Genomic DNA, 144,179 nt, shown 5'->3' with positions numbered 1-144,179 from the left:
CGAAAAATGTTTATCGGATGTCTGAATGTATGTTTCGAAAATATTAGTTTCTCATAATCTTTGTATTAGATGATTAAACTCATCAACAATTAAAGTTGTGTATTTGGCAACATGTAAGTCAAACTGGTGTTCCTTATCAATTACTGTTATAAGTATGCCTTGATTTCTCGGTGAAGACAAAGGAGGAGAAGTGATTTGAAGCCTCGCGCAACACAGCCCGGACGAACGAAGAAAACCCGGTCTGGCACAGCAGCCCTGGCGGGCACGTGTAGGGACCGGGCGGGCAGATCAGCCTGGGCGGGCTCAAGGTGGCTCAGGCGGGCCTGCGGTTTCCTGTACATTCTGCCTCGATGGCAGAAACTTGGCCAAATCCCTGCACCGGGCAAAGCGTGGATTATGGACTAAGGTGCACAATGCTCATTGTGCATCCAAAAAGAACATGCAATTAATATAAAAGAACACGAATTTTTTTCAACAACTTTTCTACTTTAAGAAATAACACACAGCTTATAATTAAAGAACGTGTAAATCTATATTTATAAAAGGACAAATGTTATAATGAAAAGAACATATAGTAAATGAACATCTACACTTAAGGTAAAAGAACATACACCTTTTAAATTTAAATTTGAAAAAGGAATCTTTACTTGCAAAATTTAAGGAAACAAATAACAATAATTTTTAAAAATTATAGACTCGAAAAATGATAAAACGACGTAGTTTAAAAAAGGGTGCACCATGCTCTACATGCACTAGGGTGCATGTACTTATTTGCGTGCACTGGGCGAGCTGTCTGGCCCAGGCGGGCGGCTCGCTCTGTTTTGCGGGAATTTTGTGATTTTAATCCGGATTTTTCCGGATTTAATGTTTTAGGTTTTGGGAGATTGTGTAAACTTTAGGAGGCCATATATAAGGCATCCTAAAGTCATTTGGTAATGTAAGATTCAAATTAGCCACAAAATAACTCTTTCTCTCTCTCCTCTCTCTCTTCTTCTTCTCTATTGTAATTCCTCCATTAGAGAGGCTAAAGAAAACTCCAAGGTTCTTGCTTGTGGATGTAGGTCAAGATTGACCGAACCACGTTAAATCTTTGTCTCTTTTTATTGCTTACCTTTCTCATTTAAAGATTACAATTTTGCATTTATTGTTGAACTTGAACTTAACGTACTAGCAAACCCTAGGTTCTAAAAATTGCATTTATTACTAACAATTACAAAAAGGAAACCGTTAGAAGAGAGATGAGGGAGACCTTTTTCCTAGACCGTTTGATTTTCATCACAAATTAAACCCATCAAAGTTCCCTCCTAATATCAATTCGATCAAGGGGATAAATGTTCTGACAATTGAACATTAGTTGTTGGTTATTTTGTTGGGCTGATTTGACCAGCTATTTATATTTATTGGTTGACTAATAGTTTAAAGATTTAATTATCAAAACATAAATAGTTTATAGAATTGCGGGAATTTGGCAATTGACTCTTATTCTTTTACTTTGTTGATTTGACGGTTATTTATATAAGTTGGGTAGGAATTAAAACTGACAGAAAAATAGTGATTAACTTTCTGAAAGCCGTGCCAGGAATGAACACTGCTTTAAAGTTAAATTAGCCCCCGTTACGTGTACACAGACTCTAGGCAACCAAGCTCTAGGTATACACGACTATTATTTTCTACGGTGCAGTACAGAGTCATAACTTGAGAATACTTTAAACAATACCCAAAAGATAGAACGTGTTTAAAAAATTTATGAGCGAAGAATTTTTTTTCTATGTCTCTACAAAGACTAAACATGCTCCAATTTATAGAGAAAGGCCAAGAACAAAAACATAAAGGCAATCAATTATGCGAATAGTAAAGCAAAACGAAAATATTAATAAAGGCAATAATCAATAAAGAATAACAGTTACGAAATCAGCGAGGATATGAAAGCTGATTTTTGGCAAAAATTAAGTATGTTACCTAAAATATCCCACAACCAAGAACGTGCCACATGCTCCAGCCGAGCCGGCACGTCCGCCCGTGTGGTGACTAGATTATTTCTACTCAACCTGCAACAAAAGTATAAAGAAGCTAGCAAACTTTATATAAGAAAGGAAAAAATCCTTTAAACTAACAATACGGGATAACTAACTTTTAGTTATTTTGAAACAACTTTTGTAATGAGAAAAACAACCCCATATACTAACTCCAACAGGTTGTTCATAATAGTGTTCGATAATATCATATGCTAGTTTGGCTGTTTAGTACAAACCAAATGCAAGAGGCAACAAAAAGTGTTATTATAACCAGGTTTTGGCTTTTCAGCTACTCAAGAAAACATTTATTAGACATTTTTTTGGCTATTTGACTACGTGAAAATGCCTAAAACTATTACATTAATCCCACCAAAACAATTTGTAAAACACCCTCTTAAGTAGTGTTTATAAATATTCCATAGTACTTACTACTTAGACCTGCGAATGACAAAATTGAACAAAAAAAAGAAGAATGAGGCGAAATAAATACACAACTTCCTTTTGCTTTCCTTTTCCGCAGGGAAGGCAACATGGACAGCCCCAACGACATAAATGCTACATAAGGAGAGAAGTACTGGGTAACACTGCTACAAGAGAAAAGAGGTAGCCTAATAAAGAAGCTTGGAAGGTGGGCAAACAGAAAAGTTAGGGCTGAGTAACCAAAGGGGTAACCAACGCCCCAACGAAGGCTGTTTCTTTTCTGATGAGATTCCTTCTTATATGCATTTAATACACAACCTCTCCTTCTTTCTTCAGCTCAGTGAGAGACTGTTAAAAAGAGGAAATTGTGGGACGTTTGATTCCCCCTCTTGCTCTTGCCTACCCCCACTTCTCAATTAATGATTTGTGAGCTCCTTGTCTCCTACTTTTGTTGTCAGTCCTTCTGCTAGCTTCTTATTTGTGAATACTGCTTCTGCTTCTGTTTTTAAACCCGTGCAATGCATGAGAGTTTCTATAATTATGTTAGCAAAATTATTGTTATATGTGTACAAGCATATTGTGAGAAACTAGATGAAAGTTATAAGCATGTAGTGATACATTTTTCTACAAGTATTTACCGATCCACTATGATCAACGAGTTCACGATAAACCCTTATGAGATATGAAGAAGAACAACAATAGAGTTCGATTGATGATAAACTATATTCATTATGATGTGTTTGAAAGATGTGTTTCACTATAAACAAGGAGAGAAATATATAAATAATTCTCCTAAAACACCACGAAAATGACAAAGTCTCTTTTTTACAGGTTCAAGCGAAAGGGCCAATGATTAGGAGGTGGTGCATTCCAACCACTAGCCTCCTACCGTCTCACATGGAGTTGATCCATGCTAAGTTTTTGTGCCTATTGAACGAAGATACTCCATCTGTTGTGTAGGTCTAATAGGACCATCATATCATTCCGCCAAAAATTCTGTAAAATGGTGCAACGAGGCTTCTAGAGGCCCATGGAATATCCATTTCATTCTCAATTTCATTCGCTCCAATAGTTCCGCAGGGCCAAGTATCACCACCATCCACAAAACCCGCAAGTCCAACTCGGGAGGAGATTTCTTGGTGAAGCAAGGCCTTAGCATATATGATGATTTTGTTGCTTGGATTTAATTGTTCTTTCCCTATTTTGTAGCTATTTGGCCTTTGTTAATACATGGGTGGAAGCTGTGTTTTGTTGTAATTGAACTTCCTTATGCAATTAAATCTCTAGCTTGTCAAAAAAAAAATCTAGTTTGTAAACCGATTAAGAATATAGTCAAGGATAGTTAGTTAGTTGTAATGCCTAAGAAAGTGTCTAGGAAGGACTATGTTTGGTTTACTAGCCTAAGTATATGAGTTATTGTTGTAAAATGCAATGTTGTTGCATTAGATTGTATGTAGGCCTAGAATGGCTTGGTAATTGGCCTATAGGTCCAGTGAGTTGGTTTTTGGCTATAATTGATACTTCACGAATATAATTACTTCCATAGAAAAAGAACCTTTCTCACCAATAGCAATGCTGAAATCTATGATACTCCTTGCAATTGTTTCCTATCAAGACTATATAACATGGCAGATATAACTCAAAACCAAATGTTAGAGAGAGAAACTCAGCCTCGAACCCAGAACCCTAGAAAAAAGCCCCAAAATTTTCCCGTCTTTAATCTTCTTCTCTCATGCCTTGCCTCTGCAAATTCTCCAATCATTCTCTTCTCTGTCCTGAGTGGGTGGAAGTGTAAACGTCTTCCCCGTTTAAGTCTCCTTTTATGTGGCGTTATTAGTTATCTTCTGGGTTTTCCCCCAATTCGATTTCATAGCTACAAGGCTAATGTTTCATCATTACGCGTGTTTTTGTGGTTTAAAGTGAAATTTCAGAGTATTAATTCATTTTATCATCCTGTTAGAGCCCCGCAACAGTCATTTGATTGGATTAGGGGTTTCTCTTTCCTCCAATTTAAGTTCAAATTAATTTGGGGCTTTAGGGTTTCTCTGGGTCAGGCATTTAATGCGATGGTCTGGTCGCTTTCAATTGGTGTGTTAAAGTGCAGCAGAGGGTTTAATCTTTCCTGGTTGGATCCTTTTCTGGTGCCAGTTGTAGTTCATCATATAGGCCTAGGGTTGCTGCAATTTTTCGAGGAGAAGTTTGATGATTCAAGAGCATTTATGGTGATGGAATTAATCAGTTGGCCTGCTCATTTGCAATTTCGGAAGTATCTCTCTCCTCAGGTAGTTAATTTGGCCTATAAAAGGCAAAGGTTGGTAAGATCTTCATTCTCATCCCTCACTTTCAGTTTGTTATCATTCATAGCTCTCCTTTTCTGTTTTTCATCTGTTTCTGCTAAGTTGTTAGTCATTAATATGGCCAACTCTCAGTCCTTCAAAGATGATGTTGTTAATAATGTTAACCCTAATCCTTTAAATTCTTCTTCTGTTAATCCCACGGGTTCTCATGTTCCTTCCCATGCTTCTCCCCCCCACCCTATTCAAGACCCCCCTCCCCCTCCCACATTTCCTGAGGCTATTGTGTTAGATGACCTTCCCCAGGTTAAGCTCGATATTGAGGCTCTTTCTAAATCATGTCTGTTTGCTAAAATGCTTTCTGCCCCGTTGGATGTTAGAACAATTCGAGCTCGTACCAAGGCTGATTGGAAGTTTCTTCATGGAGAGGTTGAATACCTTGAAATGGGAAACAACTGGATCCTTCTTAAGTTTGCTAACCCTGCTGACGCCTCCCTTGTATGGAGTGAGAAACCCTGGCATGTCCAAGGGGATCTCCTTATTCTTCAGCCTTGGAAACCATTTTTTGACCCCTATTTGAAGGAGATTAAGTGGGTTGATTTGTGGGTTCGTATTCCACGATTACCCACTGAACTCCTAAATTTTGAGTCTATTGCTAATCTTCTTGCTGCTAATGATATTGGTGCACTGATCAAGCTTGATCAGAGCTCCCTGTTAAGGAACAAAATCAGATTTGCTCGAGCTTGTGTTAGGGTGAACATTCAAGGTCCCGTCCTTGAGTTTGCTGAAGTGTGTCGTGTGGGTGATCTAGTGCATGGGTACATAATCTGGTATGAAGATTTCTCTTCTGGGTGCTCTTTCTGTGGTGAAAGTTCTCATGAAATTGATGCTTGTCCCCTTTTAAATCCCCCTAAAAAAGAAATTATTGTTTAGCTTCTTAAAAACCCTAAACAGAAAGACTTGTACTATTCTATGGCTAAAGCTTCTGGGCAAGAAATTCATGAATCCACGGCTGAGCAAGCTAAAGTGGTTCATGCTCAATCTAAACACTTTAAAAAGCATCTTCCTGCCCCCAAATCTGCTAATCAGTTTTTTAATAAGTCAAATGCATCTGCTGGTCTCTTGCTTACTCCTAAGCCTGCTGGTATTGTATTCCATGACAATGTTGCTGTTACTGTGCCTGCTTCTTATGGTAAGTTCCCCCCTCCTCCCTTGCATGGGAAAGGAAAAGGTAAGATGGTGTATGTTCATCCAGCTGTTTCAGATGATTCCTCTGATGATGAGGCCACTATTACAGCACCCCTTGTCCCTCTCTATCATCCCAAGTCTGCTGGGTTAGGGATTGAGCATGCTGGGGATAATTTAGCCCCCAAAAGCTCTTTGGCTCCCTCTGATGACTTAAGTGGGGTTCAAATTATCAGCCCTAATTCTTTCGTTGTCCACTGTTTGCAAGATATTCAATCTGGTGAGAACATTGATACTACTCTTTTGGTTGATAATGGAGGCTCAGGCAGCCCTGGTGAGTTTAATTCACTGCCTGAGCACTCCTTCCATTCGCTTCATTCTGACAGCTCCATTGTGAGAAATATAGAGCTTTTGGGGGTTGACCCTGCATTCCCAATTGCTCTCTCTTCCCAGTCAGGCTCTGTGAGGAGGAGAGAAGAAGACATGGTGAGTGATGATGCCTCTTCTGCCCTGAAGAGGAAGAGAAACTAAGCTGATCAGTTTCTAGTTTTTGCCAACATGATCGTGATCTGATCTCCTATCATATCTCAATTGCTGCGTGGAATGTTCAAGGAATTGTAAGAAAGAATGCTATGCTTGAAGTTAAGGATTTTTGTCGAAGTTGTAATATAAACATTATGATGTTATGTGAAGTTAAATCCCAATCCCCCCCTTCTAGTTCTGTTGCTCATCAAGCTGGGTTTGAGTTTCATGATTTCATTCCTACTGTTGGTTTTTCTGGGGGTATTTGGCTTTTTTGGAAATCATGCAACTCCAACCCTTTTAATTTGTCTGTAATATTCAAAGCTAGTAGATTTCTTGCTTGTTCAATCTCTCTTCTCAATTCTAGTGTTTCTTTTATTATCATCTTTATATATGCCCCTGCTAGGCCTGAATCTAAATTGGAATTTTGGAATGAATTATCTATGTATGCTAATTCTCTAGATCTTCCATTCATTATTATTGGTGATTTTAATGAGATTGGATCTGATTTAGACAAAGTGGGGGTGCTGATTTTAATAGGAACAGACTGCAGTTTATGGAATTTTTATCTCGCCAAGTTGAATGTGCTGAAATTCCCTTTACTGGTTCTAGCTTTACTTGGAGAAAAAAGAAAGGGGGTGACAACAATATTTTAGAACGTTTGGATAAAGGTGTTGCTAGTATTTCTTGGATTTCCAAATTCCCCCAAGCGAAAATTATTCATCATCCTTTCACAACCTCGGACCATTGTATTATCTCTTTGGATTATCTGCCTGCACAGTCAATCAAAGCCCCTCCGTTTCGTTTTGAAAAAATGTGGTGTTCCCGTAAAGATTATGATAATCTCATTAAGAAAACATGGTGCACTAAATTATATGGCTCTTTTATGTTCTGTCTTATGCAAAAATGTCGCCTTTTGAAAGCTAAGACTAAAATTTGGAACCAAACCCAATTTGGTAATGTTTTTCGACAACTTCGGAAAGTTGGCCAAAAACTCTTAACAATTCAAGCTTCTCTCCTCCTTAATCAATCTGATTCTCATCTTCAGAACCAACAAGAGTTGTTTCTCTTAAAAAGAGATAAACTTCTTTCTTTCTCCCATGAATATTGGAAGCAAAAAAAGTAAAACTTTGTATCTTACCTAAGGGGATCTTAATACTAGCTATTACCATGCTCATGCTTCCATTCGGCGGAGTCGTAACCAAATCAAAGAATTTGTTTCTGAAGATAATAGGAGGCTTTCTCTTCCCCTCCAGATCTCGGAAACTATAACAAACGAGTTCCATGCTCGATTTGTTTCGAATCCTTCATGCCGATTTGATAAAGAAGTAGACTTTAAGTCTATTTCTCCCATAATCTCTGATGAAGAGAATAACTTTTTGGTTAGCGAAGTGTCTGGTGAGGAAGTTAAAAGGGCTACCTTTGATTTAGCCCCGGATAAGTCGCCGGGCCCAGATGGTTACCCACCCTATTTTTTCCAGAAGTACTGGTCTCTAGTAGGGAACTCGGTCATAAGAGTCGTGAAAGCTTTTTTCCACTATGGGAGAATTTTAAGAGAAATCAACCATACCTTTCTAGCCCTTATTCCTAAAATTGACAATCCTTCATCAGCAAGCCACTTTCGCCCTATTAGCCTATGCTCTACGATCTATAAAATTATTTCTAAGATCCTCACAAGTCGACTAAAAATGGTTATGGGAAAGTTGATTCACCCTCTTCAAGGGGCTTTTGTCCCTGAGCGTCTTATTCAAGACAATATTCTATTAGCCCATGAGGTATTTCACTCTCTTCGCAAAAAAGGGGGCTCCTCGAGTTGGATAGCTATTAAACTTGATATGGAAAAGGCTTATGATAGACTTGAGTGGGCGTTCATTTTTGAGATGCTTGCTCAACTGGGCTTTGATGCTAGATGGATTGGTTGGATTCGGGAATGCATTTCAACTGCATCGTTCTCGGTGCTAGTTAATGGCATTCCTGGTCCTTCTTTCTCCTCTTCTCGAGGGATCCGTCAAGGTGATCCCCTTTCCCCATACATCTTCATTCTCTGCGCTAAATTGCTTGCCCGCAACTTGTCTATTGCTAGTTCTCAGCGGGGAAAACTGATTGGGGTCCCGGTTGGTCATTCCCGTGTCCGTATTCCATTTCTGACATTTGCGGATGATACTATGATCTTTGCTAAAGCTTCTGATGCGAGTTGTCTATTGATTCGAGAAATTTTAGATAAGTATTGCTCCCAGTCAGGGCAGCTGGTAAACTACCATAAATCTTCTTTCCAAGTTACTTCTAATATTTCTGAGGCACAGAAAGCAAATTTTGCTAATATTCTTGGTATGGTTGAGACTCAGGATCTTGGGGAATATCTTGGTTGCCCTATTATTTCATCAAGAGTCACTAAAGAAACTTTTGGCAAGGTTGTCTCGAAAGTCAATTCTCAACTTCCCAAGTGGAAAGTTAATTCTCTTTCCCAAGCCGGCCGTCAGGTGCTTATTCAATCTAACTTAGCGACTAAAGCAAATTACCAAATGCAGAGTTTTCTTTTGCCTAAATCTATTCTTTCCTCCCTTGATAAGACATATAGAAACTTCTTTTGGAACAAGGATCCCTCTAGTGCTGCTGCTAACTTAATCGGATGGGACAGGATTTGTAGACCTAAGTGTTTTGGCGGCTTGGGTCTTCGGAAAGCTGAAACAAATAATATTGCTATGCAATTCAAACTTCTTTGGAAGCTCCTCATTGATCCCAACAGCCTTTGGGTAAAGCTAGTTAAGCAGAAATATCTTAAGAATGATACTCTTATGGCACATAAAGTCTCGGGGGTGGCGTCCTGGCAATGGAAGAATCTCATGCGCCTCCGGGAAAAATTTTGCCAAGGTCTCAGATGGCAACTAGGTGATGGGGCCTCTATTAGATTCTGGCACGATAACTGGGCCTACCAAGGCCCGCTATCTGCTCAAGTGACTCCCCCTGAGGGGACCTTATCGCTTATGGTAAGTGACTTCATTTTGCCTTCCAAATGTTGGGATAAGCCGAAACTAGAGTCTTTTCTCCCCCTGCATCTGGTTGATTTAGTCCTCTCGTTATTCATCCCTCTTCATCCTCAAAGGGATTCCCTTCTTTGGGGATTAACAGCCAATGAGGTATTCTCTGTGAAGACTGGGGCCTGCTTGCTCAGGGTCTCGTTTCCTCGTCTTTACCCAAGGTGGATTTCTCTTGGATTTGGAAACTATCCATTACCCCTAAAATTAAGAATTTCCTTTGGAGAGTGTGTAGTGATGGCCTTCCCTCTAAAGCTCGTCTTGAGCACAGTCATGTGTTTCTCCCGCAAGAATGCCCTTTTTGCAATTTCCACTCTGAAACTATCAATCACTTGTGCTTTGTCTGCCCATTTGCAGTAGATACCTTCTTGGTCCTCCACCAGAACTATAATTGGTCTCCGTACCCTGATTTGACTGCGTTCCTTCATCAACCTTTCTCTAAGGTCATTAATCACCTCTTTTCCTCCGTCCCAGCTAAAGATTTCAAGCTTTTCACGATTGGCTGGTGGTTTATTTGGTTTTTCCGCAATCAGGTGGTTTTCCGAGATTCTGGCTCCTCGCCTATTTCAGCGGCGGCATCTATTACTAAGTTTGCTCTTAATTGGATGCAGGTGTCCGCCCCCCCGTCCTTTTCTGCCTGCGGTCCTAAGCGGTGCCGCCAGGGTGAGTCCATCTCCTGGTCTCCCCCCCCCCCCCCCCCCCCCGCGGGGTTCTTCAAAATTAATTTTGATGGTTCTAAGCTGAAGGATGGTCAAGCTTCTTGTGGATTTGTGGTTCGGGATGATTGTGGGGAGGTGGTGGTTGCGGGTGCTAAGGCCCTTGGGAGTTCCACTTCCATCCTCCAAGCGGAAGCGTGGGGTCTCAGAGAAGGGGTCAAGGCTGCTCTGGATTTGGGTGTGTCTAAGGTCTTTATAAAAGGTGATAATTTGGTGGTCATTAACTATGTCAATAAGTCTTGGCGCATCCCTTGGGAAATTGCTAATATCATCTCGGATGCAGTTCGTGATATTGAGTCCTTCTCCAATTTCAAGGTCTATCATGTCTTTCGGGAGGCAAACCGGGCGGCGGACTTTATGGCCAACAGGGGCCATCAGTGTTCTCCGTTGCTTCTTTTTTTTCCCCCTTTTGATGTTGATTTTTCCCTTCTCATCCGCAAGGATGTTTTAGGCTGGCCTCCGGATTAGGAGGTCTGCCTAAGTTTTCTTTTCCTTATCAAAAAATATATATATATAATATATATATATATATATATATATATAATAAATGGCAGATGGACGTCAAAAACACTTTCTTAAATGGGTTCTTGAAAGAAGATGTGTACATGACACAATCTCAAGATTTTGAACATACATAAAAATCCAAGTATGGTATGCAAGCTCAAGAAATCCGTCTATGGACAAGTAAAGCAAGCATCCCAAAGTTGGAACCTAATAATTGACGAGGAAGTCAAAGAGTTTCACTTTCTCAGAAATAAAGAGAAATCTTGTGGATACAAGAAGTTCAGTGGGAGTAACATAACCTTTCTAATCTTGTATGTAGATAACATACTTCTCATAAGAAATGATTAACCATGCTTGGATCAGTCAAGAAATGGCTTAAATTTTTTTTTTTAAAATACTTAGGAGAGGCAGAGTACATTTTGGTTATTAAGATCTATAAAGCTGATTGGGCTAAGCCAAAACACTTAAGTTGGTTAAGGAGGGATTGATTTGGAGGGTGAGAAATGGAAATAACATTAATATCTTGAGCAATCCATGGATAGGAGATAAGCAAGGGATTCATTGAGAGAGAGACGATTGAAGGGTTAAGGTACTGGGGGATCGCATTGATTTCGTGTCTATGGAGTGGAGTATAGACTGTGTTGAGCAAAATTGTGAGTTTGATCAAAAGTGCATCCTTGACATACCTCTTAGCTCACGAGGAGGACAAAAATGAACTCGTGTGAGCCTATTCAAAGAATGGTACTTTATACGGTAAAAACTGGTTATTTGATTGGAATGGGGGAAATTAAACATAGATGATTTCTATCGTGTCTGGGACGAGCTATGGAAGTTGGATGTCCCTCCTACGGTATGTAATTTTCTATAGAGTTTATGCACTAGTTCCCTTCATGTAATAACAGTGCTCAAAGAAAGACTCTTAATAGAGGAAGCTCCTTTCCCATAATGTCCAAGTATGGAAGAGATGGTCCCTCACACCATCTTCACTTGCTTGAGAATAAGGTCAAGCAAGATTCAGGAGGTTTTTGGTTGCAGCGGCATGCTTAGGGAGGATGATAATGTGGATTTTTGTGATGCAGTGGAATGAGTTGGATGCTAGAGTGGTTTAACGTGACTGTTTTTTATCGTGGAAGTTATGGGCTGAAAGGACCAACTTTGTGTTTGAACACAAACAATCTCCCATGAAGTGGTGGCCGAGCGCATGGCCGGACATGTAGAAGAGCATAGCTAATATTCCCTATGCATCTATGCCGGTTCAAGGATGATTAGACACGCAACCCAGATAAATGATGTGCCCCGATGGTTGGGACAGTGAAAGTGAACGCAAACGCCTCCCTCAATGACAAAGATTGGGTTAGCCTTGGTGCAGTTGCTCTTGATTACACAAGGAAGATTCTTTTTTCTCAGCGGTCTGGAGGGTGCACGCTTCGTAGCCATTGGATGTTGCTGAATGCAAGTCTATATGTATGGTTGTGAGTTGGGCTAAGAGACATGGCTTGAGGAGTGATAATCGAGTCGGATTCACAAGTTATTACTTCTAGATTGTCTAAAGCATACTTCTTTTACTCGAACTTGGATGATGCTATTTTAGGCGATGTTATTACTCTTTGTTCTGATTTTAATTCTTTTAGTTTCTCTCATGTTAAGAGGGATGGAAATTCTGCCGTCTACCACTTAATTAGCTAGAGTAGTGTCATTTGGTCACAAAACAATATTAGGAGAACCATTGTCATAGGGATGTTTCCCCTTATGAACTTATAGACGTTGTCCTTTGATTAATGCACTACTTTTTCCCTCAAAAAAAATACCAAACAAAATTTTCAACAAAATTCTTTAATAAAATAAAAATCCCTACTCTATATGTGACTCTAAAAAATAAGTTACAATAAAACGCTGCATATTATTCAGATTTCTTCATCTGCTCCTCTCCTCTCCATCATCTTCTCTTCTCCATCTACAAAGCAAAAGCATAACATTGTCGCTCCAAAAGTAATCCTTACTTTTTATTATCCTTTGATGTTCATGTGATTTATAATTTATCATACATTCATATACTTTTGATTAGATTGGAAGATAAAATTATATAAAAAAGATAAATCATTACATATGGATAGTCATATTTATATCTCTGTTATATAAGGTTATCAATATAAATAAGTTTAAATATATACAATAATCTTGGAACTGTTTTAGAATTAAGGACATTAAAACCCTGCAAGAACTCATACAAGAAAGTTCTTGATCATTGTTTAAAAAAATTAGTCATGCTTTTATTAGTCCTTTAAAGTTACGGATAGATTAAAAGATTAAAAAAATAAAAATAAGGAAAAAATGGAAACTAATAATCTCACCTTTTCCACTTCTTTCCAAAATAATCCCACCTTTTGAAAATGTGGAAACATTCCCACCTTTGACCCCCCCATCATGTCAAAACAAGCCTTTTTACCTCCAACCTGTTTAACAGGTTATATTTTTATTTTATTTTTTATCTTTTATCCTTTAATCTCTCTCTTCCCACTCTCTCTTCCTACCTTACATTCCTCTTTTATGGCATCCCCTCCATCACCGTCATGAGCACCACCACCACCCCGTGCCGCCTGAACCACCCCCTACCCCACCCCTGTCTATGAAAATGTTTGATTCAAATATTCAATTCCGTGTTCTTCATACTACTACATTGCAACAAAGATGAATACTTGGAGTAACCTTCACCCCAAATATCGCCTCCACACCACCATAACATACACACCAAAAAACCGCATCCACCCCGAAAACCTCCTACCTAGAATCCTCCACCTTGAAACCCCTACCCCTCGCGCGAAAACCCTCTCCCGCAACCCCACTCCCACCCACATCCCGCTTAAACGGTAATAACCACCCACCCTAACCACCTTCTCTCACTTCCATCTCACATCCACGAAATCCACGGCCACCTTCTGTTAATCCCATCACTGAACATCATTGCTCTAGCAAATCATGAACCCTGAAACGAACACAAGATGGTGGATGAAACGGTTTGTGGGGTTTAGAACGGTGATGTGTTTTGGTGGGTGGCAGTTTATCTGGGTGGGGCTATTTTGTGGGTTTCCGGTGAGTTTTAGAGAGATTGGGCTTTGACAGACAAGAGGTGGAGGTTGCTCCGCCTGGGAAGGGGGTTGCTCCGGCAAGGAGGGGGTGATGGTAGTTTGGTATGGGATCGGGGAAGGGGATGGGTCATTGGGGTTGTTTTTTTAAAAAAAAAATTAAATAAACAATTACAAATTGACATGGGCCAAGTAACCTTCATAAATAGGTTATCGACTTAATCAACCGGTTAAAAGCTTGTTTTGAGAAGATTGGGGTCAAATATGGGATTGTTTTCAGATTTTCAAAAGGTGGGATTGTTTTGGATAGAAGTTGCAAAGATGGGATTATTAGTTTCCATTTTTCCTAAAAGTAAATATATTATAAATTATGTATCAAATATGGTTAATTATTGTTAAACCTCAATAATATTATGAGTATTTTTTATTAAATAAAACTTTGTAAATATAATTTTTCAAACAAATTATTATTAGATATGATTAATCATGAAAATCAAATTCGATAATGACTTCTCAAGCATAGCGTGCGTATAAGGCTAATATATCTTTATGATATAGGCCAATGGGGTAGCTATGATGCCCCCTATGAAAAGTCTTTTTGATCCTCAGCTAAATATGTAATTTCATAAGTGCCTACGTGGGAATTCCAACCTCAACTGCTCCAAGCTCCCCCCAGCGACCTCTTCTCAGGAGCTAGATCTGAGACACTGTCAATCCCTTTGTTCGCTTTTATTATCACTACTTAGTTGTAATTATTTTACTTGTTGTAGCTATATCTTCATGTATTCTGCTAATTGGGTTTTTGAACCCCTCTTTGAACCAGATGTGATCATCTACTATGGTACTTGGGCACCCAAAGTGTCATCCCATAAGGATAATTTTTAAATGAGAATCATTAGTTGAAACATACAATGAGGTCAGAAACCCGAATCTCTTGCCGAACTTGTCTACCTTCATACACTAGTGGAAAAAACCCCACTTGATGCAGTCAAAATCGGCCTTTCGGATGCGGTTTTGGTCCGCATCAGGTGGGCCCGCAGCAGCAACAAAAAAAACTGATGCGGTTTTGGAAGACTGCATCAGATTTTGTGGTCATGAAATTAAAAAAAAAAAATGCTTTGCATTGCAGCTGCAGCAACAAAGCAGGCCATCCTAAAATTACAAATTTTGCGATCGACACAAGCATCAGATTTTAATAAAACCACGCATACAATACGAAAATTATACTAAATCTCAAATAAAACCAAAATGTATATAAATTATACAATATGAAAATTAAAAAAGCTAAATCTACGAAATAAAAACTAAATCTAACTAAAAAACGTACTTTACATAAACTGAAGGAAAATTACAAGAAATAAAACGAACTAGATCTAATTTTTACCTAAACAGAAAATGAACGAAAATTACAAAAATTAAATAAACAGAAACGAAAAAACATTGTGTGAACGAAAATTACAAAAAAAAAACTAAAGAAAAGAAAAATAATAGAAAACTCAGATCTAAGAAACGAAAAACGAAAAAAAAACCTTTCTAGATTTTTGTCTTCGATTCGACACTACTTTCATCCTCAATTATTCTTCGTCTTCATCTTCGACTCGTGCAGACACTTATTCGTCCTCGATTCGTCTTCGATTCGTGCAGACCCACACACGTGCAGAAAATGAACGTTCGAGGGTGAAGAGAAAGGAGGACATTCAAGGTTTATCACTAGTAGAATAATTGCTTATTGTTGCGACTATATTGCTGCGGTTTTACCTATACGCAGCAATAAACCACGTCAAAAGAAAATAATAAATTGAAAATAAAGTTATTGCTGCAGTTCCCAACCGAAACCGCAGCAATAGATGTTAACGGGATAATTTTTCAAATTTAATTGACTACTTTGACAAGCTATATTGCTGCGGTTTTTGAAAGAAACTGCAGCAATATATTAAAATATTAGTATTTTAATGTATTGTTGCGGTTTCTATAAAAAACCGCAGCAATATAAAACTCTAATATTATTTAGTAGTATTTAAGATCGCACCTCTCTCATTAAACCCTAAAAAAACTGGCGCCTCCCTCACATCTCTTACTCTCCTCTCACGCCTCTCTCTCTCTCTCCTCTCAGTCTCACGCATCTCTCTCTCCTCTCCTTTCACGCATCTCTCTCCTCTCTTCTCCTCTCAGCTTTAACCATCCAACCACATCAATTTCATGCCTCTCGTCGAGTCGTCATCGTTCCGTTCCGGCGAAACCACATTCGTTCGTCGTCCTAGTCTTCGTCGTTCCAGTTCGTCGTTCGTCGGCGGTCCAGTCCTTCGTCGTTCCAGTTCGTCGTTCGTGCGGCGGTCGGACGTTTAATCCTCGTTATAGTTCGTCGTTCGTGCGGCGGTCGACCGTCGTTCCAGTTCGTCATACTCGCCATCGTTTCACTTTGTTCTACTCGCGGTCGACAATTGGTCTTTTGGAATTTTTGAAATTCTTTTTTTGGAAGAGATGTTATTTTGTAAATGTTGTTACTTTTTTTATTGTTGTTATTATAATATTTTTGTAATTATTTGTGTACGAAATTACTTTCAGATCTAGTGTTCTATGATATTACTATATTATAGTTGTAGTATATATTTTTTCTTATAATTTTTTTGGAGTTACATTTCTATTCTTATGTTGGGTGTTTTTTATGATAATTGTTAGAATTTCTTTTCAGATCTGTTTTTTTTTTTTTGGTACTATAATTTTAACTTCTTTATAATCTGCCTTAAATATATTATAATAATTTATTTCAATTTGTCTTTTTGTATTTTTTTATGTTTGTGAACTTTGTATAATAAGTTTTTGTCATTAATTTCAATCGGTAATGTTTTAATTTCTTTTAGCTTTTTGTCTTTCAAATTTGATAGCAAAATGCAAAAAAAATTTTTATTTTACATATACCAGTACCTATTGCTGCGGTTTTGGCTAGGAACCGCGGCAATAAGTGTATTATAAATCTGATATAAAATAATTACATTGCTGCGGTTTTACCTAGAAACCGCAGCAATACGTTCAAATATTGTTGCGGTTTAAAACCGCAACAATATATTAATTACCTATTGCTGCCCCCTTAATTGCTGCGCGGCCAAAACCGCCGCAATAGGCCACTTAGTGACCGCAGCAATAAGCATTTATTCTACTAGTGTATTTGGGATTTTTCGTCGTTTCAGAGGAGGGAGGAGGGATTAGAGTTTGAGGAGAGAGAGAGAAGGATTAGGCGCCGTGGGAGGAGGGGGAGGTTAGGGTTGAGTGAGGAGAGGAAAGAGAAAGGGATTAGGGTTTGAGGAGGGGGCCGGATTTTTGAGAGGAGGGAGGTGAGGAGTTTTAGGGTTTTTTAGAGGAGAGGGGGAGATAAAAAAATGGGGCGGGTTTGTTAATTTAACATGGGCCACGCACGAATGGCCCGCGACGAACATATGAGCTTCAAAAAATTAAGAAAATCTTATGCGGTCCATCAAATCGCATCAGTTTTTTTAATCTGATGCGGTTTTTCATGGACCGCATCCGATTTTTTTTGACAAATTTCCCTCCTATTTTTTTGAAGCATTTTCGGGTGCAGTTTTACAAAAACTGTATCTGATACAAAGTGACATATAAGGTTTTTTCTACTAGTCGTAACAAATTTGAACCAGACACTATGTTCTTTTTGGAAACAATGACATCCCGAGAATATAGCACCAAAATTCTAAAAGCAGTACACTTTGATAATAAAATCATAATCGACCCCATTAACTATCGAGAGGGATTATTATGGGTTCTATGGAACAACATCATCAATGAACTAAGCTATTATGCCATGAGTCAAAGATGTGCACATTTGAATATCCTTTTCAAACCCACAGGACAAATTTTTTCTATAACCGGTCTTAATGGCCCCGCTCAAGAGCAACATAAACAAGAATTTTGGGATTATCTTCTCAACTTCCTCCTTTACCGTAGCTCGCCTTGGCTTGTTATTGGAAATTTCAACGAAATGCTTTCTTGCAGTGACAAAATTGGTGGTAGACCTCTTCCACCCTCTCAGTTTTCTAGACTACCTAATCTTCTATCAAATACACAAGCTATCGATATCCCGTGCATTTAGAGTTCTTTCTCTTGCAAAAAAAAAAATTGATTCATAACCACCTCATTTGTAAACAAATAGATAGAGCTATTGCAAGCTCTTCTTTTATCGATCTATTTTCGAAATGCCAAATTTCTTATGGAACTTTCACGAATTTCCACCACGCCCCAATTTTCTTTGATACAAATTTCACTTCCACTGCTAAAGCACTTATGTTCAGTTTCCAGTCGCACTGGACATTGGAACAAGAAACACTTCATATTGTTACAAAGCAATGGGCCCAATCCATAATGGGATCTCGGTTCTTCAGGGTACAATCCAAATTAGCTCAAACCAAGACTCTTCTTAAAACTTGGAGAACAAAAAAGTTCTATCACAACAACAACAAACTAACGAAAAATGGTGTCAAAATTAGCGACTTAGAAAGAAAACTATGGGGCCCAACCTTTCAATAATATCCTCTACAGTCACATAAACAAATTAATTCTGCAACGAGAAAAATCACCTCTATTTGTACAACGTAACTTGGGTGCCTCCTCCAGGAAAAACTATCTTACATAAATTGATAGAAATTCAAGAGACTTCCACCTAAAAATGAGGAAGCAAATCACCATCACAACCATCTTCCGACTTAAAATTGGGGAAGACCAATGGGTCGATTCTTGTTCCAAGATTGCATCTTTGCTTGTTGATTCTTTCAAAGATCGATTCACCTCTTCAGTCTCTCCTCTAAGAACTTTAGACTCAATCATTTCATCCTCCAAGGCAAATCTCCTTGCTTCACCCTTCATGGATGACAATATCAAATCTATTTTCTTCGATATGAACCCACATAACACCTCGGGATCCGATGGATTCAACCTTAAATTCTGCCAAGCCTACTAGCCTTTAGTAGGCCCAGACATTTGCATAGTCATCCACGGATTTTTTTCCCATGAAAATTTTACCTCCCTCTTTGAACCATACATTCAATGCCCTTATTCCAAAAAAGTCCGCTTCAAAAAGTATAAACCATTTCAGGCCCATAAGTCTTATCAATACAATATACAAAGGAATCTCAAAATAGATCATTAACAGGCGTTGCCCCGTTCCGAAAGCCAATATAAACCCACTCCAAAATGCCTTCACCCCTGACCAATCAATCCATGACAATATTGCTCAAGAAATCATAAAGTAAAGTGGGTTGGTATGCTTTAAAGCTTGATATGAGAAAAACTTATGACCGTATTGAATGAGACTTTTTGTGACAAACCCTTACAACTTTGGGGTTTTCCTCCCAATGGATTGGTTGGGTTAAACAGTGCGTCACCAATGTCTCTTATTCTATTAAAATTAATGGGAGAGCTACAAAATAGTTCAAACCTTCTCAAGGCCTTAGACAGGGTGATCCCCTTTCTCCATACCTATTCAAATATGTATGGATTTCCTACTTAAATAACTTACAATCGTAAGTGCCAAGCCAAAATCAGGCATAGGTTTCAAATTTTGCCTTCGAGGTTCCGTCATACCATGCTTAATGTTTGCAGATGATAGCCTCATCTTCTGTAAAGCCACTTCCGCAGCTTGTAAAAACCTAATTAAGATCTTTGGCGACTTTTGTCTTTTATTAGGTCAATTAATTAACTTCCACAAGTCCCGCTTGTCCTTTTTGACAAAATCCCGAACGTAAAAAAGGCATCTATTGCCAGCCACTCTAATATAACCAATAATGTGGTATGGGGAGATATTTAGTAGTCTTTTTCTCCTCTGACTCATCAAAATAAGACCATAATCACATCCTAGCCAAATCCATTCAAAAAATCCAACACTAGGAAGTCGGGTTCTTATCTAAAGCCGATCGACATGCTCTCATTCAATCCAATGAAGCCTTACTAACTTATACATGCTCTTCCTCTCTCTTATCAGATGATATTTGCAAAAACTTAGATACTTTACATTGGAAATATTTTAGACGTCAAAATAAAAATAAAGAGGTTTTCGCCAATGATTGCCTGGAAGAAAATTTTCACTCCAAAAGCTCAAGGAGGTTTAGGCCTTTGGAGAACTCTCCCCCTTAATAAAGACTTCTTCGAGAAATTGGGCTGGAACGTGTTAAACTCATAAACCAGTAGTATTTGGGTTTCTTTAATCAAAGAAGGATATGTCTTTGATAAATCCTTCTTTGACTAATCAAAATATAAAGATTCTATAATTTGGAAAAATATTTTAGCACAACGAGACCTTCTGGCGTAAATAAGATGGCAAGTAGGAAATGGAAAAGACATTCTCTTCTAGCTAGATAATCGGGTTGGCTAAGACAACTTGATAAAACTCCTAAATGTGCCCACCAATACTAGTAATTTGGATCTCAAAGTGGCTAATTTCATTACTTAAGATCATAGTTGGGATATCCAACACCTAACAACTCTACTACCCAACCATCTCGTCAACAAAATAAAGGGCATTATTTTGTTACCCATAAATGACCTCAAAGACACCCCCATTTGGGGCCACTCTACTAATGGACTCTTTACTATTAAATCAGCTACATGGTTAGCTCATAACCTCCTTAAAGAACCATTGTGGCCGTTTAGGTGGACTTGAAAACTTGATATCCCTCCCAAACTACAAATCTTCCTTTGGCAAATCTGCCACAACAGTACTGGGTTCGCTCTACCCTCTACTCTAGAAACATTATTCCCATTAACTCATGCCCTTTGTGTAATACTTCTCAGGAAACAATGGACCACCTATTCCATGATTGTTCCTCCTCAACAACCGTTTGGCTCCTGCCTCAAACTCGAGAATGGTGTTAACCACATGCTCCCTTCACCATATTGCATGATTTCCTCAACAAGAATCAACGCAACAAAAACTGCCTAAAATTATTTTTCTTTTTTGGAGCATTTCGAAAGGAGTGCAACTCCATCAATTTTAACAATGAAAAATAGTGTCTATATAGTACTCTTCATAGAGTGCGTTTTACTCACAATGAATGGTACCATCATCTTCAAATAAACTATGATTCGGGTTCTCCCTTGGATGGAGCTCAAACCCCCTCCCCCTACCCCGGTTCCTACACTCATTAAAGTTGCGTGGTAACTTCCTCCTCCGGCCTTTTAATAAATTAAACTTTGATGGCTCTTCCCACAACTCTCTCACTGCAGCTGACATCATCATCCGAGACCACTTAGGCCAAGTTTCCGAGGCTTCAGATTTTAAGCTTGGCTCGGCTACTGTTATCATGGTGTAAGCCATTGCTCTCCACTCCAGTATCAAATTGGCTACTCAACTTCAGATTACTAACCTCCTGACTGAAGGAGACAATCTTATTGTTATCAACGCTCTTAACGGTGTTTGGCCGTCTCCATGGAAAATCGCAAATATCATTCAAGACTGCAAGCTCCTCTTATCACACTTTGGTTCATGGTAAGCTACTCATATCTACCGTGAAGCTAATCAAGTGGTAGATTAGATAGCCAACGTAGTCACTTAATCTCTTCAAATTATGATGTAATCCCTTGTAATAACATTTTTTTATCTTCTATCCTTGTATCCGACACATTAGGTAATCCCCTTGTGCGGAGGGTAGCCTAATGTTTTATCTTACCATTATAAAAAATTATGAACTTATTATAAGTGAAAAGAAAAAAGAAGAAGTGGTAAATATACGAGAAATATACCAAAGAAGTTTTTGTTCCATTTTATCTTGTAGTCCATGTATTTCAAAATATAAGACATTCACGCTTTACGAAAATTTGCTTTGACCAGAAATATATCTTATAATATGATAAATAAAAATTATAAAAATTATACCGTTCGATTCGTCACGAAAAATACTATAGTAGCATTAATTTTTAAATTTTTTTATCCACCTAAATTAAGAGTAATTAACGATCAAAATTCGACCTCGTAAATCGCGTGTGCCTTATTTTTTGAAATGGAGGGAGTATAATATTACATTTATGACAAATTTTCCTATTTGTCTTTTTCATTAGTCTATATGTAGTTGTCAACTTTAAAATTCTATTATATTCAACTGTTTTAGATTTTTTTTTTTAGATAATTTAGTTCATTTCATTAAAAATCATAAAAGATTTACAGGCATTTTTTTTGAAGTACCAAGGCTACAACATCTTGAAAGAAACATACATAAAAACGCCAAACCAAAACGCTCTAGACACAACAAAGACCCCTCACTAATATCACCACTATAATGAGCAAGAAACAACACAACAACCACATCGAAGAATCGAGAAACACCCAACCTTACTAACTGAAAAACATCAAACTAAGACAACATCAAACTAAATAACAAAAGAACTCATGAACTCTTTAACACGATTTTGAATCTAATAACACCAAATTAACCATTGGGATAACCCATACTACACCACCTCTTTGATACTTGAACCCCATTTTTCTTCTTCATGTTAAGATTGAAACTAAGATGATTAAGCAATTGACAATAAATTTTCTTTGCTAGCCTCCGAAAAGAAGACTTCGGCATAACATTGCTCATAATTGAATTATGCGACAAAGCTGAAATCTCACTAACAACACCAATTGAGTCTAACATTATGCCATTTCATGTAGTACAAGAAGAACCCACATCTCCATCAACATAAACTGAATTTCCTTCTTTGATGCACATCTCATTTGCAAATGAAGAGCACTTGCAATGTAGTAAATTTTCTCTCTCTAGAATATCTCCTAATGTAACCATCGTAGCCATGGCCAGACATTCGAAGAGTCAGAAAAATATGGTGCGAAATGGAAAGGCAACAGGACCAAGTTCGGATTCAAAAGCGAATAAGACAAGATCTATGGATGAAATTTTGGGAATATCGGCGATGGAAATTGAACAAATAACATGAACTGAGGAGGAGGATATAAGGGATGTTCAACAAAGCCAGCAAACTCACAGGTTGTTTTCGGAGTGGCTATCGTCTATTCATTCGATTGCCAGGAGTGAATCACAGAGGGGAAGCTCAAGCAGCGGTGCAGAAAGGAGATTGAGGAATGTGGAACCTATCCCGATTCTACAGTTCCCAGAAATGGAGGTGAGTAAAAACCCTTTACAGGAGGTTAGTGTTGGTAATAAATGTTTGGAAAATCTGAAAATTAAAATTGATTATGATGATATCCAACCTGAACTGGATTACTGGAATTACGCTTTAATCTGTTATGTTGTCGTAGCTAGCCCTCCTTCTTATGTTATGGCGGGATTTATCCGACGAATATGGAGGAATATGGGGGTGGATAAGGTGGTTGTGATAGGAAGGGTGTTTTTATTGTTAGGTTTACAACTATAGAGAACAGAGATCGTATTTTGGCTGGTAACATGGCCTTCTTTGATAGTAAACCCTTGATTGTGAAGGTATGGGAACCTGATATGAACATCCAGAAGGATGATATGACTGTCATCCCAATTTGGATCCAATTGCAATTGGATTTCAAATACTGGGGGTAAACTGTTTGAAGAAACTAATCTCTCCTATTGGTAAGTTTCTTAAAACAGACCAAGCTACGAAAAAGAGAGATAAGCTGATGTATGCAAGGGTTATGGTTGAGGTGAAAATTGATCAAGATTTTCCAAATCAATTATCATTCACAAATGAGAAGGGGATTGATGTGGTGTTTGGGGTAAATTATGAGTGGAAGCCTGAGCTCTGTGCCCACTGTAAGAGGTTGGGCCATACTACGAATGAATGTAGGAAGGAAGTTGGAAAGCAATGGAGGCCAAAGTTACAAAGTAAAGCTGTCCAACCAGTTATACAACCAAATAATGTGAGGAACAATGATTCTTATATAAAGAAACAAGGGAGTAAAAGAAAGGAGAATGTGATGGTAGAAACCAGTCTTACAAATTCCTTTTCAATAATCAGTGAAATGGAGAATGAGGAGAATATTATTGTGGGCAATGTGGTATGTGGAAATGGTGCAAAAATGGATGAGAGGGGAGGGGACTCCCCTGTTGATCATGGATATATAAAGTGATGTGCTGGAATGTCCGGGGGATCTCTAGTGTTCAGAAACAAAATAAGGTGAAGAAGATTTTAAACACTAAAACCCTAGGGATGGTTAGTCTCATTGAGACTAGGTGAAAATAAAGAAGCTGGGTGCGGTTTATCAAAAGTTGTTTTTAGGCCGGTGTTTCTGTTGTAATTTTTCTCACCATCTCGGTGGAAGAATAATGTTAGCTTGGAATGAATTCTCGTTTCATGTTAACATCAAGATGATTACATATCAGCTAATCCATTATGATGTTAAGTCCATTAGTGGATAGCATGAATTTTCGTGTACTTTTGTCTATGCACATAATAATAGTTATCAAAGGGAGAGGCTATGGAGGGATCTGGAGGAAATTGGGGAAAGAGGTGATAAAGCTTGGGTGGTAATGGGTGATTTCAATTGTGTTCTTAACAGGGACGAGAGAATTGGATCTACTGTTAGAGAGGGGGAAATGATGCCTTTTAGAAGATGTACTGCTAATTGTGGACTGGATGATATGCAATATACGGGATGCTTCTACACCTGGAATAATAAACAGGCTGGGGAAAGAAGTGTCTACTGCAAACTAGATAGATTCTTGTGTAATGAGCTTTGGTGTGATAAATTCCCTGAATATGAGGCATGGTTCATGCTAGAGGGAGTTTTTGACCATTCACCTATGATAGTGAATGTCTTTGCTGAAAGGAGGAGAGGCAAGACTCCTTTCAGATACTTCAAGATGTGGAGTCTTGCTCCAGAGTTTCACAATAGAATAAAGGAGTGTTGGGACAATAATATTGCAGGTACTCACATGTTTAGTGTATGTGGTACAACGATTGAAGATGATTAAGAGGGCTCTGAATACCATAAATAAAGAGGGATTTGCTGAGATACATGTTGCTGACACCGTTGCCTACATACATATGATTGATTGTCAAAAACAAGTTCAACAAAGGCATAATGCAGAGTTGGTTGACAAAGCGTTACAGGCAGCTGAGGAATATTAACTGGTGCACAAGAAATACATGATGTTCTTGGCATAGAAGGCAAAGATAGCATGGGTTGAAAATGGTGATGAAAATACGGCTATGTTCCACAAAGCGATCAAGAAAAGAAGAATCCAGAATAGTGTGTATGGTATTCATAACATGGAGGGGGAATGGGTTGAAGGTCAACAGGTGGAGGAAGCATTTGTGTCGTACAACAAGGCTTTGATGGGAACATGTAGAGTGAATAGAGGGAAAATTTGCAATGAAATTATGGAAGGAGGTCTCGTTCTTACTTTGCAACAACAAGAAACTATGATGAGGCCTGTAAGTGATGAAGAAATCAAACGAGCTATATTTTCTATACCTGAAGATAAATCTCCTGGCCCAGATGGTTTGGGGTCACATTTCTACAAAGATGCTTGGACCATTGTTGGTCCAGACATCACAAAAGTTGTCAAAGAGTTTTTCTCTTCAGGTAAGCTCCTCAAAGAACTCAATACAACAAATTTGACTTTAATCCCCAAAATTAAATGTCCAAGTACCGTAACAGAGTTCAGATCCATTGCCTGTGTTAATGTATTGTATAAGTGCATTACAAAAATTATGGTAGCTAGATTAAATGAAGTGCTTCATATGCTCATAGCTGAGAACCAAGGGGCATTTATACAAAGGAGGTTTATCGGACATAACATAATGATATGTCAAGATATGGTTAAAAACTATGGAAGGAAAAATTCGAGCCCTGGTTGCATTATAAAAATGCACATGAAAAAAGCCTACGACTCCATTGATTGGCGTTTTTTGAAGGACATGCTTGTAGGACTGAAGTTTCCTAGAAGATATATTGAATGGGTCATGGAGTGTCTTTCTACTCCAAAATTCACATTACTGCTAAATGGGCAAAGCTGTGGATTCTTTGAAGGAAAAAAAGGTTTGCGTCAGGGAGACCCTATTTCTCCTCTACTATACGTTATATGCATGGAGTACCTATCAAGGACTCTTAAAGTAGTGGGGGAGAAAACCCGGTTCAAATACCACCCAAGGTGTCAGGGCGTGAAATTGAACCATCTTTGCTTCGTTGATGATATCATATTGTGTAGTAGAGGTGATTTTGTATCGGTTTACGCAATGCTCCAAGGGTTCCAGCATTTTTCTGAAGCCTCTGGACTTGAAGTAAATGTGAACAAGAAAATGAGATGTTTACTGTGGGCATGAACAATGAAGAAAAGCAAAGACTGTTGAATGCAACAGTGTTTAAAATAGGGAGACTCCCTTTCAAATACCTGGGGGTGCCCATAAACCATAAAAGACTTGAAGTGAAAGAATGTCAGAACCTGGTGGAGAAAATGGCAGCAAAGGTGAGAATGTGGAGTAGTAAGCACCTAGCATACCAAGGAAGACTTGTGTTAATTAACTCAGTCCTAATTAGTATCCATACTTACTGGGAAAATGTTTTTGTCCTACCAAAGAAAATCCTTATGGAAGTGAAAAGAATATGTAGAGCTTATATATGGACTGGGGAGTATTACAGTGGAAAGCCAGGGTATGTTGCCTGGCCTAAGGTATGTCTACCTAAGTACGCTGGTGGTTTGGGGATAAGGAACACTGAAAAATGGAACATTGCAGCGATGGGCAAATACATTTGGGCGATATCTTATAAAAAAGACAATTTATGGATAAAATGGATAAGTGAGATTTATGTGAAGAATAGGGACTGGTGGAGTTACATACCTCCTGGGGGAATTAGCTGGTATTGGAAAAAAATATGTGAAGTTAAAGAACAACTGAAAAGGGTCATTGATGAAAATGATTTAAATTAAATGCACCACTATTCAGTTTGGGACATATACACAAGGCTGATGGGTGTCCAAGAAAGAGTGCACTGGGACAAGTATGCTTGGAATAGGCTAGCAACCCCAAAGCACAGATTCTTCATGTGGCTGGTGCTGAAACACATACTACAAACCACCATAATGATATAAGTGACAACCTGAGATGTCTCATATGTGGGGCAGATGATGAAACCCAGGAACACTTGTTATTCAATGCTGCTACAGTGAGAAGATCCTGGTGAAAATCAAGAATCGACTGGAAGTAAACACATCCTAGAGGAGTGTTCCTAGTCTGGTAAACTGGATTGGAAGGTGCCAGAAGAGTAAGTTTCAGAAAAATATGACTGCTGCAGCAGTGGCCTCAATGATTTATCACATACGGGGAATAAGAAATGAAGTGTACTGGGACAACAAAGTAGAAAATGTAGATATTACTGTGAATAGAATTCAAAGAGCTGTTATTGACAGAGTTTATGGAATCTTACCAAACAAGGTTTCTAAAGTGGATAGAGAATTGTTCAGACAAAGAGTGCTTTATGTCTGTAATTAGGTGGTTTTTTGGGCTTGTTGTGTGGGGAGTCCAACCTAGTTGGTTTGCCCTTCAAGTCTAGTTTTTTTGGTTGTTTAGGTTGTAATGGTGTTTGTTTTGATATATATATATATATGACTCACTTTACTTAGCAAAAAAAAAAAGCACTTGCAATGCCACTCAAACCAACACTTTTCAGCAACCTCTCCAGAATTGCCGAAATCTACTCCTTGATATCACCATCACTCTCTAATGAAACACAGTTCAACATACTAGGTTCCTTAACCTGATGAATCTCGCTTTCTAAATTAGGATGACTAGAGCCAATCTGCATATTTTCAAAGATGATCAGAGCATCCACTTCCAATTTGAGCTCACTTTTATGAGAAAGAGGGGAAATGTTGTGTCGAAGAATAGAAAAAGAATCCAAACAAGCATTATGACAGTCACCATCAAAATCAACAACCTTCAATTCCTTTTGAGCAACATGAAAAAAAGCATGAACAAATTTTTTCCAAGGATTATCACTACCTAAGGCAGTGATAAAAACTGAATACCATAAACCTTTGATCTTCACACTTAACTTCAAAAACCACCCCCATCGATTACACCTAGATTGAATTTTCCACCAACGATAACCAAATCTTCTACAATGCTCAAATTCAACCAACTTTGAACAATCTTTAAGGGCACTGAAAATCCAATCAATCAACTTGACCGCAAAATTAATCCACCTCTTTCGACTGTTATACAACTCACCAACTTTTAGGAAACCATTACTCAATTCCAAATGAAAAGTTTTACCTTTGATTTGAATTATCATATTTGAACTTTGATTCATCAGCTCCATTGGAATTTCATGAATTATGACAGCATCAACCAAATAACCTGAAAAAGGGTAGAAACTGGGACATAAGAATTGAAGAAACTGATTGAAGTGAGTTTTGAAAACTAAAAGCAAAGAGAAAACTAGGGAAGTGAGAGAAAGAAGTGAAGGGAGCATCGATAAACAATGAAAGGAGATGAAGAGGGGGATGACCCTGCGGCGATGCACGCCAGAAAAGAGAAAGCTAGAGTTTAAAAAAAGTTGAGCGAAACGGAGGGAAGTTGCATAGTCAAACTCAAGACTTTTTTAAATGGCCGACGAGAGAAGCGACAGGACTGGTGGTTGATGGAAGCCAGAAGGTGAACGGTCAGGAGAACTGTTTTATATTTATTTGAATTTGTTTTTAAACTAATATGAAATCATCTTAGAAAATGTGATGGTATTCAAACTATCAAAAAAATGTGATGTTATTCAATCTTAGCTAATTAAACTAATAATATTTTTCTAAATTTCCTACTTAAAGATCACTCAAATATTTACATAAAACATGAATTGTTGAAGAGTCCCTCAAGTAGGTTAAATTACGTCTATAATAATGAATACCCTACTATATTCATCCAAAATGTAATCAACTTTTTTCACAAGCTACCAACATTAATAACGTAGATATATAAGAGTCATGCATATCCATTACCTATTCATCTATTGAGTCTAAGAACATGTAGAATCTACATATCATGTTGATAAATAAAGTTGTGATGAAATTAAATTGTGTTTGTTTGCATATATAGCTAGCTTTAGTTTGTTACATTACATAACCCTAAATCATATAGTATACGGTATTGATATGAATATATGATATGAAATGATATGAGAAAGTAGCTGAAGAGAGAGAAATTATAGCAAAGCTAATGGGATGGGGAATTAATATCATGGGGGGTCGTGTGACATTAATGCTCTGGTCCTATCTTTGGGTTTTGGTAGAGGAGGTTGTTTAATGCACTCTTCAGCACCCCCTCTTCTTCTCTCCTTAAATTTGATCGAGACATTCCCTTTTCTTCACACATTTTCTCCTCTCTCTCTCTTTCTCTCTCTTCTTTCTCTCTCTTGTTTATAGTTTTGGAAGGGTCATTGTGATGTTGGCCCGGTTCACTCAAGAGATTATAAAGAGACCATTTTTTTTTTATTATGTTGTTTTTGGAGACTCTTATTTTGTCTTTTGATTGAGCCGTGCCAATATCTTAGTGCCTCTTTCATATGATATGGTATATCATCAATCTTAGTGCCTTGTTTGGTTTCACACTTTCGTCCATGATGGAATCATCACACAAATGGTGAGGTTTGTACTCCTTTTTATCTCTAATTCTAAGAATATCAATTTTATCAAAATTTTGTGTAACCTATAGTAGTAATTTACTTTCTAGTTTGGTGCAATTTTAGTATGTAAAGTGCTTTTTGAATTTCCAATTCTTTTTTTTTTTTTTTTTTTTTGAGGGGATGAATTTCCAATTCTAACTAAAAAATGAAAATGATCTTAAGCGTCACCCTACTCACTAAATAATGATTTTTTTTTATGAAATACCTAAATATTGATACAAATAAAAAGTCATATACGTGGGAAATATTGTAAAAATTTTCTTTTTTACTTTTTATCTCTTTATTTGGATAAGATGTCAAAATTATCCAATAGACCGGGAATTACGTCATTTTAGATGATGGTTTATCTGCAGATTTTTATTTTATTAATGTCCCGAATTATGCTTGCAGAATATATCTTATGTAACTAAATTTCCATTGACCAATCAAGTAATTATGATCTCTTTAATTTTCTTTAATTTCAAAAGTTGGATTGTTGTAGCTTCCTTCATTTCATTATCTTTTTCGTTTTTGTGAGATCCCTTTCATTTCTTTTCCTATTTTGGTTTTTGAGTGAAAATGTTGGAATTTGTCTAATTTGATAAATTAATGGGAAGATATAGTAATGATTATTGTAAATATTTTTATTATTATTTCTTGTTTGACGAGGAAAGCACAGGAGATTCTAATTCATGGCTGTTTCTAGTGCATCATCATAACTACAAGCAGTATGAATGATGCACACGAAACCAATGAATAAATATCTCTAGTCTATATGTCAAGACTCAAGAGGGATAGAATACCAAAAAATAGAAAAAAAAAAAATAGAAAAAGGAACTATTTAAAAAAGTAAAAAAAAAACGTCAACAATTCAAAAAAATCTAATTTATTATAAATAATTAACAATTAATTAATTTTCTATATTTTCTAAAAATATAATTTTTTATGTATTTTCGCATACATTATATGCATATAAAACTAGTATTTGTAATGCCAACTACCTTCTTTTTTAAAAACAAAAAATAAATTTTTTTCACATATTCATTTAATTTTTGAACCCTCCTAGGATATCCTTTAATATTTTGTATATATTTGTTTATATTTGATCAAATTAAAGCCCTTCAATGAAGTAGTCTGGTGTGTGTGTTTCCCGTCAAAAAAAAAAAAATTAAAGCCCTTCAAGTCATTATAACATTGCATATATGATTAAATTCAATTCACAGATTTGATAAGATACAGTATAAAGCATAGAGTAAAATTCTGTATCCCACAAAAGAGTAGTAGTGTAGATATCTTGTGGATAAACCATCTTTGATGGTTGTGTAAGTGTAATGACCAATCTGGTTCTAATGTTTAGAACTAGTGTTAGTTTGTAATGGTGGTTTTTGGTGATTATAAACTTACTTACTTACCAAAAAAAAAAAAAAAAATTCAATTCACAGAATTCATAATGATTTAGCGATTTGGAATTAAATTTCATGATTGGATTACTAATCATACAGAAATTTTTAGTGCCATAAGGTATAGGTTTTGGTTTAGCAGAAAAAACCACTTCAGGGAACAATTATCATTTTTTGTGCATTTAACATGCTTTGTCAATAATTTTCAGGGTTTGCGATAGAGATGTAAACCAAGATGATGTTGTTTCTGAACTAACTTTGGCTTGACTATACTTATTGCCATTAGGAATTGAATATTCCTCCTATATTATATTTTTTTTCCTTTCATTTTCCAATTCCCATTCAGGGTTATATGGTAGACTTGGTTCCTTTCACCCTACAGAAGTAGGGCAAGTGAAAGTCCACTTTTAATCAAGTGATATGGGTATAATGGTTGCTCATTTTGTCATTTAATCAATTGATCGGTGGTTGGATCATCTACCTTTGGGAATGGAAAGAGATTCTTAACCAGCCCTTTACCCTCAAATGGAATATATGGCTGGGGCAAGGGGATTAGTCACTGCTATCAGTGGTGGATACCTCGGTTGTTCAAAAAAAAAAGTCCACTTTTATTATTCTTTTGTTAAGAACGAACCAAGTTTACACCTATTTCTTCCATATATAATTTATAATTTTATACATGGTATTAAACATACGTACCTACTTTATATGTTATTGCAATGTGATAATAAACATAGTTAATTAAATTATTTAATTATGACATTTGCGTGCATAGTGCTTACATGAGGCCTAATTGCTTCGATGTTGGAAATTTTACTTACATTTTTATAAGAAAACTAGCTCTTGTCCCGGACAATATTCCCGAATTATTTACCAACGTGCATCTGAATACTTCAAATATATAAATATTATCTTGTATTTAAATCATTTTTCCCCCATAAAGACAAACATGAGTATTGTAGTGTAGTTGGTTAGTGCATTAGTGTATTAATTGAGAGGTCATATGTTCGAGTCTTGAAACACACATTTTTATTGTTTTATGTCTCAGTTGATTGTGTGGAGGAGGGGAGAGTACATGTGAGAGCATGACATTTGTTTGTCTTAGATTTTAGATATATATAGATATATAGATTATGGTGATAGAATATGGAAGCCAAACTATACTTTACCGGAGGATTGAAGGCCTGCCATGCAAATTATCTTCTATAATATGTAAGATGTACATGTTGCATGAATTATATTCTTCCATTATCATATTACTCCTTGCATTTTTTTTTCCTGATAGAAATGGCAAATTCCAACACTAATGCGCAATATGTACGAGAGAGGCAAGAGCTATGAGTTTCATAGACTAGTATTTAAATGACTAATTTAAATGATCAGGTATATATATGTGGGTTATACCCGAAACATGGAATTAATATTCATTTATTAAATTGATTTATGTGTCTCTCAAAGAGGAAAAAGGGGAAAAGAAAAACAGAAAGGTAATCAAGTTCACTGGACATTGAGAGCTGCAGCACAACATGATAGTTTGTACTTTATCATTCCCTAATTTGCCAAAGCAGGCTCATGTTTGGTAACTGTTTCTTGTCCTTATATGGCATTTTTTCCGCCATAAATTGTGTTGTTTTTATTTTACTGGATTGCTTGCTTGCTCTCATAGATGTTAGTAGTATTTAGTAACTTAAGAGTAAATAGGGCTGAAAAAGTAAATTTATATGTTGGTGTTTGCCAAAGAAATTTACACCACTAAATCATATCAATATATGTTTATGATAAGATAAATTTGTTCTCTCTCTATTATACTTCCTCTATTTAGAAATAGTTGTACCGCTTGTGTAGTATTTTTATTATTCACATGTTAAACTTTGATTGTCTTTGGTGATTTATATCCTAGAAAAAATATGGTCATGTGGAATCTTGTTAGATGCGTCTCAATATGTATTTTTTAATATCAACATTTTATAATTTTTACTTATTGATAATCAAAGATATTAATAGTTGAAAATATACATTGGCAAGCGCGAGAACATGATATGGTACAATTATTTCTAAATGGAGGAAGTATAAGTCAAGGGAGGAGGTGTGGTATGGGTATCCCCTTTAAAATAACTAGAATAACCTCTAATAATTTAAATAATGTTTTCTTTTCATAAAAAAAAAATTGTGAATCAATGCAACATGAAATATAGAATAAGAGGAATGTGCAATCACCATTAATAACATGACAAAATAGATTGCGACAATCAATTCACGAATTTAGTTAGAATTTTCAATCAGAAAAAGTTAGTGATATATCCTAATAATATAATACTTCGTATTTATAAAGTTTAAACAATATCGTTTTATTAACATTTGCAATCATTAAAGAACTATAGTAAAGCCGCTGACAAAGAAATATTAAATCATCGACCAAATTTTTCAATGACAATATTGAACCATTAAAAATCGATTACCTGCAATTTAAAAAATAATAACATTTATAAAGAACCTCAATAATTGATATCACTATCAAAATAATTTTAGAGTTCACTCATACATATAACTACATAAAGTTGTTTAGCACACATCACATACATGTACAACTAATAGTAATATAACCTACTATAAGAGGATTTGTTAGAACAGAACAATTACATAAGCATTATTCTTATTTTCAATTTGTATACCTCGGTGCTTACAAGTGGAGAAGCTTTCTAGTGATATCACCTTGTATAATTGATGTAGTTTAAATGAAAATATCACTATTTTCTAATTCATGGCCTAGCATAATTAGACAACTACCTACTTCCTCTGTTTTCTGTACATGTTACACTTTTCAAATCACGAACTTCTCGACAATTTTTGAAAAAAAGAGAGAAAGAAAACAAAAGGGTCCCATGTGAACATGTAATAAGAGTGAGATAGAGAGAAATTATTTAAAATAAAAGTGTAACATGTAATTTGAAACTTTCTAAAATAGAAAGTGTAACATGTAAAAAAACGGAAGAAGTATTATGAACGTCTTGGTGATCTAATGGTTAAGATTGAGGTGCTGTGAACAATAGGTCATAGGTTCGAATCTTCTTACTCCATCTTTATACTTTGTACTACCTTCATAACTCATATGAATAAAAAAAGAAATAATTAGACAACTACCTTCATTCATCCTTGAACAAAAAGTTCGAAACTTTTCATGAGAACACAATACTGCCCTCGCATAAATGCATGAAACTATTGTTGTTTTAAGGCTTGGATGAATTCAATTTATTTAAATGCTATTTGCTGCGGTGGTATTGCTGCGGTTTTACCTGTACGCAGCAATATAACACGCAAAAAAAAATAAAAAAATAAAAAATGACAATATTGCTGCGGTTCCCACCAAAAACCGCAGCAATATTGTCCAACGGATTGATTTTGAACAAAATGTGGGGCCCAGGCCAGCTAATATTGTCGCGGTTTCCACGTAGGACCGCAGCAATATATTAAAAAAACATGCTTTTTAATATATTGTTGCGGTCCTACGTGGAAACCGCGGCAATATAAACGCTTAATATATATATATATAGGTCGTGCGCGCCCCTCCCTTTAGATGTTACAAAACTGAAAACCCTAAATCTAACAATCACGCCTCGCTCCTTCTCCCCCCTCCCTCTCACTCCTACTCCTTCCTCTCTCATTTTCGCAGTGCATTCTCTCTCCTTACTCCTGCTTTCTCCCTCCTTCACCCTTCACCCTCCTGCATTCTCTCTCCTCTTTCTTCGCCGAAAATACACGGTCTATGTCCAGTTTCTGCCGGAAATACACAGTCGTCGCTCGCGAAGCCGGCCACTATCGTTCACCGCTAGCGAAGCCGGCCACTGTCGTTCACCGCTAGCGAAGCTGGCCACTGTCGCTCACCGCTCGCGAAGCCGGCCACTGTCTTCGTTCCCTCTAATTTCTCTGCGTTTTTTGATTCGAAGTTTGGTTCGAAGTGGTTACAGTTGTGGTTCGAAGTGGTTCGAAGTTTGGTCCTCTTTCTGTGGTTACCGTTGTTGTTCGAAGTTGTGGTTCGAAGTTGTGGTTCGAAGTTGTGGTTCAAAGTTTGGTCCTCTTTCTGTGGTTACAGTTGTGGTTCGAAGTTGTGGTTCGAAGTGCTTTTGCTTCCTCTGTCGTCCTCTTTCGCTCTTTCGTTCCCTCTAATTTCTCTCTTTTTTTCGTTTTTCTGTCGTCCTCTTTCTCTCTTTCTATCTCGCCAGATCTGAATTTTTTTTTTTGTAACCTTTAATTTTATGTAAATTTTTCAGTTAAAACTGCCAGATCTGAAGTGGTTCGAAGTGTTAAATTATGATAATGTTATTATGTACAATTTTTCTTTTTTTTCGAGTTTGAGTTTGGTAAACGTTTGTTATTATCTGCATTATTTTGGTTGTAAGTGTTTTTTTAATTTTACTTTTTAATTTATTGTATTATTTATGTAACTAGTTCTTTTTATCTTTATATATTAATAAGATCTATATGTCATTTCATTTTCAATTCATATGCGAATATTGTGAATAATAGATTGGTTTGTTGCCTGGTTTTAATCTTACAAATGTGATTGCAAAATGCAAAAAAAAAAAAAAAAAAAAATTGGTTACCAGGACCTATTGCTGCGGTTTTGGGTCAAAACCGCAGCAATAGTTTGACATATTGCTGCGATTTTGGCCCAAAACCGCAACAATATTCTCTGTTAAATAGCTAATACATAATAATATTGCTGCGGTTTAGCTCAAAAACCGCAGCAATATTTGTAGATATTGCTGCTGTTAAAAACCGCAGCAATATAATTAATACCTATTGCTGCGCCCTTAATTGATGTGCGCCTTAGTATAACTAGAGGATCTTAGGGCCTGTTCTCCCCAGCTTATTTTCAGTTCAGCTCAATTCAGTTCAGCTCAGTTCAGTTCAATTCAGTTCAGTTCAATTCAGTTCAATTCAGCTCTTGACAATACTTTTACTCTCACATATCACTATTCATTTCAGTTCAATTCAATTTAGTTCAGTTCAGTTCAGTTCAATTCAATTAAATTCAGTTCAGTTCAATTCAATTCAGTTCAGTTAAATTCAGCTGTTTTATGCCGAAAAGAATAAGTCCTTAGATGTTTATAACCATAATATATTGATTTAACCTTAGGGTTTATAATTTTCCTTTGTAGTCAAGCTAGTCAACAAAGTGCATAGAACTATACAAGGATTGGAATAGTTTTCTTGATTAGAATTTTGGAATATTTAAGAAGCTACACATACAATAGATTGTATTTAGAAGCGGTATATAATAAGGTAAAAGTGAAATATATTAAGTAATAACAAAGCATTAATATTACTTATCAACGTGTGATTTTTATGATTTTCTAAACTAATACTCCCTCAAACACCTGATAGAGTGTTGGTTTACTTTAGGTGTCCCTAAACATGGTGCTAATTTTTTTTGTTAAAATCTACACATTTCCATAATTTTATTATGCTTCTTGAAATTAGCTTTAATTTATGCTTTGTTTATTCAACTCAAGAGTTGAATTAGTCATAAATATAATGCTCTTTCATCCATTATTCTTCATTCTCTCTCTTAAAATCATATCTCCCCCCACACCCACAAAGTTAATTGTTTACCATTTTATATCCACGTACCTACATTCTTGTATAAAATGAGAAACAAGCTTTATATTATGAGAAGGATTAAGTATTATTTTCGAAACTATATTTAATACTTATTGTTAACTTAATTGTACGGGGTTGTCCAAGTTCGAACCTGATGAACCGTCATGGTCAACTCATGCATATGAAGGTCGTTGACTATGTCATGTCGGCCTTACAGGGATACCTTGGCGGTGTTCTTAACCTGGGCCATTCTTAGATGGTCTTGTGTTTGATCCAATACTCACTCAACGCGCCTATGGGCATGGACATAAGTATTGAAGAGGATAGAATTGCATCCAACCAATAGGAAAAGTGTCCTATCTTAACAAGGACACTGTCGGCTCCTATAAATACCCCCTGATTTGAGTCATAAAGGTACGTTCACATATACTAATATTCCCTATAAGAGATATACCGACTATTATCCTTTATCGACTTAGGCATCGGAGGGGCATCTCTCGAATCCACCCTCGAGGTTAGTTTACGTGTTTTGTCTTGCAGGACATCAAACCGGCTTGCACACTTGAAGGATACCGGTTCGCTCCACCTATATATATATATATATATACATGTATATATATATACATGTATATATATATATATATATATATATATATATATATATATATATATATATATATATCAATTTCAAATTCCAGTCAAAACTCTACAATTTTTCTAAATAATGGTACATTTTGCTTACTTACATTATTTCATAAGGTTTTCTCACCCAAAAAAATACAAAAGACGTACACAAAACTTGCTTTCACAAAAGGTCCCACAACATTGATGGAAAATGCTTCCCTCAACAATATTTCTGTTTTCTTTTTCTATTTTACGTGTTTTTATTTTGAGGATTTCTCCCAGTTTGTTGTCAAGGTGTAAGTGGGTACTATGGTTTTTATCTTTTTCCAATGATATAGCCCCTTTGCTCCTTTCATCCGTCCAAATATATTTCTCTTTTCAATATGGTTTGTCTCAATTATATTTTTCAATTATTTTAGATAAATTTAGTTTGTCAATTTGGTACTCTTTCATAGGTCTACTTAACAAGATAGATAAACGGCCAAAAATCTCGCTATCTCCTGAATTTATGAGCCAAAAAAAAGAAAGTGTTTATTATAGGACGTAGGGAGTAGGGATGGCAGGTGGGTATAATTTGGCGGGTTTCGCACCGCATCCGTCCCAGTTGGGGCGGGTATGGATATGACTTTGGTAGGTAGTGGGTGGGTATGGATACGAAAAGTCAAATCCGCCATGGTGGTGGGTAGGTGGTGGATATGAGGTCACATCCGCCCCAAATCCACCCGCCCGCCCCAAATCCGCCCGCCCCGCCCCATATCCACCGCCCCGTATAATATTTACTAATTTACCTTTATGAAATAAAGAATTATGTTCATAAATCTAAAAATTGTAAAAAATAATTAAGAAATATGAATACTAAGAATGTGTACTTTTTTTCTTTGAAATGGGTGTTTCTAATATTAATTTATATAATAGGTTATATATAGAAAATAAATCAGGTGGGCGGGTGGAAAATCCACCTAGGTGATGGGCGGGTATAGGTGGGTAATGGATATCCACTTGGGTGGTGGAGCGGATGTGGGTATAACCTTATACCCGCGTGGGCGGAGGTGGATATGGAAACTTGTACCCGCCATGGTTGGCGGGTAAGTGGTGGGTATGAAAAATTTAGGTGGAGGTGGGTGTGGATTTAGGGGTATCCGCATCCGCCCCGCCCATTTGCCATCCCTAGTAGGGAGTAACACATACTCCTCTCCAAATTCTTTTAATGTTTTGTGGGATTATTTCTTTTACTACAAATCTTGCTCTCTCCTATATTCTTTTAGCAAATACCACCCATTCTCTAAATTCTTATCCATGGATTATTTCTAATTACCAAAAGTTTTTTTTTGCTTTCTATCCACCTTGTCACTTGTACCCATATATAAATTCTCGTTCTCTCAGAAATTCATTCTTTCCTATTAAAAAATAAAAAATAATACGCTTTTATGTTCTAACTCCTCCTTGTGCTGATATTTGGACCTATAATAAAAACAAGAATAATTGCGTTACAAAGAAGATTATGCTACGAATCAATAACAACTAATTTTGTAGCTTAGTTATATGATTATTCCGTAATCAATATTGATCCAGTATGGAATAAGCGGTAGGGTCTGAACCGATATGTCCTTCGTATGTAAGCCGGTTTGGTTTCCTGCAAGAGAGAACACGTAAACTAACCTCGGGGGTTGATCCGAGGAACGCCTCTCCGATGCTTAAGTCAGTAACGGGTAAACCGGTAGCTTTAAGTAGAGTATGATTGTGTTTGTGAACGTACCTCATGACTCAGATCAACGGGGTATTTATAGGAGCCGGTAAGAGTCCTTGTTCAAGTAGGACTCTGCTCCTATTGGTTAGATGTAGGTATATTCCTTTGGGATATACTTTTATCCTCTATTGAGGTTTTATCTTTCGGCCCGCAAGCGCATGTAGATAGAAACTGGATCAATCCCAGGCCCATGGATAGTGTCCCAGTGAGGGATACTGTTTGGGTATCTCAGTGAAACCGGTATGACGAAGTCAACAGTTCCGTAGTAAGCATGTTGACCATGATGATACTTATTGGTCTAGGTAGACCGGTATGAAACTTAGTCAGCCTCCATACAAATATATTATGAATCGAGAAAGTATTAGTAGTTGAAAATTTGTTAAATCTTTAATCGATCTACACTAGGTTTTCACTAAAGCAAAACCTAATCACATACTCCCTCCGTTTCATTTTAATCTACACACTTACACTTTTCACGCATGCCAATATAAAACTTTGAGGATATATATCTTTAGTTTTGTATTTGTAAAAATTATAAAAAGTACATATTAATAAAATACATACTAAGACGAATCTAACAAGATCCCACATGACTATGTTTTTATTCACGTATAAATCACAAACGATGGTCAAAGTGCAATTTGTGAATAGTGTAAAATGTCAAAGTGTGTAGATTAATATGAAACGGATGGAGTACAAGCTAAGTCCAATTCAATTCTAAAATGAATTGGTAATAAGAAAATTTGTCTACTTATAATCTTGGATAAAAATGTACTAGTAAATAATAATACTCCCTTTGTATTTTTTTTTATCTTTCTCACTTAAAATCTTGACACTATTCACAGTTAGAGAGAATCTTTTAGATTTTCTCAATATATAAAAAAATATAGTCATGTGGGGTCTTGTTTGATTCGTCTCAATGAGTACTTTATTAATATTTAATTATTATAATTTTTACTAATATGTAATGAGAGATATTTAATAGTAATAATGAGTTTTTAAATATAAGCATGATCTGATCTGATCTGATTAGATCTTAAATAAGCAAAAATAAGGTGAACTGAACATAGGCTCAACCATAAAAATGTGTGTTTCAAGACTCAAAGTCTCAAACATATGACCTCTCATTATTTGATATGCTAATACAACACTAACCAACTATACTACCATACTCATGTTGGTCTTTGTAGAGGAAAAAATGATTTTAAGATATATATTTCTATTTTTTAAAATTCCAATTACATGTCATTAAATAATTCGGAGCGTGTGGCCTGGGACAATAACTAGTTTGACACTAGAAAATGTCTTAATTTTTTATACCTCCTTGTTAATTACTCTATAGGCTAGCACTTTTGCACTTTTGCATTTTTGTTATATTTTATTTTATTTTTTATTTTTTTTAGTCGACTAGTTGAATGCCTGATGACGATACTATTTGCAAAGAAATGAGAAAGAAGTATATACATATAGCTGAGAGCCTGAGACGTGCATGTCATACAGTGAAAATATGCATCCTGTAGGCTGTAGCTAGTTCGGAGAGAGATTTTTCTTCTATTTGTTCGTTTGGTACCACGTACTTGCATTCATCACAAGCAGCATTAAATCAGATGGGACCATAGAAAATTCCAAATTTTGCTTATTGACAAAATATTTCAGGGCGATGAGTATAAACTTTGGATGAGTATAACTTTGGCAAAATGAAATACCAATGTGGGTTATTTCTCCCGCTTTTTGAATGTCAACTACAAGTGTGTACACGCTTTGTTTCTGCGGTGCGATAAAGGTTAGTTTTTTTTTTTTTTTTTTTTTTTTAATTTAGTTCACTGCATTAAAGCTCTTAAAAGTGTTGAAGGCATATTCCCCTCAAAAAAAAAAAAAAAGTATTGAAGGCATATATCGAAATGTCAAAACTACAACACCTTGAACTGAAAGACAAATACAAAAATGCCAAAATCAAAACGTTCTAAAACACAACAAGAACCCCTCAACAATATCACCACTAGAACGACCTAGAAAGAAACACAACTACCACATCAAAAAAATCGAAGAAATACCCAAGCTCACCGTACCAATTGAAAAAACTACAAACTAAGACAACTTCAAGCAAAACAACAATAGAGCGCATGAACTCCTTGAGATGATTTTGAAGCAATGACACCATATCAACCATTGGGATAACCCTCACTACACCTTCTATTTGAAACTTGAATCCCATTTTTCTTCTACATATTATGACTGAAACCAAGGTGATTAAGCAATTCACATTGATTTTTCTTTGTTGACCTTCGAAAATGAGAACTTGGCACAACATTGCTCATAGATGAATTAGGCGAGAAAACTGAACCCTCGCGAACGACCCCAACTGAATTTGCTTTTGAACCAATTCCTTTAGCACATGTAGAATTCTCATCACCATCAGTACAAACTGAACTTCCTTTGATACACATCTCATTTACAAATGAGAGGATGCTTGCATTGCGACTCAAACTAACACTTAGCTTCCTAATAACCTCTCTGAACTTGCCAACATTTTCTCCTTGACAACACCAACGTTTTTGAAAGGGTCATTGATCAACATACTAGGCTCCTTAGCAAGATGATCCTTGCTCTCTATATTAGGAAGATTGGAGGTCGTCTGCAAATTTTCTAAGTTGAGCAAAGCATCAACTTCTAACTTGAGCTCATAATCATAATATAGAGGTGAATTGCCTTGCCGAACAATATTAATAGACAAAGAATCCAAACAAGTATCATGACAATCATCATCAAAAGCAATAACCTTCGGTTTCTCTTGAGCAACATGTAAAAAAGCATGAACAAAACACCTCCAAGGGTTGCCACTACTCAAAGCAGGGACACAAATTGAATACCATAAACCTTTAATATGCACACTTAACTTCAAAAACCACCCCCATCGATTACAACTAGATTGAATTTTCCACCATATGCAACCAAATCGCCTAGAATGCTCAAATTCAATCAACTTTGAACAATCTTTAAGGACTCCGGACGCCCATTCAATCAACTTAACCGGAATATTAATCCACCGTTTTTTATTGTTATAAAACTCACCAATTTTTAAGAAACCATGACTCAACTCTAATTGAAAAGCTTTACCTTTTATTTGAATTCTCATGTTCAGACTTCAGTCGTAAACTCCCTCGAATCCCCGTGAAATTTGGTTTATCTTGAGCAGGAATAAACACAATTCCAGTTCCAGTGTACCTTTGCAACAAACTCGAGGTCGAATTCGAGTACCATGCAACAGAGGAAAACTATCACCAAGACGATGCCCGTAAGACAACAACAGCCCCGAATCTTAGAGAGAAACAATTTTAGAAAAACGGATTGAGAGAGGGTTATTGGAAATTAAATCAAAGAGAAAACTAGAAAAGTGAGATAAAGAGGTGAAAGGAGCATCGAAAACTATGGATGTGTGAAAAGGAGAAGATGAACCTACGGCGTCGCATGCTAGAAGAGAGAGCCGCAGACGGTGCCTCTGCTGCAGGGAAGCTAAGATGTGGGGAGCTGGGGGAAGGGTTTAAAGGGATATCTATCGTTTTCCCTCTCGCTCACGATTAATATTAAGTAAGGTTAGTTTGTTTTATAAAGACACCTATAACAGAGTAAACAAAAACAAAATGAGCTTCATTTGCTTTTTCATACGCTATAAAACAAACACAACATAGTATGCGTCCAGTCCAATTTAAACTTGTCTCGAACAATGGTAGGTGGGGATAGGTTGTATTTCCATTCAAGAAGACCCGATGTGAGAGTAAACCTGTTGATAGACAAAACCCAAACGATCTTCATAAATAGATTGCCACGTCTCATCTAGTAAACTCGAGTGTCTGTTAGAGGATAAATCCCAAGTTTCTTGAACGACAATATCTTCATGGGATTCTGCTAATTGAAGTAACAAAGAAGTCATGTCCATTGGTGATTTATGACCCTTCTGCGAGGGTATCTAGAGTTTAGTCGTACAAGGCTGAAACTCAAAATGCATGGAGGTCAAAAGTTGCCCCAAATTAAATTGGAGGGCCTCGCACAAGATACATTTTTCAAGTGGGATAACTTTGAAAGTCATCATGTGAATTTGGGGTGAACTATCATGAAGTAATTCACCCGAACCGAGGATCCGAAGATCCAGCCTTGCGATCTCAAAACCAGAAGATCGAACCACAACTGAGTTAAAGTGAGAACCTCCTCTCCTAAGAAACCAAGAACCTTCTCTGGCCCACCTAATCTTACTAAAGAGCACCCAAGCATACTAATAAGTGGGAGGGGTAATTGGATCTGGATAAATCTAAACTAAGGCTAAAGAACATAAATCAAACAAACTGAGAAACCAACCACCCAAATCATAAAATTACGACTACAACAACAGCACTGCACTACCTTCAAACTTCACGAATCCTTCACTTACCAAATGTATATACATGTATATATGTATATGTATATGTATATGTATATGTATATGTATATGTATATGTATATGTATATGTATATGTATATGTATATGTATATGTATATGTATATGTATATGTATATGTATATGTATATGTATATGTATGTGTATGTGTATGTGTATATGTATGTGTATGTGTATATGTATATGTATGTGTATATGTATATGTATATGTATATGTATATGTATATGTATATGTATATGTATATGTATATGTATATGTATATGTATTTGTATATGTATATGTATATGTATATGTATATGTATATGTATATGTATATGTATATGTATATGTATATGTATATGTATATGTATATGTATATGTATATGTATATGTATATGTATATGTATATATGTATATATGTATATGTGTATATGTATATGTATATGTGATAAGTGCGTTTCTAAAGCACTTTATGACCTCCTTTTGGTTTGGTTTGATCCTCTTTATTCTCTTTTCTCCCCTCTTTTCTCCTGATTTCTCTTTCTACTTCCTTCACTTGATCATTGATTGATCATAGTGAAATTTTGCTAGATTTTCGATTAATTGTGATCGAATTTCTAGTACATCTGCTTTCACCATGTTTTCTCATGTTTTCATTGCACATATGACCCTTTTCGAGGCCAAGAATTAGGAGATATGGATTATGGGATGATTTTAGAGACCGAGGGAGGTTAATGTGCGCCCGCACACCCAAGTGGTGTGCCCGCACACCCAAGTGGTGTGCCCGCACACCCAAGTGGTGTGCCCGCACACCCAAGTGTTGCGCCCGCACCATCAAGAGATTGAGATCGAACACAAAAAATAGTAGGGCATGGTGCGCCCGCACCCTCACAACGGTGCGCCCCCACCATTTGACGACGGATTTTGGTTTTGAGGCATGAGGGTTTGGTGCACCCGCACCTGCTTGTGGTGCGCCTGCACCTCCTTTTGGTGCGTCCACACCCTTCGTTTTCGCAAAAGAAAAATTTGAGCCAACTTAAAAATGATAGTTTTTGTTTTTGTTTAAACTTATGCTTTATTATTCTAGTTTTTAGAGAGTATTGCTAGGGTTCATACTAGAGAGATAAACATATTAATTTTGTAAAAGATTTTAGATTCCTAGATCATCGTTTGTGATTCCTTCAACTTCGTACTTTTATTCAATTTCATTTTAAAGTTTCAGTTTTTGCTCCATCTTTTCATGTTTGTTCTTGTTCTTCGTTATTATTAGTTCTCGATTATTATAGTCTTATAATTGTTATTTCTATTAGATTAATTATCGCTTAATCATGTTTAGTCCTAGATTAGTCATAGATTTCATGTTTAATTGCTTGGAATCCATGATTAGTGAGTAGTTTCTTATCTAGGGTTAGGGTGAAAGTATGGATTAAGGTTTAAATGTTTTGTTGATGGGATTAGGGTTTAAAACCTAGCACCACTTGTCAGTGACGGATCCAGGATTTCCAAATCGGGGGTACTGTGATTACTTAAATAAACCTTAGTCTCGATATTTAACGTCATAAATATTACAATCCAAAAGATTGTTCAATATTTATCATAAGTCTCAAAATATGAAAATAAATAAGATTACTCAAGTTGTCGAAGATTAGATTTGTTGCCCCTTAAATTTTTTGATCCATGTGACATTTTCTATACCCAATAAACAAATAAATTAGCTCTGTTTGGCAATATTAGATGAAAATAAACTGAAATTGATAAATTAATTGCTTAAGTTGGTAAATTATTTTGACTAATTTATTTATTCTCAAAATTTTAAAAAGATTTTTCAAAATTTCAATCACCTGATTTTGAAAAGGTAAAAATTTAAACTTATCATTTAAGTCATTTTAACCACCTGAAAATTTATTTTAGGTGCTCCTCAAACATTACTAATCATTTTAGCACCTAAAATATGTTCGCACCCTATCATTTAAGGTAACTAAAATTCTTCTCCAAACATTATCTAATAAATAGTCCATTTGAAATCAAATTAATAAACAATAATAAGTAGTCCATTTGAAATCAAATTAATAACCAAAAGAGTAATAAGAATTTGATGATCTAATTGGATTGTGAATTTAGCCTTTTACTTTTGTGGGTGATGATGAACTAACACATCATTAAACAAGATCAATTTATTGGCTTTACCTATATATACGTGGTTGCAAGTTGCAAGTACCTATATCTACGTGGCTTGCAATTACAGTAAAAAGCCCCAATTCTTCTCTCCCAGTTACAGCTTGCAATCACTCAAGGAGCTGAGCATATCTTCTTTCTCCCTGTCCAGCTTCATGTCTTTTTTTTTTTTTTTAAGTTTTAATTTTCACAAAAAATTTCACTTCGGGGGTACTGAAGTACCCGCAACGACCCCTCTGCATCTGGCAGTGCCACTTGCTACCATCCACCTCTTAAAAAAATTGATTTTGAATTGAGGCGATGGGCAGAACGTCTGGCGAGGACGTTCCACCCATGGCCCAAACGTCTTGCTGGCGATGGGTGGAGCATCTAGCCAGGACGTTCCACTCCTAAAAAATTCGACAATTTTGGGACGATGGGCTGAACGTCTAGTCAGGATGTTCGACCAATGTCCCAAACGTCTGGCCTTGACGTTTGGGCCATGGGTGGAGCGTTCTGGCTAGAAGTTCCATCCATTTTTTTAAAAAAAATCAGGTGGCTGGTAGCAACTTGTGGCGGTGGGGCTGGAGGGGGTGGTGGTGCGACTAGCGGTGGCAATCAGGGTGGTGGTTGCAAGAGATGCTGGTGTGGGAAAAGAAAAGAAAAAAAAGGAAGGGTAAAGTTGGAAATGTTTGATTGACACGGGGCCATTTTATCGCGAAAATGCGATTTTTTCATTGCACTTTCAAGGTGAAGAGATCCTTAGCCAGGAGTCTTGCATCAGTAAGGTTCACTGGTCACTTATGGGATTTGCAAAGATAGATTTATCTTTCTATTTTCAACTGAGAAAATTTTTGGGATGATACTTAACATTTGAGTTTCAATTTTCATATATTCTTACGTGAATCAAACAAGCACCTTATTTTTTAAATCAAACAGCAAGTAGCAATAAATAATATTTCAATTAAGAAAGGGGTAATATAATATTTAAAATGGGTTTCCTAGAGCATACAATAACCTTATTTTACCCCTGTTTTTACATATCGTTTTTCATTTGAATAAATAATGAAAAAAGAAAAAGGAAGTTGACGGGCTTCCCTTTGCTTAGGATTTGAAAACTCCATATAAAATGAAAGTTTTGTAGAAGTTGTTGAGAAGAGTAAATGAGATAGATATGGAGGAGCGTTGGGTGATAATATTCTACTACTAGTTTTAAACAAAAGTTGGAGGAGAAGTTAATTAGATGGATGACAAGGTAGTGGGGAATCTGGAGACCCTTTAAAATCTCAAGGAGCGAGGCCGACTGAAAGTCTGTAATTGCAGTCAGACAAAGATTCCCTCCTAATTTAATTCATCCCTCCACTGTTCTTCTCTATTTATTACCACTTCCATACACTTGTGTTCATCTCTTTTTACTATGCTTAATTTAAAGAAATTGCGGTAGGAGTACTGTCTGTAATCTTTTCTCACTGCCTATTCGTCTAAATTTTTGATGTTCGAACAGTCGATGTAGATGAATGTACATGATTATGACTCTCTTTCAACTCTTTACCGCTTTACGTATAATTAATTAATACAAACCATAACCAGAAAATAATGGCAAATTAAATGTGTAAGTACGTATAAATTATGTCTACTACTAATCTAAGCTTGGTCTAATAAAAAGAAAGATCATTCTAACATCAAAGTCGCGGATCTAGTTTCCATTATCAGCACTTTGGGAGTGGGGATCCCTACTCTTCTCCCACTCCCAAAGTATCTAGCTCGTTAACCTACACGATGATTTGCGGTAAAGTAAATTAAAATTGTCCTTTGGACTACCATTATTCAGGCAACGTGCTATTTATGCAAAACATACAAACAATAATGCACACAAGCCACGTAGTTAAGTAATAAGTACACGGCTATAAGTTACAAAATAAGTAAATGAAAATAATTTGCGACACTGTATTTGAATTACTCGAACTACCAAAGATTTTTAGATTCCATAATAATAAGAACAAGGATCACCAAGATATATATTGTTCCTAGCTCCAAACCTTAGTGTGCTTATACTCCCCAAGATTTATTGGATCATACTATATATTTCAGAATTAATTCCAATGAAAAGTAAGATTGTCATTATAGTGTATCCATGCCACAAATTATCTAGCCATTTTATCACTTTAAATGATTTTATAGCTTAATATTATGACACGAATATCAAGAAATCAAAGCGGGTTAGATACTAGACATCTCGATTTCACTTTTCAAGACTTGAGGCTTAGAGCATAAGTTTCCACTTGCGTCAACCATGACTAAATAGCTTTTTAGCAGAGGAGGATGTATCATGGGTTCACTGAGTTCCAATGGAACCCAATGAATTTGGGGAAAAAATTGTGCGTTTTTTATATATAAAGAAAGCAATTAACAAATATATAGAAATCACATGAAATATAAAATATGAAAAACCAAGCGCAGCAAGATGGTTTTGGTTGTTACTTTTGTCTACGTGTTATGCTCGTGGTCGCGGGATTGACTCCTGCTAAGTGCCAACAATCAAACTCATTTTCCTTCTTTTTTTTTTCTCATCTTAGTTTTATCTTTTTTTTCTTTCCATCTTGGTTTTATCTGAAGTCTTGACTCTTTGTAACACCCCCGCCGACACGAACCCTTCTTTATTCGATAAAACTCGAGTTTTGGGGGAAAATAAATCCACGAGGGTTCGACTCTACGGGTGGCGCTACCGTCGCACTTATCTCCTTGGAAATAAATGCAAGGCCAAATTAAAGTATACTAAACTCAAATTCATTAAACCTTACAACCAAAATAAATCGTTCGTTAACATTACTAATTAATTAAGTGTTTTAGAGTTCCAATGGAAGCTAATCATATGCTAAGTGGATGACAACTCTAAATGATTTCCCTTTTGTTCCCCCGATCGATCGCCCACCTGCACAAATACATTGGAAAGAGACAAGAGAGACAAGTTCCCAAAAATCAGAAAAACTGAGTAATTCCAACTCCATCCTGTAAAATACTTAAGTTGAAAATTATACTTTGTAAAATAGTAGATTAATAGTTTTTTTTGGAAGTCATAGCACATATACACATATATATACATTGAATAATCATATCATTAATTCAATTAATCCAGTTATTCAAGAAGAGGAAAGAGAACGCCAGTAAGCCGGGGTTAATCCCCTGTAACCACTTACTTCAACATTGTAGGGCGGGGCGAACCCTGGTAACCACTTACTTCAACATTGTAGGCCAGGGCGAACCCCTGTAACCACCTACTTGTAGGCGGGGCGAACCCCTGTAATCACCTACGGATATCATAATGACCATAATTATCAGAGTCCCTAGTGTGCACACCCCTTCTACTTGGATCACAACAAGACAGTAACAGAATAATCAGCATAGTAACCAGGAAACCTATAGGGGCCGCTGAACCACTCATATAGGGCAACCTGTTCATCATTTCCCTCCAATATTTTGCTTTACGTGATTAACATCTTTTAATCAAGTCATCACATAAATCAATCCATTGTGAACATATTCAATCCATCATAATCCAGTGTACACATTTACGTCATTTTGTTCAATCCAGTGTGAACTTATTCAATCCATCATAATCTCAATCCATCATAACGGTTTCAATAACTCATTTCATAAACACAACCGTCACTTGAGTTCATTATCACTTCAGATTCATAATCATTTCATTGTCACAAGTTCTTACCAATTTCAACTTTCATAAAGTCTCAATATAATAACAATAATAATATTCATGATAATCATAATGATATATAGTAATAATAATAACAATAATAATCATAATAATAATAATAGTAATAATAATAATGATCATAATAATATAATAAGAATAATCATAACATTATTAAATGACATTAACCGATTTTTAATAACGTTATAATAAACATCTTTGTCATATCGTACATCGTCCATAGTCATGATTCATAATTGAAATCCATAACCGTTGTCCATTTTGTAATTCGTATTCATAATTCGCATTAGGTCGATAATCCATAATTATAGTCCATACTTATAAATTTTATAAACACGTAATCAATTCGTTTTACACTAACGGGATCTATGTTTAGATGGACATCGGAGATTACCTCGTGACACGTGCCCAAAAGTTAAGTTCACTGAACGGATTAGCACTCTTGATATTCCTCGTCTACGAAATCGGAGTCTACGATAGATGTTAACGAGATCTAAGTTAGTTCCTAAATAACCTCTTTTTATATACGTATATAAAATTAACGATTTACATAATCCAAATAACTTTAAAGAAATTCTTAATGATCTTTAAGAGGGTTCATACATCGAAGTTTACGGTTTTCAAATTATTTTAGAAATCGTTTTGAGTACTCACAAAGTTACTTCAACTTAATCTTCAATAACTTAGACAATTATTTAAACATAGAAAACTAACTTTATTATACTCCTTATTTCAATTTAGAAAGTTAGAAAACATTAACAAGTTATAAAAGATTTAAGTCAATCTAAATATACTAACTTAATTCGGTAAGCTAGTTTCGGAAAATTATGGGTTTTGGTTTTAAAAATAAAAGTAAACAAAATAACAAATAAAATATAAACAAAAAGAAAAGGAAGGTTTTAAAAAAATTGTTTCTCAAATTGAGAAACAGATGAGGCACGAAAGAAGGGAGGAAGAACAGAGGAGGCCGAAGCAGGGGGCAAAGGAGATCTGTGGTGGCGGGTTTGGCCGGCGCACAGCGGCGGACGGAGGAAGGCCAGGGCGCCGTGAAAAGGATCGGGTAAGGTGGTAGTTCGTGGCTAGACGCGAACAGGCGATAGCACAGGGGCGCTGAAATCGCGAGGGTGAAGGTTGGTGGTTGGCGGTTCTGGTGGTCGAGTTTGGTGGTCGTGTGGTCGAAGGGGCTCGGGTGGTCGAAGGTGGTTTCCGGTGTGAAGAGGGAGAGAAGATGGTGAATCACGTTTTCACGTTTTTTTCTTTTAGTTTTTATTTTAACTTTTCTTTTTGGCTAAGAGATATGTATTTGGGCTTCGGATTGCTAATATGGATTGCTAAAAATGGATGGACAATATGTACAAGACTACAAGGATACCCACAACCAAAAGTAAAGAGTTTAATTAATTAGAAAAAAAAAAAAAAAAAATAATAAAACAAATAAATGATTTAATTTAAACTTGTTAAATAAATCAAAATTAAATGAAATCATTATTTTAATAAACATAGTTATCAAATAAAATCGCATTATCATAAAATAATTTAAAGTGGAAATAATATTAAACCTCTATAGATAATAAAATAACTTTTGCAGGGGTATTACACTCTTGTTTATTCAAAGCATGCGGGCACGAAACTGACTCCTGTTAGTAATCAAACTCATTTCCCTTCTTTTTTTCATCTTGGTTTTATGTAATATCTTGGTCATTTAAAATTTTTGTTTCTTCAATCTAAATATTTATAATTTTCATATCTGAAACATTAGAATATTTAATAAAAAGTTTTTTTTTGAGTTTCTAATAGTTATAAATAGTTAGTATTAATTGTGTATTCGTTGAGAAATTGTTGATCTTGCTTGATGTTTGAAATTATGTAAATCTCGAAAAATAGTTGGGATTTCAGATTACATCATTTGAGCAATGTGTTTTTTTTTCCCAAGTAAGAGAAGTATATATTGCAAAAGAAACAACAAAACAATAGGCTAAGAGAGCCAAGCTATTACAAGTTGTCAAACCACATTCTATTAGTACTCTTGAGTTTCTTTCCTAAGACTTTACATATCCTATTTTTTACACAAAATTTGGTGTTTTGAATGGTATGCTCAGAGGTTGCAGAACAATCATGTCCCAAACAACTGAGTTTCTTGCTCTCTAGACCTGATAAGCTGTAGCAGCAATAGCAGCAAAAAACACTTTCTTTTTTAACAAAGATTTACAATATCTATTTACCAAACCAAACATAGGGTATAACCTGAGCTTGATACTTTGAATTCCAAACCATAAGAGAATGCCAGTGAAACACTTCTGACTGTAGGCACACTAAAAGAATAGGTAGTGAGTGATTGATTCTGGGACCTGGTCACATACAGGGCTTTGAATGCTATCATAACCCATATACTTAGACAATCAGTCTCTTATTTTCACTCTATCATGAAGAGTGAGCCAAAGAATGAATCCATGTTTTGGAACAGAAACTATATTGCAAACATAAGTGTGCCAACTCACCTTCACCTGAGCTTCACATATATGTTTATAGGTACCTCCAATTAAAAAAAAAATTGCCAGTGAGGCACGTTGTGGAGTTGAATCTAGTTGTATAAGCCTCCTTGGCTCTGCAAATATACTTCATAGCCAGTTTTTGTCCTTGATATAGATAACATGGACCCATTTAACCGAAAGGTTATCTTGTTTCTTGGCTATTGCCCATGCTAGCTTACCAACTACATCTTGATTCCACAAAGCCAAGTTTCTAAACCCAATGCCATTTAATTCTTTTTGAGATAGAGACTGTTTCATGCCACTGGCCCTAGTCTACGGTCATCATAGGTGCCAAACTACAGATAAATATCTGATTTCAATAAACACTGCATTAATTCTATTGATTACTTTTTTGGGAAGAATAAATATCTGATTCCAATAAACACTAGTGCTCATCAGAACTAAGTTCACAAGATACATTGTCCATGTAAAGGAAAGATGCCTTAAGCTCCAGATTTTAATCTTAGTCACCATTTTGTTAACCAATTTCTCACATTCACTAGCTTGAAGCTTCTTAGTGCTGATAAGAACTCAAAAATATATGAATGGGAGATCATCAAAAGAGAGACCTGAGAGCCTACCAATAGAGTCTTTGGTGTTTTCATCCATCCCACAACAATAGAAGGAGGAATTAGCTGGATTCACACTAATTCTAGTTGTTTTAGAAAAGGAGTGAAAGGTACTCAACATAATTTGCATAGCTTGCACATTACCCTTGCAGAGCATATGTAAATTATCAACAAAACATAAGTGATTAGTTTGAGATATCTACATCTAGAATGAAATTTGCAGTACGGATGATCACCAACAACCTACTTACACCTTGAGAAATATTCCATACAAAGAGTGAAGAGGAAAGGGGACAAAGGGTCTCCTTGTCTAAGCCCTCTCCTTGGCTAAATCAGTAGGACAACCAGAAATCATGATTGAGTGGCTAGTTGTGGTAAGCAAGTCATGATAAGTTGTGTGAAATAACGAGGAAAACCAAGTTCAGTCATTATTTCCCTGATGACTTTCCACTCTACTGTGTCATATGCCTTTTTAAGGTCCAACTTCATCAAACAACAAGGGGAGCATTTCTCTGATAGTACATTTTGATCAGATCCTGGCAAATGAGGACATTATGGAGAATGGATCTGCCTGAGACAAAGGCTCCTTGGTTATGAGATATGATATCTGAAAGAACCTGGCTAAGCCTTTGACATAGGAGCTTGGAAGTGCACTTATTAAAGGTAGAACAACAGGCGATGGGCCTGTAGTATTCTACTGAGGAAGGAACATGAACTTTTGGAACAATAGTAATTGAGGTCACATTAGCCTCTTTTAAAGTTTTCCCAGTTATGAAAAAATCCAAAATGGCATCACACACATCACTTTGAACTATTGGCCAAGCAGCCTTGAAGAAGAACCTGTTCTAGCCATCCAATACAGGAGCTTTGTTGTTAGGGATATCCATTAAAGCCTTTTTGATATCTTCCAAGCTAAAATCACATTTTCGAATCTCCCTGTGTGCATCAGTCAGCATGTCACCTTAATCTATAACCACTGGAAGCAGATGGCTTCTATGCTCAAGAGTAGAGCCAAATAAGGAAGAATAAAGCTAGATGAAAGCTTGCTACACTTCTTCTCTGGTATTCACCAATTTCCCATCTTTGTCCTGGACAGAGTGGATGTTATTTTGCCTCCTCGTTTGCCTAATACTTTGATTAAAAAGCCTAGTATTATCTTCACCACATTCCATCAAGTTAAGTTTAGTTGTTTGCTATAAGAAAGAGATATACTTATTGTGAGCTTCTCTATAGTGTTTAGCAACTTCTTTCTCTTTAGTGACAGGGTTGCTATTGCAGGGATTATCATAAAGTTGCTTTTGAATTTCATTCAACTAAGCCTTCCATTTCCTGCTTTCAACTTCAATATCATTAAAACCCATTTGATTCAGCAACTTAAGGTCATATTTGAGCCATTTGAGTCTCTAAATGACCTTAAACATTTGAGCAATGTGTTGACTATTTGTAATTATATGGTAATAAATATTTAAAATGTTGAATGTATTAGTTTTTAGCCATTAGACTGACCAATTTGTTGAATGTGTAGATTGTGGAATTATTTTGTGATTGTTTATGCTAAAATCTGCCTATTACGACATAATTAAAGTTCGGGACGATTTCAACCAGCTTTTGTATATGACAACGTAAAGAATGCCAAGAATGAATGCAATGGGGATCAAAGCGGATGAACACACAAAGATGGTGACGTGGAAAACCCTAATGAAGATGGGTAAAAACCGCGGGTGGATGGAGATCCACCAATCTACTATGGTTGACTGTCGTTCTTAGCTAGTGACAATCGTTACAAAATATATTTTTCTTTTGCTTAATTCTAGAAATGTTGTGTAATCCTTGACTACTGATCCCTATTTTCCTTTTGTATGCCTCTTTTTCCCCTTGGCTTTTTCCAACGAATATCTAATAAATTCTATGATTATTACATTGATTACGGTCCCTTGATCATGGGGGATCTCCCTCATTTGCATTTCAACGTCACAATCCACGCTCCCCAACGGCTGATTTAATGCCTTATTGAGCTCCTTCCTACTGCATAATTGCTAGCTCTAGCCTCATGTTCTCTGTCATGCCTTCACGCCATAGTTGCTACGTCAGTATGTCAAATGTCATCATGTCATCACATCATCATGTCAGTGTCGTCCTGCAAAAACTCAGCCATACCAGTTTGCCCCCAATTGTTGAATCAGGGTAACACAAAATCCATGAGACAATTGTTAAAAAATACATAAATCAAATGAAATACGTTCAAAGTTACCAAGATATTTTAGCAAAAATCATAGAAAGAATATCACTCGTCAATTATAGAGAATATCTTTCGGAAAAACATAAGGAAGGAAGGAAAATCCACTTAGGCGGTTATGTTAGGCAACCCAATGGTCTCAAAAAACGAAAAGGTGGTTTTTTTTAAATAGCCGTTTAATTCTAACCGTTGGCACAATGTCATGATTGCTCTTGAGGACATAAATATCGTGTGCGGTTAAGGATTCTAACTTTTATTCTAACTTCATCAAATCTTTCTCTCTCCTTAAGTAAGATAGTTTCCATAACTCCCCTTATTCTCTCCGCCGGAAAACTGATCACTAATACCAGGTAATTTTCATACTTTCCGCTCGTCAATTCATTTAATTCGCACTGCTTTCTTCTCTTCCTTACTTGCACTTATCGCACCTAGTAGACGTAGTATTAGAACGTTCGTAAAAAACCAAGAAAAATCGAGAGGGAAAGAGAAAGTCGTGGAACAGAGGAGTGCGAATGAAGACGAACTGTCAACGATGTCAGAAGATGACATGCTAAGGTCTTTAGACTTAGGAAATTTGCCCGAAAATACTGTCATTAGGAATGCCGAACCTGACGAACCACCAGAAACATGCCCTGCCCACTGAGTGGTGCTTTATGAGTATCCCTTTAAAATAGGCCTGAGACTTCCCTTTACCCCCTTGCAAGAGACCTGATGCAAATTTACCAGATTAGCCCTGGGCAGATTATGCCCCAAGTCTGGCGGATTTTGAGTGTCATCGACAGGGTGACAGCGTCGTGGGAGGAAGCCTTCACCCTTCCCGACCTACTGTTGCATTATGAAATTAGGGTCAAAGCAAAAAATAGAATAGCCCTACATGCAAAAGCAAGGCTAGAGCCTCTGGTTGGGGGAGTTCAGTCGAATGACAGAGGTTGGAAAAACAGATTTGTGTTTGTGAAGAGGTCGTCCCTACGGGAAGCTAGGAGGTCCCTGATTAGCTGCCGGAATACCGAAGGTGTGTATATTTTCAGTCTTTTTTCATTTGTTTCGCGTCATTAACGCTACTCTTACACCATTTCCACTGCAGGTCTTAACCCTAAATTACTGTCGCATCGCGACGAGTCTCAGAGTCTTTGCGACAAAATTTTGAAAGTATCAGAAGAAGACAGGCAGTTCAGAATAATTCTATTTGCTTCTCAAGACAGTTGTTCATCTATGGCATCTGGTTAGTTTATCTATTCCCTCTGTTTTTCGGGTAGAACTTTTACCAGAAGATTTTACTTTACTGACTAAAGGCTATTGGACAGGTTCATCATAATCGCGCCCTAGGGGGAGTCTAGACAGCCAAACATTGGCTGAAATGCTACGCAAACGCAAGAGGGAGTCCTCTGCGGACACTGTGTCCCTGTCGACGGCGTCGACAAAGAAGGACACAGCGGTCGTCGTCCACTTGGACGATGAGCAAGACGTTGCGCCTAAGACACGCAAAACTGACTTTCTGGCCCCTCCAGACAAGAGCGGGCCTTCATACACTGTGACAATCCCTAACGACTTTATGTCGCTGGAGAGGTCCATATGGCCTGAGGCTGACAGGTTCCTTTTTCCTAGCGCTATGGAAAGGATCAAGGAGCTCACTCTTCCTCACATGATGTCGGATGGATTAGAGCTCCTATTCCAGGTATAGACACTTGAGACACTACGCTATTATGACAATGACTTATGATTACCAAATGACACACATTCTCTCTTCTCTATGCAGTCTTCTCAACATCTCCTTATGGCTAAGAGGGAAATCTCATCCCTACTGAAGGGTCATCTAACTATGAAGCAGAGGATGGAGAAGGCTGAGTCGGACGCGAAGTCTAAAGGCGCTGAAATGGAGTCTTGCAAGAAGACTGTGGAGGACATGGAGGCAACTTTAAAGATGTTGACCCTTGAGTTTTGAAGATGACCTAACCACAAAAGACATAGTATATTTTATTTATGTTGTTGCAAGGTAATTCATGCTCGAGCTAAAGAATACTTGATTGAAGATTAAAGCGGAGAATTAATCAAGATCGAAGTAAAGATGTTCGAGAAATGAAGAATCAAGCATGGAATGAAGATTAGAATACATTAGGGTATTTATTAATCTTCTTGTTAAGGTTGAGTAATAGCTTTATTAAGTTCGTGGTGAATTCTCAAAGGAACTTGGTTCTGTTCCCATGAAAGGAACAGACCTGGCACTATAGGAACAAGGCTTAGGAACAAGACTTAATAATTAGGGAACAAGACTTTAAAACTAATTTAGGAACTCTAAGTGACTAATATTGTGCGCCTAAGTAATTTGTGCCCAATATAGTTGTTAGAGTTTTTAGGGATATTTTGACTAAGATCCATAATTTTAGGAAGTTAGTTTAAGTTTGTTAGGAAAAGATTTTAAATAGATTTTCTGATTTTAAATAACTGATTTTCAAATCTTATCTTTTTTTAAAATATATATTTTATCTTTTAATTTTATTTAAAAGATTTATTTTCGAAAAATATATTATTTCCGGTTTTTAAATGTTTCGGATTTTTGAAATACAAAAAATGTTTTCCGGTTTTTATAAAAGATTTTGAAAAAGATTTTTTCCTAAAAACTAGCTAAAGGATTTTTATTTATTTATTTCCTAAATTCTAGCTTACACGCCTAAATGATTTACTGCTACATGTTTATGGAGTTAGTGGATTTAGTGGCTAAGTTAATTATCCTCCAAGTATTTAATTAAATTAAATAAGATTAATTATTCTCCAAGTTTCAAAACCACGTACTTTGTTACTGCTTCTATGAAGTGAAGTAATGGGTTAGTGGATGATGTACATGACATGAAAATAATTTAATTTAATTAATTAGAAATCATGGAGAACATGTGATAATGGTCTAAGTTAGTGGAAATCATGTCTTGTCTTAATAGTCTATAAATAGACGCCTAATTCACTTGAGAAAAATTGTGTCTGACTTAGTTAATTTGTCTTAAGTTATCTAAAGTGTCAGTGCCTTTCCTTAAGAGAATTCATACTTACATTAATCGAGTTTTATTACTCTTCCATTGTTTTACAAAGTGTATTTTCGGGAAAAAGGGTTTGAGTGAACTCTTGTAAGTGTGAGAAAGCTTTGAGTGAAGCAAGAGAAAGAGAAAGAAAGAGAACTTCGAGTGAAGTTTGAGAGAAAACGTCAGTTGTTGGGAACTGTCGTTGGGAACTTGAGTTGATGACTTAAGTTGAGAATCGAGAGAAAAATAATAGGTTGTAATCAGAGTTGTTTTGGCCTATTATAGTGGAAAGTTGTTTAAAATCCCTTGTGGTCGAGGTTGTTTCTTCCTACTAGGCCTAGGAAGTTTTTCCTCGTAAAATCTCTCGTGTTCCCATTGTTTGTTCCCAAGTTTACTTTTAATTCCGCAAAAAGTAGTGCTTATTCTCTCACTATAATTCACCCCCCTCTTATAGTGCTCATATTATACAACAATTGGTATCAGAGCGGGAACTCTAATATTCAGGAAACCCTGTTGAGTTCAAGATCTTGAAAAATATGAATACTAGAGAGAAACTGGAAGAAGGGTACTCTACGCAGAGGCCACCAATGTTCAATGGTAAGTTTTACACTTACTGGAAGAACAGAATGGAGATCTTTATCAAAGCCGACAATTACCAGGTATGGAGAGTCATAGAGGTAGGTGATTTTGAAGTCACTACCACTAATGACAAGAATGAGGTAATTCCTAAATCTATATCTGATTTTGATAAAGCTGATTTCGAAAAGATGGAAATTAATGCTCTTGCTATAAAATTGCTTCATTGTGGTCTTGGTCCTCATGAACACAATCGTGTCATGGGATGTAAAACCGCAAAACAAATTTGGGATCTTCTTGAAGTCACTCATGAAGGTACGAGTGAAGTTAAGAGATCAAAAATAGATCTTTTGATGAACCAATATGAACTTTTTCAAATGAAATCAAAAGAGTCTATCCAAGACATGTTTACACGCTTTACTAATATAATTAATGAGCTAACATCTCTTGGTAAAGTGATTACATCTGAGGAACAGGTACGAAAGGTCCTAAGGAGCCTTCCTAGGGATCGTTGGATGGCTAAGGTAACTGCCTTCAGGAAACTAAGGACTTTACTAAGTTCAATTTGGAACAACTTGCTGGTTCCCTCATGACTCATGAGTTGCAATTGGACAATGAGAATGGAGAATGTCCAAGCAAAAGTCGATTGCCTTAAAAGCTGATGAAAGTGAAGGCTCAGAAACAGATGAAGAAGAATCTGCTCTCATGGTCCGAAAATTCAAAAGAATGTTTAGGAACATGAAGAAAGGTGATTACAAAGGTAAGAATAAGAAATATTCTAACAAACTTGTTTGTCATAAGTGTGGCAGTTCTGAGCACTTCATCAAGGATTGTCCCCAATGGGAACAAGAAAAAGGCAAAGGAAGGGAACAGAGCAGAGATAGGAACAAAGAATACAAAAACTCCTATACTCGATCTGACATGAAGAAAGCTATGGTTGCTGCATGGGGAGACTCTGACTCTGAGGAAGAAGATGATCCTCAACCAAATGAGGAGACTGCAAACTTCTGTCTTATGGCTCTTGACAATTCCGAATCTGATGAAGAGATTGAATCTCTTGAGGCAAGTCTAGACACCATCAAAACTCGTCTTAATTCTTTAAGTAAAGAAAAATTATTTGAGTTTATTGTTGACGCTGTAAATGATTGCAAAGATGAAACCATTAAACTAAAACAATGTCAAAATGCTTTAAGTGTAGCAAAGGAACATACCTCTTGGCTTAAAAGTGTTCGATGTTGATATTGAGAAAAGATTTTTCGAATTGTTTGACAAAAATCTTAAATTAAAGAGGATTTCGAAAATCTTAAAAATGAGAACTACTTGTTAGCTTGAGTTTCACAACTAAAAGAGTTTGTTCCTGAAGTAAGTTCATTTGACATTAAGTCAGTTCCCTTGCAAAGTTTCAAATCTGAAATAAACGAATTGAAAAATCATGTTTCATTTTTGGAAATTGAAAATAAGGAACTTGAGGGGAACTGCACCAAATGAGAAATGAAAAGAAAATGCTACCTATTCCAAACTGGATTAAGAACCCTCAAACAAAACGAACTGAAGGTCTTGGTTTTAATCACAAAAAAAATTTGAAAAACCTAAAAAGAGAGTTGATTTACCAAGTGATAAAGTTTGTATGTTTTGTGGGAACACTGGTCATTTTAGGAACTCTTGTCCTAAAAGACTTGGTCGCATCAATGAGAACTTGGAAACAAGTAAAGTAATTTGGAAAAAGAAATCTATTGTTCCTGAAGGAAAGGAACCCAAGAAAGATTGGGTTCCTAACTCTAACAATTAGTTTTCTTGCAGGTTGGAGTGAGGGGGAACAACACATGGTACCTAGACAGTGGTTGTTCTAAGCATATGACTGGAGATAAATCAAGATTTCTCTCACTCTCAGCCTACAATGGTGGAAGTGTGACTTTTGGTGACAACAAGAAAGGTAACATAGTTGCCATGGGCAAAGTTGGTAAGTCATCGTCACATTCCATAGAAAATGTGTTTCTAGTTGATGGATTAAAGCATAACTTGTTAAGTATTTCCCAATTCTGTGATAGAGGGAACTGTGTGAAGTTTAATAGTGAAAAATGTTTGATAGTCAACAATAGCACAAAGGATATCATTTTGGAAGGAACAAGGAAAGGGAACACATATGTTGTGGATCTCAACCTTGTTCCCAAAAACAAATTCACATGCCTTAGTGTTATTGATGATGATTCATTCTTATGGCACAAGCGTCTAGGTCATGCTAGCTTTTCCTTGCTTGACAAACTGCGTTCTAAAGAACTAGTTTTAGGTTTACCCTCTACTAAGTTTCATTTAGATCATGTGTGTGATGCATGCGCAAAAGGAAGCATGTTAGGTCCTCTTTCAAGTCCAGAAATGTGGTGAGTACCACAAGACCTTTAGAGTTAATACATATGGATTTATGTGGACCTATGAGGATACAAAGTAAGAGTGGAAAGAAATATGTGTTAGTAATTGTAGATGACTTCTCTAGATTTACTTGGGTTATTTTTCTTTCTAGCAAGGACGAGACTTATGATGAGTTCCTTGTCTTTGCAAAGAAAGTACAAAATTTGAGTGGTCATAAGTTACTTCACCTTAGATCCGACCATGGTAAAGAGTTTGAAAATTATAAGTTCGATGACTTTAGCAGAGACAATGGATTAGATCACAATTTCTCAGCCCCTAGAACACCTCAACAAAATGGTGTTGTTGAAAGGAAGAATAGAACACTAGAAGAGATGGCTAGGACTATGTTGATAGCTAGTGGACTTCCTAAAAACTTTTGGGCAGAAGCTGTGAATACTGCTTGTCACATTATAAATCGAGCCATGGTAAGACCTTTATTAAATAAAACGCCCTATGAGCTGTATTTTGGTAAAAAGCCCAATATTACATATTTCAGAACATTTGGATGTAAATGTTTTGTTCATAATAATGGGAAACAAAATATTGGAAAATTTGATGCTAGAAGTGAAGAAGCGTATTCTTAGGATATTCTTCTAGTAGCAAGGCTTATAGAGTGTATAATAAAAGGTCTATGTGTGTAGAAGAAAGTGTGCATGTTATTTTTGATGAAACAGATAAATTTGATGCAAGCACACAGGTTGAAGATGACTTCGAAATAGGATTGACAAAAGACCTAAGTCTTATTGATGAGACTTTGGAAGACGAAGTCATGGGAACAAAGCCAAGGGAACAACATCCTGTTCCTGTTCCCAATGAGGAAGAAGAGGAACTAAGTGATGATGCACTAGTGAATGAATCCACTATTGTTGAACCTGGTTCCCAAGTACAGGAAATGAAGATGATCAAGGAAACCAAGTTTCCATCCAGGATTTCCAACCAAAGCCTTGGAAAACTCATCGTTCCCATCCTGTGGAACTAATAATCAGTGACATAAATAAGGGAACTCAAACGAGATCTCAATTGAAAAACTTTTGTGCTTTTCATGCTTTTCTTTCTATGTTGGAACCTAGGAATCATGAAGAAGCTCTCACTGATGCTGATTGGATCGTAGCAATGCAGGATGAACTTCATCAATTTGAAAGAAACAAAGTTTGGCACCTTGAACCTAAGCCTAAACATAACAAGGTTATTGGTTTAAAGTGGGTGTTTCGAAACAAATTAGATGAGTTCGGAACTATCATAAGAAACAAGGCCAGGTTAGTTGTGAAAGGATACAATCAACAGGAAGGCATTGATTATGAAGAAACTTTTGCTCCAGTTGCAAGATTGGAAGCAATTAGAATCTTCATAGCTTTTGCTGCCTTCATGGGTTTCAAATTGTATCAAATGGATGTAAAATGTGCTTTTCTAAATGGTTATCTTAATGAGGAGGTATTTGTAGAACAACCTCCAGGTTTTGAAAATAAAGAATTTCCTAATCATGTCTTTAAGCTTGACAAAGCTCTTTATGGGTTAAAGCAAGCTCCAAGAGCATGGTATGAAAGACTTTCTAAGTTCCTTCTTGAAAATGAGTTTAAAAGAGGAAAATTGGATCGAACCTTGTTTTTAAAATCAAAAGGAAAACATTTATTAGTTGTTCAAATATATGTTGATGATATTATATTTGGTGCACTAATGAATCTTTGTGCAAGGACTTTGCTAATCTCATGAGTAAAGAATTTGAAATGAGTATGATGGGTGAGCTCAACTTCTTCTTGGGGTTGCAAATCAAGCAAACAGAAGAAGGAATCTACATCCATCAACAAAAACATAAAGGAACTATTGAAAAAGTATGGTTTGGAAGCATCCAAAGTTAATCATACACCTATGGGAATCTCAACCAGATTGGATGAAGATTCTATAGGAACAAGTGTGGATCAAACCAAATATCGAGGTATGATTGGCTCATTACTATATCTAACTGCAAGTCGTCCTGATATTGCTTTCAGTGTAGGATTATGTGCAAGGTTTCAAGCCAATCCAAAGGAATCTCATCTCACAGCTGTGAAGAGAATCCTAAGATACCTCAAGGGAACAGATGATTTAAGCCTATTCTATTCGAGGAGTGATACCTTTGAATTGAAAGGATTTGCGGATGCTGACTATGCAGGAGATCTGGTCAATAGAAAGAGTACATCAGGTATGGTTCAGTTCCTTAGTCATAGTTTAGTTTCTTGGAGCACCAAGAAGCAAAACACAGTTGCTTTATCTACAGCAGAGGCTGAATATGTTGCAGCAGCAGCATGTTGTTCCCAAATGCTATGGATAAAACAACAACTACGTGACTATGGAATCTACTTTGAATGTGTTCCCATCTATTGTGATAATACTAGTGCTATTAGTATTTCTAAAGATCCCGTACACCATTCAAGAGTCAAACACATCCATATTAGGCATCACTTTCTGAAAGATAATGTTAGAAAAGGGTCTTATTAAAATGGAATTCTGTGAGACTGAACGTCAAATTGCAGATATCTTGACAAAACCCTTAAATAGAGATAGGTTTGAGAAATTGAGACTTGAACTTGGCTTAATAAATTGAAATGATTGCTACATTATTCCCCTTTGTGTTAATTCTTTGGCATTATGTCTGATGTGCATTTTTGATGTTTTATTTGCTTAAATACATCACAATTCTTATATGATTATTTCATATGTATAAGTAAAAATGTCTGAAAACTGCTCACCAATGTCCAATAATATTCCCCTTATTGTTCATAGGACAATTCTATGCCTTAAGTGATACAAAGGATTAAAAGAATTAATGGAGTTCCAAAGTAGCAAAATTTCATTGTTCCCATTCACTGTTCCCAAACGCTGTTCCCAATTCCCAGCGTATTAGAGTTAGATTTTTTTTCTTTCAAAATTCGAAAAACCAAAAATATTTGTTCAGATTTTATTTCCTAAAAATCTGATTTTTCCTTATATCTCTCAAGTTAGTTGAAGATATTTTTTAGAATTTTTTTTCTTAAAACGTGTAAATACACGGTTTTATTTATTCTTTCCTTAAACAAAAAATTTTTTTCCTTCCTTCTCATAAAACCGAAAATTACTCCACAAAATGACTACCAAAAACACTTTCATCTCTCTCCTCCCACAAAGCCGAAAAACCCTCTCCTTCATCCTCTAAAATTGAATCACCAACACCCATGGATATTTCTCCCAATTCTTCATCAAGAATTCTAAGGAAAAGGAAGAAACAAGAGAATCGGTTGAAATGGAGGTTGAAGAAGCTCATGCAACTAGTGAGGGGGAATCAGATGTTCCCAGAGAGGAACAACTCGGGTTGTTCGAAAAAATTCCACGGCAACTAGGTATGTGCATGGACTTTTTATTGATGTTTCTTGGTGCAAAAGAGTAAACTTTCGTCAATTACTTAATATGATTAAGTTTCAAGGTTGGGAAAATCTTTTTGTGAAATGTTATGGAAATAGTTTGATTCCTAAATTGATGGACGAATTTTGTGAAAACTTTTCCATGGATGAAGAAGGAAATTGTTCCACTTGGTGAAAGGAACTCAAATTGATTTTAATGCTAAAATTTGGGTAAACTGCTTGGTGTTCCCGTGAGAGGAACAGATGTTTATTTCAAGAAACAACGTGGTTCTATCCATTTTCGGACATTTCCTTTGATCAATTGATTGTTAAGTATGGTGGTCAAAAGGGAAAAACATTTCTTGATCACAATCTTCTTTCCCCTTATCACAAAATTTTGTTTCACATCCTCAAGAAAGCTTTATTGCCTCGTCTTTCCAAACGTGCTCAAGTTAGCATGTTGGATTTAATTTACATTCATTGTCTAGCTTCTCACAAACACATAAACTTTCCTTCGTTAATGATTCAACATTTGAGTCATTGCATTGAAAATGGATTTGTTGTTGGCTATGGAGCCTTAGTAACCGAAATTCTACTTAAGTTTAAAGTGAAAATTTCGGGAACTCAGTCCATAAGTGTGTCCACGGGAAATATGTTGAATGTGCGTGCCTTGAATAACTTAAATGTTTGTGTTGTGAATGGAGAAGTTATTAAGGGACGTGCTAATCTTGATGATGATGAGGATGATGATGATGTGGATGATGAAGTGGAAGAAGAAGAAGAAGAAAAGGAAGTTGAAGAGAGAGAAAATCGAAAAAGAAAAAGAAAAGAAAAATCAAAAAGAAAAGAAAATTGAAAAAGAAAAGAAGAAACTAAGAAGAAAGGGAAGAAGGTGGTTGATGAGGTGGTGAAACCGGTTATGAAGGCACTAGAGCTAGTCAAAGGGTTCAAAATATGAAAGTGCTTAATTTTCATATTTGATGCCGAAGAAAGTTGTGAGGAAGATGAAGTAAAGGTGATTGATAGGGAAGATTATGAATCTAACCTACCTCCTTCTAGGGAACCGACTCCTGTTCCCATGGAAACCAATCCTCCTTTTCCTCCATCTCCACAAAAATCTGCCTCACCCTCTACCCTAGCACCACAAAGATGATCCTATCCCTCCCTCTACCTCAAAACCCTCCTGTTCTGTTCCTAAAGCTAAGGAAACAGTGGTGTTCCCATTCTAGAGGAACAACCTGCTGTTCCCAAACCTAAGGAACAAACCGCAAACCCAAGCCTTCTCAAGCTCCCTCGATCTTCTCAAAATCCTACCATTGGTTCTCATATACTCTAGCTCATGCTAGAAGGTTGGATTCTTTGTTTTCCTTGGTTATGGGTCATTCGGAAGCAATGATGGAGTTTGCTACGGAAGCTAAGGATTTAAATGGGTTGGTAAAAGGGGTTATGAGCAAAGTTGACAAAGCCTTGGATGGACAACAAGAGATATGGCTCGGCTTGGTGAACTTTCTTCCTCATTCAAGCTATGAACTCAAATTGTTGAAGTTGGAAGAATTGTGCTCAAGGGAAATGATACATTGGCCGAAAATCATCAAGAAGTGATGGCAAAGCTTCATGATGTGGTGGAAGAAGTAGAACAACCTCCCTCTCCTAAATCATAAACTTTTCTATTTAGCTTGTTTTATTTTGTGTGGGAACATGAACTTTGTTTAATATTTGTCTTTTCTATCCTTCTCCTTTAATCATGCTACAATGGAATTTCTTGGTTTGCTTAATTCTAAGTTTGATCTTTTTGCATGTGTGCGTCTAAATGAATGGCTAATATTCTTGGATTGCGGTTTTTGAGAGTTGAATGCTTTATTTGCTTATACTAACCAACTTATTTCTTACAAGTTTGGTGGTGTGATGTGTTTAGTGAATAATATTCATCTTTTTGAAATCGTGGACTATGTTTTTGAAGATGCCAAAGGGGGAAAGATAAGGCAAATCAGAGTAAATTTTTTTTTGTCATGAATTATGTTCTCATATTTCGACTTTACAAAATAAAATAACGAGTCTATAATATTAATTTAACTTGGTTACATACTTTGTTAAAATTATTTTATATGACTTATTATGTATTATTTTAGTATATGCCTTTTGTTGCCATCTTCAAAAAGGGGGAAATTGTTGACCCTTGAGTTTTGAAGATGACCTAACCACAAAAGACATAGATATTTTATTTATGTGTTGCAAGGTAATTCATGCTCGACCTAAAGAAAATACTTGATTGAAGATTAAAGCGGAGAATTAATCAAGATCGAAGTAAAGATGTTCGAGAAATGAAGAATCAAGCATGGAATGAAGATTAGAATACATTAGGGTATTTATTAATCTTCTTGTTAAGGTTGAGTAATAGCTTTATTAAGTTCGTGGTGAATTCTCAAAGGAACTTGGTTCTGTTCCCATGAAAGGAACAGACCTGGCACTATAGGAACAAGGCTTAGGAACAAGACTTAATAATTAGGGAACAAGACTTTAAAACTAATTTAGGAACTCTAAGTGACTAATATTGTGCGCCTAAGTAATTGTGCCCAATATAGTTGTTAGAGTTTTTAGGGATAATTTGACTAAGATCCATAATTTTAGGAAGTTAGTTTAAGTTTGTTAGGAAAAGATTTTAAATAGATTTTCTGATTTTAAAATAACTGATTTTCAAATCTTATCTTTTTAAAATATATATTTTATCTTTTAATTTTATTTAAAAGATTTATTTTCGAAAAATATATTATTTCCGGTTTTTAAAATGTTCGGATTTTTGAAATAAAAAGTTTTCCGGTTTTTATAAAAGATTTTGAAAAAGATTTTTTCCTAAAAACTAGCTAAAGATTTTTATTTATTTATTTCCTAAATTCTAGCTTACACGCCTAAATGATTTACTGCTACGTTTATGGAGTTAGTGGATTTAGTGGCTAAGTTAATTATCCTCCAAGTATTTAATTAAATTAAATAAGATTAATTATTCTCCAAGTTTGCAAAACCACGTATTTGTTACTGCTTCTATGAAGTGAAGTAATGGTTAGTGGATGATGTACATGACATGGAATAATTAATTTAATTTAATTAATTAATTAGAAATCATGGAGAACATGTGATAATGGTCTAAGTTAGTGGAAATCATGTCTTGTCTTATAGTCTATAAATAGGCGCCTAATTCATTTGAGAAAAATTGTGTCTGACTTAGTTAATTTGTCTTAAGTTATCTAAAGTGTCAGTGCCTTTCCTTAAGAGAATTCATACTTACATTAATCGAGTTTTATTACTCTTCCATTGTTTTACAAAGTGTATTTTCGGGAAAAAGGGTTTGAGTGAACTCTTGTAAGTGTGAGAAAGCTTTGAGTGAAGCAAGAGAAAGAGAAAGAGAAACTTCGAGTGAAGTTTGAGAGAAAACGTCAGTTGTTGGGAACTGTCGTTGGGAACTTGAGTTGAGTGACTTAAGTTGAGAATCGAGAGAAAAGTAATAGGTTGTAATCAGAGTTGTTTTGGCCTATTATAGTGGAAAGTTGTTTAAAATCCCTTGTGGTCGAGGTTGTTTCTTCCTACTAGGCCTAGGAAGTTTTTCCTCGTAAAATCTCTCGTGTTCCCATTGTTTGTTCCCAAGTTTACTTTTAATTCCACAAAAAGTAGTGCTTATTCTCTCACTATAATTCACCCCCCCCTCTTATAGTGCTCATATTATACAACAAAATAAAAATGGAGAAGAGCTGGAGGAGATTAGGAAAAAGGCAACTAAGTTGGAAGAAACCTCGCATCGGGAGATTGAAACTCTCCCAGCGAGCGTTGACGCACAGAAGAATGAGCTGGATCTTCTCGAGGCTGAAGTGACGACCAGGGTCAGGGCTAAACTAATGTACCAGTTCCTAATGAAAAAGACGGCGTCGTGGACGCCACAAAAGGATATTGACCTGTACCTCTATTACATGGGGTCGATGAAGGATCTGATGAACGAAGAAGACTTGGCTGCGACGGCGGACTCTTCATCAAAAGTAGATGAAAATGCCCCGTCTTGCGCCGGATTCATTGCGTTAGATGTGCCACCTGACCTGAGACTGAAAAGGAAATTCCAGCCATCATCTTGTCAGCTGTAGCGCGTCAATGGAGAAGGAAGCTGATGAGGCTCCTGACGCCTAACTTTTAATCATTCTATAGTACGTCCTTTTTACTTGAACTTTAATCAAACTTTGTTTTGGGTCATTCAAGGGGGTGACTGTTTATATTGTACTTTTTGGGTCACCTACAGGGGTGATCATAACTTTTAACGCTTGAACTTTTGGGTCGCCCATGGGGGTGACCATCACTTTGATGATTGTGCTTTTGAATTTTAACAAAGTTAATCTTATGTTTTCACTTTGTGTCATATGCATGTGTCTCAGTCGTTATTATGACGTTTCAAGAGGATAGCTAGACGCTTAGTAAGCCATCTTTGGTCGTTCAGACGTAACGTTTGGACTTAGTAAAAGCTGTCTTTGGTCGTTCAGACGTAACGTTTGGACTTAGTAAATACACATAGGAAATATATAAATACTTACGTGTGTTTGTCAGAAAGACAGATGAAATGTCGCAAGCAGTTGTGGCTTTAAAATGACTGTGCCCCTGTTGTAACGTTAGCTGCGGTAGGAAAAGACCAAAATACTTTAAATAGTGAGGACAGTGACTTCTCGTTTTATTATATAGTAAGATGCAAGTCTGCTTTGCCTTGTAAAGATCGTCGCAACGTTATTTAGACGGACGGGAGTGACTTCCCTGAAAGCCAACAACACACAGTGAGAAAACGCTAAGGTCGCTAACAATTAGCAACGCAAATACAATAGTAATATCATCTACTTCTTACACAATGATGGGAAAGTAAAACACATCACTTAACTTAGAAGAAGTATCGTTTAAGGTGCGTAGCGTTCCAGCTGCGTGGCACGGAGCTTCCGTCGCGTCGGACCAATTGGTAGGCTCCATTGCCTACTACCTTACTAATTTGGTATGGTCCTTCTCATTTAGGCCCTAGCTTACCAGAGTTAGCTTCTTGTGTGTTTTGAAATACCTTTCTTAGGACCTAATCGCCTTCAACAAAGGACTTAGCTTGGACGTGTTTGTTGAAACTCCTTGCGACTATTTGCTGTTGAGCCGCCATGCGTACCAATGCTGCGTCGCACAACTCTTCAATGGTGTCCAAGTCGTTTATGAGCTCATCACGATTCTGCTGCTCCGTCGCTAGACTACATCTCGCGGTCGGGACGCTCACTTCGGAAGGCAGGACGGCTTCGCAACCGTATACTAGTGAGAACAGTGTTTGTCCTGTCGCGGTGCAAGTTGTCGTGCGATTAGCCCATAAGATGGAAGGCAATGCTTCCGCCCATTACCCTTTTTGGCTGCAAGTCGCTTCTTCAAAGTGTCAATGATCGTCTTATTACTGGACTCAGCCTGACCATTGACTTGCAGATATCTTGGCGTTGATGTTAACAATGTTATGCTCCATTCATCACAGAAACGTCTTGTCTCGTTGTTAATGAATTGCGACCCATTGTCGCATACTATTTCGGACGGAACACCAAACCTGCAAATAATGTTAGTATATATAAAAGAAATCACTTCCTTGTCGCGTACCTGTTGAAAAGAACCTGCTTCTATCCACTTAGAAAAGTAGTCAGTTAGTGCCAACATAAAGACCTTCTGACCTGGGCCTGGAGGTAATCTGCCAACTATGTCCATGCCCCATTTCATAAAAGGCCAAGGCGTTAAAGTAGGATGCAAAATCTCATAAGGTTTATGCGTCATACCTGCGTGTCGTTGACAGCTATCGCACTTGGCGACATACCTTATTGCGTCTTTTTTCATTGTGGGCCAATAGTATCCCATGCGTAACGCTCTATTGGACAGGCTGCGTCCTCCTGAATGATTTCCACAAGTGCCTTCATGCATGTCTTTAGGACTTGCCCCACTATCCTTTTCCAAACAACGCAGGTAGGGGCCTGCGGAGATTTTTTGAACAGTACTCCTTGAATGAGATGTACGCGACGCTTTAAATCGAATTTTGCGCGCCTCTGCCTTGTTTGTTAGAAGCACATCGTTAGCAAGAAAATCATAAAGCGATTTTGTCCAACTAACACTTACCTCCTCGACGTCAGGGTCGCTCGCAGCCAAGAGGTTACCGATATTACTAACGACCTCACGGTTGTCTTGAAGCTGTTTGGTCGTTGTCGCGACAGTGTCCCCAACATTCCTAGCGACGGCAGGATTCGCCAGATGAACTATAGGGACGGAAGTAAACGAGATGTCCCTTAAAGAAGATCTGAGATTGGCCAATGCATCCGCCTGCATATTCTGGTCCCTTGGTATCTGCAAAATGTCAAACGAATCAAACACCTTACTTTTACGCTGAGCTTTCTAAGTACATAGCCATTTTAGAGTCTTTTGCTGCGAATTCGCCCTTGACTTGGCTGACTATCAGCAATGAGTCGCTGAAGACTTTCAACGCTTTTGCTCCCATGTCTTCTACTAACGTCATTCCTGCTATGAGTGCCTCGTACTCGGCTTCGTTGTTCGTCGCTCTAAATTCACAATAAATGGCTCGTACTACCTTGCCCCCTTGTGGCGACTTTAGCACAATACCAAGACCTGCACCACGAAAATTGGAAGACCCATCAACAAACAATACCAAGACTCATCATTTACTTGGTTAATTTTTGCGACTTCATCGTCTGCATGCTTTTCTAATTCTGGGCTAAAGTCTGGCACAAAATCTGCCAAAGCTTGTGACTTAATAGCTATTCTCGGACAGAACTGGATGTCGTACGCACTGAGTGTTATTGCCCACTTGCTCATGCGTCCTGTTAATTCGGGGTGTCGCAAGACAGACTTGACAGGATAGTTAGTCATAACGATAACAGTTGGTGTTTCAAAATAGTGCCTAAGCTTTTTAACGGCTACAACTATGGCTAAAATGAGCTTTTCCAATGAAGAATACGTGGTCTCCGCGTCTAGCAGAGACAAACTGACGTAATAGATTGGGAGCTGCTGGCTTTCTGCTTCCCGCGTCAAGACAGCACTGACGGACACGTTGCTTACCGCGAGATAAAGCTGCAGCGTCTCTCCGACATTTGGCTTTGACAGCAGCGGCGGTGACGCTAAGTAACTTTTGAGCTCTTTCAGCGCGTCTTCATGTTGTTGCGACCAATCAAAGCCTTTATTCTTTCTCAGGACGTCATAGAATAGATGACATTTTTTGGACGACCTGGATATGAAGCGATTTAGCGCGGCTACGCGACCAGTCAACTTCTGCACCTCTTTGACGCTCCTTGGAGATTGAATATTAATAATAGCTTTTATTTGATCAGGGATGGCTTCAATTCCTCATTGCGTAACGACATATCCTAAGAACTTTCCTGCAGACACTCCAAATGTGCATTTAGTGGGATTTAATTTCATGCCATCCCTTCGTAGGAAGTCGAAAGCCTCCGACAAGTGTTGGATGTGATCGCCTGCTTGCTTGAATTTGACGAGCATATCGTCTATATATACTTCCATGGTATCTCCCAATTGATCTTTGAACATTTGGTTGACCAATCGTTGATAGGTGGCACCTGCATTTTTCAAATCAAATGGCATAACCTTATAGCAATATATACCTTTGTCAGTGACGAACGCGGTCTTTTCCTGATCGTCCGGATGCATCAATATTTGGTTGTACCCAGAATATGCGTGCATGAAAGTCAGGAGCTCGTGGCCTGCTGTTGCGTCGACCATTGCGTCGATATGAGGTAGAGGGAACAGATCTTTGGGACATGCCTTGTTCAAATCCGTGAAGTCTATGAAGACTCTCCACTTCCCGTTCTTTTTGCTTGCGACCACGACATTAGCTAGCCAATCTGGATATTTTACCTCACGGATTTTTCTTGTGTCGATCCGCTTTTGAACCTCGTCATTGATGACTTGATTCCATTTAGGTGCGAATTTGTGTCTTTTTTGCTTTACGGGCTTGTGATCGGGGTCGACGTTGAGTTTATACGTGATGACGTCAGGACTGATTCCTGTCATATCCTCATGGGACCAAGCAAAACAATCTTGGTTAGCTTTCAAAAAATCGATTAACTGACCTCGTATTTCTTGTGACAGCGTCGCTCCGATTCGAACGACATGATCGGGGATGGATGGATCGAGCATCACTTCATCCACGTCCTGCTCGCTAGGCGCGTCGGGCGCTGACCCATCCTTTAATTGCTAGATGGATGTCTTAGGGGGATTGACCGACGAGCTATAGCATTCTCTCGCGGATTTCTGCTCACCCTTTATTTCTTGGACGCCCCACTTAGTTGGAAACTTCAGCGACTGTGATAGGTTGAGGGGACGGCCTTCATCTTGTGTATCCACGGATTGCCGAGAATGATGTTATACGCGGACGGGCAGTCCACAACGTTGAATCTGGTCGGCAGGTTGACGCCTTTGGCTAATGTTGGCAATGTGACCTCTACGACAGTGTGTTGGGCTTTTCCACTTAATCCTACCAAAATAGTAGATTTTTTAGTAATATCTTTATCACACAACCCATACCTTCGAGGGCGCTTTTGAAATAAGTATTGTGAGCTCCCCCATCGACTAACACCCGCTTCAACAAGCAATTACTGACGGTCAGGGATATAACTAGCCCATCATGATGTTCTACGTCGCAGACGTCGTCGTCATCAAAGGTTATTGCCATTGCTTCGAGCTTGCGTTCTTCCGTTGACCTGCAAGATTTAAAAACGGCGGCCGAGGGAGTGCCCTCTCTTGCTAGCCTTTTGGCTGCGGAATACGTTAGTCCACATACATCAGACTCACCAGAAATAACATTGATTACCTTTACGTGTGTGGGTGACGCAGGAGGGTCGGACTGCGCGGTATTCCTTCCGAAGGACGCTTTACCTTTGTCTCTTAAGAAGTCTTTGAGATGCCCCTTATTAAGCATGAACGCAACCTCTCGTCGCAACGCAATGCACTCTTCCGTCTTATGGCCATGGTCATGATGGAACTGACACCACCTCGTTTGATCTTTTTGCGCCTCCGGTCGGTCACTCTTCTTTGGCCAACGGACGGGTGCTCCAATTTTGGTCAAGGAGTTTACGACGCCTCCGACATCGACGGAGAATCCATAAGAGTCTAGATCTGGGAAGGTCAGCGACTCCGTCCTTGCGTCATTAACTACATTGTCGACAACGTCAGCAACATTGTTCACCTGATTTGAGCGACCATATGGGTGGCTTTGCCAACTATTCTTTTTGGGGACGAAAGCCTTCCGATCGGTGGGAGTCTCTGGTGCATGTCGTGTTGATATGGTGTTGAGGATGGCATCGTCCTCCTCCAGCCTCATCTGTGCTAATGCTCGTAACTTGAATTCCTCGAACGTCTGGCACGGATACTTTGTCAGACGGTTGTATAGCTTTGATCGCAAGATTAGTCCTTTCTTGAAACATTCAATACCAGTCTTAGTATCGAGATCTTTAATGCTAATCATTTCTTTATTAAAGCGATTATAATAATCGCGAACAGATTCTTTAGGCCCTTGGACAACGCCATATAGGTCGCTCGTCTGCTTTTCCAGGCTACGACTGCCTTCAAACTTCGCATAGAACTTGTTGACTAGGGTGGAAAAATTTCCAATGCTCCCTGGCCTGAGGGATCCGAGCCATTTGAGAGCGGGACCGGTGAGCGTGGCTCTAAAAGACTTGCACATGCAGGCTTCTACCAAATGCCAAGCAATTGACGCTTGCCATGTATTGGGCGACATGCTCGCCTGGGTCAGTTGAACCATCATAATTAGCAGCGAGGGTAGGCAGATTGAGCTTCTTGGGGAGCACGGCCCTTGGGATCCTTTCTACGAACGGTGACTCCGCATAACCGTCTGGATGCTCTACGATGCTTGGCGTTGGAGCCCCGGGGAGCTGGGACATGAGCTTCATTAAGCGCCTATTCTGCTTTTCGATCTGAACCATGCGCTTTGCCATAAGATTCCCTTCTCCTTCGCCTTGGTCGTTCTCTTCATTGTTTAAGGGCTCTTCATCCTCGAGCTCTTCGTCATTTTCAGGCTCCTCATTGTCTGACTTAGAAAGGTCCCTCATGTAAGGAATGTCGTTCAGATTAGTGCGACGTCGGACCTTCGAATCTTTGGACGATGCTAACTCTTCTTGCAATTTTTGAATCCTTTCTTGCGATGTTGTGAAGTCAGTGGCTAACCGTTCATTGGCTTGCTTCATTTCGAGCAATTCTGCTCTCATTTGCTCATATTGTCTCTGCATTTCGTCGAGATTAGGTGTTTCCCCCATTTGATGGATTTTGAACTGTAGTTGGTCTGGTTATGTCCCACGGTGGGCGCTAGATTGTTTATGCTAAAATTTACCTATTACAACAGAATTAAAGTTCGGGACGATTTCAACCAAATTTTGTATATGACAACGTAAAGAATTCAAAGAATGAATGCAATGGGGATCAAAGGGGATGAACACACAAAGATGGTGACGCGGAAAACCCCAATGAAGATGGGTAAAAACCACGGGTGGACGATGGAGTCCACCAATCTACTATGGTTGACTGTCGTTCTTAGCTAGTGACAATCGTTACAAATATATATCTCTTTTGGTTAATTCTAGAAATGTTGCGTAATCCTTGACTAATGATCCCTATTTTCCTTTTGTATGCCTCTTTTTCCCCTTGGCTTTTTCCAACGAATATCTAATAAATTCTATGATTATTACATTGATTACGGTCCCTTGATCATGGGGGATATCCCTCATTTACATTTCAACATCACAATCCACGCTCCCCAACGGCTGATTTAATGCCTTATTGAGCTCCTTCCTTTTTTAGCAAAACCGTTACTGCATAATTGCTAGCTCTAGCCTCATGTTCTCTGTCATGCCTTCATGTCATAGTTGCTACGTCAGTATGTCAAATGTCATCACGTCATCATGTCAGTGTCGTCCTGCAAAAACTCAGCCATAACAGTGACTTTGAAGGGTTAGAATTTTTTCGGAAAGATCTTGTGAAGAAATCTAATAAAGCATCCACTTGCTCTTCCTGTACTTTAAGAAAACCTCCAAATCCAATACAAGAAGGCGATAACATCCTATTTCACCATTGTTATTTGATATTTGAATTTATATTGAATTTTTTAAGTAGATGATTGTAGCTTATTTTTTTTACTAGTTTCAAATTCATATGGTTGAATTTCTGGATTCGCCATTGCTTTTTAGCAACCATTGTTAATTATATATGATTAATTTGATCTTATTAACTACTACTTTTTTTTGTCTCGCGTGCAAATTGCACATATGTTTTTTGTTCCAAAAGTATATTTATCATATCTAAAACCTAAAAATATGTGTTATATGTTATAACAACAAAATCTTAGTGACTATTTTTTAACCTATGGTATTATTACATGTAAAATATCATTTTCGATTAGATATTATATTTAGTTTCCTCATTTTTTTTAAACAAATTTCAATTTGTGCAATAGGTAGCATTTTAGTTTTCTCATATTTAGTAGGAGATATTGAAATGAACAGTGCCAACTATCCCCCCCAGAAAACGGTCTCAACTTCAATTAATATTGTCTAGTCCCAACTTTAAGGGGTGTTTTAAAAAATTGTCACAAAATATCAATGAATGTTATAACAGGTTAACAAGCTCCCTCACCTTCGCCACTACCAGTCATCCCCTCCCCCACCCCCAAACCCCCTTCCCTCCCACCCACCACCCGAAACCCCCTCTTCCCCCCACCACCTCCTCCTCCCCCAAAAGCTCCCTCCACCTATCATGTCACCATCTCCCCGCCCTCGAAAATGCCTCCCCACCCACGAAACCCGCTCCATCGCCTCTCAAAACCTTCTCCCCTGCTAATTCTAAGACCCCCATCACAATAGTCTTGTAAATTACCTCTTATATATTCTGATATTTTTCCTTAATATAACATCATATATTCTCATAACTAGGGTTGGCAATAGATCCTGGACCCAACCCATATATGTGGATCTAAATCCCTTTTTTAGGATCTAGATCCCAAAAATTTAGAGTTGATGACACCTGGTCGGATTTGGATCCTGTAATCAAAATGCGGATCCAACCGGACTTGTAGATCCGTTCTTTTTCTTCTAAAGGCAAGTTTTTAATTTTAAAATCAAATGACTTCAAAGTTCAAAGTTCAAACTTCAAACCCTAATCTTCATTCTTCCCTCACTTTACAGTTATTCACAGTGCACTCAGTCACTCTCACTCCTTTTCTCTCTTTCTACTACATCTACTACGACCATCGCACCAATTAACCACAACATTCGCATCACGGGTACGAGACTGCACCATCTCCCCTTCTCTCTCTCGTAAGTTAAACATTACGTGATGCTACATACTATGGTCTTGATTAGTCCGACCTAAGGGAGAGTTGTAATACCCATCATGATTGCTTTAAAAGGATTTAGCAGGCTACTCATTCCAACAAGATGCATCTTTCTTTTAGGGAGCTTATTTCACCAGTTACTCCACAGTTAAGCGTGCTTGGCTGGGAGTATTCTAGAGATGGGTGACCTCCTGAGAAGTTTATCGGGGTGCGCATGAGTGAGAACAAAATGCACCAGAAGATCTTGTATTGGTTTATTGGGGACATTTGTTGGCCCTGGATGCCCATTGGTGACAATAGACTCGACTCCGGATGGGTCACGTGTTACAAGAGCGATATGAAGAATGATGCCCCAAACCATTTCTTAAATGATGAAGCCTATTTATTTATTTATTTTAAAAGATTTGAAATCCAATTTTAAAGCCCAATTAATCATTCTTGATAATAGATTGTATTTTGAGCCCATTATTTAATTAGATAAAGTCCACTTCTTTGAAAAGTCTAATCAATTATTCATGATAATTAATTATAATTATTATTAATTTTCAATAGGTATTTTCAAAGATAAAGAATTTTATTAAAATTAGATTTCATCTTTTTAAGATAGTTGGTTTTCAGATTTCATATGATAATATTTTTTTTTTTTTTTTTGGACATCGGTAAAACGTACAAGAACACAAACAAAACAAAGTTAACCAACTACAGGGTGGCCATTGGTATATGTCCTAGGCGTACATGATTGGCCAATTCATGTGCCCGCTGCACCTGTTGCCGATTAGCTTTTATAATCCGACACCATTGGAGTTGTTGTCCCAGGAGTCGAATGTCGTTGAGAGTCCAGGCGATTGAAATAGGTTGTGTGTCTTGATGTAGTAAACTCCGGACCAGGACTTCGGAGTCCGTGTAGATCAAAATTTGACAATAACCCCGAGCTTGAGCCCAAAGCAAGGCCTCCAGACAAGCCCGTGCTTCAGCCACCAGGGCTGACTCAGCATAAATGCAGCTACCTTGCCCCTCCAGTACTGACGTTATCAACAACCCAGGCAATACCGGCCAAAGGAGAAGACTTCTTCCAGGACCCATCCACTTGTATCTGTAACTGTGGTACCCCGCAGAAGGATATCCCAAAATGTGCGAAAAGAAACCCTGGAGGACCTGGTTCCTCATGCAAGAACCTAAGCTGAGGAAGAGGAGTAGCCATAAAGGTGAAGTGTTGCTGGATACCTTTGTCCTGAAGTGAACGGATTAGAGCCAGATCAGGTATTGTTCCGTTGAAAACCTTTTGATTTCGACCCTGCCAAATAGCCCATAAAATAGCCGCAAACAAAGGAAGACGATGGCCATTGTATCCATCCTGCTGGTAGAAATAGTGTATCCATTCAATGAGCCAGTCTTTAAAGCTCACAAGGGGAGTTACATTGGAAATAATACTCAGTTGGCTAGTTTGCCATGCTAACGTGGCAAGATGACAAAAGCGGAAAAGGTGTTAGCATGTTTCAGGTTCCAAATTACAGCTTGGACAACCATCTGAACTAGCCAAACCACGGTACGAAAGGTTAGCTGTTGTTGCTAACCCGTTATGGAACAATTTCCAGAGGAAAAGTTTCCATTTTGGCATGATTCACAATCCCCATAAAATCCGAAAGAACTCCGAATTGAGAGAGGGGTTCATGCTGTAGATATCGGTATGTCGAGAGAGGAAATAGTACCCAGATTTAGTAGTGTATTGGCCCGAAGTAGTAAAAGCCCAAATAGAAAGGTCATCTTGGTTTGTGAGTCGTGGAACTTCAAGAGCACGTATATCACGAACTGTGCTGAAATTAAAAAGTGAATGAAGCCGGGAAACATTCCATCCTTGTTGGTGAGGCAACAAGAGGGAAGCAATGGAGACAGTAGCAGCAGTGTGAAGAGAGACATTATCCCGAAAGAGGGGAATCCTCCCATGAACCCAGCGCTCCTTGCCAGCAAATACTTTACTGATGAACCAGAGCGCACACCCCAAGAACATTGACTCCGCATAGGACGCAATGTAGCTATTGATGAACCAGAGCGCAGAGTTTGATCAGCAAATACTTTACTGATGAGGCCATTGGAATTCCTATGAATACGCCATACTTTCTTAATCAGAAGGGAACGATTGTGCACCGCAATACTACGTAAGCCGAGTCCCCCAGCACCTTTTTGCAAATGCAAGAGCTCCTTGCTTTTCCAAGCAATTCCTTTACCTGAGCAATTGACCAGAAGAATCGTGCTAGCATCGCATCCAACTTATTAGTGATTGTTGTGGGAATTAAGAAGACGGAAGGATGTGAGCTATGGAAGCAATGAGAACTGAATTAATGAGAATCAATTTCCCAGCTTGCGAAATTGGTGAATGATTCCAGCGTTATACGCTGAGAAATTTTATCAAGTAAAAAGGTGAAGTGCTGAGTTTTCTTCCCTTGGATATCCACAGGAGTACCAGATATGTGCCCAGGGACTCTTGGCATTCAATTGCAGATACGTTTGTATTCCTGCCCATGTCTCGGAAACATTTGGGCTAAATTTAACAAATGACTTTCGTAAACTGAGCATTTGACCAGAAATATGGCAGAATCGAGCAAGAGATTGGACAGTTTCGTACAAGAATAGTCGACGCTTTAAAGAAAAGAAGAGCATCGTCAGCAAAAAACAGATGGGATATAGCAGGAGCGTACCTGTGAGCTCGAATTCCCTCGAATAGTCGAATATCCGTAGCCATTATTATCATGCGAGAGAAGATATCCATACAGAACAAGAACAGATATGGGGATAGTGGGTCACCCTGACGGAGCCACAATGGGAAGGAAAGGACTCTGTAACCTGTCCATTAACCAGGATGCGATATGTCACTGTAGATATACATTGACTAATCAACTGTATCCACTGTGCAGGGAATCCATAGGCCTGAAGAACCTTTAAGAGAAACCTCCAGTTAACCCGGTCATATGCCTTATTCATGTCAATTTTGAGAGCCGCTAGATGAACATTACCGCTTCGATGTTTATTAAGAACATGGGTTAACTCATGACTGATCAAAATGTTGTCATCCATATGCCTTCCCGGTATGAAGGCACTCTGATATTCCGTGATAAGATCAGAGAGCAATGGCCGTAAGCGATTGACAAGGCATTTCGAAACACATTTGTAAATGGTATTACATAAACTAATTGGCCGAAATTGTGTCACATCCTCAGGATTCTGTCCTTTAGGCAACAAAACAATCAGCGTCTGGTTCCATTCATGAAGTATGAAGCCTGTTGTGAAGAAGTGATTAACAGCTTGAAACACCTCGTTTCCGAGGGCAACCCAGTGATGTTTGAAAAACTCGGCCGTTGAGCCATCCATCCCAGGAGATTTGCCCTGACCAATACCAAACATGGCCTCATGCACTTCAGCCTTAGAGAAGGGTCGAATGAGCTGTTGTTGTTGAGAAAGAGAAAGATGAGGTAAATTTAAGTCGCGAAGTACTAAATCAATGGCCTCATCTTGGACCTTGTCAGAGGCAGTAGACACCTGAGACGGCCCATATGCAACCTTGAAATGATGTAAAATAGTATTCACTATGGTAGGACCATCCTCGTCCATTGGTCATCTGCTATCCGTAGTAGGTAATATATGCTGCTCGTTGTTTTTGTCGCATCTTATTATAGAAAAACTTGGTTGGGAGGTCTCCATTTGAACGAATTTTCTTTAGATCGTTGCGACCAATAAGAGTGTGCTAAAGCAGACTTATCCAACTCCTGCTGACGTTGAAGCATGAAGGCGTTACCTTGAAGAAGAGAGGAAATATCAGTCGCATTGGCCGTTAACTTTGTAGAAAGTTCTTGCCAATCAATCCCCCATACAACTTTATGATCCAAACACCATCGCCTGATCTGAGTGCGAAAGATGGATAGATGTTTCGTAACCGGTACATTGTTGACCCAGCTATGGGAATGCGCCATACAGACGAAATAATGTTAGGTAAATCAGGGTGTATGAGGCACCAATTTTCAAACTGATATGGCCTACGATGGACTTGGGGTGGTGGATCTGTCTGGTAAAAGATAGCAGCATGATCCGAATGTAGAATAGGCAAGTTTTTAACATAACCAAGTGGATATCTGTCATTCCAATTTGGGGACGCATACACTCGATCGAGACGTTCCATGATTAAATCCACACCATCCCTGTTATTTGTCCAAGTGAACCGAGGCCAATAAAGGGAATATCTTGTAGTTGTAGAGTATGCTTCCAATTGGTAAATTCTTCCCATCCCCTAATCATAGTAGCCCCACCCAACTTATCCCCATAATGGTCAAGTTGATTTATATCACCAATAATGACAAAGTCAGGATATGGTTCTAACAAGTGTAACAGTTGATCCCATAATAAAGGACGATAGTCTTGGCACGATTCTCCGTACAAAAAAAAACGTACCATATCATTCCATTATTTGCTGATATCTTACAAAACAGGAAATTACACATGGACCTAATTACGTTAACAGCAAAAGGTGCCCAAGAAACCACAACCAACCCACCACTAGACCCTATTGCATCTACCCCAACTACAGTATGTGGATTAGTAGTTCGTAGCACGGACTGTACATGTGCAACTGAACATTTTTTTTCTTGCAAAAACAAAAACATGGGTTTGACCGTCGAAACCAACCAGCGTATGTACGGAATTATCGGGGCGTCACTGGTATTCAATCCCCGACAATTTAACGAAAGGATATTCATGGAAGTAGAGGTGACTGGTCTGGGTCAGTCACTACCCTAGTTGAGGCATCGGAAACCTTAACCATTAAAGAGAAATGTGCATCCATGTGATCTTCATTGGAGCCGACACCATTACCACGCTGGCGTTTGAAAATCCATTTCCCAGCCGGCATAGGTGCTGAAGTAGCAGCATGACGTTTCTTTGACAAAGGAGACATAATCTCCACACCAGGTTCCACTCCCCAATTTCGAGCCATAGAAACATCAGTAATAGCTTTAGTGCGAACCTCCCCATGTAGGTAACCTAAATTAAATCCTCCTTTAGCTTCCCATCGTTCCAGACGTTGACGCTTCCCATCTTTAGACCTGTATCGCACCTCCAAAGGCAAGCCTGCGACATCATTAGCAGATTGACTATGCTGCAAAGGTTCAACCCTGCGCTTATGACCTGCGAAAAACCAAGTACTAGTTCCAGGTTCATCGAGATCCGGAGGACAAACCGTAGTCCCACCTTGTTGGACTAGTGCCTTAAGAGTCCCCATATTGCTAAAAGAATCCCGACAAGGAGAATGAGGAACAAACCCCGACGTAGCCTCATTTGTAGGCACATAACACTCGTCCTGCTCCATTGCGATGCGAATTGATTTCGGGGGCCGCGTAGTAATCCCCAGATGACGATAAAAAGGTCGATGTGCTTGTGCTTCGGCCTGAGGTGAAGTAAATGATAGAGGAGAGGTTGCTGTAGCTACGGCCTGTCCATTGTGATTGCATTGGGGTACAAAATCCTCTATTTGGCCATATGCAATATCATCCGTAGCAAAGCGGCGCCCAGGAGGGGTTAGCACCTCGTGGCCGCTGATAGCGGGGGATAAAACCTAAGTGACACTAGCAGGAGTTCCCCGAGAGTATGACATAGGAGGATTTGTATGAAAGTCGGATTCATGAAGTGAAGGATTATTGGGTTGGGATGGTAAATTTGGTGGCTCGATCGATGGTTCAGAGCTTGCCACCTCCATCGGTTCCTCGTCCGAACTTGAGTCCACAATATGAACGTCAACATGGCGTTCATCAAATATATAGGGATCATGGGCAGGAACCACACGAGCATTTCGATAAATAAACCGATCTGGTAACCCTCGAATAATATTCGTATAAAGAGGAACATCCATGGGACCAAACATGATGTTCATACCATCATGTTCGAACTCCGAGAAACGACGATGAATAAGATGGTGTGCATCGTATGCAGACATTGGACAACGTCCAGTGTGATGTCCTACACAACCGCACTATTTGCAAAACTTAAAAACCCCTTCATATCGAAAATAGACCCACACAACTTGACCATCTCCCAATGGCAAGAAACATCCTGGTATGACGGGTTTTGTTAAATCCACAACTAAGCGGACCCGGAGAAAAGCCTCCCGTGGGAGACCCGGCCCTATTTCCTCCACTAAATCGACCAACCCGACGTGAGATAAAATGCGTGCAGTCCATGCATTTCCAAGAATCACCAAGGTAAATTATGGATATGTACCCATAGTGTAGCCAAACTAAAGTTAATAGTGGAAGGCACTTGGTTGCTGGAACTAGCGCGAAATGTAATAATCTTACCATCTATTACAGTGGTGTGTTGCCGGAGAAGCGTCGCGCTGTCGCGCGGGTCTTGACACTCGAAGATGAAATAAACCCCAGTGCAAAGCACGCGAATAGAGCCGCGAGTAATCCAGTGGGTATTGACCACATTAGTGATCAAGCTCGTATTCGGAGGTACAAGGTCAAAAAAGCGACCTACAACGGAGTGACTCCATTCGATATTAGGAAGAGGAGGGAGATTCGAAGGTGGTTGGCTAACAAGGATACCCATTCGCTTATGGATAGAGCGAATAGGGAGTCCTTCACTATTACTAGTTTGATAACCTGAAAAACTCATAACTCGCAAATATATAGGTTTGGGATGGAGGGATTTCTTGCAGTAGAATTTTTGAACAGTAAAAGAGTGTTGGAACTAAGCGAAGGAATATTCTCGTAAAGAAATTACAGTGGTAGAGAAGCTTTTAAATAAACAGAAAGAACAAGGGAGGTGAAGATGAGTTTACCGGCTGAGGATGAGTTTATCGGGCAAAACTGAGCGACAAACGGTGAACATGCCACTGGACAGCTGTCGTTGAAGTTGTGTGGTGTGAGAATAATAAAACTTTCTCCAACTTCTCTCTACCCAGCGAGAGTCTCTCTCACTAAAAGTGAGGTTCCCACTTGTTCACTTGCGGTTTAATATTGATAAAGATGAAAAGTTACTTTAAACGATCAAACATAATAAAAAAAAAAACCCGGCCAAATCTATGCTGCATCTAACGCCCCTTGTTCCACGCTCGCAACTATGAAGCAATTTACGAAATTCAGAATCACACAAAGATTGCACTAAGGCCTAAGCACACAACATCATACGAATTGCATAGTTGTTGTGCTGAGCGCAATGCTGATGTGTGCTACGCATCGTTGTTGCATCCCGCTCAACGTAATTTTTTTTTTATCTTTTTCTAAAAAAAATCTTGTAAATAGGCCACGATTTTCCCAGTCTTTCTCATACTTATTACGAATTTCTCACCCATATTTCACTTTCACATCACTCATATACTCTCATATACTCATAACAAACACATTTAAACATATTAAACATGCAACAACCCAAGGTGTGAAGGAGCACACTAGTAACTATTGCCCTCTTTGGGCCCTAGCCTGCAAGGATTTGCTTTGGTGCATGACCGAAGTCCTATCGAAATGCCTCTACTAGGTTGAGGTGTCCACTGTAATAGTTACTTCAAGTAAATTTGTATTCTCTATTCGCTTGTTTTTAGTATGTTACTTTCAACAGTTTAGCTAGTTTTAGCTGCATCATATGAAAATTTGTTGAATTGAAAAGTACCTTATGTTTCTTCTCCGATCAGGTGGTATTCAATTTGCTACAACACATTTGCCTAATCTTAAGCTAATGGACTGTGATGTGTGTGTCCAAATGTGATCCTGTCATGGATGATGTTTATGGGGATGAAAGCAAAGATAATGAACAAGAGAAAAGTAGCAAGTTGCATCATATATACCGGAAGCTTATAGTCAAGCATAATTGGTTGAAGAAACTTTTTTCCATGTAGTTTCCGAACATTCCTTAATTTACTAGTTCTACTATACTTATTGGTTAAAACTTTAAGCACTCTTGAAGCAAGGATATTATTATGTAAATGATTTTTTAGTGAATGAATATATGGTTCAATATGGTACCGTGGACTAATAGTACATGTTAGTGGATTGATAGACTATATAAAGTATAGCTAGTTATATAATGAGAATTTTTTGTAATTTTAAAAAATGAGAACTTACATAAATTTGCAGGAAAAAACGGCAGGTGTATATTGCTGATATAATTATCTACAGCAAATAGACCACATTTTAATGATTAGTTGCCTTTTTAATGGAACCAAAGAGATGGTTTATTTGCCTAAGTGGTTTAGAATAATATATACCACAAGAGATGTTAACAGGTAGGATTTGGACCTTATCCTTTATGATCCATATCCAGATTCGTTTTTCAGGCATGGATCCAGATCCAACCCGGATTCGTTAGGTAATAAAATTGATGATCTAGATCAAATGGATCATACAATCCCGGTCAAAAATGGATCCTAACTTTTTTTTTCTTCAAACAATCCTAATTTTCGCAATAATTAAAAATTTCAAAGAACAAAATAACGCCATTTAGCATTTTATTTGTTGATGTTGACGTAAACAAACATTCAACATTAATATAACAAATTCAAGCATAAACAACATGAAGAGTTTAACACTAAGTTTTACCTTTTTAATTATATATTTTAAATAACTTTGAAAAAACGGATAATGGATCCAGGTCTAGGTAATAATTTAGGATCTGGTCCATACCCATTGTAAAAATAGGATCCAGATCCTACCAGGATCCGCCGGGTCCAATGGATTCGGATCCACAGGGTCCAACGAATTTGGATCCACAGATCCGGGTAGTGTCAAATTACCCGCTGACATCCCTAGATAACACCTAAGTCAAATAAATGGTTTATAATCCTTCTTTCTTTTTTTCCTCTAACTAGCAACTAAGTGACCATTTATCTTAAATAATGGTTTCTTTATTTTATTGAATAGATCACCTCTAAAAAGTGGTTTCTTATACAAACAAACCACTGAGCTACTCTAAGATGACTTTTATGGGGGTCCCTTTATACATATTTGTGGTAGTGAGTTTATGATGTGGGTATCTAAATTGAGGATGCATGATTTGCTAAAAATGCCACAACAGCAAGAACAATGCCATTAATGTCATAGAGTCGCATACCAAGACTCGATGAATACACAAGAGAGAATATACCTCACTACATATAAGTTATGGAACAACTTTTGACCGACTTCACGCTAGAGGCATACTTTTTCCTATTGGATCTACTCCAGATACTTACGAAGACCAAAAAAAAGGTCCAAACAAAGACAAAAACACCTATTAAAAGTACCATAAATTGGACATAAGACTAACAATTGTTACCCATTGAGAAGCCTTATTCAAGACATGATCAATGAAGGGTCAATAAAAAAAATCGTGTCTCTCCATTAAGTACTCAATGATAAAAGATTTCGTCATCCTAATTGGTCCGATCTAAAAGAAGAGCAATCCAACAAGTTAAGCCCAAGAGCATTTCAAAAATATGAAGTGTATCCAAACCCAATTTTAAAGGCTCAATTAACTATTTTTGATAATTAACTTCATATTTTTATATTTTATTCTTGATAATTAATTTTAAAGGATATTTAAAGAAATCAGATATTTATTCTTATAGATAGCTGATTTCAGATTTTCAAATGATACATTTTTCGAATGGATAAAAAATAATCTGAAAACAATAAAGAACCGGCCAAAAAGTCAATGCACGCAATGCATAGGTTGTGTGTCAAGCGCATAATTTTTCCTTATCTTTTCTTGATTTTTTCGGTTTCCTTTGCCTATAAATAACTCGAATCTTCGAACGACTTTGCACAATGCTTTCCTATGCTTTAACACTTCAACATCCCTAAGAACAATCACTCAAACTCATATTTAAACACATTCATATTACATTCAAATACATTCAAGCATATTAATCTTCATTCAAACTTCATTCAAGCTTCAAGATTGCTCATCCTACAGATCGTCATACAAGACCCAGGCGATAAAGGTATAATTCCTAAGGCCAGTTTCAATTTAATTGCTTTTGTATTAATAATTTACTTGTCGCAATGTAGATCTCAAAGAAATTAACGCTCTCTTGTACATTCTTCCTTAAATCTCTCTTTTTTTATATATTTTCATTCATATGCATGATTGTATGTTTTAAAAATTACCACCCAAACCAATGCCTTTTTTTAATGTGGTGGGAGCAAAACTTTTTGCGGTTTCATAATGAGGTTAGGTTCATGAAGCTCAAATGAGTCAGCCTTGCAGGCAGATCATGTTGTTGTTAGCCTCAATGTCGTCTCGTGGATAGCAAGGTAAATTTTGTGTCGCTCGTATCCATTTTTTAAGTGAGTTCTTGTACATATGGTTTAAATTCTAAGCGCATATCAAGGTATTGCATGTATTGTTAGGTTGTAGCGAGTCACATCTTCTCCTCTTTTCCGTTGCAGAACACCCGCTTTCAAAAATGATGAATATGAAGTCTAAAGGCTGCAAGTAATATGGATCCTCTAACTCCCAATCGGGTTTCCTTTTCAGGTCTATTTGATGTTGTGTGTAGATTATGATGTGCCTCAAGATGGTCGTCTCATATCCCTTTTTCGGTAGGGAATTCGCCCCCGATCGTCTGTTTGTTGTGTTTGGCCCGTCCTAAACACCTTTGGAAGGCAGGGAGTGTGACAACGTACACGCTTTCCTTTATTCCATAGGGTCTTCTCATCAGTTGCAAGATTTGGTGGTCCAAAAATTAACTTCGCAATGCTTTCATCACCTCACATGCTTATTTTTGTTAATCAAAGACTTAAATAAATTTTCCAATGCTAAATTCAGAAATTTGGATATATGGACTAGGTTTCCAATAATTGATTGCATAGTAACATGTCACCAAAAAATAGTATTTTGTTTGTTTAATGAACAAAAATAGATTAATTATTAGCTAGACTGCATTAATATATTACTTTGTTAATATCTCAGTGGTAGCCTTCACCTTTGGCTTTTTATCATTGGTACAAAAAAAAGTTTGATTACTAGAAATAGCCTTGAGGTTTTGGCTATACTTGAAAATGTCGCATTAACAATAATTTTTCCATAAAAATTATTGAAAAGGTTATTTTTGAACTAAGTATTGCTCCATAAGCTAGAATGATATGAACTTCCTTTATAAAATCTATTTTACCTTTGTGTCTTATTAAAAAATTATTTCACTCGATTTTATAAAAGATATGAACAAATTAAAAGAAAGTTTCTCAAGGACAATTTATGATATTTTAGACAGTAGAGATCTTAATTACAATGAAAATAACATTCTTAACAATTGTTTATGGCAAAAAATGGTTGTTAATACCACATTTTCAAGCATAGCCAAAACCTCAAGGCTATTTCTGATAATGAATTTTTTTTTTGGCTATTAATGATAAAAAGCCAAAATTGAAGGCTATCGCTGAGAATTTTCCTTATTTAATTGCATAAATCTTGAAATGAATCGATATTAAATAGTGGCCATCAATGGGTGAATTTTATTCTTGATCTTATTCCTACCTTCACCTCCAAACTTAATCTTTTGTTCATTGACCACTAATTGAGGCATGATGGGGAAACTTACATGGATAAGTCGCTAATTAGTTCCTACGATTTTTCAATATCCAATTAGGTTTATGAGCCTCCCTATAAAGACTTATTGGCGACTTATCTATTTCAAAACATTTTACAACAAAACCTTCACGATAAGGTAGTGAAATACACGCTCATCAGAGCAACCAATAAAAACATGGCGACTATACTTGGGAGGATTTTAAAAATTATTTTTTAATGAGTGGGTGAAACTCGAAAAATAAGATTCATACTTTATTTATCCTTTTAAATAAGAGTACAATTTTTTATGTGCAAGGCTATTTATATGGGCCACTATAAGGAAAATTGTCCTTGCCTCATTCTCATTAGCTCAGGTTTTATGTGTGAGGCCATCCCCGAAGGGTTTGCGCTTTGCCCTTCCAAATATTTTCCTGAGCGATAGTGTTGGATCTTAGTCATAAGAAAACCTACCTAACCATGGCATTAATCTCTTGTTCATAACTTAAAATCTCTTGTTCATCACTTAAAAATTGGAGTGTATCTTACATGTCACCACCTTTTTAAGTAAAAAAAGAACGAAGCGTGAGATCAATCTCTTAGTCATGGACCATATTAGCCTTAACCTAAACCTGACCATAGTATTAAACATAATTCTTTACTATGATTAGATTGGAATTGCATACAATTTTTGCATATAGAACATTATTGATTGCTTATTTACTATGTTCAACATGCTTGCCCCTTAAATTATGCTAGAAATCATCGAAAAACAACCAATACATTGTCAAAAATGAAAAACCGCATCGCCAGACCTGTATGCCAAGCGCAAGTATCTTGCATCTTACCCAAGAAGCTCGCGCCTAAAGCACTAGTTTGCATGCCACACAAGCTTGTTGCGTGTAGCGTAAGTAGCTTGCGTGACATGCAACATGCTAGCGTGTGGCGCAAGTTGTTCAGACAACCTTCGATTCGTGTCCATCGATTTTATTTGCCTGGTTTCGATCTATCTTCGCATCATCATTCATGATCACTTATAGGTCATCTTTTTTCAAACAAAACAACACTCACCTAATCCATAAATAATAAACGATCTTTTCATGTATATCACATAAGGTTGAGTATATCCTGAAAAGTATATCTAGATATGTGATCATGATAGAGTTAAAGTTATCATGCATGTCCATCCCATCTTATCCATCTTATCCAACAAATCTTCCCTATCACATCTATCTTATTATATTCTATCCTTCTAAAAAACATATCTTTTTCAAAATCAATCCTACACCCTCCTCTATTCTCCCTTTCGTGAAGATATTTATTAGTCATCATCATACCACCTGTTCAAAAAAAATATATTCTTCAAAATTAATCCATCATCTTTTCCATTAATAAATAAAAACAAGGGGTACCTTTCAAAAGCGAATTTCCAAAATTTTGCGCCCAGTCCAAACATTTTCATCGAATCCAATCTAATCTAACACCGCCATTCCAATTTCAATCCATTCGTAATTAGGCCCATTTAAACTTGAGTTTATGCATTGATTTAGGCCCATTCAAACTTGAGTCCATACCTTTACATTAGGTCCATTATCATCGGTGTCCATTTTAGGCATATATAAGTCTAGATGACTCCAAAATCTAGGTCCATTTGCATCTTTATGTGAATTCTAGTCTATGTCAAGTCCACATTACGCCTAATCTAAGTCCAATCTCAGCCCATTCTAATGTATGTCTAATCTCAACCATTCAAATTCTAATCCCAGACCATTCCTATCTAAGTCTAAAACTATTCCATTCCCAAAATTAAGCCCATGTGCATCTCCTAGTCTAAGTCAAACCTATATGCTAATCCCAATCCAAGTCCAAACCTAGGTCCATAAAGGCCTAAGTCATATCTTATGTCTAGTCAAATTCAATTCCAAGCCTATATAGGATGAAGTCCAAACTCTAAAAATCTAAAACTCTAAACTCTTAAGTTTGGAAGCTAGCATTCCTTAAAGTCCAGATAGTCAAATCTCGAGTCTAGTATGCTTCTTTTAAATGTAAGCTCAAAGTCTAGTTTCCCATAGTGTGTAGTCTGCTTATCCTTCATAAGTTCACAGCCTAGTCATGCTTAAGACCATAACGACACCTTTAGAGTTTAGTGAAGCTACTCATCTTTAAGACCACAATGACACCATTCAAGTTAATCGAAGCTATCCCTACCTCAAATCCTTAAAATCCCAAATCCTCTAGTATAGTGAAGCTAGTCCACCTTAAGTCCATAACAGCCCAATCCTCGAGTTTAGTGAAGCTACTCCTCTCTAAGTTCATATAATCCCAAATCCTTTAATCTATTGAAGCTAGTCTACTCTAAGTCCATATGGCCCAAAACCTTCGAGTCTAGCGAAGCTAGTCCTCCCTAAGTCCATAACGGCCCAAATTCTCGAGGTTAGCGAAGCTACTCATCCCTTAGATTTATAACAACCCAAGTCGTTGAGTCTAGCGAAGCCAATCACCCTCTAAGTCTAGCGAAGCTAACATTCCTTATCACCCTAAAGGCCCAACTCCTAAGTCTAGTGGAAGCTTGTATCCATCTTGTGGGAATAGTCTAAGCTCTATTTCAAAAACACTTTAGAGACATGTGAAATAACTACAAGTTAGTAAGTTCCAGTTTAGAGTACTCTTTATAATTGTTAAATTTAATCTTTAAATTACACTTTAAACAACCACTGACATGTATATTGTCTGTCACATAGTATAGGAGTATAAATAAATTGTATATGTACAACTTGCTTTTGTGCTTTCTTTTGCTATGGACACTTTTGAAATTCTTCATCAGGATTATAAGTGGTCTACATTTCCTGATGTGTCTTCTCTTCTTCATCAGCCTTTCTCTAAGATCATTAATCATCTTTTCTCCTCTCTCCCATCTGATGATTTTAATCTATTCACCCTTGGTTGGTGGTTTATTTGGTTTTTCGTAATCAAGTGGTGTTTCGGGAAGCTGCTTCCTCGGCTCTCACTGCAGCAGCTGCTATTAGTACTTTTTCTCTTAATTGGTTGAGGGTGGAGTCCTCTCTCCCTCTTTTTCTTCCATCCCTAGCTGGGTCTTCCCCCCGTCAGCCTAAGCGGTGTCGTCAAGGTGATGCTATCTCCTGGTCCCTCCCCCCTCCGGGATTTCACAAGCTCAACTTTGATGGCTCTAAGCTGAAGGATGGTCAAGCGTCGTGCGGTTTTGTGGTTCGAGATGATCGTGGGGAGGCTATTCTTGTGGGTGCAATGACTCTTGGATGTTCTGTTTCCATTCTTCAGGCGAGGCCTGGGTCTTAGGGAAGGTGTGAGGGCTGCATTTGGCATAGGGGTGGTTATCATAGAAGGTGACAATTTGGCTGTTATAAACTCTATTAAGAAGTCTTGGCATATTCCGTGGGAAATTGCGAATATCATTGGTGATGTAGCTCGGGATCTTGATCGTTGCTCCTCTGCTCGGATAGTGCATATTTTCAGGGAGGCAAATCGTGCGGCAAATTTTATGGCAAGCAAGGGTCATTTCTGCTCTTCTATGATCATTTCTTATCCTTCTTTTGATGTAGATTTTTCCCTTATCATCCGTAAGGATGTTTTAGGTTGGCCTCCGGATTAAGGGGTCCTCCTAAGTTTTTTTCTTTCCTTATATAAAAAAAAAACTTGCTTTTGTGCTTTACCCCATACACCCCAAACAGCAAGTGCAAGCACTAACTGTCCTGGAACAATTAATTTACAATTATTGTGCTAATTGAATCCAACTTAATTCGAATATTGCAAGTACGCCATTTTAGAGGTGTCACATGCGATGCAACAACTAGTATAAACCAAAAAGATGTTGACAATTTGAAATCGGAGATGAGCATTTCCCAATTCTCATCACTCTTAGAAATCTCCTGAACATCGTTGGCCGTAAACCGTCGATAACTAAACGGAAACCGATTTTGTTAGTGGGACAACACCACACCACATACACACACCCCCACCACCACTTTTTACAGTTTTAACAAAGAAAAAACCCCTCTCTCTCTCTCTCTCTCTCTCTCTCGCTCTCTCTCTCTCTACTTGGTAATTTCAATTTATAAGTTTTTAACAAAAGCAAATAGCTAAATTCGACGCGGACCCATTTGCAGAATCTTAGTCACTGTCTTGTATTGGGTATTAAATTTGATGCGAGAGAAGAGAGAAACAAGTAACACAAAAGTAATGGATGATGAAGTGTTGCAACGAGTGTTTCAAGAAGGTGGTAGAGATTATATCCACCAACCTTCTACTTCTACTTCTTCTTCAATTCTTCAATCTCTCCCTCTTCATGTGGTACGCCTCTTTCTCTTTGGTTTTTGGATCATTTTATTTTTATTTTTCTGTCTTATTTTGATCATATCTTTAAATGCTGATCATTTTTGCAATTGTTTGAATTAAATTATTTCTGGGTGGAATGAATTGTTTTTCTTCGATGTTATGCGCATGTGGGTTATTTTTGAATGAATTTTTAGAATTCTGGGTGTTACAGCTTCAGAATAATATGAATTGTTTTCTCCTGGTTATTTCATTTGGATTTCTGCTTTTTCCTCTTGGGAATTTTACAAATTAGTTACCTTTGTAGTAAGTTTGATGGTTGATGGTTGTTGGTGTGGGAACCATTGCAGTCTTTCGATCATGGATGTTATTTGCTAATCAAGTCAATTCAAGAACTTCGAGCAGCCAAGGAGGGTCTTGTGACTGTTGGAATTGGCGGTCCGAGTGGTTCAGGCAAAACTAGGTATGTTTATCTGCATCACTATGTTGGTGGATGCCCCTTTTTTTGTTTGTATTCTCCAAATTGTGGCTTTGTTTTGGAAATTAAAGTTGAAATTTGGAAGTCACTAAAATGGGAATCAAAGTTGAAATTTGTTTATCTTCATCACTATATATTATATATATGTATATGTGTGTTTCCTTTGTGTTCTAGTATTCGTAACCTTGAAATGTATACAAGGGCTAAGGAGAGAAGAGAGATAAAAAAGGACCCCGATGGTCCCATGTGCTTGGAGAGAGAATATATTACCAAAAATGTCAATGTTATAAATAATAGAGAACTTCCTAAATTGGAAAATGTTGCTAAGTATTAAAAAACGGAGGAATTATCTATTACCATGAGAGTGTGCTCACATGAGTCTTGACTTCAATCATGATCATCATTTCATGGAATATAAATCCTTGATTGGTTACGCTTTTGGTGATATGGGATGAATGGTTAGGTTTGTGGGGATATGGAATGAATGATTAGGTTGTAGGGGACATAAGATGATTGATTTACAATCCATGGCATTTTATAAAGTTTTGCTTCTCATGATTCTTGCTCACTTAATAGATATTAATGTGTTTTAATCTGATGTATTATGAAGCTTGGCGGAAAAGGTTACATCTGTAATTGGATGTACAGTCATATTGATGGAAAACTATCGGAAGGGAGCTGAAGAATCAAATGATTTGGATTCCATAGACTTTGAAGCATTAGTTAGTAATATGGAGGTCTGCTTCTAGTTTATTGTTGTTTGCTTGGTTAAAGCTTGATTGTGCACATATACTTTTATTTTTCGGAAAGATATAAGAGATACTGAAATTAGGACAATTTTCCACTACCTTTGACTAAGGGTGCACTTTCTTCACCTCGGTATCGAACTTATTAGGCTTGATTGGATTTGATCAGATGTGATTTTACCTTATAATTTCACATGATTAGACTTGATATTTTTTGTTTTCAAGGTGAAGAGAATGCACCCTTATTGAGAAATTCTAACTAACTCTGAAGTGTCAAATCATCTTCCAAAAGCACCTTATATATATTAGAAATGTAACTTCATTAATAAAGTATGGTTTGACATGGATATGAATCGCCATAATCTCCCTCTGTCCATTAACTTTGTTACAAGGTTACCTTGGATATTCTGTCACTTTCAAATTATATTGGGAATTACAATAAGGGGGTGTTTGGTTCACCATTTGGAAAAGGAAATGAAACAAGAAAGAGACACGAAATTAATTAAAAACATCCCCTAAAAATAATAAGGGGGCATTTTGTTTGAGGTTTTGAGAAAATCCTCAAAGGTTAAGGGAATCAACTTACTTGAAGTTTGTTTGGTCAATTCAATAATTCTCTTTACCCTATCGCATCCCCAAACTCCTCCACATCCATTCTCCACCTTACCTCAAGGTTTCACTTACCCTTACCCTTGACCAATCCACCACCACTTGACGCAACCACCAATACCAATCTTCGTTGCCCCCTCCACCATGACCACCAACACCGCCCTAACCCAACAACATTGCCTAACCTCCGCTTCGGAAACTCACATTACCCACCAAGTAGACCTAAGGGAGAGAGAGCCAAAGAACCACCCACATGCCACAAAAAAAAAAAACACCTAGTAAACTAAGTGCAAAATTCTCTTAGCAAGCTCATGCTTTGAATTTGGTGTTACGTTTTGGAATACAAAAGGTGGAGCATCGCCATTCCATCTCCAATCCCGAAAGAAACACTTCTGCCATTTGCTAAGGTTGATTTCCAACAAGGTGCAGATGTTGCATCAACAAAATTAAGCCAAATCCTAAAGTTAGTACTTCGAAAAATGCTATATATTGTTTTCCTTTCACTTTTATGAGTTTTAAGAGAGAAAACTGCACATCTTATCTCGTTACTTAGGCGGTGGCAGAGGAAGAGGGAAGGGGGGCAGTGGCCGCGGCAGAGGAAGAGGGTAAGGGGGCGGTGCCAAGGTGATTTAAATTGAAAGAGTAAATGTAGTGGCGATGGTGGTTATAGAGGAAAGGTTGTGGTGCTGAAATGTTAGGGTTTCCCTTAGATATTTTGGAACAAACAACCTAGGAAATCAAAGGGTTTGGCTTTCCATCCTCCATCTTTCTCTTTCTTAAACCCTTTCCCTTTCCCCTTTATAAACCAAAAGCCCCTTAAATAATTTAGAACCCCTCAACTTGCTTTAGTGTTTGGTTAAAAAGGGAAAGGAATACAAACCCCTCCTCCCAAAATTTATTGTCTCTCTCACCATTTCCACCGTAATCCACCACTAGAAGAGCATCACCACTACCATACTTCTCCTAATTATGAACCATCTCACCTCCACCACCATAACACTCTCTCTCTCTCTCTCACAATCCAACTCTAGTATTACATTCACTGTCTTCATTTAATATGATCAAGCCTTGCAAAGGTAAGTTTGATTTTCTTCATGAGCATAAGAAAATATTGAAGTATGCCTAGAAGATGCTTAAAGTTTTCAATAATATCATTACGAAATACCGCAGTATTGTCAGTTGGGTAGACTGAGTTGAAATTCTACATCTCCTTAGGTGGCTGGGTTGGGTGCGGTAGTTTTGGATGGTTGAAGTGGTGGGTTTGGGGAGGTCATGGTGGTTGGGTGGTTTATGTGGGTTGGGATGGGGTGGTTGAGTGGTTTATGTGGTGGGAGTGGTGGTGCTAGTGGTTTGGGTGGTCAGGTTGAGTGGTTGAGGTGGTGGTGATTGGTCAAGGTGGTCTAAATGTTCTTTCCCTTTACCTTTTCCGAAAATGGGGGAAACAAAGGGGTTAAGGGAATGATTAAAATGGCTAAACAAATCTCGACAAATGAAATATTAACTACAGGTTTATCTAATTTGTAAATTAGTTTTGTGAATGATATGCTCTTTGGTTCTTCAAATTGGCATTAGCTTTGCTTCTTAGGAGAAAAACCTATTAATGCTGTTCATTCAGCTGTAACCACTTTGGATCTCTTGAAAACTCGTTTTCCTGCTTAAAATTATTGGAAATTTCGTTTGCTGAAGCAGACAATTGTTAATGCTAAGCATGTAAAGCAATGCTGAATTACACTTTTCTTTTGAAATAGGACTTGATGAAAGGTAAAGACACTGCAGTACCAGTGTTTGATTTCCAAGAAAAACGACGTGTTGGCTCAACAATCATAAGGGGAACGTTATCTGGAGTGGTGAGTTTTATTTATCTATTATTTTACCTGCTCATCTTGAAAAATTCATCATTTCATGTTCACCATTGTATGTCTTGTGTTTGTAGGTGATTGTTGATGGTACATATGCCTTGCATGCAAAATTGCGATCATTGCTGGACATTCGGGTTGCAGTGGTAAATTAGTCTGCGCTTCACATGGTGCTTATGTTATGTTTTCCCTCGAGAATGTCTTATGTTTTCCCTCGAGATCACATCTTTTTCAAGGATAAGTTTACTTCACTTTTGTTTTGGTTGTTGCAACAGTTGTGTAATGTATTATGTATCACTTAGCATCATACTGGGACCTTGTCTAAAGTTTGATCTGGAAGCAGGTTGGTGGTGTTCATTTCAGTCTTCTGTCTAAGGTTCGATATGACATTGGAGATTCTTGTTCCTTGGATAATCTCATTGACAGCATATTTCCATTGTTTAGAAAGCACATCGAGCCAGACCTTCATCATGCACAGGTGAATTCATTTGCTGATTTTCTCTTTAAGTTGGCTCTCCCCTGAAATGTAAGTGTTGCCACATTTTTTTTTTTTATATAATTTTTATTGTATGGGATGCTTTCTGCAGATTAGAATCAACAATAGTTTCGTCTCATCCTTTAGGGAGGCAATCTACAAGCTGAAATGTAAAAGCGAGGTTTGTTCATTATGGGAACATTTGTGTTATTATGTTAGATCTTATATTTGGTGAATATTTTCTGACTGAAGTTGTTATTTGTTAAATCAAGTTGCTTGTGAAAATATGAACAAACTTCCTCATTGAAGCGTATTTGTTATGTTTGTGCCGAAGTTGAACCTATATAGATGATACTATTATTCTAGGACATTGGATTTTCCTGAACTTTCTTTATGTTAGTAATATTAAATATTACTAAAAGAGGAAACCTTAGAGATACATTAAAGCTGTATGCCAAATGCCTTTTCTGTTCTCGCCATATACTTATCAATATTCCTGCTATAGTGGAGATTTTGGCAGGAAGACTTGCAATCTCCTTTGGTAGATTTCTGCAAGTACTTTGATCCGATGCTCTCCAAGCATTCAAATTCTTAAGTGGAAAGAACAGCATGTAAAGAAGATCAAGTTCCCCACCTAGCTTGCTTCCAATATGTTTGGAATCCTCTAGAAGTGAAGGAGTCCTTGAATTGCCAGCTTCCCCTACTCAAAGTGTGTTAGTTCGGAAGCGCATAATAACCAAATGCAGATGTATATGTGTGGGTGCTTTTGAATTTGAATATCAAGGATATAGGGTAGACTGTGCATGTAAAAATCAGTATGAAAGAGAAGCCTGCCAATTTTTTTTCCAGAGTAATAAATAGTAAAGAGTGTCTCTGTGTTGTGTAACTTAGTTAATTAATTTTACATTGCTTATGATCAATGGAATCCAATATGAATGTATCAGTCCATCGAGATAAATCATAGTTTAAGGTTCTTGATAGAATACGCATGGATGGGGATTGCTTATTCATAGTAAGAGAAATAATATTTGTCATAAAAAGAAAAGATTAAAGGTAATTAGGTATCTGATGTAGTCCTTTATAATGCAAAGCAAAAAACTTGCATAATGTTAAATTCTAAGGATTTTTTTAATGTAGTTATGGATGAGTTAAGAAGAGTAGTTTTTGATGATGTATGGAGCAATACACGTCTCAAGTGATGCAACTTTATGGTACGCTGATAATGCATTCTTTGTTAATTGGGATATCCGAAGGCATGCTGGATTTTTGGAGAGAAATTTAGTGAAGAAGCTCTTTCGGATAGAATAAACAAAATCTGTGTACTTAGAATGTAAGTATAGTAACAATGAGAATGATAAGCAATTGAAGGCATAGATTTGATCTCTGTAATTGACGAAAGAATGCTTATGTTGGTTGGTCATGCATGGCAGTGGAGAGATAGATGGAGACTTTGGACATTGTGAAAAAATCCAGGTCAGGGAAATGGAGGAGCACGGAAATTTTTACTTAAATGGAAAATTCTTATAGGTGATCAATGATGCTTCTGCTGCCAATTCAAAGGTACACATGTAAGGTATGGGTAGAAGAGAGAATATGCTCTACGGGGTTTCGGGATAACCGAATGCTACAGGATGGGTGGCAAGGTGATAGTGAGAGAAAAACTTAAAAAGAGGGAGGATAAGACCTAAAAAGATGTACAGGTATTTCATGACTGCATTTGGCTTGTCTATGTCTCACAGATTAGTTTCTGGACCACGGAATGCAGGTTATTGTTATAGCTGTGAATCCAAAGGGTGGGGGAGCGATACAGACTTGGTTTTTCAGTTCCTCTTATGTTCCAGCATTGTTTGAAGATTCGTAGCAATCACTTTTGCATGGTAGGTTATGTTGAATTACCCTGGGTAGGCTTTATATTTTGTTGAAAGCACATTGAGCTTTGCCTGGACATTGTGGAGGATATACATATAGGCTCTTAGAATTGACGTGGACGAAAGGTTCTTTGATGGATAGCTTAGCATCTTTCTGCAGACAGGTGGTTTTGGGAATGAATAAAGATACGGAGGGTCAGGACTTGCTGGAGCACCAGGTTAGGACTGGTTTCATGGCCTCACTATTCAAATTACATGTGGGACTTGACAGAGACTCTTTTTTATTCCTTTAACTTGGTTTCTGTGATGCATAAAATCTTGTTCATGATAGTATTGCCTTTTGATCTCGTGTGTTCTTTGAAGCCAGCTGATAAAATTTTCATCTTGATACCTTTTCTGCTTATTCTGATCATCTGATGTGTTTATTTTGATAGGAAGATGTGCCTGTTATAAATCTTCTGTTTTTGTTATGACAATATGATATGAAGCCGTGAAGGGATTCTAACTTAGTTCCTCACAAGTTTCACTCACTTTTGATTCCCTAAGGGTTTTAACTCTATTACCTAGGCTTCACTCAGCAAGGGTTTGAATTAGGAGGACTTTTAGGATGATTTGGTCAGCTTCACTCACTAATAAAATAACGTAACTAGAACTAAACTTCACTCGTTTAATCTAAGGTTCTTATGAAAGACTTCGCTCGTCCAACAAAATGAAATTTCTGGAAATAGTTTGTCCAAGAAAAAAAGAAGAAGCAATAACCCAATTTTTAACCCATACAATCTTCAATTTTATTCCTGAAGTAAGGGATCTTTCAATAGGAATTAGAAGCTTAGGAGAATAGCAAAACTTTCTTAAAGCAAACCAATTAAAACCTTACTCCAAGTAAATTAAACACTTTCCTAAAAATCAGAAAAAAAAACATGCCTTTTTTTTTTTTTGACGGAAAGAAAAGGGATTTCATTAATATTTCGCCAAACGGCACTTACAAGCCATTTCTGAAAAACATAAAATTCTAATAGAAGTACATATCACCTAGAAATGTAAACATCGCAGATTTGACTTAATTTTGCCTTAATAAAAATCTTCATCTGAAGCAATGCAATCTGTGAGTTCGCTCTGGTTCGGCATACGATCTGCAGATGCGGAAATTTTAGGATGAACGTACTCCAATAGTCTTCCATAATTTTACAGAAGTTGTGAAACCCTAATTCTTCAAAAACCAACACAATCAACATACTAGAAAAAATCACCATCTAAAAGATGGGAACTTTTATTGAAAGCAAATAAATAGGATTTTTCGGGGCTTACCACTGGTTAAGACACCAGTGGTAGCCCCTAAGAAAAGGATGAAGGAAGAAGAAGAGGAAGAAAGAAGGAAGGAGAAAGCTTTAAAAAAGTGAAAACCCGAACTGCGGAGGCTAGGAAGAAACCCTCCCAAGGAAAAACCTAGAGGGAACAAACTCTCTCTAGAAAACTAGAGAGAGAACCGGAAGAGTAAAATCATTAAAAAAAAAAAAAAAAAAGAAAAAAAAAAAACATGCCTTAAAGATTCAGATATTTAACATCCAAAATAAAGCAAGAAATAACTTGCTTTCACACTAAAACTTCCCTAAGAGTGTGGAGCTTTTATCCTAACATTAAGAAACTTCTTTAACTTAACAAACATCATATATTAAGCATACTTGCTGCCAAAAAATGCACGCCCAAAAGTGGATTGACCTAACTTGCCTTCTAAGTAAGCTCCTTTTTGCCTTCTTTCCTTACTTGCTCTTCAAGTAAGCTCGTAAGTGAGGGTTTTCATGCTCTGATATGTATCACAATGAGCGCAATCTTGACTTATGTTGGTAGTGACTTGGTACCCTCCTAAATACTAACCTCATGCATGCATTGGGGGTTGCTGACAGAACATTTAAGAGTGTAGAAACTTCTGATTTGATGTTCACTATTATTTTTGCACTAAGCCTTACATGATGCTTAATTTTATATATGTGCTCCATATACAGTCACCAAATGGACATTCTGATTACACGGAAAGTGGACAGGAGGCGCAAACAGACAAGTAAGTCCAGATGGGAGCTGATTAGTTGTTATTATGCTTTTCAAATTTATAATACTGTGAAAGTGTGAAACAACCCAAGGTTTAAAATATTTCAGCTGGGGTCATGGGGAGTCCCAAGTAAGCTCTCTTTTTTAAGGGCCTCTCAGATTGACCTTATAGGTTTTTATCTCTATATCTGATGGCCATTAAGGGCCTCTCAGATTGACCTTATATCGCACTCGTTTGATAGCATGTGCCATGACTTAAAATATCTGAGTCACAGTACACATATAACCATGATTGAATTTGTGTCTGGGTTTGTCTCTTCTAGTTTTATTGAGATGTACCTTCGGCCACCATCAGCAAATGAAGAAGCTCGTATAAATGATTGGATTAAAGTGCGTCAATCTGGAATTCGTTATTATCTGTCACTGGGTGATCAGAGAATTGTCGACAAACATTTTATCATCCGGCCTAAGGCAGAATTTGAGGTAAGATATCCGCCTCGTAATGGTGAACTTATCAAGCATAGCAATATAAAATTTATATGCAAGTTGAGAGTAATTCAAGGTCTTCTAGCATTTTGTGGTCTATGTTCTATGTGCTTAAATGTTAGCAACTTCTGTAAGCATAAATCCATAGCCCTATTCAAAACTAATGTTCTGATCTTGAAGGTCTGCATATCTCCTGCTTCCAGTATCTACTATATCATTTGAGTATTATTAACTTCACGTGTAAATTGTGTGGTCATACTTCATGTTTCCAATTATTAACCAGGAAATTGATATGATTTTAAGATGTCAATGTGGCTAAATTAAAATTTTAGGTGATATAGAGAATATCGAAAACAACTGCCTTTTTATAATTGTTGTGTCAGTCGAAAAGCCCGTATTAGGATGTGCAAAGTTATCTTGATACAGAAAAAGTCAGAATGGAAGATTCTTTTTCCTCCTATTTACTTAAGACAACTTGAAGTCACGAGAATATAATTAAATTTGGTTGAGAGGTGGATATATTGTTTTCGGACTCCGTGATTCTCTTTTATTAATATCTTTGTCTCCCCCTCACTGTCAGGCATAGAATTTGTTCCACATAATAAAAGAACAAGTGAAGATAATGAGTACTGTTTCATGCTCTCATCGATTGGTGGAAACTTGATAATGTTGGGGAAGATTGCTACTGTGTTACTTCTGGTCTCTGGAAGTCCCTTTTCTGCCTAGAATAGAGATTAAGATTATGAACTGTGAAAAAGTCTTGAAAAGGCCATTGTATATAGGTGTAACCCCCTCTTCTGGCTCGCGTAACGGATGATTTTTTCATATATTTTTTTTTATTTATCTTTTTGATGGAGGACTTTAATTCATATGGTGTATTTGATAAATAATAAAAGGATTTGAGTAATTAGCAAAAAGCGAGATACATGCTAAGGTATGTATTGGCAAAAAAACAATTAAGTCAATGGTGGGGCACCACATGACAACCACCACCTGTTATAGATAATATTTATTACCTAGAGTGGGTTTTATAAGGATCACATAGGTTGGGGTCAATTATCACTTGTATAAGCTCCTATATCTATACCTTGAGATCTGGAAACTGCTTTCATGGCTTCCTTTAGCCATTTTGTCTCTCTTTTTCTCGGCTTGTTTACATATAAGTGTCGTCTTCTACTAGGATTTGTACGCCTTTTTTTTTTGTTTTACTTTGTTTGGACGACGTTATTCCACCATAATGACACCAATTGGGTGTCACTCATGTACAAAAAGAGGACTAAGGACTAAAAGACTCAAACCCTTAAGCTATCTGGAGTGATTCATCTACAAAAGTAGATAAAGACAAGTTTCTCATTCACACTAAAACTTGACTATACGAAACTTGACTTCAGCTATACAAAAGACTTGAGAAATGGAACGTAAACCTTCACATTATTTTCCTTTCTTTCTAAGTGCACCACCAAATTGCTAAAAGAAAATTTAAATGTCGGGAAGCAAATCTTCACAGAACGTCATTCAAGGTACCTAAAACACTCGATCATGCTCAATTGCTTATCATCGAATATATATATATATATATATATATATATAGGGGCAGGATCAAATGAGAATGAATCTCAACCACACGATTTGATTAGAGTTACAACACTTGTTCATTAGAGTTATACCCCTGGAAAAAATTCAAGCCCAAAAAAAAAAAAAAAAACTTTTTTTCGAAATTCTTTTTCTAATTTTTGTTTTTTTTGAGTTATATCACTTTTTTCATTTGAGTTACATCACTTGTTCATTAGAGTTATAGCGTATAAAATTCATTCTCATTTCTCATATAAGTATACATTCTCATATGAACTCACTTCTATATATATATATACTTCCTCTGTTTTTTTTAGATGTTACACTTTTGAAAATTGTAGTTCCCTAGGCAAAAATTGAAAAAGTGATTAGGAGAGGATTAACATGGGGTTTAAGGGAAGGGAGGAGAGAGAAAAGAGGACCCCAACTTGGTTCCCCACCACCATCCCAGCAGCCTAGAGAACTCCCACCACCACCCCACCACCCACCCGAAATTCGAACCACCCACCCATCCACCCAAAACGCCACCCCACCCACCCGAAAATCCCACCCCGCCACCGAAAATCCCACCCCACCCGCCGAAATCCCCACCCACCCACCCGAAAACCCCACCCAGCCACCGAAAAGCCCACCCCACCCGCCGAAATCCCCACCCACCCACCAGAAAACCCCACCCAGCCACCGAAAAGCCCACCCCACCCGCCGAAATCCCTACCCACCCACCCGGAAACCCCACCCCACTGCCGAAATCCCCACCCACCCACCCGAAAACCCCAACCACGCGCCGAAAATCCACCCCAGCCTCGCGAAACCCCACCTCTACCGCCGCCAAATTCCACCCCAGCCTCGAAAACCCCACCTCTACCGCCGAAAATGGAGAACATGTGGTTTTGCGCGAAGAAATTTGCGTGGTTTTCGGTGGGTGGGGGTGGTGGGGAAGGTTTTCGGGGGGGGTCGGGTTTTCGGTGTGGTGGGTGGGGTTTTGGGTGGCTGGGTGGGATTTTCGGGTGGGTGGGTGGCAATTTTGGGTGGGTGGTGGGGTGGTGGTGGGAGTTCGCTGGGCTTCTGTGGTGGTGGGTAAGGAGGCTGCGAGGTGGGAAGGGATGGGGCAGCTGAGTGGTGGGGAGGGTGGTGGAAGAGAAGGGAGGAGGTTTAATTAATTTAGATTAGTATATGATAAGGTTAAATTTAGTTTAATTTTGATTAACCCTTATAAGTAAGGGTAAGTGGGTAATTTTACGGCATAAACCTTTCCAATTTAGGAAATAAAAAAAGTGTAATATCTATTTAGAAACATGCAATTTAAGGAAAGTGTAACATCTAAAAAAAACCGGAGGAGGTATATATATATATATACTTCCTCTGTTTCATAATACTCGCTACCCTTTCCATTGTGACAAGTTTCACATTACTTGCTACACTTCCTTTTTGGGCAATAAACTCTCTCTATCTCTCTCCTCTCACATGGGTCCCTTTTCTTTTTACTCTCTACCTCTCTCTTCTCCAAAAATTGAGAAGTGTAGCGAGTAAAATGAAACGGAGGAAGTATATATATAATTAATATATATAATATATATATATATATATATATATTATATATATATAATATATATATATATATATATATATATATATATATATATATAGGGGCAAGATCACATGAGACTGCTCCATACATGAGAAATGAGAATGAATCTCAACCACACGATTGGATTAGAGTTACAACACTTGCTCATTAGAGTTATACCCCCCTAAAAAATTTTGACCCAATTTTTTTTTTTTTTTTTTAATATTCTTTTGTTTGGAATTACATCACTTTTTCATTAGACTTACATCGCTTATTCATAAGATTATAGCGCATAAAATTCATTCTTATTTCTCATGTAAGTATGCATTCTCATATTAACTCACTTCTACATATAATATATATATATATATATATATATATATATATATATATATAGAATATCTGAAAAAAAAATTCAAAAAATAATGTTTTTTGGGCTCAAGTTTTTTAGGGGTATAACTCTAATGAAAAAGTGTTGTAACTCTAATCCAATCGTGTGGTTGAGATTCATTTTCCTTCCTCATGTAGGGAGCATTCTCATATGATCTTACCCCTATATATAATTCTTGCTTGGCTTCCTCTTATTATTAAAATTCCAATTCATGTACTCAATAAAACTCTGACTTAGCTTAAGCCTCGAACTCTTGACTTTTTCCTGTATCGCTCCGGTTCAATATTAGCTCCATCTCTAGTTTCCTTCACTAAAACAACATACACCATAGTGTCTCATCCTTGATAGGCAAGTAAGTATCTATTACCTCTACTAAGGGGAAGAAGATTTGATGCAAATTCCTTATGTAGCCAGTTGTAATAAGAAAATTCTTCCCCGTTATATATCTTGACATGTGTTTCACCTATTGATACATACCACTTGCATATATTGACATGTGTTCCTTTACCCTTTTTTAGGTCGATGAAAGTCATGTATAGAATTGTCCTCTTCACCATGTATTATCCCATCAGTTATCTCATAAGATGCATGACTCCTATGGTGAATCGTCCCAGCATAAACCTAGAATGGTTCTCTTATATGCTTGTACATTTATTCAATTAATGCTCTATAGCTCTCTCCCGCAATTTCATGTTATGGTTGAAAAAATCTTAATCAATTTAGACATTATAACTTATAAGCATGGCCTTTGTTCTTGTGAATTGGTACAAGGTATGTTTTCTTCCATCTTGCTATGTTTTTGTTTCCAAAATCTTGGCGAATAAGTCGAATCAATATCTACCTTACTTAGGCATCTCTGCCTGACTGCCTTCTTTATCTCTACACAATTCTAGTTGAATTACCCCCACATGTCTATTTAGATATCCACCAATAAATAACTTTTGTGTGAGTAGTACCTTAAACCACCTCATCTTCTAAATCCTTGCAGGGGTTTCCAGTTTGCCTGGGTTTCCAATTTCATGACGGTACTTTTCAGAACTTTTTTTTAGAGATTCCCGTTAGTCCCTACACCTCTCTCTAACAATGACATAAATCAACATAGAAAGATATAAAAAAGGCAAGAAAAGAACAGTGACCAGATCTATGGTGGTTTTAAGGGGAGGAAAACAATTGATATATTAGTTAATTTCTTAATACACAGTGCAAATAATAGTATGACAAAGCGTGATGTTGTATGTGTTGAAGGTATCCTTTTCGTTCCTACGAAACTGCAACCGTATCCGCGACCATGACCAAAATCGTATTATCGAACCATGAGCTTAAATGACTTTCAGTCTTTTGAGTATTTTTTAGCGATACTTCATAGTGATAAGTTGAGGCTCCGAATAGCATGCATTGATTCATGAATTTCATCTGAGATTTTTATTTTTATTTTTTTTATAAACACAAACATGTAATAGCCATCCTAGTACTTTGAATTGATAATGTTCGGAATGTACCTAGAGTGTTGTAATTAAGGTTGAGTCTTTGAACGTTAGGCCAATTTTATAAATAACATTTGGGCCTTGTTGGGCTGATATCTATAGGAAATGCTAGTTAAGTCCATAATAGATTTTATGTGTTAATAATCTCAAGCAAATACTTATTCATGCTTCCTTATGGCCATTAATTTAATGACATGATATGGATGCTAAAGTGGTGTCGAATTCTTTTCATTGTAATCCTGTCACCACTTATTGTGCCAGATGACCTCATGACCCCAAGTGAACTGCCTTCGGAGTAGCTAATCTTAACTTTTAGCAATTGTCCCCAAGCATGTGACTATTGTTTGTAGAAATAAAATTAGACCACTATCTTGTTTGCAGGAATAAAAGTAGAAATATTGTGCTAAAATCTTTTTCCCCTTTCTAATGTGAGAGCAGGTCGGGAAGATGACACTTGGTGGTTTGCTTCAACTAGGTTATAATGTTGTTGTGAGTTACAAAAGGGAATCACTCACTTTCAACTTTGGAGAAATTTCACTGGCTTTTGAAACAATAGACTCTCTTGGTGAAACATTCATGGTGGTGAGAGGTAGTAATCGAAAGGTAGGCAATGCCTTCTCATCTAGACATTTACAATATTATAATTTCATTTCAGCATTATATCTTTCTTGATTATACATGGCCTCCAGGCACCTCATTGTGGCTTGGATATGCTTGATGGTCTTTGGATGAAGGAACTCATACCTCTAAAAAAAATTTGTACATATTATCAGGAAATTCTTGCGGAGAAGAAGTTGCTGATTCCTGAAATTATTATGTTTAAAGTTTTCTCATCTCCTACAAAAATATAAGAATGACTTGATAAGATGGGAATAATTAACGGACTTAGGCTATGTTCTTTTGGACTGAACTTGACTGAGCTAAACTGAACTTAATTTTGAACTTAATTCGTCTGAACTGAACTAAAGTGAATTGAGCTGTTTTAAAACTGTGAGAGAAAAGTAACTCAATTGAAGTGAACTGAATTTGTTTGAATTGAGCTGAACTGAATTTTCATTAATTCAGTCCAAAAGAACAGAGCCTTACTGAAGTGTTTTTTACGCCAGGTCATTGTGACCATATAGGCCCTGTTCACTTCAAAGTTAACAAATAGTATTTCAAAAAATTCAGTTTTAATTGCCAAAAATCAGTTTGAATCAGTTTGTCACTTCTAATTAGCAACAATCAGTTTCAATCAGATTTAATTAGATTTAATCTGTTTCAGTCAGTTTTAATCATCCAAAACCAGTTACTTTTAATTTCAATCAGCGTAAGAGAATTTACACTAGAGATAAGTTATATTCAGTATCATTGAGTTCTACAACTAAAATTCTATTTGAATTAGTAAAACTAATTCCAGTTTAGTAAAGTAAGGCGAAGTGACCTGACATCTATATGCATATAGCTTAGCTATGGCATATGTGGCATTTCATTGTTTCGTATATCAACAGAAGAACTGCTGAGACAATGAAGACCCGGAGTACCTAATCGATCTTGCCTGATTTCCTTTTTTTAGACCGTTGGGGCTGAAGCATTGAGAATGGGTGTTTGTGGACCTTGGATAATAAAATCATATTTGGAGCTAATACTTGAACAAAATGGTTAGCATCATATTGTTTATATTTCTAGGAATTTTTTTTTTTTTTTGTCAAAGATCATGCATGTGTCCTATTTTAATTTGCAATTTAACAGGAGTGCCACGCCTTAATACACCACCACCTTTAGCTAGTACCTCAATGGCACGCAATCAGGAAAGGGCAATTTCTGCACCACGGCCTATTCGCATAACTCCAAATTTTGTTAATCAGCTTGAAGATCTGTCTCAATCTTGGACTCGGTCACCAACCAAGTCCAAGATGGAACCTGTCTTAGCAACATGGCATTTCATCTCAACAGTTCCTTCAAGTGCTAATGCTTCTGATTTAGGTTTGTCATGTTTCCCTTGGAATGGATGTCTTTATGAAGCAATTTTATCTTCCATTAGGTGGACTAGCTCATCTCTATTATATGTTTATTGCTCTCTCATGAAGCAACTGCAGATCCATCTTCTTTCAGGAACAATATGCAGCTTGCTCCAATGCCTGATTCATATGACTTTGATCGAGGGTTGCTTCTTGCAGTTCAAGCTATACAGGTCAGATCTGAAGGGTTTGTTTTGCTTCTCTTGTTTTATAAATGAATTACCTTTTGACTCAAACAAGTAATGGTTTTCCCTCTATGTTGTGATTTCAGGCTCTTCTAGAGAGTAAAGGTCTTCCAATCATAGTTGGCATTGGTAATATAAGATTTAATTGCTTCACCTGTTTCTACTTCTTTCGTTTACCCTGTCCTCTATTGTCTTTCCTCTCTATATCTGTCTATTTTCATGCTTTACTTGTACCCTAAATAACCTTCTGGCTGATCCACTTTTAACAATCGGAGTGTTGCTGCTGTGATGATTGGTTAAGACTCTTTCCCATACCAGGTTAATAAGCAGTGTTTCTAATTCCAGAGGTTAATGATGCTCTGACTACTTAATGTAAGGCAGAGTTTGTTCTTTAGGATAGTCAAAAACTTTACAGGTAAGTCATACTTAATATCAGGATACAGAACTCATAGTTTTTAATGAAACCCTTACCAGTATTTAGAATAACATAACCTTTTTTGTTATGTAGATACATTTCTTTCCACTTGATGTGGATTATTGTTGATAAACAGGAATAAATCCTAATTCTGGGATTATCAAAGAATTTAATGGTCTCAGAATATAAAGAACGGTCCTGTCTTGAAAGAAACTTGATTCCGTATAGGATTGATTTTAAAGGCTTACAACTAGAAATTATAGACTTAAATAATTTTGGAGTAGAAGTTATTGTTAATTTGCAGTATCTTGCCTGGTGTTCTTTTCTATGTGTATAATGACATCTCCTATGGTCTGTTTTGGCATGGGTGGTAGAATTTCTTGCCTTAAGGGAAAAGCGTCTAGAAAATCAATGCCACTATCATATGTTGATTAATCTACTAGTGAATCAACATCGACAGTACTGTTGGACATATTTAGTTTCTATATGATGTGGAAAGAGAGTATATTTTTATTTTGTGTGTCCAGTGCTGCTATATCCTTCCTGTTTTTCTCTTTTCACAAATCTTTAGCATTTTTCCTTTTAGTCTATTTGGGTATATATTTCATGCAGGAAGCAAATCATTTATTTTCTTCTTTCCTGAAGTGAATAAGTTGACAGGCCATTCAAAGTAGTATCACTCTTGTTGTAGGCCTTCTGCACTTTTTTGCATCATGAACCATGTCTCTAGAAGTGGATGTTGTGTCATGTGTGCAAGTTTAATATTCGATAGCCTTATTAATGTGCATAATCATGCCAGCTGGTGCTCTGGGGTTCCGTTATAAAAATTCCTTATCCACGTTCTATTTTCTATGAGTTCGTCCTTATTCCTTGATGGTGCTGCAGGTGGTCCAAGTGGCTCTGGCAAAACAAGTTTGGCTCACAAAATGTCCAATATAATTGGCTGTGAGGTTGTTTCCCTTGAGAGCTACTACAAGTCTGAGCACGTAAAGGACTACAAGTATGATGACTTCAGCTCACTTGATCTTTCTTTGCTCTCAAAGGTGAGAGAATCATACACTCACTAGATATTATTTTCTTTGATGGTGGCTCATTTCAATTTATAACCATGCTTTTGTCCTTGTTGCTCAGACCTAGATTAAGGTGTCGTGTCTGAGTAAGGATTGGAGGATTGGACACTTACCTTCAAAAAGTTAGTTGATATGGGGATACGGTCAAATGAGTGTCTGGATCAATTTTGTAGAAATAGATACGACTCGTATTGAGAATTTCTTGTGTACTTCTTTTATTATTTTTTGTCCATAACTAGCTTATTTACGCTCTTTTTTGCAAGAAACTACCTTATTTACAAAATGTTGTACAAAACTACCTTTGTTACATTATTGTTTGTTGACCATTACCTAATTTTTTTTTCCGACATCGATTATAGTTCTCCGGTGATTAAAACCCATGTGCAGGTCACGCCACAAAATCCCACAAAAGGTTCAGTCTTCTCTTCGTCATCTACGTACTGGTGCCTTGAAAAATAGGCAATCAAGTTGAACAATGTTGGATAATGTATTCCACTAGCTACCTTGAAAAATAGGCCCGTTGTTGAATCAATGTAGGATAATGTACTATTGCCTTGAAAAATACGTTGTTTTGATATGGTTTAATGTTACAACATTTTGTTGTTCAATTTCAGTTGCTCAAGAGATGATGAAGAGAAGATTGAATCTATTTGGGAGTTTGAATTGTGGCAAATGACTGAATTAATAGAGATGAGAGGGAGGGAGTTAATGAGGCAATTGATGGTTGGGTGAGGGAGTAATGAATTACATTTTATTGAAGTGAGGGGAGGAGAGAGAGTGTTAGTTAGAAAAGGGAGGGATAAATAGGAGGGGGAATAAAATAAGGAAAATAACAAGTCATGTGACCTGCAAATGAGTTTTACTCACCAGAAAACTACAATCAACGTCGGAAAAAGGTTTTAGGTAGTGGTCAACAGACAATAATGTAGGAAAGGTAGTTTTGTACAACATTTTGTAAATAAGGTAGTTTCTTGCAAAAAAGAGCGTAAGTAAGGTAGTTATGGACAAAAAATCCTTATTTTTTATATGAATTCAAAGGGATTCAAAATCATACAGTACAAGTTAGCAAAATATACTTTTCTCGTTCTGTAATAAGTGTTACGTTGGGTAACTTGACACTATTCATTAACTAACTTTGACTCTATTTTCTCGCTTTTATATAAAGAAAAACATAGTCAAATGGGATCTTGTTGGAGTTGTTTCAATGTGTACTTTCAAAATATCAACTTTTTTAATATTTACTTGTGTGTAATTAAAGATATTAATGATCGAAAAAATGCATTGAGTTATGTGAAAAAGTGAATGTAACACTTTTTTAGGAACAGAGGAAGTATATAGTTTATGCAATATTTGAACATAGTATTACTAAGTAAAACCAAAAACGAAAAAGACTAAAATAAAATGAGTTGGAAGTTTGAACCAATTGTCAACCAGTGAAATGAAAAGTCAACAAGTGAATGGCCTGAATCTAAATACTAACGGAAAATGGGAAAGGAAATGTCAAAAAGTCAAAAAGACTGATAAAGTTTGACTTAGTATTTAAATGCCAACCATGTATACTCTTTCCGCTTCTTCCCTTTCTCTCATTTAGTAATGGCCATAAAAAACAAGTGAGCTTTGGCTGTTGGGGAACAGTATTGGCCACTCGATGGAGCTATCATGTGGCTCTGAATTCTTATATGGTAATTTATTATAGTTTTGACAATTTCTTTTCCAAATTTTAGATCTAGGTTTTTCCTTTTCACCCTAGACAACTGAATACTTGTTCTCAAGCGTGTCGGTCGTTGTGTTGTGCCGACAAGCGAAACCTAGGCGTGTTGGAGTAACATAGCCATTACATGTTCCCAAACAGCCAATTACCTACTCCATTTTAAAATTTTATGTGAAGTGGCTAGTAAATTATCTTCTAACTTTGTATACTTAATGAAATGAATTCCTTGTAATGCTGATAATTTCATAGTTATGGGGGAAGGGATTATATGAGGTACCATGCGGTGCTCCTCCGAGCAGAGGGGCAACTCCTCCTTGGACATCTTTTTAAAGCCGCCTACTACTAAAATAAGCTAGGAAAGCCTACTCCAGCTACAAAATAAGCACAATAAGAGAAAATGAGGATAAAAGGGCAGAAAAAGAGGTTAAAGGAGTCTAATTAGTCTGTAGGGGAGAAAATAAAAGATCTCATGATTTGTAGTTAGGTCATGTTGAAAATTAACGACTTAGAGTTGTTTTTTTGCATAGTATGGAATTGTCAATCCATTATAACTTATTTTTGTCTGGTATCTCGCCAATCTTCTAATTCTTAGTTGGTCAATTTCAAACTCTTTGTTCACCTCTCCTCCATTGTTTGACATAGACAAAGTGTTCCTGAGCTTATTTTGGACAGAACTTTTCTAATGCACCATGCTAAGGAGAAGCACGACTTACCACCCTCAAACGATGGCCAATCCGAATTCTGAGGTGGTGAACAAGTGAATTAAGATATATTTAAGGCGCTTTATCAATGTCAAGTCCTACTCATTGGTATATTGGCATCCATGCAATGAATATTGATACAACACCTCAGGCACCTCAGGCATGTTTCAAGTAAGAGGGAAAACTACAAGAGTGAGATCCCATTTTGGATGATTTTATGGTTCATCTGTTGAAGGCCTGACAATAAAAAAGCACATGGAGGATAAACTATGCAGGGAAGAATAATTTTGTTGTGGGGGATAAGGTGTATCTCATGCTTCAGCCTTGTCGTTGACAGTCTTTGGCTAATTGGCCTTTGGAGGAGCTGGCAGTTAGGTTCCACGGCCCTTTTGAGGTTGGCCACATTGGGTGGAACCGTGGAAGTGGCCTTCATATCATAAGAAGTAGAAAAAGGATCCATAGGGAAGCAGTCAGTGTATTCAACTCCTCCTCTACAACTGTACCAGGACTTAGACGTGGAAGTTGCGCCTGAGGAACTGTTGTTGAATGTTTGCAGCATTGTACATCCCTCTGTCCACTAAAAGTTTTCCCCAATTACTTCTGTTTAGTTTTTTTAGAGTTGTATTGAATGGGTAAGTAGTAATGTATTTTTGTGTACACTCATACCCGAGTCCAATTAACTTAGGAAGGAGAAAAAGTAGAGAACTTGTGGGGACCAAATTACCTGAAAAGGAATTGGATATATCTTTTAGGGACATATGAAAGAGGAAAATAGAGCAATCTTTTAGGGACGGAGGGAGTAGAATGTTAACACAATTGAGGGCTCTTTAGAAGTAGAAAAATCCTTCAGATTTCGAGGAGTTTATCTGAGAAGAGTTTGCTACTATGCAACGCCAGAATGGGTCAACAAAATAGATTGTTTTGAATATATGTAAGAGGGGTAGTTACTAATTGTTGTGTGGGATGGGAAATGGGTCATGAACATACAATAATCTGTAGTTTAGGTGCCTGTGATTTCATTCATTGCTTCACAAGGGAATTTTCTTGTACAGTCGTTAAGCCTATGATAAGCAGAAGTTATATTGTCAGAACTACCACCAACATAACTAGGTTTGAAGCTCTTTTAAAACCTTAACAAAATTATGGATAAGGTTTGATTTAGGTATTAGAAAGACACCAAGGGTATGTCACCCATTTACAAAAGGAGCGCTAAGGACTTCGGTATTATATATTTTAACAGGAATTTAAAAATAATTTATGTAGGAATGAGCACGATTATATGATTCTTGTTTTCAAACTTCTTTTTTATTGTTGCAGAATATTAATGACATCAGGAAGAGCAGGAGAACTAAAATACCCATATTCGATTTGGAGAGTGGTTTCCGGAGTGGTTTTAGGGACTTGGAAGTTTCTGAAGACTGTGGAGTGGTAAGATGGCCCAATCTTTATTTTTTTTCCTGTAACTGATTCTGATAATGGTTTACTGTCTTGTGAATTTAAATTTAGGACATAGGAGCATTGACGAGAATTTCTTACTTTTTGTCTGTTTCTTGCGGAATTTAAGAAATGATGTGCCACTGACCACTGTTTTATTACACCCTTCCTACTGGTAGTATCTTTCTATGACACTGACAGTGGGAGGATACTGATCTGGACAATCTAATATAAGCAAAAAATAGATTCTGTATTAGGTCTATGCAACTTTCCTGCAACTATGATGTTCCTTTATGAGTTTGACTTATGTTTCCGTTTTGCAACTATTATTGGTAATTTGTTGTTACCCGGCGGTTGGTTTCTTTGAGCTAATGAAGAGGATTACTATACATATTTGATTTTGACTATTGGTGAGAATTATTTGGTTGGTTCTTGAAATATTCGATCAGTGGGAGTTTCTAGTTGAAATAGTATTATGAGATAATTGTTCTTTTAGATGTAAAAAGATTTTTTCACAATTTCTCAAATCTGAGGCTCTAGAAATTAATGATGGAACCTTTTGTTTATGATTCCCTCATGTGTGTACTATATGTTTTGCTAGCAAGGAGAGACAAAGCCTTTTATTTTTGCTTGGTCATGTGGCTATATTTCTTTGGCTAAGGTTAATGTATTTGGTTGGTATTATGGGTCATTTATCGATTCAGTATATGAGTTCTGGAAGGTGTAACCGTGTGAGAGACATAAGATTTTGTAGCAGGTTGCCTTTTGCCTTTCTGTGGATGCTTTGATTGGAGAGGAATGATAGAATTTATCTGTGGCTATGTGTCCTCTTAGGTTGCTTCATAAGGTGTATGGTATACTAGGTTCTCTCTTGTCTCATGTTCCTGGAGCTTTTTTACGTGTCCCAACCTGATCTTGTATGAGCTTTTATACTTGGAGTACTTATTTTCTTTTGCCTCAAAATATGGTGGAATCTGGCTCCCCGACGTTGCATCTGTTCTTTTCTTTTGAATATATATTTTCTTTCTAAAAAAAATATTACTTGTTGAAATCATATGGTATTACCTTGCTATTATTGCTCTTTGTTGGATAATCTAGCTAAATTCTTATTATCAGCTTTCTCGGGTCTGTGTATGTGGATCTTTTACCTGAAACTGGCTTTTGTTTATAATGGAAATTTCATGGAGTTGCTTCTATGCTTAGTAGATAGTAATTACTTATGATATATATGATTTACAGGTCATCTTTGAAGGGGTTTATGCTCTGCATCCTGATATTAGACTGTCACTGGATTTGTGGATCGCTGTTGTAAGAAATATCCTCCATATTCCTTTGAACATTCCATGTTTGTTGGACACGGTACTCTAAATATGTTGTGTGATTGGATGAATGACAGGTGGGAGGCGTCCATTCTCACCTAATTTCTAGAGTCCAAAGAGACAAGAACAGAGTTGGTTGTATTATGTCTCAAATCGAAGTTATGATGGCAGTATTTCCCATGTTCCAGCAGCATATTGAACCGCATCTTGTTCATGCACATGTTAGTATTCTTGTTTTCTGTATCAATTGAATTTCTTTTGTCAATAACTTAGTTTTTATCTGTAAAATGGGTGTGAATAAGCCCAAATGAGCCAAAGCTTTGCTTAGGTGCCCTTTGCTAGGCTCAGGCTCACTGAGCCCGTGCTCCTTTGTTCATTACATATATGGTTCGAAGCTTGGTTGGCCTTGCTCAAAAACTGATTCTATATGAAAAATTGGGAGAGAGCCATAATTAACTGTTTTAAATAAAACCTAATAAATGGTTCTAGATCCTTTATTATCTATTGTTTTGGATGAGACCATTATCTTTTTTCCCCCAGCAGGCATTGTGAACGAAAAGCTGTAGATCTGTGCACAAAGTTACAATCGTCAATAAAGAAGCTCCTTTACTTAGAACTTGTCACGTGTCAAGTTGGTGTTAAGAATGAATTTAACTAGATGTTACTTGACCAGAATATTACTGATATCATTACTAGCATATGTTGATCTGACAATTATAATAGAAGTTGGTGACAGAAACATAAGATCTGATCACTCTTTGTCTCTAACCAAGCTTATGTTTATGATGCAGCTCAAAATTCGAAATGACTTTGATCCTGTTTTATCCCCTGAAAGCTCGTTATTTGTCTTGAAAAGTAACAAACAAGTGCGTGCGTATATTACTCCCTTAAATTAATGTATACTTGCTTTGTTTTTTTTTTTCCTGACAGACTATATGTTCCCTTGACAACAGGTGGATTATCAAGATATATTGGAGATTCTAGAATCTATTAAGGTCTGCAGCTCTGTACAGAATTTTATTGACATCTATCTTAGGCTTCCTGGTATACCTTCCAATGGCTACTTAACTGAAGGTGATTGTATACGTGTTAGAATATGTGAGGGAAGATTTGCGTTGCTGATACGAGAGGTTTGATGTCCAGTTTTCTATACAACTGCTACTAGTTAATGTAATAAGTTCATCTTTTGGGCCTGTAATTTGCTGCTTTCTCTGTTCCAAATGTTTCAGCCAATACGAGAAGGAAATTTTATCATCCAACCTAAAGTTGATTTTGATATCAGTATCAGCACTGTGATTGGGCTTCTTAACCTTGGGTAAGCTGTACCATGTTTCCAAATTACACTGTCAGTATATATGATTTCACTCATTTACTTGGATTAACCTGCATGCACTCCACACAAACGTATTTTGGTATAACTTATCAACTAGTGTATTCTTATTACATGCTAATGGATTGGGAAAGTAGTTGCCTGATAATCTGGCTTAACTAAATCTTGGAGTAGTGAAGGTTGATTGTTTACTTGTTTTTGCTTCTTCTTGCCTGTCTTACTGACAGATCTGTAAATCAGAGAGTTGATTTCAGTAGTACAAAACTGGAGTCTTGTGATGATTTCACCAAAGCCACCTGCTCGGTTGTGCTAGACGCTTTCATCAGAGTTAATAGTGGAATCGAATTCCTCTCACAGTTTAGGATATATATGTGAAGCGACAGAGTTTGTTGGCTAAAGCTTATTATCAGAATGAAATGAGGGGGGGGGGGGGTGGTAGAGAGAGAAGACATTCAGAATGTGTGATCTCATTTTCTTGGGAGAGATTTAAGACAATCGAAAGCTTTGGTTTCTGAGCATTTGCTCATTTGTAATCTATTAAAAATCTATGGAAGAGTTACTTGTAAAATCATATGGGTCCATGACCTTTACCGAATTGGACCTTAAGTCAGGTCTTCACTGGAGAAGGATCAAAATATAGGACACCCGCAAAATCCCTTTTTGAACTCATGAAGATGATTATGACTTCTTGGTTATGCCATTTGGCTTGACCAAGGCACCTGCCAGTCTGCCACTTTCCAATCTCTTAGGAACGAGGTATTTGGAGTTTGGTTCCGTCGTGAATTCATCTTATTTTTCTTTGACACCATTCTTGGTTACACTGGTAATCAAGAATAGCCTGTGGAACATTCGACCCTGGTTTTTGAAACAATGGTTGAGTGTTTACTTTATGCAAATTTATTTAAATGCAAGTTCGGTAATCCTATGGCCGTAAGGCGGGGCTTTGGTCACATAATCTAGAAAAGCAGGTTTCAGTCAAGGCTATGATGGACTGGTATCAATCAATGAAACATCTCCCTTGTTTTCTTTTGGAAGTGTTTGGCTCAAGTATTCTTGGTTTTGCTTTCCCTACTTTGAATGAAATTAGGCTAACAAGGGTCATCTTCCCTACACCTTCTTGGGACTTGAACCCCCCCGAAGTCCTTTACATCCCTCCATCACTATAGTAATCAATATCCTAATGACACCACCATCACCACTTTCTGTTTGGTCCTAATGGTTTAAAAGTAATTACTAATTGTTCGTTCTAGAGACCATCCATGTACAGTGCCATGATTTTGATCCCTGACTCTGATTGTGTTTATGGGCCTAATGGCTTTAAACATTGATGATCATGATATTAGAATGATCTACAAACCATTGATTGGTCATTTAATTCTTATATCTAAGCTGTGATAACTTTGTTTTAATTAAACTTTATAATATGCTGTCAGGTATCAAGCTGTAGCATACATTGAAGCTTCAGCTTTCATATATCAAGATGGAAAGGTTAGAAAATCTCTAAGCTAATAATTTTTTTTTTGTTTCAATTTGGATATTGAGCTTGGTGCTGAATTGAATATATTTATCATTTGGCAATTAAGCAATTATAATGAATAGATCCGAAGGTTGGAAGACATTTTGATATGTATAGAAAATTGGGAGAAGTTTTTATGGTTTTATATATTAGTGAAAATAGAGTGGGTGTTTTTATTCTTACTAGGAGCTCAGCATCTGAAGTGACACAAATATATGGTCATTAGTAAGCTGCAGAACTTCTGCTAATTTGATATTATCCTACTTGAAGGAGTGATGAAGCAACGGGGCAGGGTGGGTAGAGAATTGAGAAGATTATGTACAGGTGTAAGTCTCCATGTACATAAATAATTTCCAGATTTTTTGCGTCTAATGCTAGAACCTTGGATGCATATGTTTACCTTCCAATAGGATGTGAATTGGTGAAAGGTTCGAAGGCAGGTGGGCTAGGGATTGCGAATGATGGTGGTGACTAGAGAGATAGCCTTGTTTTTAGTTAAAAGTGGATTTTGATTGTCTAAACAGAAATTTGTGGATATAACACTGTTGCTGCTTGTTTGATTCACGCCAATAGATGGAAAGAGAATGGAAATAAAAAGAGAAGGGTAATGCTAACAAAAGTTGTTACCTTTATTTGGTATCTGTTACTTGAGGGGGAAGAGAAGGTAACAAACAAAGGGAGTCCATTGCCACCATAATGGTAATGGATTGAGAATGAGCTGAACCACACAAGAAGAAAGGGAGGAGGTAATTGAATTTATTTCTTGGAGCCCAAAAATGTTAAACTAAACATTCTCTTAGTGTACCCACTTAACTCAACAATATTTTGACAGTTCGGTTAGTGGAAGAACTGAGGAAGGGGTGTAAAACATGAGTGTTACATGAGAAAGTGCTAATAAGTAAAAAAAATTACGTGGGATAAATATGCTGATTATTTCTAAGATGGAAACTTTTAGATTATTTATAGTCATTTGCAATTTTTATGTGCTAATGACTAGTATCTAATACTTATGTTGATATGGTATTCGAAAAAGTTAAAGGGAATTTTCCATAAATAATAACGTAATTAAGTCAATTTTAAAACTATAATCTAACTGAAAATCAAAATATAACGAAGCCTCACAGGTTGTGCCTCTTGCCTGCCTCATGGGACATTTTGCTATGAATCAACATAGCTTAGACACCATTACAGGCATAAAATTGAGGAAGGAGATGAGTATTTGATTGATAAACTGAAAATTACAGATTATAAAAGATAGATTGGCAAGTATTCGAGTGACTTGACACACTCCCAAATGAACTCTTAAAAGCGCTCTAATATTCTCAACAATTTTCAACATACCTTTCTCTCTCTAATTAACCCTATATATAGAGTAATTTCCTTAGCATAACTACCTAGCTTATTCCCCAAGCTACTCATTAAGATAAAACCTAAATTACCCTTCCCCTAAAATATCAGTTCATAGCACTACTGGCCGGCCAAACTTCCACCTTGTCTTCAAGGTGGATAGTAATCAGCGTTGAATTCTCGACCTCGATAGTACTTGAGAGTGTCTTGTCAAAAATTGATGCCCGGCTTCCACTGGCGTTCAAGCTTTTCATTGGTGAGTCCTTGTACATCTGATCTTGGAGGTGGTGTTTTGTTGGTGGGAAAAGTGGGTGGAAAGTTCAGTTTAGAAGAATGTTGGTGGAAGGTATGTGGAGTGTTGAGCACGTGGTGTAAGAAATTGGGTTAGGGGAATCATAAAGGAGATGAGGCTGGAAAGAAAGTTGGGTGGATTTAAAGAAATATGGGCTGAGTGGATGATTTAGTTGTGCAGTGTGGAATTTGGGTGGCAAAATTTGGGCAGGAAGTTGGGCAGATTTAGGAGGATATGAGTAAAGGGAAATGGAGTTTAGAAATTGAGTGGAGGGATTTCCCAAGGTTTGGGTTGATGAATTGGGCCGAAATTCTAAAACTATAGACATGGGCCCCAATTCATTGAAGGTTGGGTGAAAGGAGTGGTTAGTATGTGGCTCCTCCAATTCCTTTACTAACTGCAAGACCTCATCGCCACGTGACCCCAATAGCTTAATTCCATCACTGATGTTAAATATGTGGTCATCGACCCAGTTTGGATCTTCGGGTCGAGTTTTGGTCACGTCATCTTGAGTTTTGGATCATAATTCTGGTTGGTGATGGTGAGCTTCTAAATTAAATCTAAGATATCAATGGATAAGCAAGTTTAGCAGCGACATAACATTCGGTATAATTTTTGACGAACAACTTCAACAATATAGGATTATAAAAGCAGGAACTAAGGCAATGGTTACTGGTACTAATTGGACAAATGGCAAACTAAAGAGTAAGGAAAGAGAGGGAGGGGAAACAAGCTTGTTTAAGAGAGTGTGGGCCCCACAGGCAAATATTTTACTTCGCCAAGTAGTTACTAGTCATATGAGTCCACACAAAGTCACACCCGCAAAGTTAGGACCTCCCGAGGATAATTGATAGTTGATACCGTTTTAAAAATGTTCGCCCATAGTTGAGACCCCTGTCGTCATTTTCTCCAAAAAAATAAATAGAGCAATGAATTTCAGACTTGGTGTATATAACACATAATTCACATTATTGCAATTTGCATACCTTTTACGCCAAAAATCTCATTAATCTCTCTTGTTGACCTCAGATTATTAACTATTAACACATTTAATAAAACTAGTATTTGGATTTCATAGATAAACCTACCGAATCACAAAAAATAAGGAACTAATACAAATTTATTCAAGAACAGAATTGCTACTCCCTTCGTCTCATGCTATACTTTTCGTTTTGCTTTTTAATGTCCCACAATGCACGAGCCTATTTTAAATCTTTTTACTTTTATTATTCACTTTGTTGTAATCCTGTTGGTTATTTTTTGTTAATTCCAGGTAATTTTTATTGGTTGGAACTTGGAACAATCAACATAATTTACCAAAATCCTTAATTAATGTTTTCTATTTTTGTTTAAGGAAAAAAAAAGGAAAATCCAATTACTTGTAATATAAATCTTGACATATTTTACATTCTGAAATTCTCGTGAAAATTGCGAAGCAGTAACTATATTATGGGGCGGAGAGAGTACTACAATTTAATCATTGAAAATTTAGAAGTATACATGACATACTTGATTAAGTTTCAACAAAGGTAAAGTTCTAGTTTTTTTCCATATTTTCTTTTAACATAGAATTATTAACTCTCGATTGATGATAAGAGTGTTAAGAAAATATATTGTAGACTACATAATGGTGTAAAAAATGAAACAAAGTTGGAATGAAAATTATTCTAGTCCATATAATGATGTAAACAATGAAGCAATCAAACCAAAAATAAGGAGATAGAGAGGAAGTGCACAAAGTATATGATAATTATTTTAAACAAAAAATTAAAAAGTCGATGAAGGAATGGGAAGCAGGCTTGTCATAGGACTGCAGGCCTCCCGATACAGAGGAGTCAAGCAATTTCATTGCTATTGCCATTTTGCCACTTTAACACTATTGTTTAACTAATGCGGAAAAAAAACTATCATAAAAGATAGTGGGGTCCAGCTATCACACAGTGGGCTGCAAAACTGGGCCCGGGCCTGGCCTCTGGCAGACCCTATGTAGCTCCGTCGCTGATCATAGACTTATCGGTTCAAAATTGGTTTTCGGGAGTGAACTTAATACAAGTCAGGTTGGGGTCAGTATCAGATCACCAATCAACCGGCTCTTTCAGGTACCTGTCGGTTATTGGTCACAGCACGTTTGGATCGGTTTTCTGGGTCGGGTCTGTTTGTGACAGCGTCTAGTGCCAGGCACGACCCACTTGCATCTTTTTATATATGTTTTCACTATCTAAGATAGCTTTATGTTAACTGAATAATTTCAAGCTGTAAAATTTCATATCTAGATTTTATAACAGTTCCTCTACATCTTTTGACTTTCAGATTCTTGTCGAAGTTGATAACCTGCAAGATGTGCCAAGTCCCTACATCCAAATTAAAGGGGTTGATAAAGAAGCTGTAGTTGCTGCAGGCTCGATGCTAAGACTGGATGGTTCATACACCACTAAGGTTTTTGACTTTGCACCTGCTGTTAACCTCTCTCTGTCTTTCTAGTTGCATTTTTTAGTAGCTTGATAGATAGAAAACCTCTGCTAATACTGTTATCTAATGTATCAACTTATATTCATCTTCCAGAGTTATCTGCAAATTATATTGGAGAGCTTACCAGCCCTGGAGATAAACTCCAGTGGGGTGCACACACAGCAAGCTGCAAGATTGCAGGAGCTTGTTGAATTTATTCAGTCTCAGGTATTGGACTATTTTTTAATCCTGTACAGTCTTATTAAGTAAACAGGAGTGAATGAGATTAGCATAATCTGTCCAATTAACATGAGCTCCTTCTGCTGGCCTGCATTAACTATGTCTAATGATGAGAGGGTCGTTAGTTAGATTAATGGATCAACTTATAATATTAAGGCTTTAATCTGATAGAAGCAAATAAGGGTATGAACTTGATCATCACAAAGATATGACACACCTAAAATTAATGCTCTATGGTATACACATTTGAAGACCTAAAGCCATTTGATCTTGGAGGATCAACAGAGTTTCCAATGCGAACACAATTTCTAAAGACTTAATGGTCCGTTTCATAGGCAGTGATAAATGGCACGGTATCAGTGACTTTTGTTTGAAGTTATATGGTGTATTCATGTTAAAGATTGTCCACCAGAGAGTTTTCACGTTAAGTGGCAATGAAAATGAAGAAATGGATAACATATGGGTCTTAACTGTTCAACTTGATCTTGAACCAAACACAGATTCTACAACAACTAATTATTAAGCAACGGTGAAACACTAATTTCTTGACTGCTGCTCTTTCACACTTGTCATTGAACCATGATACACGTTTTAGTGATAAGGTTCAGCTTTTGTAAGCCATTTTGTTGTGCTCTAACTTTTGTCTTGTAATTAGACTGATACTATTGGTTTTGTAGCAACAACGTTCTGCTTCTTAGATATCTGGATGCTTGTGCTAAGCATCTACTCTTTATTAGACAATACACATGTGCTTAGCGATTGATTTTTGTGTGCTCCAACTGATTGATCCCATAGATAGTTGACCATGATTGACGTGTTGGATACTTTCTTTGCTAGTTGCCACACTAGATTAGTCTCTTGTTTTCTACCTGATTTTGGGTGTAGTTCACCTTTTTTTGAAGAATAATCAATGAAGAACCAGGTGCATGTTTGGCTACCAATGTAACAAGCTATCTGCATTCTTTTTTCGCCACCATTGGCTGTCACTGCTCACACCTATATGACCCTATGATGAAGATGAAGCTTTAGGCCCCTAGTGGTATAGGAAGGTTTGTATCTGTAGCCAAAAAGGTATCGGTGGGATGTTTCTATTCTACCTGCCATGTAGAATCAATATATTTTCTGTGTACGAGTGCTATCTAGCAGCACTTTTTTGCGTGTAGGTGCCACTATGCGGTGGGGTCCATTGATATATACTTCGGAGTGACTGCTTAGGCCTTAGTGATATGATGCTAGAATGCATTTTCGTGAAGATTGTTTTCCGTACTAAATGATTTGGTGAGCATGATTTTATGATAGGATGAGTGCTAATGCAGAAATCTTAGTACTGCAAACAGGTTCCGTAGGAATCTCCTCTGTTTTGAAGTTATGTGTTGCTCTAACCTCACATAATGAACTATGTGAGAGTATTAAAAAGATCATCCTAATTCTTCGATTGTTCTCACTTATCCCATCATATAATCTTGATTAAGATAAATGGCCACCACAAACCGTTATATATTAAGAAAATCTCACAAAATTGTGTTGACATCCTAAAATTGTATGTGAGTAATTTTTCTGGAGAGAGAGTAGTTTATATTACTGGATTCTCTGTTAAAGTGGCAGAGTTTCAGAGAGTGTATGGCAGAGTAGATGTTCAATAGTGTACCTCAATGCCACTATGTTACTATTCTTGCCTTGGAAATCTGGGAGCTGGTTTAGTAACTTGCTGGTTCCTTCAGTTTGTAGTCAAAAAAGTTCCCCAATCTTAATTTTACTTGCCTTTTACCGCCAAGTTTTCGCCTTGACAAATGATGTATACAGTGGGACATGATGTGAACTGTGGTTCGATGTTATCTCGTTTTATTGATTGCTCAAAACCCTCAATTTTTTGTGTATTGTGTCAATAGTAGTGTTCACTATGTGGAGATAGTACTCATCCTAAACTTGGTGCAACTTATATTTATCCCAAACTTTTTTGACGGTTAGAAGGGAAGTAGCTCATCCTCAGAATCCTCGCCAGGCAGAGAAGGTGCAGCAATCGACAACGCAATTGAAGACCTGCAGTGCAGAATCAAGAGGCTTGAACGGTGGCAAACAATCAACACTGTATGTCCGTTTTCCAATTCATTTGCCATTCAAATCGTTTGTGGTTCTACATAATGAACCAATATTTCATGTTGTCTTTGGCAGGTACTATGGACTTTCTTGATGTCAGCCCTCATTGGTTATTCACTCTATCAAAGACGTCGCCGGTAGGTGCTAAATTTCATTAGTTCTGATATTAAAATGGCTGCGGTAAAATTTTAAAGGTATTCCCATCCGTTGTTGGACCAAAGACTAGATGAGAGTTCCTTGTATACAAATCTCAGGAAAAGGTAAATAATATATATATGTAGTGATTGATGGCCCGTTTCACTGTCTCATTTCTATGCATTGCTCTTCATTCATTATTGCATTGTCGCGCATAGGTGATTACTTAATGCTTTCTGGAACATTATGTTGTTCAATTTTGCTAATTGTGAACTTCCTAGTAGTGCAGGAGTAGTCTGGTATAAATAGTAGATAAATCAATCGGATTACTGGCTCTAATTAATTATTTTTAAGCATTGAGTATTAATGTTTCCAATTGATTTATGAAAGATGAGCAGAAGTGTTTGGTAATTATGTTATTGTTCTCTTCGTGGTCTTCATTATCTATTACAACTAATATCTTACTCCTTTTTCAGAATAATCTAAGTGCTTTTTAGGAGGTTGAATAGTCTAAGGGATAAATTGTTTCGGTGGTTATCAGATATTACTTGGGAAATTCGTAATGGTACCGTCCTAGTATTAACTTTTCTCAATGGCACACCTTTCATTTTTGTTCTCAATGGTGTCCTGTTAGTATTGACTTTTCTCAATATACACCTTAATTTTGCATTCTTAATAGTACCTTCATAGAATTGACTTTTCACTAAATATATGATTATGATCTACCACAAATGATTAAATGTCAAGAACATAAATCATCAAATTAGTTAGAGAACGTATTGTGTCGGACTCGTCCGACCATAATCTTGGTCGGACGACTTTCAGGTGGTTCCAATTTTTTTTCAGGTAGTCTTCATTTTTTTTCTGGTGGTTCCAATTTTTTTTCAGGCAGTCTTCATTTTGTTTTCAGTTAGTCTTTTTTGTTTTTCAGTGGGTTTTTGTGCTTCAGTTAGACTTACTTGGGTTTCAGTTGGTCTTTATTCTTTTTCAGGTAGTCTACATTTTTTTTCAGGTAGTCTTCATTTTGTTTCAGTTAGTCCATTATTTCTTTCAGTTGGCCCATTATTTATTTCAGTTGGTCCAACTGAAAGAAAAGAAAGTCTAACTGAAAGAAAAGAAAGTCTAACTGAAAGAAAAGAAAGTCCAACTGATAGAAAACAAAGCCCAACTGAAAGAAAAGAAAGTCCAACTGAAAGAAAAGAAAGTCTAACGGAAAGAAAAGAAAGTCTAACTGAAAGAAAAGAAAGTCCAACTGAAAGAAAACAAAGTCCAACTGAAAAGAAAACAAAACACTAACCTCTACTTTCTCTCACTTTCTCCTTCTTCTCCATTGCATCATATCCACACTGCCCCTTACTTTCCAAACAAGCTGTGCAGTTATAAGCCTTCCAGTTTAGCAACACTCCACTTTCTAACATATCTATTATTCTCCCATCTTTCATATCCTCATCATTATATGGAACTTCAATAACAACACCATTACACTGTCCCACCATTGATGAGAACAAGGAGGAGCATGAAAACCGCCAAAATGAAGGAAACTTTTGCCATGGTTTTTAGTATTGTGTGTAATTGACGTGTGTTAATGGGTATACTTGCATATATAAGCAGTTTACATATATGATGATGGTTAAGGGTTAGTTGCTTTTCTGGTCACATTTCTGTGAATGATTTTTGGCGAAATTATATGATTCTTCGCCAGAGCAAAACAGCTATAGACTCACCAAAAACACTACTCTAAATATTCTGAAATTTGCATATCTTATAATACAAGAAAAAGAGAATATTCTTTGGTTTTGCTTATTGTTTTAGAGTCTTTGTGGACATAATATTTCTTGGCTAACATTCTTTCCATGGCGGATTTTGAGAAGGTTACGAAGAAGAAGGTTTCTTTTCTCCTTTGCTGTATATTATAGTACTGGGCTCAGCCCGTCTGACGAGAATATTAGGTCAGACGGTCTGACCCAATACTTTCACAATTAGTTATATGACGATTTAATCAACTACACCCTCTTTTCTAGAGTTTTGTATTAATTTGTCAATGTAATAATGAGTTTTCTTGGTTTTTGTACTTGATTTATTGATTTGGATGCATGCTAATATGGGTTTTGTACATAATTCATGAATTTGATGTGGGCTTTTGTTGATGTTGTTGATGATAAACTTAGTACTAGTTAGGCATACTAAATCTAGTAGAAAGTCAATACTAGGAGGGTACTATTAAGGATGAAAAACTTGAGATATACCATTGGGAAAAGTGAATATTAAGGATAGGGCTTTGCTAAACAATGCCCTAGTATTTCCTAGTAACGCCCTAAATACGGTATTTTTATACCGTATTTATATACTTGTATTTCTTTCTCTCTCCTCCCCTTCACTCACTCACTTTCTCTCTCCTCTCCACCACAACCATCTTCTCCAATTTCACACATGCATTCTTCTTTTTTTAAAAAAACAGATTCTCTCATATCTTAAAAAGTTTTTAATTTATGCTCCATCTTATTCAAATTTGTATGTAATATAATGCGAATTGTGATGTTTACGCACTTTGTAATATGTCTTTTTTAGTTTGTTTGCCGATGCATTTCTCCTCGGTAACCATTGTTGTTGACATATCACCTACCCCTGCCACCACCGCCGGACCCCCATTGTACCCCCGACACACCACCACCATCCCCTTCTTCTCTCCTCTGTTTTCTTTATTTACTTTGAAGTTTTTTTTTTTGAAAAAAAATGGTGGAAGCCTCCCATTTTTTTTTCAAAAAAAAAATTCAGAAAAAAGGGAGGCGTCCACCATGGACGCCCCACCACTGGTGGAGGCGTCCATGGCAGGCGCCTCACCATGTGGTGGAATGCCTGCCATGGATGCCTGGTGGGGCGTCCATGGTGGATGCTCCCCTGTTTTTTTCTTTAAAAAAAAATTCAGATCTGTCAAGAAGAAACAGAGAAGAGGAGGCTGGGATTACGGCGGTGTGGTGCGGCGGCGGCGGTGGTGCGACGGTGGTGGTGCGGTGTATTCTACTGATGCCCAATGGTGATGTGGGAGAAGAGGGGAGAAAAGTGAATGTAGAAGGAGGAAAATCTGAAAATGAAAAAGTACGTATATTATACGTATTTAGGGCGTTACTAGGAAATTTTAGGGCGTCGTTTAACAAATGAGTAAGGATACAATACAAATTAAGGTGTACTGTATGAAAAAGTCAATAACCATTGAGAATTTCCCTATTTACTCAAAAGTAGATGTGATATGATTAGTGAAATATTTTTTCACTAGGGAAGAGAAAAAGTTTGGCATATCTTATTAAAAAAGATAAATAGGGGACAAATGTACCTTTTATTTATGGGCTAAACGAGAGTGAGAAAACTAATATAATCTAAAAAATAAAGTGTCCATTCGATTATGGAACCCAGGCAGTGTTACTCTTCATTAGAAAGAAAAGAATTCCAGGTGTTACATTTGCTTACCAACATCAAAAATTGTTTTGTTATGGGAAATTCCTATTTCGAACTTGATATGAAAGAATTTTTGTTCATAAAATATTAGGAGGCGTTTGGTTTACAATCGAGAAAGGGAAAAGCGTTTAAGAAAGGAAGAAAGAAAAATGGGAACTTAAATTCTTAGATCTACAATGTTATTTGTTTTAACATATGCATGTAAGGTAATATTTTTTTCTCGTTATCTCCTTTCTTGTAGATCTAGAAATTTGTAGATGGATGAGGTGGTTTTGTTTGGTGGCGGTGGTTGGTTTCTTGGTAGGTGATGTGGGTTTCATGGGCGGGGAGGTTTTCTTGGTGGGTGGTAGATTGTTTTTGAGGGTGGTGCTAGATTTTGGGGTGAGTGGGTGGTTTTTCGGGAGTGGTGGATGGAGGTCATTTTTCAAGTTGGTGGAGGTTTCCCAACAGGTTTTTCCAGCAATTTGCTAGGGTGATTGTGGTGGGGGTAGGGCGGTCATGGTGGTTGGAGTGATTGGTGTTGGTTGTTGGGTCAAGTGGTGGCCAATAATGTCTTAAGGAAAGGGTAAGTGAAATCCTTGTGGGTGGGGAAGGGATGTAGAGGACTTTAGGAGGAAGAGTAGGATAAAGGAAATCGTTAAATTGACTAAACAAACATCAAGTAAGATAATCAACTTAGGGGGCGTTTGGTTGAAAGTGAGGAAAGGGAAAGGAATTAAGTAAGGGTTTGGAAAGGAAAGGAACCCTAAACCCCCCAATTTACCCATGTGTTTGGTTAGACAAGAGAAACGGTAAAAAACTTGACCCTTTACCTCTTTCCCCCTCCCCCCATCTCTTTCTTCCACTTACGCCGGCACCGGCGTCGTCGCGCGACCAGCGACATCTAGGCTAGGGTTTTCGGCGGGTGGGGGTGTTTTCGAGGGCTGGGCTAAGGTTTTCGGCGGGTGGGGGTGTTTTCGAGGGGTGGGCTAGGGTTTTCGGTGGGTAGGGGGAGGTTTTCGAGGGCTGGGCTGGGATTTTCGGTGGGTAGGGGAGGTTTTCGAGGTCTGGGGTGGGGTTTTGGTGGGTAGGGGAGGTTTTCGAGGGCTGGGGTGGGGTTTTGGTGGGTAGGGGAGGTTTTCGAGGGATGTGGTGGGATTTGGGTGGTTGGGGGAGGTTTTCAGCGGGTGCAGTGGGGTTTCGGCAGCTAGGGGATGTTTTCGGCGGATGGGGTTGCGGTTGGTGGGTGGGGTTTTTCGCGGGTTGCAGGGGGTCGGCGACTCAGGTGGAGGGTGGTGGTGGTGGTGGTGGTGGTGGGGTCAGTTGTGTTACACCTATGGTGTAGAGGGATTTGGGGGTATCCAATGCCTTGGGGGGTGGGTAATGGATCTAAGGATAAGGGGGTAATTCTAAACCGAAAAATGGGTAAAAGGAAAGGAAAAAATCATCAACCAAACATCAAGAAAGGGAAACATAAGTTTGAAAACCCTTTCCCTTTCTTCACACCCCTCAACCAAACGCCCCCTTATTTGATTCCCTTATCCTTACTTAATTACCTCAAACCAAACGCCTCCTTAGTGGTTGATAATTCAACTATAAATGTTTTATCTACAATCACAAAAGGTTGAATATGAAAATTAGATGAAATTCATTTACTAGTTATATAAGATAGTGAACTTTTGTATACAATATTTAATTAGGTATAAAAAAATTAGAATTATATGTATTTCCTCCGTTTCATAATACTCGTTCAACTTTTCATTGTGGGAAATTTCACATTACTTGCTACACTTCCTTTTGGGGCAATAAACCCTCTCTATCTCTCTCCTCTCACATGGCCCCTTTTTCTTTTTACTTTTTACCTCTTTCTTTTCTAAAAATTGCCTAGGAGTCCGTGAATTGAGAAGTGTAGCGAGTAATATGAAACGGATGAAGTATGCCATTTACATATGTTAAAAACAAGTTTCGTTTCATCGAATTAGGAACTAGGCAAAAGTCGGTGCAAAATTGTAATTACGAAATGCCTTTTTGGCTATTTTTTTATATAGTTATGTAGGATACTCTTATCGGCGATGTGTAAGACATGCAAGGGATGTGTGTGTGTGTGTTATCCATGTCATTGACTAATTGTACGCTCATACAACAAAGGAACTACACTGAGACTTAGGGTGTGTTTTGATGTAAAAAAAACAGTTTTTCACACCTTATAGTTTTATGTTATCACCAGCTACTTTTGCTTTAGCTATCAATTCGACCATTGCAAAATTAGAAACCGTGTGTTAGTTTACGATTCCACAACCCTGTGGTTCTTTTTTTGATAGTTTAGGTTGTGATTTATTAAAATGACCCCATAAAGGAAAGGCCATAAGTTACAGGGAAGCCATTACAACCTCATCACTAATTGATCATAATAATAAAAGCTACAAGGAGCTTAATGAGTTTTATGGAACTTCATAGCCAAGCTAAAAATTCATTTTCACGGCGAAGCCTTTGTTATTAGTTTCAAAATTCTATAGGTAACATTCAAAATTATAATATGGCATGTCATTACATACTTATGTGTTATTACTTACAAAGACAAGGTAGAATCACCACATGTATAAGGATTAAATAACGTAATTCATATTAAGGTAACATTATAAATTATTGATATGTGCAATTTTTTCTACTCATGACACTAATATTAGTAGTGAAGTAAAACTTTAAAAGGGAGACAGATTCTGGAACCTTAAGGATTGAGGTCCCACACGATTCTCATCTCAGTGTCAAATGTCAATATGATGAAGTGGACTACTTAACTATATAGAAGGATTGATATTATTGGCACATGCCCACATAGTCCTAACAGTTCCGTGATACTCAAAAGATGTTCATATGTTTCGAATATTTATCCATCATAATTCATAAATATATTAAGTAAAAGTAACAAAATCATTCAAATTACTTTTTTGAATATTATGAATCATCTTCATCTTATTAGTGTTATTTTTTTATATCTAAAAGCTTATCATTATATAGCGCAGAATTATCACAAATTCTTGATATGTCGACACATAATAAACTGTTTTAAGATTTGGGTAATTTATTATCTTAATATAAGTAGCTTATTTAGGGATAAAGTAACTTTTTTTCACCCTTTTAACTTGGAAGGTGATCTTGAGCCCAAAAGATCACCTTCCAAGTTAAAAGGGTGAAAAAAAAGTTACTTTATCCTGAATACGCTACTTATATTATCATACATCTTTATAGTGATGATTAAAGGTAGAGGTGATCATGGGCCGGGCCGGGCCGGGTTCGGGCCTAGCCGCGGCCTAAATTTTTAGCCCATTGGTCGGGCCGGGCCGGGCCTAAATTCGGGCCGATTTTTTTGTGTCCAAAGCCCGCTATTTCTTAGCGGGCTTTTGTGGGCCAAAACGGGTCGGGCCAAAAAATAGACTAAAAAGTCGTTTTTAGCTTGCCCAAAACCCGCCCAAAGCCAAAAAAACCGACCGGGCCCGGCTCGACCCGCGAGCCGAAAAATTCTGCCCAAAACTCGGCCCAAAAACGGGCCGGGCCCGGCCGGGCCAGCGGGCCGGGCCAAAATGATCACCTCTAATTAAAGGTTAATAGGGTAAAGTATCTTAATCTATTGTGCACACGCAAGTTTTGCTGAGAATCAGTAGGTGTTTTGAATAGACATTATAGATTTATCATAGATTATTTAAGCTTTGATATTCTACTTTATATTATCATACATCTTTATAGTGATGATTAAAGGTTAATATTATCTTTCTTTGTTCCACAGACAGTTTTCCTATTATTATATTGTTAGGTTTTTCTTTATTTCGCTTTATTCCTTTTTTTACAAATCGTTTATTCTCTTTTACCCTCTCTTACTAGCATAAGGATCCACTTGACTTTTAAAATTACGCTCTTGCTTCTAAACAACTTTCTCTATCTTATTGAAAAGCCAAACATATAACTTGCTTTTTGGTGGCTCCTTCTTCTCATCCTTTTTCGCTTTTATCGGGTGCCACCTATGATTTTCTATTATTTATAGTAATTTTTTTACCATAGAAGCCTCTTCAAAGAACCTATTATATGGATAATTTAAACCACTTATAGGGAAAAGATGGGAGAAGGATGAGGTGAGAAAATAATATATATCATTAATAAGGTATTTTTTAAGGTTGTGAATGCTAGATTGATTTGTTTGTAGTATTGTACGAGCATATCAAACTCCAATTACCAAAATATTTTGAGATTCCAATAAATTAGATTTTATATATGGCGAATTTATCTTGACATAAAATAATTAAGGAAGATTTTCCTGAAAAAAAGGTCATTACGGACGGGAAAATGAAATTCACGGGAATCCATATATGGATTAGTTGTTTGCTAGCACCAAAAAGTAGAATTTATAATGAAAATTGAAGTGAAATGGAATAATCCAAGGAATGTCATTAATTATACACTCTTCCATGTTCCATCAAAATTCTCATTAATTTATAAATCTTGAATGTCAATCCAACAAATTCAAAGCACTTCTTAGATATTGTATGAATCAAATAATTTTCAAAAAAATACAATTTCTTATGAGAAATTTCATTTATAATTTTTTGAGGGGAAAAAATGTAAATGAAATTTCTCCTAAGAAATTATATTTACATGTCAAAACCAAACAAACACAAAATATCTATTGCCCAATGACCTAACACCTTATCAATCCAGTTTCTTTCTTCTTTTTTTTTTTTTTTAAGGGGCCAATCGATCCAATGTTGTGGTTCCATCAATCATCTCCCATATAAAATCTCATGTTTCCGTCATTATTTTGGTAAACTGAAGCCCCTTTCCCACCTCCCAAAATTCCATATCATCAAATATAATCCAAGTACAACCAATCAAAAACAAGATAACAACCCCCATGGTCCACACATCACAACATCCATTTATCCAAAGCCACTGAAATTCCTGCAAATTTAGTCCACACAAGAACACTAGTAAATCATACCACCACCTCATTCTCCCTTTTATCACATCTTATTAAATCCCACCTTCACTCTCACTTGTCATAGGCATTTCTTCCAACGCCTATACCATTAAACTAAACTAGACTAAACTAAACTAAATCGCTCTTAAATCTTGCAATGGCCACCGTCACCTCCTCCGCCGCTGTCGCAGTCCCATCATTCACCGGCCTCAAGGCTGCAGGACCCGCCAAGCCCACAATTGCTAAAATGATCCCCACCACCACCGCCGTCCCACGGTTGTCAGTAAAGGCCTCCCTAAAGAACGTCGGAGTAGCCGTTGCCGCCACCGCCGCCGCCGGAATCCTCGCCGGAAACGCTATGGCCATTGAAATCTTGCTCGGAGGCGAAGGCGGAGTTTTGGCTTTTGTTCCTCAAGACTTCAATGTTGCCGCCGGTGAGGAGATCGTGTTCAAGAACAATGCCGGATACCCCCACAATGTGGTGTTCGATGAGGATGAGATTCCTTCAGGTGTCGATGCCGGAAAGATCTCGATGCCCGAGGAAGATTTGTTGAATGGACCAGGGGAGATTTACAAAGTTGTCCTCACTGAGAAAGGTTCTTACAAATTCTACTGCTCTCCTCATGCTGGTGCTGGTATGGTGGGAAAAGTTACAGTTAACTAATATTTGAATAATGAGTTTGTTGTAGAGCTATATAAACATTGTTGAATTGTTACCTTGGACACATTTGTGTAATCTCTTTGTAATCTTTTCTTTTTCTTTTTGGGTAGTTATGTATGAGTTGGTAAGTAATGTCACCATGAAATTTGAGGCTAACGTTTTCCTATAGGATATAGTCAAGGACTAAGGCATATATGAAATAACTCCATTAAGCAATGGTAGTTGAATACTTAATTAGGCTACGCTCTTCTCAACTTATTAGCAAAAAAAATAATAAAGATAATTTTAACAAAAATAAGTTAAATTCACTAATGATAGTTAGCTTCAACAAAGCAACTTAAGTTTAGCAAGAACAAATTAAGATGAGCAATCCCTTAGTCTATAGGATTTCTACTTGCATAACTTCTAACATATCGATACATTTACTTGGTCTTGGTTTTTTAGACCTGTAACATTAACTTATTTGAAATTATCAAAAAAGATCATTAAACTTATTTGAAAATTTTGACCCTTATTCGACTAATTTAAATTTTTTTGATTTATTGACTGGTTCAAATATCAAATTTGTTTGTAGTTGTGAAGTGAATCCGAGCCTAATTTTTAGCTTGCAAGAGATGGGAGAATTACATTAAATTGTTGTGTTCTAAAAAGTTGGTTGCTTATAAGTTACTAGTAATTATTTAGTCGAGAATCCCATTTCACCAATTAAGGCTACGTTTAATTGTATATTTAAAGGGAAAAATACGTTTGTAAATCAATTTCCCTTAATATGATATCTCACTCGAATAGGTAGAGAGGACAAAAAAAAAAACGAAATGTTGGAAGATGATTGATAAGAGAAAGAAGTAAAGCAGTTATTGTCATTTCGACAGTATGGCATGTTTCAGTCTCTCTATATACATGAGACCTCTTTCATTATGAACGTAATAAGATAAATACTCCATACACTAAAAGCACAACATTGGGAGATTCTTCAATCATATTTATTTATCACAAAACCACACATTTGTTTCAATTTCAGTGTTCATAATGAGCTTGAACTTGTTCTTCTTTGTATTTCGAGAGTAAAAGTTTTAACATGAGAACCTTGACTTCCTGGGTGGTTGTGGCATTTGTTGTAAATTTAATTTGGAATATTTATTAATATGTAAGGCGGTTCTTTCACCAAATACCCTCGAGTTTTCATGAAATTCACTGGGTACCCTCGCACTTTTGAAAATACACCTAGTGAAATTCACCGGGTATCCTCGCACTTTTGAAATACACCTAGTACCCCTCAGTTTCAACATAATACTCCCTGCGGTTTCGAAAGATCCTCCTTGTTACTGTTGCTATGGATACCAAGGAGGATCAATTTGTGTGGGGTCTGTGATGGGTAAAGTAGGAGAGAGAAAGGGATTAAGGAAAATAAACAAATAAAAAGGGATTAAAGTAGGAGAGAGAAAGGGAGTAAAATTAAATTAATAGTGTAATGATGGACCATATGATAGGGACATGAGAGGGTAAAAAGGAAAAAAAAAATTTGACAAATAAGGAATAAAGTAAAAGAGGGAAGATCTTTTAAAAAACGCACTTAAACGGAAAGCAGGATGATCTTTAAGAGTCGGAGAGAGTACACCCAAATGCCTTTAATGACTAACGATGGTTAACATCATTGTCATTAAAGGCATTTGGGTGTACTCCCTTCGGTTCTTAAAGATAATCCGTCTTTCCGTTTAAGTGCATTTTCAAAAGATCTTTAAATCCTAATTAACCTAAATTCTAATCCTAACCCTAACCCATAAACCTAAACCCTAACCACCCCTGCAGCCCCCACCTTCACCCAATAGCTCCCCCTCCCCCATCATCCCACAGGCCTCCCTCCCCCACCATCTCGCAGCTTGATGGGTTTTAAAATAATACCGCAAGTGCACGATGTTTGTTGTTAGCAGTACTTAATTAGCAAATACAAGTCGATCCACAGGGAGAGAAATTCTACATATTAATGCTTAATTACTTAAATATTTGGAGAGAAAAGTTGTTGAATGATTAATAACTAAGCTAAAATAAACTTAGATCATAAGAGATGAAAATTTATCAAATAATTAAAGATTTAGGACGTTCGGTCGGTCTACCATGCTTATACCAACAGGAGGGTTCAACAAACTAATAATACATATGTATAGGGTCAAGCAATTAGAGTAGGCGCTAATCCTATGATCGGGTCTTAACACTCTCAAGGCAACATATGCAGTATGGTCGCATCACGTAATCAAACTCACTAGTGTATTCTAGGCCTCTAAAAGTAAGATCCTTGTCAATACAAACAATTAGTAGCCATAAATGATTCATGAAATTGTACACTAACATAAATTGCATACTTCCTCCGTTTTTTATTAGATGTTACACTTTTCAAATCACGGACTCCTAGGTAATTTTTGGAGAGGAGAGAGATAGAGAGAATGAAAAACAAAAGGGTCCCATGTGAACATGTGATAGGAGAGAGATAGAGAGAAGTTATTACCCAAAATAAAAGTGTAACATCTAATTTAAAACTTCCTAAAATAGAAAGTGTAACATCTAAAAAAAACGGAGGAAGTATTAAATTGAATCACACTATAATTGCTCTAACCACAACCTAAATATTAAAGAAATCAAGAACAATAAATTATGGCATAAACATGGCTTCCTTCACTAAGTCCTAGAGATGAATCTACTTACTCATTGCAAAGAAAGCAAAAACAATAACTATTGAAATATTCATACTTTGAAGCAATTAAAAATAATAAGAGACAAATACTTGAAAGTAAATAAGAACTATAAAAGAGACAATTACCAATTGAAAGGAAAAAGCAAGAACTTGAATTGAACTTGAATAACTTTCCAATGTGCAATAATTATGGCTAGAGGGAGAAAACTAGTGTTTAGGAAAAACTAATGAATGCAATTAAAAATTAGAAAAGGGTCCTTGTCAAATATTTCACAAAGCTATTTATACTAACTCCTAAAAAAGAACAAAAAAGGAATAAAAAATCTTATATCATGCAAGAATAGCGCCACGTGGAACAGTTCTTTGCTTAGGAACACCTTTAAGTGTATTTGTGTGGATGTTATTAGTGCACATTAAAAGGTTAATGGAGCGCAAGTTGGATGAAAATTTGTCAATTTCTACTAGAACAGTCAATGAGTCTACAACGAGGGTGTTTTTGGTTGGATGGAAAACATACTCGATGAAAATCGGTTTTCCATGAAAATATTTTCCCGGAGGAAAGCTTAGTTCTTGATAGATTTTCCTTTGTTTGGTTGTAAAGAACTATGTACAAGAGGGAAAGTGTGGCTTCTCTTGTCTCATGAGGGAAGGTGATTTTCCGCCCTTGAAAATAAATTTCCTCCCATATTTTACCCTTTCAATTTCAATCCAAACCAAATAAAGAAAAGTGTGGAAAATAGTTTTTTTTAGGAAAACTCTTTCCTTCAAACCTAATAACTTTGAGTGTCAATCACCACTAATTACCACTAATATAAAATTTAAACCGTTATGTTCTAGTATGTCATCCTAACCCTACAATATATATAGGTTAAAACCTAGATAAATATTGACTTCATCAAAAATTGAATTTGACAAAAATACTTAAAGTATATTTACATTTTTCAAATTTAGAATTTTGTTAATTAATGACGACGTATATTTTCTCTTAATTACTTCTTTCCTTACTGGAAATATGCAGGCATGAACTACCATGGTTGTGGAATCAATGGACAAGTGCACAAACCACAAGTATATTCACCAAATCCATTAATTCTCTTTGCACATTTTGTTAGAATATATGCATATATATTCTTGTATATTGTTAATATCTTGGTGTATAATTAGTTTCCTAGATTATAGCCTTAATCATGGCATAATGAGTTGTATATTATGTTGAGGAGTTGAATGAGAAAACCACGGAAAACATTCCTTTCACGGTATCAAGTCTAGGGTTCTTTTCCTTCCGCTGCCCCTAATTGTTCCGTCCAGTTCATCTCTTCTTCTACCTTAAGTCATTCCGCCATGACTGAGTCTAAAACCTCCTCCTTTCACCCTGATCTCACTGTCTCCAATATTAAAAATTTCATTCCTATTGTACTTGAGATAGAGAACGTTCAATATGGAACGTGGGCGGGACACTTTAAAATTCACGCTCTGTCTCACCGAGTTATCCATCACATCATCAAACCGGTTGCCGATCAAGCACCAAAGGCTCCATCTACTGATGATGAGAAAGAACTTTGGTCGACTCTTGATGCGACCGTTCTTCAATGGATCTATTCGACTATTTCGAATGACTTATTAACCACCATTAGTGAACCAGATTCTACTGCTATGGCCGCTTGGGATCGCCTTCGCGATATTTTCCAAGATAATCAGAATTCCCGCGCCGTCACTCTTGAACAGGATTCTCCACCACTCACATGGATGACTTCCCTAACGTTTCGGCATAATGTCAAAGGCTCAAGAGCCTTTCCGATCAATTAAAGAATGTCGGTGCGTCGGTTTTCGATAGTCGACTTGTCTTGCAACTTGTCTCCGGTCTCTCAATGGCTTATAAAAATGTGGGGACGTTAATACGTCAAAGCTCTCCTCTTCCTCCTTTTTACCAAGCTCGGTCGATGTTAACCTTGGAAGAAGCCGGGTTGGCCAAGGAAGCCGCCACCGGGACTACTGCAGCAATGGTGCTAGCCTCTCCTAAGGAGATAAATGACACTCCTCCCTCTCATGACAATCCTGGTCATAATCGTGGCAAGAAACACCACCCTCGGTATCATGCGGGAGGCAAAAAGGGGGGCCAGCAGCATGGTGGCTCCGGTGTCAGGAAAGGTGGCCGTGGTGGCGGTCATTCTCAGGGTGGTTCCGGCGGTCCTCGTGGCCTGCAGCAGCAGCCTCTCTCTTTGCCTCACGTAGGGTCGTGGTCTACGTAACCACAAGCTAGCTAGTGCATGGAGTTGGCCTTAGGCCCTCCTCCTCGTCCTTATCCTACTACTACTTGGGCCTGCCCTCCTTCTAGCCCATATCAGCAGCAGCCTGGGATACTTGGGTCACGTCCTCCACAAGCTTATACTACTACAACACCTTCTTCCTATGCTCCTACGGATATTGAAGCGGCTATGCACACTATGTCTCTCACTCCGCCTAATGCAAATTGGTACACTGACACTGGTGCTACTTCTCATATGACCTCCACTAATGGTACGCTCTCATCTTATTTTAATTTGAGCAATAAAAATGGTATTATTGTTGGAAATGGTCATTCTATTCCAATTCGTGGTTACGGTCACACTACATTATCTTCCCCTAATCCTCCTTTAGCTTTACAAAATGTCCTTCATGCTCCCCAACTCATTAAGAATTTAATATCTATTTGCAAATTTACCACTGATAATACTGTCACTGTTGAATTTGATCCTTTTGGGTTTTCCGTGAAGGATTTTCAGACGGAGGTCCCCATAATGAGATGTGATAGACAGGGAGATCTTTATCCTATCACCACCACACACACTGGTTCCACCTCTCCTTCTACCTTTGCGGCTCTTGATTCTTCCCATTGGTATGCTAGGTTGGGTCATCCTGGAGTTAATGTTTTGGATTTTCTTCGAGTTAATAAATGCATTTCATGTTCCCGAACTAGTAGTTCTATTATTTGTCACTCGCGTGTTTTGGGCAAACAAATAAAATTACCATTTTATTCATCACCTTCATGTACTTCCATGCCTTTTGATATTATTCATAGTGATATTTGGACTTCTCCTGTGCTTAGTTCTTCGGGACATCGATATTATGTGCTTTTTTTTTTGGATGATTTTACCAGATTTTGTGGACTTTTCCCTTAGCCAAAAAGTCACAGGTCTTTGATGTATTCTTAACATATATTCGAACTCAATTTGAACGTGATATTAAAACTGTTCAATGTGATAATGGGAGAGAGTTTGAAAATAATTCTTTTTGGTCGTTTTGTAAGAAACATGGCATGTCTTTCCGTCTCTCATGTCCCATACTTCTTCCCAAAATGGAAAAGCCGAAAGAAAAATTTGTTCTATCAATAATATCATGCGCACTCTTCTTGTTCATGCATCTATACCCCCATCCTTTTGGCCTCATGCATTGCAAATGGCCACATATCTTCATAATATTTTGCCCAGTAAGATTCTCGCCCATTCCTCTCCTCTGCAACTATTATATCAAAAGGATCCTTCTTACTCTCATCTTCGTGTGTTTGGGTGCCTGTGTTATCCTCTTTATCCCTCCACCACAATCAATAAATTGCAACCCCGCTCTACTCCGTGTGTGTTTTTGGGATTCCCACCCAACCATAGAGACTATAAATGTTATGATCTATCATCTAATAAAATCATCATTTGTCGTCATGTATTATTTGAAGAATCTGTTTTTCCCTTTGCTAAGTTACATTCCACAAACTCTACATCCTATGATTTTTTAGATGATGACTTGTCTTCTTACTTGGTGCATCATTTAATTCAGCCCATAGTCACCAAAACTCACTCCCCTCCTACTGATTTGGCCCAGCATGGGGATTCCACTCCCCTGGCCCAGCGTGGGAATTCCACTCCCTTGGCCCAGCCTGCTGCTAGGGGTGTAAGTGGATTGGACTGGATTGGACTTTGCCAAATCCGAATCCAGTCCAAAGTTTTTTGGACTCGAGAAATTGAGTCCAAGTCCGTTCCAAATATTTTTTGAGTCCAGTCCAATCCAGTCCGATAATTTTTTCTTGAGTCCGAATCCAGTCCAGTCCAGTCCGATTATTATACCTTTTTTCCCGATTTAGATTCAGTGATTCACAACGTTTTTTGAGATACTTGAGCATTTGACATCCGATGCAATTATCAATATCCACAAATTAGATTGAAAGCTTAAATTAAAGTAAAATACTATGAATAAAAAGTTGAATTAGATGCTTACCTTGATCTAAGTTGAGAGGAAGTAGAGAGACTAAGAATTAATCTGTGGGAGAAATAGAGAATGCGAGAGTCGAGACTGCGAGGTAGAAATAAAATGAAGAGTAAGAGGAAGTGAGTAGTAAGGGCTGAGGAGCGAAGTGAGATAGAATTAGTCGGCTACTAGCGTACTACTGCAGTACTGCTAGTATAATTTACTTACTTAACAAATGGAGCTAAGTGCAATAGGCTGGCGCCAAGTAAATTGTCTAGCGCCAGTTGAAATATTTAGAGAGGGAAGGTTGAAAACTTCAAAATTTAAATAATAGTATCAATTTTTTTAAAATATACATTATATATGTATTAAATATATATTATATATAAAAATATTTTTGGACTGGACTGGACTTATTGGACTCCAAAGGGATGAGTCCAAATCCAGTCCAAAAACATTTGGACTCGAAAATTTGAGTCCGAGTCCAGTCCGAAAAATTTTCAGTCCAGTCCAGTCCGACAAGTTTGGACTGGACTGGATTGGACTTTGGACTTTTCGTAGTCCGCTGACACCCCTACCTGCTGCTATCCAAGCACCACACTCACCTCCTTTTGGCCCAACTCCCTCCCTTGACCCTAACACACCCTCTACTCCCACTCCTCCACCTGGGCCCTGCAGCTTGTCCAGCTCTCCTTCTTCTCCCTCCAACGCTCCTCCATCAAGCCTATTAGCTAGCTTGCTTAATCTTACTCCTACTGGCCCATCTCATTTCCAGCCTTCTTCCACCCAGCCCTCACGTATTGTGACCTGCAGCCAAAGAGGAATTTTCCGTCCCAATCCCAAGTATAATTTCCATACTTCAGTGACGAAATCTCCCCTCCCTCGCACCACATTAGCTGCCTTACGTGACCTGAATTGGAAAATGGCCATGGATGATGAATTTAATGCTCTAATTAAAAATGAGACCTCGGAGTTAGTACCTCGTCCTCCTAATGTGAATGTTATTTGATCTATGTGGATTTTTGCTCATAAAGAAAAAGCTAATGGTGAATTTGAGAGGCATAAAGCCCGTCTTGTGATTGTGGTGATACTTTTAGTCCGGTAGTCAAACCGGCTACCATTTGTATTGTTCTCAGTCTATCTCTCTCGAAGAAATGGCCTCTTCATCAGTTGGATGTTAAATGGGGAACTCAAGGAAACAGTCTACATGCATCAACCTATGGGTTTTCGCGATCCAAATCATCCTGATCATGTCTGCTTACTGAAAAAGTGTTTATATGGTCTTAAGTAGGCTCCGCGGGCTTGGTACAAGAGGTTTGCAGATTTTGTTGCTTCTATTGGTTTTCATAATAGTATCTCTGATAACTCCTTGTTTATTTATCGTAAGGGCTCTGAGATGGCTTACCTATTGTTATATGTTGATGATATTATCCTCACAGCTTCATCTGATGCTCTTCGGTGTTCTATCATGTCTCATCTCAACTCAGAGCTTGCTATGAAGGATTTAGGTCCTTTACATTATTTTCTCGGCATTGCTGTTACTCGTCATAAGGGTAGGTCGTTTCTCACAACGCAAATATGACGAGGACATTATTGATCGTGCTGGTATGGCTACCTGTAAGCGTAGTTGACAAAGGAAAAACTAGGTCGTCACTAGCCTCCTAATCAAACAAACCTAACTAGATCACTAGACTGAGCAAAGTGATAAGTAAGGGTCGAATCCGCAGGGAATAGCAAGAAGAACACTAATGTTGCTAATTGTTGCAAGCTAAGACGAAGATTTAGCAAAAGGTTTGGTTTGTCAAACTAAGAACTAGAGTAAGTAATAACTAAGGTCATAAGAAAATGCTAAATGATTGGGCAATAAATTGATTGATAAAAACATTGGGAGAAGAGGATAAACACCATCCAATCATGATTTAGGAAGTAAGAAATGCGAAATATAGGGGGAAGGATCAAGCAACAAACCCTCATTCAATTCTCACTCTTATGAGCAATTAAATGAGAAAATAACATAAACATCAACTCTAGTCTCCTCTCTCAACTTGACTAAAGCATCAATTAACAAACATCCTAATTCTGGAATGCAAGTAGATAATAGTTATGCTATTGATCGATTAAGGAACCCAAAGAACCCCTAACTTCTTATTCAAACATCAAAATCAATCATGGTTGGGTTTTCACCCCAACCCCCAACTAATTAACTACTCACTAATCATCATAGTCATCATAATAATACTAGTGAAAGGGGAAAGAGAAACAAACATGAACAACTAAACAATCAACACACCAACTAAATCAAGATTAAGATAAAAACTAAAATCTAAACATGGGTTAAACTAATTTTAGACAAAACTTAAATAAATAAAAAGATAAAAGTATAAAAAGTAGAGAGAAGAAGAGATATTACTTAAACCATGAAGAACAAAGGAAGATCTTGCATAAAAACCATAATTTTTGTCATAATCCAAGCTACAAAACTATGGAAATCTACTTTCTCTCACTAGATTAAGCTAAGAACTCTCTCTCTAATTAGGACTAATTAATTCCGAAAAAAGCTCCTCCAGAATTATTTCAAAATTGGTTTTATACCCCGTAGAAATAAGGGATAAGTTGTAAAACACGAAACAAAAGAATCGGGATATCTGGGCGTTGGAGCGCCCACTCCTGCCAATATGGAGTGCCCGCTCCAGGCTTGGAGCGCCCACTCCAGCCTCGCTCCAGGGCCGCTCCAATGCTTCTGCCCATTAGTGGCAGGCTTCTACGACGGAGCGCCCACTCCTTCTAACATGGAGCGCCTACTCCAGCCTTAGAGCGCAAGCTCCTTGGTCGCTCCTGGGCCGCTCCATGTTACTGCCATTTGCCTCTGTCTAATATGGAGCGCCCGCTCCTCTTCCTCAGGAGCGCCCGCTCCCCTGCTTGGAGCCTCTTCCTTGCTTATCTTGCTTCAAAACACTCCAAGAACATATTAGATGGGGGGGGGGGTAGAATGCACATGCAAATGAAATGACCTATATGCAACCTAATAGTATGCAAATGAACTAAAACTAAATGCTAAACATGAGAATATGAGAAATGATGAAAAAGGGAAAGAAAAAGGAAACTAAATGGCCTAAAATGAATCTAAATGAACTAAATTAAATGCAAATAAGTGAACATAAAGTCCACTTATCAGTAGTTTGACTCCAGTTGATAGCAAATTGAAACTTAGTGCTAGTGCAGGTACTCCATATGATGATCCGACTCATTATCATAGTCTTACCGGGCTCTTCAGTATCTCACCTTTACTCGGCCAGATATCTCATATGCTGTTCAACAAGTTTGCTTACATATGCATGACCCGCGCACCGAGCATATGCACTCTCTCAAACGCATTGTTCGTTATATTCAGGGTACTCTGGATCATGGCTTACATCTCTATCCCTCCTCATCTACCACTCTTATATCATATACTGATGCTGATTGGGGTGGGTGTCCTGATACTCGCCGCTCTACTTCCGGATATTGTGTGTTTTTGGGCGACAACTTGATTTTGTGGTCCTCTAAGTGCCAACCGACTGTATCTAAATCCAGTGATGAGGACGAATATAGAGGCGTGGCAAATGTTATCTCCAAGTCTTGCTGGATTCGTAACCTTTTTCTTGAATTGCATTGTCCTCTTAGTTTACTGTGATAATGTCCGTGCCATCTATCTTTCTGGTAATCCAGTTCAACATCAACGCACCAAGCACATAGAAATGGATATTCATTTTGTTCGTGAAAAAGTGGTACATGGTCAATTGTACGTCTTACATGTTCCATCCCGATATCAGAATGCCGATATCTTCACCAAGGGTCTTCCTCTCATCTTATTTGAAGACTTCTGGGACAACCTTAGTGTTCGTCCTCCTCCCGCTTCGACTGCGGGGGTGTGTTAGAATATATGCATATATATTCTTATATACTGTTAATATCTTGGTGTATACTTCCTCTGTTCCATAATAAGTGAAACATAGGGATTGGGCACAAGATTTAATAAACATCACTTTCAAAAGCCAAAAAGTCATAAAATACCCTTTTTATTATCAAAAGGAGGAGAGAGAAAAACAAACCAAACAAGTTTGTGATGGGCACTCTTATCATTTTGTCACTTTCTTTTATCCATTTAAGGTATGTTTCACTTATTTTGAAACGTTCTAAAATAGTAAGTGTTTCACTTATTATGGAACGGAGGAAGTAATTAGTTTCATAAATTATAGCCTTAATCATAGCATAATGAGTTATATATTATGTTGAAGAGTTGAATGAGAAAAGCACGGAAAACATTCCTTTCAAATTTAGTTGTATTAGTGAAGCAATAATACTACGTCGGCACACAATATATCAAACCCCAAATTATGAGATATGGTAATTGGTAGCCATTAAATTCTCCACTTTGAGTTGTAGAAGATGATATGACAATTTCCTCTTATAATTTA

General features: G+C 37.3%; 2 protein-coding genes and 1 pseudogene across 7 annotated transcripts; all 3 read left to right on the top strand.

Moving 5' to 3' along the window:
• The first annotated feature begins 91,576 nt into the window (after positions 1-91,576).
• Positions 91,577-125,823, top strand: LOC104883873 (uncharacterized). 6 transcript variants are annotated; one of them, XM_048646303.2, is made up of 26 exons: positions 91,590-91,956; positions 92,289-92,401; positions 93,027-93,153; positions 95,520-95,618; positions 95,705-95,773; positions 95,971-96,105; positions 96,215-96,283; positions 99,974-100,029; positions 100,340-100,499; positions 105,955-106,119; positions 107,072-107,156; positions 107,248-107,481; positions 107,586-107,689; positions 107,788-107,830; positions 109,002-109,159; positions 112,916-113,026; positions 114,272-114,340; positions 114,429-114,572; positions 115,143-115,217; positions 115,305-115,481; positions 115,581-115,666; positions 117,115-117,169; positions 121,147-121,272; positions 121,399-121,512; positions 123,493-123,612; positions 123,697-125,823. In XM_048646303.2, the coding sequence occupies exons 1-26, from the start codon at positions 91,810-91,812 to the stop codon at positions 123,760-123,762; spliced, it is 2,907 nt and encodes a 968-aa protein (XP_048502260.1). In that variant the 5' UTR covers positions 91,590-91,809; the 3' UTR covers positions 123,763-125,823. The 6 variants fall into 6 exon arrangements, with proteins under 6 accessions (XP_057248372.1, XP_057248371.1, XP_048502260.1 ...); XM_048646308.2 differs by having other exon boundaries at positions 91,592-91,956; positions 107,595-107,689; XM_048646307.2 differs by having other exon boundaries at positions 91,593-91,956; positions 123,496-123,612.
• A 6,354-nt stretch (positions 125,824-132,177) lies between these two features.
• Positions 132,178-132,974, top strand: LOC104883872 (plastocyanin, chloroplastic). The gene has a single exon (XM_010668437.4). It carries the CDS (start codon positions 132,315-132,317, stop codon positions 132,819-132,821), a length of 507 nt encoding a protein of 168 aa, XP_010666739.2. The 5' UTR covers positions 132,178-132,314; the 3' UTR covers positions 132,822-132,974.
• Positions 132,975-135,931: 2,957 nt separating this feature from the next.
• Positions 135,932-137,756, top strand: LOC125494054 (uncharacterized; annotated as a pseudogene).
• The last annotated feature ends 6,423 nt before the right edge of the window (positions 137,757-144,179 follow it).

The sequence above is a fragment of the Beta vulgaris genome, chromosome 1 (assembly GCF_026745355.1).
Source record: "Beta vulgaris subsp. vulgaris cultivar EL10 chromosome 1, EL10.2, whole genome shotgun sequence".
Taxonomy (NCBI): Eukaryota; Viridiplantae; Streptophyta; class Magnoliopsida; order Caryophyllales; family Amaranthaceae; genus Beta; species Beta vulgaris.
Note: the sequence above shows the minus strand (reverse complement) of the source record. Positions and strands in the feature narration are given on the sequence as shown.

Bases quoted from the DNA above. Each gene is read 5' to 3' on its own strand.
- LOC104883872 (XM_010668437.4), top strand. From the start codon at position 132,315: ATGGCCACCGTCACCTCCTCCGCCGCTGTCGCAGTCCCATCATTCACC.
- LOC104883873 (XM_048646303.2), top strand. From the start codon at position 91,810: ATGCGAGAGAAGAGAGAAACAAGTAACACAAAAGTAATGGATGATGAA. The intron at 100,030-100,339 runs GTAAGTCCAGAT...TGTCTCTTCTAG, and splicing joins CAGGAGGCGCAAACAGACAA to TTTTATTGAGATGTACCTTC. The intron at 115,667-117,114 runs GTAAGCTGTACC...ATATGCTGTCAG, and splicing joins ATTGGGCTTCTTAACCTTGG to GTATCAAGCTGTAGCATACA.